This window comes from Balaenoptera ricei, chromosome X (assembly GCF_028023285.1).
Source record: "Balaenoptera ricei isolate mBalRic1 chromosome X, mBalRic1.hap2, whole genome shotgun sequence".
Taxonomy (NCBI): Eukaryota; Metazoa; Chordata; class Mammalia; order Artiodactyla; family Balaenopteridae; genus Balaenoptera; species Balaenoptera ricei.
Genome location: NC_082660.1, coordinates 49,790,526 through 49,917,768, shown reverse-complemented (window position 1 = coordinate 49,917,768; position 127,243 = coordinate 49,790,526). Strand labels below are relative to the sequence as shown.

Sequence of the window (127,243 nt, the reverse complement as noted above, 5' to 3'; positions counted from 1 at the left end):
CAAGATATAATCTATCCTGGAGAATGTTCCATGAGCACTTGAGAAAAATGTGCATTCTCTTGTTTTTGGATGGAATGTCCTATAAATATCAATAAAGTCCATCTTGTTTAATGTATCATTTAAAGCTTGTGTTTCATTATTTATTTTCATTTTGGATGATCTGTCCATTGGTGAAAGTGGGGTGTTAAAGTCCCCTACTATGATTGTGTTACTGTCGATTTCCCCATTCATGGTTGTTAGCATTTGTCTTAATTATTGAGGTGTCCTATGTTGGGTGCATAAATATTTACAACTGTTATATCTTCTTCTTGGATTGATCCCTTGATCATTATGTAGTGTCCTTCCTTGTCTCTTGTAATAGTCTTTATTTTAAAGTCTATTTTGTCTGATATGATAATTGCTACACCAGCTTTCTTTTGATTTCCATTTGCATGGAATATCATTTTCCAACCCCTCACTTTCAGTCTGTATGTGCCCCTAGGTCTGAAGAGGGTCTCTTGTAGACAGCATACATATGGGTCCTGTTTTTGTACCCATTCAGCCAGTCTGTGTCTTTTGGTTGGAGCATTTAACCCATTTACATTTAAGGTAATTATCGATATGTATGTTCCTATTCCCATTTTCTTAATTGTTTTGGGTTCGTTAATGTAGGTCTTTTCCTTCTCTTGTGTTTCCTGCCTAGAGAAGTTCCTTTAGCATTTGTTGTAAAGCTGGTTTGGTGGTGCTGAACTCTCTCAGCTTTTGCTTGTCTGTAAAGATGTTTATTTCTCCATCAAATCTGAATGAGATCCTTGCTGGGTAGAGTAATCTTGATTGTAGATTTTTCTCCTTCATCACTTTAATATATGTCCTGCCACTCCCTTCTGGCTTGCAGAATTTCTGCTGAAAGATCAGCTGTTAACCTTATGGGGATTCCGTTGTATGTTATTTGTTGCTTTTCCCTTGCTGTTTTAATATTTTTTCTTTGTATTTAATTTTTGATAGTTTGATTAATATGTGTCTTGGCTTGTTTCTCCTTGGATTTATCCTGTATGGGACTTTTTGTGCTTCCTTGACTTGACGGACTATTTTCTTTCCCATATTAGGGAAGTTTTCAACTATCATCTCTTCAAATATTTTCTTAGTCCCTTTTTTTTGTTCTTCTTCTGGGACCGCTATAATTTGAATGTTGGTGCGTTTAATGTTGTCCCAGAAGTCTCTGAGAATGTCCTCAATTCTTTTCATTCTTTTTTCTTTATTCTGCTCTGCAGTAGTTATTTCTACTATTTTATCTTCCAGGTCACTTATCCGTTCTTCTGCCTCAGTTATACTGCTATTGATTCCTTCTAAAGAATTTTAAATTTCATTTACTGTGTTGTTCATCATTGTTTGTTTGCTCTTTAGTTCTTCTAGGTCCTTTTTAAACGTTTCTTGTATTTTGTCTATTCTATTTCCAAGATTTTGGATCATCTTTACTATCATTACTCTGAATGCTTTTTCAGGTAGGCTTCCTATTTCCTCTTCATTTGTTTGGTGTGGTAGGTTTTTACCTTGCTCCTTCATCTGCTATGTATTTCCCTGTCTTCTCATTCTGCTTAACTTACTGGGTTTGGGGTCTCCTTTTTGCAGGCTGCAGGTTCATATTTCCCTTTGTTTTTGGTGGCTTCCCCTAGTGGGTAAGGTTGGTTCAGTGGGTTGTGTAGGCCTCCTGGTGGAGGGGACTGGTGCCTGTGTTCTGGTGGATGAGAGTGGACCTTGTCTTCCTGGTGGGCAGGACCACGTCTGGTGGTGTGTTTTGGGGTGTCTCTGAGCTTATTATGATTTTAGGCAGCCTCTGTGCTAATGCGTGGGGTTGTGTTCCTGTCTTGCTAGTTGTTTCGCATAGGGTGTCCAGCACTGTAGCTTGATGGTCATTGAGTGGATCTGGGTGTTAGTGTTGAGATGGAGATCTCTGGGAGAGCTTTCACCATTTGATATTATATGGGGCTGGGAGGTCTCTGGTGGACCAATGTCCTGAACTTGGCTCTTCCACCTCAGAGGCTCAGACCTGACACTCGGCCAGAGTACCAAGACCCTGTCAGCCACTCCGCTCAGAATAAAAGCGAGAAAAGAAAGAAAGAAAGAAGGAAAGAAAGAAAGAAAGAAAGAAAGAAAGAAAGAAAGAAAGAAGAAAGAAAGAAAGAAAGAAAGAAAGAAGAAAGAAAATAATAATAAAATAAAGTTATTAAAATAAAAAATAAAAAAACATTATTAAAAATAAAAAAGTAATTAAAAAAAAAGAAAGAAGAGAACAACCTAACCAAAAAACAAATCCACCAACGATAACAAGCTCTAAAAACTATACAAAAAAAAAACCCAAAAATGGACAGACAGAACCCTAGGACAAATGGTAAAAGCAAAGCTATACAGGAAAAATCACACAAAGAAGCATACGCATACACACTCACAGAAAGAGAAAAAGGAAAAAATGTATATTTAAAAAATAAAAGAATAAAGCAACCAAATCAATAAACAAATCTACCAATGATAATAAGCTCTAAATACTAAACTAAAATAAACATAAAAGCAGAAACAAATTAGATGCAGAAAGCAAACCCCAAGTCTACAGTTGCTCCCAAAGTCCACTGCCTCAATTTTGGGATGATTTGTTGTCTATTCAGGTATTCCAGAGATGCAGGGTACATCAAGTTGATTGTGGAGATTTAATCTGCTGCTCCTGAGGCTGCTTGGAGAAATTTCCCTTTCTCTTCTTTGTTTGTACAGCTCCTGGGGTTCAGGTTTGGATTTGGCCCTGCCTCTGCATGTAGGTCGCCTGAGGGCAACTGTTCTTTGCTCAGACAGGATGGGGTTAAAGTAGCAGCTGATTAGGGGTCTCTGGCTTACTCAGGCCGTGGGGAGGGAGGGGTACATAATGTGGGGCGAGCCTGTGGCGGCAGAGGCTGGCATGACGTTGCAACAGCCTGAGGCATGCCATGTGTTCTCCTGGGGAAGTTGTCCGTGGATCACAGGACCCTGGCAGTGGCATGCTGCACAGGCTGCTGGGGGGTTGTGGATAGTGACCTGTGCTTGCACACAGGCTTCTTGGTGGCTGCAGCAGCAGCCTTAGCATTTCATGTCCTTCTCTGGTTTCTGTGCTGATAGCTGTGGCTCACACCCGTCTCTGGAGCTCGTTTAGGCAGTGCTCTGAATCCCCTCTACTCTCGCACCCCAAAACAATGGTCTCTTGCCTCTTAGTCAGGTCCAGACTTTTCCCGGACTCCCTCTAGCTAGCTGTGGCACACTAGCCCCCTTCAGGCTTTCTTCACGCAGCCAACCCCAGTTGTCTCCCTGGGATCTGACCTCCGAAACCCGAGCCTCAGCTTCCAGCCCTCACCCACCCCGGTGGGTGAACAGACAAGCCTCTCAGGCTGGTGAGTGTTGATCAGCAGTGATCCTTTGTGCGGGAATCTCTCCACTTTCCCCTCCACACCTTTGTTGCTGTGCTCTCCTCCGTGGCTCTGAAGCTTTCCCCCTGCCACCCCCGTCTCCACCAGTGAAGTGGGTTCCTAGTGTGTGGAAACTTTTCCTCCTTCGCAGCTCCCTCCCAGAGGTGCAGGTCCCATCCCTATTCTTTTGTCTCTGTTTTTCCTTTTTTCTTTTGCCCTACCCAGGTACATGGGGAGTTTCTTGCCTTTTGGGAAGTCTGAGGTCTTCTGCCAGCATTCAGTAGGTGTTCTGTAAGAGTTGTTCCACATGTAGATATAATTTTGATGTATATGTGGGAAGGAAGGTGATCTCCACGTCTTACTCCTCCGCCATCTTGAATGTCCCTCTAATTTATGTTATATTAGTCAGGTGCTAGCAAGATTGATTGAAAACTTGTTCTCAACTACTCTCAATGCCTTTTTTGCTTTACGAGTGTTGTGTTTAGTTGCACATCATTTCTTAAAGACCCTAATCCTAAGTATTTGGGGTTACATCAATGAGTAAGGCACAATTTCCGCCAATGAGCAGCTGAAGTTCTGTTGGGAAAGATATAAATATCTCATTTCAATATAACTTGGGAAGCAGAATGCTAGAAACATGTAGAGGGTGCTCTGGGAATTCCCATAAAAGGATAGGTACAACAAGTTAATGAGATAGATGTTATTATCCCAGATTATCTTATGAGGAAATTGAGGCTTGAAGAGGTTAAGTGACTTGCACTTTACCTCTCAGTGGCATGACTGAGCAGTGCACTAGAACCCAGGTCTTTTGACTACAAGTACAGTCCTTTTTTTCCCCTTGTGTCTATAGAAAAGTTGCTATTGGCAGGAAAGCAGTAACCAGGTGGTAAAACAGGTAAGTGTGGTATCAGTGTGGTAATAAAGTCTTTATATATTTTTCTCTTTAGAAATAGCTGTTGATCATATTAACTCAGAATGAGAATGGAGGGGAAAAGTTGAGGCCTAGGGCAGTTCCTCAGTTTTAAAGGTACAATGTAAGCCCTTCCTTATCTCATCTTTTATCAACAGCTCTTTTTAGGGCTCTACCAGAGTTTTAGGCCTCATTAACTGCATGTTGTATATTATCCAGATCTTTATAAGCACTTTAGATAACTTCGGTCTCAGCATAAAATTTTTAATTTAACTATGGAAATGTGAATTTGTCTCTCTACTGCCTACTGCTGAAGTAGAAAGCACATTCAAATGGAAATTGAAATTTAAAAAGAAATCTCACTCATCAGCACCAATTAATTAATCCCCAGATGAATAATTTTGCAACACACACTTGCAAACTGCATTGTGAAGTTATAAATTTGGATCACCAACCTGACACCAATCAACTGAGAGTTGTCTAAAGTTGGTAGTCTAAGTCAGATGGAATTCTGAAACCAAATAGTACTTGATGTATATTGTTCACTGGAAAAAAAAGAGTTGTTTTATTAGCTGAATATTATGTCTCCTTAAAATGTCTTCCAAGAAGTTGTCTGATTTTAGAACATTATAGGTAATGAATACATACCAAATCCTCTATTTTGAAATAAAGAGATATAAAAGTATATTAGTAGAAAAACTGATTATAATTTCAAAAATGCTGAATTAGTGTTTGAAGACTATTGGCTTTGGTGGGGAACTAAGTAATTACCTTGCCTGTGTTACACACATGTCTGACTTTAGTATGGCAGTAACGTTTCCTGGGACTTCATTTAAGAGCCATGACAATTACTTATACTTCAATTAAGTTCTCTTAATGAACATTTGAGAGCTATCATTTCCCATGGACTGCTTTAGGTCTTTTAGGATATAACAGGGAACAAGACAAAGTCCCTGTCTTCAGAAAAGTCACAATTTAGTGGGATAGACAAAACATAAACAAGTAAACAAAAAATGTTTATTACCATTTCAGATAGTGATAAGTACTTTTTAAAAGCTGAAAAACAGGGTAAAAGGATAGAGAGTAACAAGTGGGAGTGGAGCTATCTTTCAAAGTCAGAAAAGATTTCTCTGAGGAAGTGACATTTGAGCAGAGACCTGAATGAAAAGAAGGAGGAAGGTAAGAGAATATTTGAAAAAGGAGTGGTCCAAGCAGAGGGAACAAGTGCAAAGCCCTGATACATAGGCAGACTTAGCATATTCAAAGTACAGCAAGGAGAACAGTATGGATGGAATTCAGCAGGCCAAGGGGAGAGTGGTACAAATTGAGATCAAAACAGGTCACGTAAGTCCCTGTAAGTCTTTTTTTTTTTTATCTTCAACTTCCTCCTAAGTCACTTGTAAATCTCAATGTTCGTTAATTTAAACATAGTGGCATACCCCTCAAATCTAGCAGTGACCATGGCTAAAGAAAATTACATATCTCTGATTATTTATTTTTTGACAAATAAACTTGTGGGGGGTTTTCCTGGCACATCCCGTTCAAATTTTTTTTTTAACAGTCATCAATTTTATACATGTCAGTGTATACATGTCAATCCCAATCGCTCAATTCAGCACACCACCATCCCCACCCCACCGCAGTTTTCCCCCCTTGGTGTCCATACATTTGTTCTCTACATCTGTGTCTCAACTTCCGCCCTGCAAACCGGTTCATCTGTATCATTTTTCTAGATTCCACATACATGCGTTAATATACAATATTTGTTTTTCTCTCTCTGACTTACTTCACTCTGTATGACAGTCTCTAGATCCATCCACGTCTCAACAAATGACTCAATTTCGTTCCTTTTTATGGCTGAGTAATATTCCATTGTATATATGTACCACAACTTCTTTATCCATTCGCCTGTCGATGGGCATTTAGGTTGCTTCCATGACCTGGCTATTGTAAATAGTGCTGCAATGAACATTGGGGTGCATGTGTCTTTTTGAATTACGGTTTTCTCTGGGAATATGCCCAGTAGTGAGGTTGCTGGATCATATGGTAATTCTATTTTTAGTTTTTTAAGGAACCTCCATATTGTTCTCCATAGTGGCTGTATCAATTTACATTCCCACCAACAGTGAAAGAGGGTTCCCTTTTCTCCACACCCTCTCCAGCATTTGTTGTTTGTAGATTTTCTGATGATGCCCATTCTAACTGGTGTGAGGTGATACCTCAGTGTAGTTTTGATTTGCATTTCTCTAATAATTAATGATGTTGAGCATCTTTTCATGCGCTTCTTGGCCATCTGTATGTCTTCTATCGAGAAATGTCTATTTAGGTCTTCTGCCCATTTTTGGATTGGGTTGTCTGTTTCTTTAATATTGAGCTGAATGAGCTGCTTATATATTGTGGAGATTAATCCTTTGTCCGTTGATTCATTTGCAAATATTTTCTCCCATTCTGAGGGTTGTCTTTTCATCTTGTTTATGGTTTCCTTTGCTGTGCAAAAGCTTTCAAGTTTCATTAGGTCCCATTTGTTTATTTTTGTTTTTATTTCCATTACTCTAGGAGGTGGATCAAAAAAGATCTTGCTGTGATTTATGTCAAAGAATGTTCTTCCTATGTTTTCCTCTAAGAGTTTTATAGTGTCTGGTCTTACATTTAGGTCTCTGATCAATTTTGAGTTTATATTTGTGTATGGTGTTAGGGAGTATTCTAATTTCATTCTTTTCCATGTAGCTGTCCAGTTTTCCCAGCACCACTTATTGAAAGACTGTCTTTTCTCCATTGTATATCTTTGCCTCCTTTGTCATAGATTAGTTGACCATAGGTGCGTGGGTTTATCTCTGGGCTTTCTATCTTGTTCCATTGATCTATGTTTCTGTTTTTGTGCCAGGACCATATTGTCTTGATTACTGTAGCTTTGTAGTATAGTCTGAAGTCAGGGAGTCTGATTCCTCCAGCTCCGTTTTTTCCCTCAAGACTTCTTTGGCTATTCGGGGTCTTTTGTGTCTCCATACAAATTTTAAGATGATTTGTTCTAGTTCTGTAAAAAATGCCATTGGTAATTTGATAGGGATTGCATTGAATCTGTAGATTGCTTTGGGTATTAGAGTCATTTTCACAATATTGATTCTTCCAATCCAAGAATATGGTATATCTCTCCATCTGTTGGCATCATCTTTAATTTCTTTCATCAGTTTCTTATAGTTTTCTGCATACAGGTCTTTTGTCTCCCTAGGTAGGTTTATTCCTAGGTATTTTATTCTTATTGTTGCAATGGTAAATGGGAGTGTTTCCATAATTTCTCTTTCAGATTTTTCATCATTGGTGTATAGGAATGCAAGAGATTTCTGTGCATTAATTTTGTATCCTGCTACTTTACCAAATTCATTGATTAGCTCTGTAGTTTTCTGGAGGCATTTTTAGGATTCTCTATGTATAGTATCATGTCATCTGCAGACAGTGACAGTTTTACTTCTTCTTTTCCAATTTGTATTCCTCTTATTTCTTTTTCTTCTCTGATTGCCATGGCTAGGACTTCCAATACTATGTTGAATAATAGTGGTGAGAGTGCACATCCTTGTCTTGTTCCTGATCTTAGGGGACATGGTTTTAGCTGTTCACCATTGAGAACGATGTTGGCTGTGGGTTTGTCATGTATGGCCTTTATTATGTTGAGGTAGGTTCCCTCTATGCCCACTTTCTGGAGAGATTTTATCATAAATGGGTGTTGAATTTTGTCAAAAGCTTTTCCTGCATCTATTGAGATGATCCTATGGTTTTTTGGTTTTTTTTAGTCATTTTTAAATTTTTATTTATTTATTTATTTATTTATGGCTGTGTTGGGTCCTCGTTTCTGTGTGAGGGCCCTCTCCAGGTGTGGCAAGCGGGGGCCACCCTCCATCGCGGTGCGCGGGCCTCTCACCACCACGGCCCCTCCTGCCGTGGAGCACAGGGTCCAGACGCGCAGGCCCAGCAATTGTGGCTCATGGGCCCAGTTGCCCCGCAGCATGTGGGATCCTCCCAGACTAGGGCTCGAACCCATGTCCCCTGCACCGGCAGGCACACTCTCAACCGCTCTGCCACCAGGGAAGCCCAATCCTATGGTTTTTATTCTTCAATTTGTTAATATAGTGTATCACATTGATTGATTTGCGTATATTGAAGATTCCTTGCATCCCTGGGATAAATCTCACTTGATCATGGTGTATGATCCTTTTAATGTGTTGTTGGATTCTGTTTGCTAGTATTTTGTTGAGGATTTTTGCATCTATATTCATCAGTGATATTGGTCTAAAATTTTCTTTTTTTGTAGTATCTTTGTCTGGTTTTGGTATCAGGGTGATGGTGGCCTCATAGAATGAGTTTAGGAGTGTTCTTTCCTCTGCAATTTTTTGGAAGAGTTTGAGAAGGATGGGTGTTGGCTCTTCTCTAAATGTTTGATAGAATTCAACTGTGAAGCCCTCTGGTCCTGGACTTTTGTTTGTAGGAAGATTTTTAATCACAGTTTCAATTTCATTACTTGTGATTGGTCTGTTCATATTTTCTGTTTCTTCCTGGTTCAGTCTTGGAAGGTTATACCTTTTTAAGAATTTGCCCATTTTTTCCAGGTTGTCCATTTTATTGGCATAGACTTGCTTGTAGTAGTCTCTTAGGATGCTTTTTATTTCTGTGGTGTCTGTTGTAACGTCTCCTTTTTCATTTCTAATTTTATTGCTTTGAGTCCTCTCCCTCTTTTTCTTGTTGAGTATGGCTAATGGCTTATCAATTTTGTTTATCTTCTCAGAGAACCAGCTTTTAGTTTTATTGATCTTTGCTACTGTTTTCTTTGTTTCTATTTCATTTATTTCCACTGTGATCTTTATGATTTATTTTCTTCTGCTAACTTTGGGGTTGGTTTGTTCTTCTTTCTCTAGTTCTTTTAGGTGTAAGGTTAGATTGTTTACTTGAGATTTTTCTTGTTTCTTGAGGTAGGCTTGTATAGCTATAAACTTCCCTCTTAGAACTGCTTTTGCTGCATCCCATAGGTTTTGGATCATGTGTTTTCATTGTCATTTGTCTCTAGGTATTTTTTGATTTCCTCTTTGATTTCTTCAGTGATCTCTTGGTTATTTAGTAGTGTATTGTTTAGCCTCCATGTGTTTGTGTTTTTTACATTTTTTCCCCTGTAATTCATTTCTAATCTCATAGCGTTGTGGTCAGAAAAGATGCTTGATATGATTTCAATTTTCTTAAATTTACTGAAGCTTGATTTGTGACCCAAGATGTGATCTATCCTGGAGAATGTTCCATGCACACTTGAGAAGAAAGTGTAATCTCCTGTTTTTTGATGGAATGTCCTGTAAATATCAATTAAATCTATCTGATCTATTGTGTCATTTAAAGCTTCTGTTTCCCTATTTATTTTCATTTTGGATGATCTGTCCATTGGTGTAAGTGAGGTGCTAAAGTCCCCCACTATTATTGTGTTACTGTCGATTTGCTGTTTTATAGCTGTTAGTAGTTGCCTTATGTATTGTGGTGCTCCTATGTTGGGTACATATATATTTATAATTGTTATATCTCCTTCTTGGATTGATCTCTTGATCATTATGTAGTGTCCTTCCTTGTCTCTTGTAACATTCTTTATTTTAATGTCTATTTTATCTGATATGAGTATAGCTACTCCAGCTTTCTTTTGATTTCCATTTGCATGGAATATCTTTTTCCATCCTCTCACTTTCAGTCTGTATGTGTTCCTAGGTCTGAAGTGGGTCTCTTGTAGACTGCATATATATGGGTCTTGTTTTTGTATCCATTCAGTGAGCCTGTGTCTTTCGGTTGGAGCATTTAATCCATTCACGTTTAAGGTAATTATCGATATGTATGTTCCTATGACCATTTTCTTAATTGTTTTGGGTTTGTTTTTGTAGGTCCTTTTCTTCTCTTGTGTTTCCCACTTAGAGAAGTTCTTTTAGCATTTGTTGTACAGCTGGTTTGGTGGTGCTGAATTCTCTTAGCTTTTGCTTGTCTGTATAGCTTTTGATTTCTCCATCAAACCTAAATGAGATCCTTGCCAGGTAGAGTAATCTTGGTTGTAGTTTCTTCCCTTTCATCACTTTAAGTATATCATGCCACTCCCTTCTGGCTTGTAGAGTTTCTGCTGAGAAATCAGCTGTTAACCTTATGGGAGTTCCCTTGTATGTTATTTGTCGTTTTTCCCTTGCTGCTTTCTATAATTTTTCTTTGTCTTTAATTTTTGCCAATTTGATTACTATGTGTCTCGGCGTGTTTCTCCTTGGGTTTATCCTGTATGGGACTCTCTTCGCTTCCTGGACTTGGGTGGCTATTTTATTTCCCATATTAGGGAAGTTTTCGACTATAATCTCTTCAAATATTTTCTCTGGTCCTTTCTCTCTCTCTTCTCCTTCTGGGACCCCTATAATGCGAATGTTGTTGCGTTTAATGTTGTCCCAGAGGTCTCTTAGGCTGTCTTCATTTCTTTTCATTCTTTTTTCTTTACTCTGTTCTGCAGCAGTGAATTCCACCATTCTGTCTTCCAGGTCACTTATCCGTTCTTCTGCCTCAGTTATTCTGCTATTGATTCCTTCTAGCGTAGTTTTCATTTCAGTTATTGTATTGGTCATCTCTGTTTGTTTGTTCTTTAATTCTTCTAGGTCTTTGTTAAACATTTCTTGCATCTTCTCGATCTTTGCCTCCATTCTTTTTCCGAGGTCCTGGATCATCTTCACTATCATTATTCTGAATTCTTTTTCTGGAAGGTTGCGTATCTCCACTTCATTTAGTTGTTTTTCTGGGGTTTTATCTTGTTCCTTCATCTGGTATATAGCCCTCTGCCTTTTCATCTTGTCTATCTTTCTGTGAATCTGGTTTTTGTTCTACAGGCTGCAGGATTGTAGTTTTTCTTGCTTCTGCTGTCTGCCCTTTGGTGGTTGAGGCTATCTACCCTGTAAGTCTTATTAAGCAGTATTTGTGCTGTGCGATGACAGGCCATCTGAGAGAATTTTTTTTATTTTTGCTTTGCACATGTGTGTGTCTGTTTTACTTTTCTCTTTAATTAAAATATATTTATTATGGAAAATTTCAAATATATACAAAAGTAGAGAGAATAATATAATGAACCCCTTACACTCATCACCCAGCTTTAATAATTATCAAGTCATCAAGTCATGGCTTCTCTTGTTTTATCTATATACCTACCTACTCCCCACACAACTTCAGATAATTTTGAAGCAAATTTCACACTTCCTATCTTTTCATCATTTGGCATTTATGTCTGAAAGGTAAGGACCATCTGAGAGTCTTATACAGGGGAGTGTTAAGTAAGGAAGATTACTTTGGGGATGTAACAAAAGTATATAAGTAAAGACCCTATTACATAGTAGGTGCTCTCCAAATAGCAGTTATTATCACCATTACTCTGGCAGGATGCTGATGAAGTTGCAATCTTGAATGAGATTGAGACCAGAATGACCAAGAAGACTGGAGACAGAACTGAGGATCAGATTGGGAGGGAAAGCCAGCCAGGAGCAAGGTATGGTAGACTTAATAGGGATGGATATGGATAAGGTAAAGGAGTTATTGCCAGCATGGCTATCAAATCAGAACCAGGTCTGTAGAGAGACACAGAGAGTCAGGCACACTTCTCAGCTAAGCTCTCTCACTACCAGAAGTAGTATCTCTGCTCATGTGAAGCCTTAAGAAGGCTAGTGGCCCTGCCCAGGCTCAATATTGCCAGAGATTTGTAGAGACTCCAATGTCTCATGCCATTTCAGTGGTTCAGAACTCCAGTTTCTGGGTAGTTAATCAAGTCATCTCCCCCTTAACATCCTCCTGAGTCAGGTATTCCAGCTTCATCTCACTATGGATCTACCAACTGAATGAACTTTTATTATTGTTGTTATTATTATTACTTACCATTGTTGAGTACCAAATATACACCAGGCATTGTTAGGGAGCTTTAGGTACATTATCTCATCTCCTCTCATTCTACATAAAACCTTGTGAAGCTGATGTTGTTACTACCATTTTATTGATGAGGAAATTGAGGCTGGGAGAGGTTAAGAGACTATCCAAAATAATCCACCTAGAAAGTAAACACCTGGTCTGACTTTAATGCCCAATCATTTACTTCTACACCAGGATACCTTAGAGAAAAGTCACTGTCTTTCATATTCGGACATCTAGGTAGTTCTTGGCAACCTGAGCCACTGAAAGTTGTACCCCACCTATCCCCTTGAGTAGGTGGCAGAAGGAAGACAAGACATCTGCTTTTGGGGTTTTCAGACCCCAGTCCCTGAGAGTTCTACCTAAGAAAGCATGGCTGGAGGCAGAGAAAGTGTCTGGAGTGGAAAAGTATAAAGTATGCATGATCTTGGCCATCCTCTTCCTCCTAGATACCAATGAGAATAGCCTCAAAGTAAGACGATGTCTCCTTACCTCAGATTATGTCACAAAGTGTGAAAAGAACCGATCTTATTCTCAAAGGTCCACAGCAGCAGAATGCCTTTATGTTGCCCAAAGTTTCAGGATGTATTTTAGCAGTCTGGCTAGGAAAAACACCAAGCAGCTCACTCAGGAATTTGAACCCTGCCTCCAAAGGAAAACCTAAAAAAAAAGTCTGACTATACAACCATCTAAAAGCTAGTAACTAGAGCTAGATTTGTTCTTGACCTCAATTAATCCAGCCAGCATTGCTTGCTCTCTCTCTAGGGACCGTCTAGAACGGAAGCTTTATTCATTAATTCATCAACTATTTATTGAATGCTTATGACATGTCAGGAATTGTCTTATATTGTGGAGTCAGTGAGGAGGGAAAATAGACATGTTTATGCCCTCAAGGAGTTTCCAGTATTGTGGGAAAACCTTTTTTTGCAAGCAGACTGTCTTTTTGTCTTCTTAACCACAACGCCTAAAACAGCTGAATATACAGGGCTTCTCAGTCAATGCTTACTAGCATATGAAGGGAAATTGGAATTGATACCCTATGGGGCTAATTTAGATTAAATCTCATCTAGAGATAGTGTGTCTGTCCAGTTCTATCTACCTTATTCTGAAGTAGGTGCAGACATCTCCTTCTCTAAAATCTTTTCTGCTACTCACGCAGTACAGCAGGAGAGGTTAGTGGCACACACTAGAAGCCTAGATTCAAGTCCCGGCTCTGTCACTCACAAACCATGTGAGCTGTGGGCCAGTAACCTAACCTCTCTGTGTCTCAGTTTTATCATATATAACAGTACCTAATTAATGTAATTTTAAGGACAAAATGAATTAATATATATTAACAATATAATTCATATACTTAAATAATTGATTAAATAATTAATATAAATATTTAGAAGAGTGCATAATATATGGTAAGCAATCAATAAATGTTGGAAATCATAATTGTTGTTCTGGAGCTACAATGAAGTGAGCTACCAAAAGTTAGTTGTTTTCAATTGAGCTACTCCAAAGAAATTCAATTTCCTATTTTTTATGGGGTGAGAATTTGGCTACTTTCTCCTCTACACTGAGTTTTGTCTTTCCAGTTTCAAGAAGTGCTCAAGAGGAACATATATGTGGTGTTGAAAATAGATTATAAATGAGGCAATCTTTCACTCAGAAGCTGCTGGTCAGACTTTGAGAAATTTCTTTTGGGTTGAGACCAGCCTAAGGAAGAAATTCTTCAGGAGTTATGAAAAAATACTTCCCTGGACATTGCTGCCATCCTCTTTTCTTCCCTACATAACTATACTTCTTGAAGCAGTTGTCACTTCTTTGCTTCATCACCGTCCACATACTCTTCAGGCCCACTGAGTATGGTTTCTGCCTCCTTCACTCCAATGTAACCATTTTTAACAACACAGACTGACCTTGAGGACATAATGCTATGCAAGATGTTAGAGAAAGACAAATTCTGTATCATCTCACTTATATGTGGAATCTAAAAATGTCGAACTCATAGAAGCAGAATAGCATGATGGTTGCCAGGGCCTGAGGGGTGTGGGAAATGGGGAGATTTTAGTCAAATAGAACAAATATCCAGTGATAAGATGAATAAGTTCTCGGGATCTAATTACAGCATGGTGACTATAGTTAAGAATACTGTATTGTACACTTAAAATTTGCTAAGAGAGTAGATCTTAAGTGTTCTTTACCTGAAAAATAAAAGGTAACTGTGTAGGGTGATGGATGTGTTAATTAACTTGATTGTGGTAATCGTTTCACAATGTATTTGCATATTAAATCATAATGTTGTACACCTTAAAAAATACATCACATTGTACAACCTACACATATACAATTATTATTTGTCAATCATACTTCAATAAAGCTGGAAAAAAATGCTGATTATGTGCCACTAAATCACATGCAGTGAGGACATTTATATGCAATGAGGCTGGAAATCTTGTAAGTGAAGACTGCAGGAAGACCCTGACTGTTTGCCTGCTTTAAAAGGAAGTCAGGAATTTAAGTGGGAAATCATAAGCTGGCCTTTTCAAAATATTGCTGTGGGAGATCCAAAAGAGTTATAAACTTTTTCCCTCCTATTTTTAAAAGGCCCCAGAGAAGTAGAGGCTATAACTAACTGCTCACAGTAGTCCAATTCTTGGGGAAAACCCACAAATACTGAAAAACTCCTTAGATTTGACCTAAATCCTTCAAGCTAGAGATTTTTTTTCCCCCCTCCTATTCGACTCTGCTTTTCACTGCCAACTGTGGTAAAGCTTCTTATTCCATGTGGCAAAGCCCCAATGAAAACAAGAGTAATACAGGTTCACAAGCATTTGGCTTACTATTTCCATAGTAGCCAACACAGTGGTAGTCTCAAAGCTAGGTACCATACCTGGATGCACCTCAAACTCTCCATCCTGAGAAGGCCCTTAAATTCAGGAAGGCCATACAATTTCAAGGTTAAGGTTAAGTGCACAAGCTCTGGAGTTAGAATACCTGAATTCAAATCCCAGCTCTACTACCCACTACTGTTTAAATGTGGGCAAGTTTCTTACTTCTCTGGGCCCAATTCCCCCATCTAAAAAGTGGGATAGTGATAGTACTTACCTCGTGGGGTTCTTGTGAAGACTAATGAGACAATCCTTGTAAAGCATTTACAACATGACACTTAGTAAATACTGAACAAAAGGTAGCACTGTTTTCATTTGCAACCCACTTATATTTTCATGATATCCTATTAAGTTAGCAAATAAAGCTGGTTGAAACTGGAAAAAGTTAGGTCCCTACACAAATCACTACCCATACTCTATGCTAGCAATGGTTTCCATTTGCAACACATTACTTATGAAATAGAAGCTTCCTAGTCATTGCTTTTATCTAAGACAGTGCTTTACAAACTTTTAGATTACTTTGAGAATCAGTGGTCTGATTTATATGTATCTTTTTTATCTCTTTTTTTATATATATCTTTTTTTTAACCTCTTAACATGTGTTTATTTTTTTAACATCTTTATTGGAATATAATTGCTTTACAATGGTGTTAGTTTCTGCTTTATAACAAAGTGAATCAGCTATACATATACACATATCCCCGTATCTCCTCTCTCTTGCGTCTCCCTCCCACCCTCCCTATCCCACCCCTCTAGGTGGTCACAAAGCATGAACTGATCTCCCTGTGCTATACGGCTGCTTCCCACTAGCTATCTATTTTACATTTGGTATAAACTACATATATCTTATTTGGTATAATGCCTTCAACTTATCCTTACAAACCTGGTGAGCACATGTTTTCCCACTCCTGCTTCCAGGTCTACATTTCCTCTTCTTTTCCTTAAAGCAGTGGTCCCCAAAACATAGTCTGTGGACCAGCAGGATCAGTATCAGCAACACCTGGGAACTTGTTAGAAATGTAGATTCATGGACCCCACCCGAGACCTACTGAATCTGAAACTCTCAGTGGTAACGGGTGGGACAGCAGTGTGTGTTTTAACAATAACCCTCCAAGTGGTTCTTATGCATGCTCAAGTTTGAGAACCATTGCCCTATCCTACTGACATAGCTAACTTGACCCGTAAAAAGAATCAGTTCATTGTATCACTGATCGCATAATTTCTGCACCTCTGGTTTTGATTTCTTCTCTCCAACTCTTTCCATGTACATGCCTTCACTGTCCACTTGTGTTTACTTCAGTTTCTAAGCGGCTCCATCTTTGGACAAATATCTATCTCAAAACCTTTTTTTTTTTTTTCTTCAGTGACAAAGACGACTGGCTGCTCATTACCATAAGGATTAAGTCAAATAATAACCTTATTTTTCTAACCTTTCATACTTTTATACATCCTCTAAGTCCAAGTTATAACTAGAATCTGAGAAAGGGCTGAACCAAGAGTGAACAGAGTAATTATATAACTGTTTTATTTTTTGTGCTCATCTAATTGAATATATTATCTATATCTATCCACCTTCCAAAATACAAAAAAAACCACTTTCGGGTGTTTTCCTTCAAACCTCACCCCAGATAGAGGATAAGGAGAACTTGCCAAATCATTAGTCACAGAACAGACACCCCCTACCCACTCGGTTCATTTGCTCTTTTCATTTTCCTAGATGTTACTAGGATAAAGAATCTGGAACACCTACTTAAAAAACTCTCCTTCTGTAGAAGATTAATACAACTGTTGATAAAATTAGTCCAATGAGATTCTTTTAAGAATTGATAGTTTTAGTCTACATAATGTTAAACTGCCTAAAAAACAACATGTTCTTTGCTGCTCAGTAAAAACTCTATCTCAATTGGGGACAATAAGATGGGGAAAGGTGAGGTTCTGGCAGTCTGGAAGAAGTTTCTTCATGACATAGAGACAAGAAAATTGAGATGAGTCTACTCTGCTGTAGATTCCCTAAATGCTTCTGTGTTCTGTTTCAGTTCTATGGAAACTGAAAAAGGGCTTTGAGTAGTTCTAGTCAGTGTTGTCAAGCTCCATTTCTCCCAGTTCACAATGCCTCATCTTTTCCTTAGGGGATGAAGTCAAATAAACTCCCAGCCTGAAAGAGGTTTTAATACTACCTAACTAGTATAATGAAGGCACATCCCACCAGGTGTTACGGAATATATAAAATTAACCATTCCTGGACCTCACAGAAAGAAGACTTACATCTCATAAACACTATTTTCCCTCAACTTTTTATTCATTCCTTCTCCAGCTGCATCCTGAAATAGACTTTCAGCACACCTCAGGCTTGGATTACTACCACAGCTTCTCTGACTGCCATCAGTCAGCCTATAGGTTAACTTTCTTTCAAAATTCCTTTGTCATTTCCTATCACATTGTACCAAAACTCTTCTGCCTAGCTTTAAGGCTATCATTTGGCTCATCCTTCCTATCCAACTTTATTTTGTACTATTTCCCAAACAGCAGGTCCCCTTCCCCTAGGATAACTGAAATTCATTTGCTCTTCCTTAGGGAAAAGTTGAAGAAACAAGGAAAAGAAAAACAGACACTGAAATCCCTAACAGCAAAAGTTTATTTACAATTGTAGTTAAGGAATAGTTTTAATGCATGCTGAGAAAACAGTAATATTCCAAACGTATAGGTTACTCTCTGGTAAGGAATACAAGATGACGTTGGGAAAGGCTTTGGCATACACAACAACTGGAACCAGGTTAACAGGACACTTGCACTATTAGAACGTTGTTATCAGAACACTTATATATCACCTACTTTATATGTCACACCAACTTCATAAACAGCTCATCTTCTAACTCCTCACTGGCTATTTGAGTAAACAGCATTCAAGGTTAAACGTTAAGACTGGGGAGTAGGGAAGAAATACAGAAGTGATAAGCATCACAACATTTCAGAGCCTATATATACTAATACAACATTAAGATTAAGAAACAGTATTCCAATTTTTTTCTGAAACAGCATTTGGCAATGTTTTAGCGCATGAGAAGACACTGCTTTGGTCCATCCACTCTTTCCAGCTTTTCAAAGTGTTTCCTGGCATTGCGGATATTGATCAGAGTAGCTGCAGAAGCTGAGGGTGTGGTAGGGAAGATAACCAACAGACTAAGTACAAGCAGCCAAAGGAATAATTGACTAGTAAAAACAAACAAAAGAGAGCCAAATCCCTCAATGTATGTCACAGAGAACATAAGTCCCAAGTTAACCAGAGTTTAATTTTTCTGAATAAATAAAAGATTTGTTTATATTCTAAACATAGTATTTTCAAAATAAATTTTCAAACTCTTTTGGTTTGGGGCTAATAGTAAAAAAAAAACATTGTCTTGTGTTGTATTCTAATATTAACCTAAGATAGATAACTTAAGAGATAATTTAAACTTCTGGGAGCATCCTGGAAATATTGCTAGAACCTTTATTTCAATGGTTGTCATGGATATGGCTATTATGGCATGGAAGCACTAAATATCTCTCTTTATGCCCATAACAGAAATATGGGGGTATGGTACTTAGGAATATACAATGACATATAAAATTGTTCAACATTTAATAGTTCAGAGCTTAGACTGACTAGTCTTTTAAAAATCTACCCCACATGGAGCATAAGTCATACATTTGGGTTCTTTTTCTTTAAAATCCTTAGATATAGTAACTATACATAAGTAATTTTTAAAGTTCCCATGAAGAAGATATAATACCTTAGAGTCTAAATTATCTTTAAGTTTCAAAATATAAGTCTATTAAATAAAAAGTATTTACCACTAGTACTAAAAATTTTTTTTTCATTGTGGTAAAATGCACATAAAATGAAATTTACCATTTTAACCATTTTTAAATGTACAGGTCAGTGGCATTAAGTACATTCACAGTGTTATGCACTACAAAATAGCTTTTCAGTATCTTTAATAATATACTACCTCTAGGGAAATTAATTTAAAGAATATGTGGCTTTGAACCTATGTCAGCTAAGTTTAAACTTACGAATGGATGGATCAGACATCACGACCATCACATAAGTGTTGGATGTAAAGATGTCAATGAAAGCAGCAAAGTTAGAGTTCCTGACTTCCATGCTCTGGAAAGAGGCAGCCAGCTTGCTAAAGGAGAAAGGAGAAAAGTGAGTAAAGAACATAAAATAATAGCAACATAAGATATTCTTATCTTTCATGTTAAACATTTTCATAGCATTATATCTCAATCCACCACCGCATTAAGACAGTTAATCACTTAATCCCACTTTGTTTTCCAAGGAAACTCTAATGACAAATTTAACACGTGCTGGAAAGTGACTTAGGAAGTGGATTAGGAATTGATAGTGACTGTGAAATGAAAAGTGGGCTTAGACCTAGATTCATATTAAAAATCATGTTACCAAAGATTTCTCTAATATTTAAGAAGTTTATTCAGTTGAAATTTCCCTATCATTGAGATTAATAACTGTATCTTTTGAATGTTAGTTATGCTGAAATTCTAGAAATGATCCCATTTCTTTGAAAACAAAAAGGGTAATGATATTTATATGCCATTTGCTATTTCTTCTTAAAAATGTTAGAATAAACATGCCAGAAAGTCTCAAAGTGTGCTACGGCATAAAAGGGAAAAACTTACACTTATTCTATTGTCTGGGCACTGGGCATCAAAGTTTTACCAGGATATGATTATTAAATCTTTACTAGATTATGATGTTCAGCCATTCCTTCTTCCTATATTCACAATGCTAAGATTCAAATTGTATTTAAACAAAGCTGAGACAATATGATCAGACATTTCTAGACTCTCTACTTTGTACCATTCTTGAATCAGTACCTCACTATTTTAATTACTGTAGTTTTATAGTAAATCTTGGTATTTGGTAGGGTAAATTCTCCTTTCTTGTTTTTCAAAACTCTCTTGGACATTTTCTGTTTCTTTTTTCCCAAATAGTATCAAACATCTTGAAGGGGTACTCTGCTTAGATATTTTTCATATGCTTCTTCCGCATCAGTTGACTTTGCATTAAAGATGTCTTTCACTTCAGTCAACTGTAGGCTCCCTTAGAGTTTAGCTTTATTTTTAATATAAAGTATGTTGAATATAGAAGTGCAGTCTACTATAGTTATTTGAACATCTCAAAAAATGACAATTTGTTCCAGAGATAAATACATCACATAAGATCTCTTACCTGCAGCTCAGCTTAAATTGCTTAATAATGTTGCTGATTTTCTCAAATCTGTGGACATCACGCTGTTCTTTACATTGGTAGTGAGAAATCACCTACGAAAAAGAGCAATGCCCTTTAAATCCATGCAGTGTTGTCATATCACCCTCTACTACTCCTCAAGGCAATACATTTGTCAGTCTCTTGGTCACCCTGATTTTCAGGGTAGACTTGGCACCTGGCTTTACTGCCTCTATTCCTCTGTCCCATATCCTGTCAACATCTGCATAATTTCAACATCCCTAAGGATGACCCATCCAGTATTGTTTGGTTATAATTTTATTAGATCATTTAAGTATTGTATTATCTATTTTGGTTCATTGCTGTCCTTTCTCACTTACTTTAATCATTAAATATTCATCTTATTTCAATAGGATGTCTTTGATTCAAAAAAAGTACAAATCACAAAGGAATAATAAATAAAAATTCTTAGCTGTTCTTTTTTTAGTATTTTATTTATTTATTTATTTATTTATTTATTTATTTATTTTGGTTGCATTGAGTCTTAATTGCAGGCACACAGGATCTTCGTTGAGGCATGTGGGATCTTTTGGCTGTGGCGTGCAGGCTCTTCGTTGCGGCACTCAGGCTTCTATTTGTGGCACGTGGGCTCCAGGGTGTGTGGGCTCTGTAGTTTGCAGCATGCGGGCTCTCTAGTTGAGGTGTGCAAGCTCAGTAGTTGTGGTGCACAGGCTTAGTTGTCCCGCGGCATGTGGGATCTTAGTTCCCTGACCAGGGACTGAACCTGCATCCCCTGCACTGGAAGGTGGATTCTTTACCACTGAACCACCAGGGAAGTCCCTCTTAGCTGTTGTTGAGGTGTACTTAATGTATTTAATTTTAATGAAGGCTATAACCAAGTGGTTTTTGGTATCATATTTAAAAATCTTAACTGAACGATTCTAACCTCTGAGGATTTACTATTTATAAATGAACCTATTCATGATGGACACCAATGCCAGCTGAAAATACTTCCCCTAACATTTTCAGATTAATAAAACCACACAAGTATTTCCCATAGGCTGATGTAAACTTTCTAGTAGGAAGCAAAACTGACTCATTTGCCAGAAGAAAATTCACAGGGCAATTCCCTGAAACCATGTGAAATTTTCAAAACATAATTCCTAGACCAACGGTGGAATAGGTTCCTGTTGCTTGACTTCAAGAGCTATAGTGAAAATGGTCAATCACACCTAAACTGAGTCCTCAAGAGAAAGCAAAAGCTACTTGTTACTGCCAGTGAAAAACAGAGTTTATATTAGGTTAACCTCTATGATCATGTGTGGTAGATGTGGCAGGAGAATACTGCTGAAGCAGGATTCTACCATGCCACGTGTCTCAAGACAGACAGAAGAGCTCACCTGCTTGTTGCTATTACCACTAGCAGGAAAGACAGGGCTCAGGGTAGTGAACTTCCAAGGAAGTGATCCCTGCCTATGGGCTGAGGCAGAAAGACACTCTAGTTAGGATTCCTTGCCTCAGCTATACCAGTTAGCAGGAAGGATGACTCCCAAATATGCTACCGTTAAAAATAATGTTTCCACAAAGGAAGGAGAAAAAATTTCACTTTGCATTCTCTGCCCTCTGTTGGCTGCAATAGCAAAAGAAATCAACATTCAACAGTTTGCCAACTGTATGCTAAACTTTGTGCTAGGGCTTAATGTTACCTTGTCCCATATTAATCCACACAATAAACCTATGATATAGATATTATTATCTCCATTTTATAAAAGGGGAACCAAACTCAGAGAGATTAAGATATATGTCTACCATATATATGCTGCCTACAAGAGACCCAATTCAGATCTAGGGACACATGCAGACTGAAAGTAAGAGGATGGAAAAATGCATTCCATGCAAACAGCAATCAAAAGAAAGCTAGAGTAGCAATACTCATATTAGACAAAACAGAGTTTAAAATAAAGAATGTTACAAGAGACAAAGAAGGACACTACATAATAATCAAGGGATCAGTCCAAGAAGAAGACATAACAATTGTAAATATATATGAACTCAACATAGGAGCACCACAATATATAAGGCAAATACTAACAGCCATAGAAAGAAAAGTCGACAGTAACACAATCATAGTGGGGGACTTTAACACCCCATGTTCATCAATGGAAAGATCATTCAGACAGAAAATCAATAAGGAAACACAGGCCTTAAATGACACATTAGACTAGATGGACTTAATTGATATTTAGAGCATTCCATCCAAAAGCAGCAGAATACACATTCTTCTCAAGTACACATGGAACATTCTCCAGAATTGATCACATGCTGGGCCACATAGCAAGCCTCGGTAAATTTAAGAAAACTGAAATCATATCAAGCATCTTTCCCAAACACTACGCTATGAGATTAGAAATCAACTACAAGGAAAAAGCTGTAAAATACACAAACACATGGAGGCTAAACAATATGCTACTTAATAACCAATGGATCACTGAAGAAATCAAAGAAATCAAAAGTATATAGAGACAAATGAAAATGAAAGCATGAGGATCCAAAACCTATGTGACACCCCAAAAGCAGTTCTAGGAGGGAAATTTATAGCAACACAATCTTGCCTCAGGAAACAATAAAAATCTCAAATAAACAACCTAACCTTACACCTAAAGAAACTAGAGAAAGAAGAACAAACAAAACACAAAGTTAATAGAGGGAAAGAAACCATAAAGATCAGAGCAGAAATAAATGAAATAGAGAGAAAGAAAACAATAGAAAGGATGAATGAAACTAAAAGCTGGTCCTTAGAAAAGATAAACAAAATGGATAAACCTTTAGACAGACTCATCAAGGAAAAAAGGGAGAGGACTCAAATCAATACAATTAGGAATGAAAAAGGAGAAGCTACAACAGACACCACAGAAATACAAAGGATCATGAGAGATTACTACAAGCAACTCTATGCCAATAAAGTGGACAACCTAGAAGAAATGGACAAATTCTTAAAAAGGTACAATCTCCCAAGACTGAACCAGGAAGAAACAGAAAATATGAACAGATCAATTACAAGAATGAAATTGAAACTGGGATTAAAAAACTCCCAACAAACCAAAGTCCAGGACCTGATGGCTTCACACGTGAATTCTATCAAACATTTAGAGATGAGTTAACACCTATCCTTCTGAAACTATTCCAAAAAATTGCAGAGGAAGGAACACTTGCAAACTCATTCTATGAGGTCACCATCACCCTGATAACCAAAACCAGACAAAGATACCACCAAAAAAGAAAATTACAGGCCAATGTCACTGGTGAACATAGATGCAAAAACAGTCCTCAACAAAACACTAGCAAACCGAATCCAACAATACATTAAAAAGATCAGACCCAATGATCAAGTGGGATTTATCCCAGGGATGAAAGGACTTTTCAATATCCCCAAATCAATCGGTATGATACACCACAGCAACAAACTGAAGAATAGAAACCATATGATCATCTCAATAGATGCAGAAAAAGCTCTTAACAAAATTCAACACCCATGTATGATAAAAGCTCTCCAGAAAGTGGGCACAGAGAAAACTTACCTCAACATAATAAAGGCCATATATGACAAACCTACACCTAACATCATACTCAATGGTGAAAAGCTGAAAGCATCTCCTCTAAGATCAGGAACAAGACAAGGATGTCCACTCTCGCCACTTTTACTGAACACAGTTTTGGAAGTCCTAGCCATGGCAGTCAGAAAAGAAAAAGAAATAAAAGGAATCCAAATTGGAAAAGAAGTAAAACAGTCTCTGTCTGCAGATGACATGATACTATACATAGAAAATCCTAAAGATGCTACTAGAAAACTACTCGAGCTCAATGAATTTGGTAAAGTTGTAGGATACAAAATTAATACACAGAAATCTCTTGCATTTCTATACACTAACAATGAAAGATCAGAAAGAGAAATTAAAGAAACAATCCCATTTACCAGTGCAGCAGAAAGAATAAAATACCTAGAAATAAACCTACCTAAGGAGGCAAAAGACCTGTACTTCAAAAAATTATAAGATACTGATGAATGAAATCAAAGATGACAGAAACAGATGGAAAGACATACCATGTTCTTGGATTAGAAGAATCAATATTGTCAAAATGACTATACTACCCAAGACAATCTACATATTCAATGCAATCCCTATCAAATTACCAAGGGCATTTTTCACAGAACTAGAACAAAAAATCTTAAAATTTGTATGGAGACACAAAAGATTCCGAATAGCCAAGGCAATCTTGAGAAAGAAAAACAGAGCTGGAGGAATCAGGCTCCCTGACTTCAGACTATACTACAAAGCTAAAGTCATCAAGACAGTATGGAACTGGCACAAAAACAGAAATATAGATCAATGGAATAGGATAGAAAGCCCAGAAATAAACCCACGCACCATGGTCAATTAACCTATGACAATGAAGGCAAGACTATATGATGGAGAAAAGACAGTCTCTTCAATAAATACTGCTGGGAAAACTGGACAGCTACATGTAAGAAAAATGAAATTAGAACATTCTTTAATACCATACACAAAAATAAACTCAAAATGGATTAAAGACCTAAATGTAAGACTGGATACTCTAAAACTCTTAGAGGAAAACACAGGCAGAACACTCTGACATAAATTGCAGCAAGATCTTTTTCAATCCACATCTAGAGTAATGGAAATTAAAAAACAAAAAACAAAAAACAAATGGGACTTAAACTCAAAAGCTTTTGCACAGCAAAGAAAACCATAAAGAAAGCGCAAAGACAACCCATAAAATTGGAGAAAATATTTGCAAATGATGTAGCAGACAAGGGATTAATCTCCAAAATTTACAAACAACTCATGTGGCTCAGTATGAAAAAAAACAAACAACCCAATAAAAAAATGGGCAGAAGACCTAAATAGACATTTATCCAAAGAAGACATACAGATGGCCAGGAGGCATATGAAAAGATGCCCAACATCAGTAATTATTATAGAAATGCAAATCAAAACTACAATGAGGTACCACCTCACACCAGTCAGAATGGCCATCATCAAAAAGTCTACAAACAATAAATGCTGGAGAGGGTGTGGAGAAAAGGGAACCCTCTTGCACTGTTGGTGGGAACGTAAATTGGTACAGCCACCGTGGAGAACAGTATGGAGGTGCCTTAAAAAACTAAAATTAGAGCTACCATATGATCCAGGAATCCCACTCCTGGGCATATATCTGGAGAAAAACATGGTTTGAAAGGATACATGCACCCCAATGTTCATTTCAGCCCTGTTTACGATAGCCAAGACATGGAAGCAACCTAAATGTCCATCAACAGATGAATGGATAAAGAAAATGTGGTACATATATACAATGGAATATTACTCAGCCATTAAAAAGAATGAAATAATGCCATTTGCAGAAACATGGATGGACCTGGAGATTATCATACTAAGTGAAGTAAGTCAGACAGAGAAAGACAAATATCATATGATATTGCTTATATGTGGAATCCAAGAGAAATGATACAAATGGACTTGTTTACAAGACAGAAACAGACTCACAGACTTAGAGAAGGAACTTGTGGTTGCCAGGGGTGAAGGGTGGGGGTAGGGATAGATTGGGAGTTTGGGATTGAGATGTACACACTTCTATATTTAGAATAGATGGCCAACGGGGACCTACTGTATGGCATGGGGGACTCTGCTCAATATTCTGTAATAACCTAAATGAGAAAAGAATTTGAAAAAGGATACGTGTCTATGTAAAAACCAAAAAAGCAAGAAATGTGTCTAAAATCACCAAGCACTGGTAGAGCTCAGAAACCAATTATTTACTGTGAGCTGCTCTTAGAGCTATATTTATTAAGCTGATCAGCAATTACTTAAGCAGTGCTTTGTGACATCTCAAGTCAATTTTTATTAGTTATTTAAAAATTTTACTTATAAATATAATATTGGGTTTTGCATACCCCCTCATGGCCAAGTACACAGTAAGTGCTAATATCATTGTTAAGCCGAATTTATAAGAAAAATAAAAATACCAACATACCTCTTTGCCCTTTCACCTCCCCATCTGAACTCTTAGCTACGTCACTGAGTTGACCATTACATCTCTTCCATGTTAAAAGCTTTAAACTCAAAGAAAAATACCCATCATTTCATAATAAAAGTCAATAGGAAATAGGAATTCTTTAACACAAATGAACAATTATTCACAAAAATAATCTAAACTCTATAGTAAGGCTTACCTGCAAACAGCTAAGTTTTACTAATTACTAAAGATCCACGCACCAAAGAACTTCTTTCAAGTTACTTGCTGACAATACTACTTTATAAATAAGGCTATGCATGGTGAAGTAATGACAAGAGGGAAAAACGTTCTTCCTGAAAGTGGCAACATATTCTCCGTTGCTGAATAGAAGAAGGTGAGTGTGAAGTACATCTGCAGAGCAGAAAGTTCTCACCAGAAAAGTGGCTCTCTCAAATAGAAGCACTTCATCAGCCTCAATAATTTCTGCAAAATTCCTTAGGTTCATTTCCAGCTGCTGAACATTGGGAATCAGCTGATAAACAATGCTGGACCAAGCCTAACAGAACAGAAGCACAGTGTAATATTACTAACAGGTAGCCAGTCCCAGATCTTTGCAAATGAGTAAGTATACTATAATATACAGACAGCAAAATATGGTGATAATTGAGTCCCAAACAAATTCTGGCAAGAAGTATGATATAACACAAACAAAGTGAGAAAATGAAGATATTTGATTTTTATCCTTCAGTTGGATTTTTTAAAGTTTCAAACACTTCTGTAAAATACTTCTTTCCATTGATAATTAAAAATAAACAAATATTTAATTCCATCACATTGCCTTAGGGAAGTTGAAAACTCTGATATACTGGGCTAAAGAACTTCTAATACAGCCATTCAAACAGATATTAAGTCCAATAGTGTAGACTGCTCTAAAGATCAGAACCTAATAATGCTATATTTAACATACATCTACGAATCAATTTTATGAAAATATCAGAGCCATGTAGAAAAATGGCCCCTCCCCTCAATGGGATAACATACAATAGAAATTACAAGAGAAATTAGTGGCATTATCATTCCAAAAGGCTTATTGTCAGCTGTATAAATTATTGATCCAATTGAATTAAAAACAGTCCACTGCGTGTTTGCCTAAAACTGACTTCATCCAGAGGAGTATGACTAAAATAAGGAGTTGAAATTAACCACACCCTCCCTCTATTCTCTTAAGGCTCTTTTATTTGAATTTTCATTATAATATTTCTTTCAATTTTGCTCCAATTTGTCTGGTAAGGTGTACAATGTTCTTCTCTCCCCTACTAGAGGGCAGGAACCTGGTCTTAGTCATCTGTGTGTCCAACAGCATCAAGCATATTGCAATGAGTGCTTGTAGAATAAAACTTAATATAAAAATTTATGTCAGCTCTATGCAACATTGATGTAAGAGAGAGTAGAGCCATGTCTCTGGTCCAATTAGTTTTATTACTTAGGCATGGGGGTTCAGGTTCCAAGTTCCCAGGTCGGTGTTAATGTCACTGCTGAATTTACCTTGGAGAAGGCACCAAAGCTAACCACAGCAGAGACATTGTCACTCACAGCAGTGTTGTGATTAGCCAATTGTCTTTGGTCGTGTTATGTATTGCCATCCTTCACACCGCAGTTGGTTCTTATCAGTGCGTCATGTCCATCCTTATTCACGGTTACCTGTTCTATGGGAATAAGGCTTTGAGAGAAATTCGGCCCAAATTAATCTAGAACAGTATTTCCTAGATAGGTATCTCAAAATGATCTGTTATTAGAGCGAGGCTGGGTCAACATATTGGGGAAAAAAATGAATTAGTTAAAAAAATAAATCAGTGGCTATGTTTAAAGTCCAATTGTTTTTCTCCTTGGCAAATCAGGTTTCTGTGCTTTTGGTTGTAGATACTTGTCAGATGGAGTTGATACTGAGGCTGTAGCTACAAGTCACAGAGAAGGATGCTTTCCTACCCAGACTTGTCAATGGATACCAGAAGCAGTCTGACCACAGGAGGACCCAAAAGGAGCCAGTCTTTCAAATCACTAAATCAGTGGGAGAAAGGGAGGAAGCAGGATAAGGAGCCTATGCGCCAATAAGGTAATTTCAGCTTCATCCATAACACAGCTATTGTTTGTAACCTCTACAACTACTACAAGCAGTGTGGCATCCATTCCACCAATGGGAACAATCTCTCTGGTTGAAAGAATGCTAGTCTCTAATTTGGCATGAAAGTTGAAGCTATCATACTCTAGAAATAACATATCCCATTCTAAGATTCCCTTCTCCAATCTCTCCCCTAAATATTGTTCTTCTATTGCCATCCAAACTTAGGCAGACTAGCTTATATTCTGTAGAGGTACCTGAATATTAGATACAACTCCAATCAGCATTGAGACCACAACAGGTCAAAATGGATGATGGCCAGTGAAACCTCTACTGTCATGAAGATCTGTATCAAATTAATCAGGACCAAACTGGGTTAATTCAGTGTGATCTGGTAGGTATGTCGACCCAATCTAAGATCAAAAGCAAAATTTCTTAAGGTTAAATTGGGTATTTTTCAAACAATTTATGTAGATTATTTCTTCTTTTAGTTCAACACATCTAGATGGCTATGAAAGAGTTTAAAATCTTTTAGTTTTGATAATACCCTTCTGGCTTTTTTTTTCATGCTCTTTAAATGAGAGAACTCAGGGAAACATACACACCTTATAGAGAGTTTCATCCCAGATAGATGTTCGGAAGCAAGAACATTCCAATGGGCGAGACAAACGCCTCAGATCTTCTTCTCGCTCTTTAAAAATCTGAAGTAAATAGACCAACATACTGATTAGCATATAACTAACAGCTCTCCTCTCTCACTGCAAAATCTGAGGTGTAATATTTTAGCATATTTTAAACAGGGGCATTTCGTTTTTCCTCAGAGGAATTTTTAAATGTGTACGTTACTTTACAGACTAGGATGGCAGAAATGATTTCAGGTCAGGTCTACAAAGTGCAACGGCTACTAGAATTCTTCAGGACTGTGCTGCTTGTTCTGAGTACTCACTGAGAACACTATGCTGGAAAATAAAATTTACCATACAGAGGAATCTTAATAAAATATATCTAACATTCCAAATAATCCAATCTGGGTCATTTTTAAGATATCCATACCAATATCAAGATTTTATAAATCAAAATACTTCAACTTTTGTAGATATCTTTCTCTCATACACACATGCATACACTTATATATTATTTCTGTATGGACTGTATTTATTTGGCTACATAGATATAACAACCCCTTACACACAAATATCTATTCTTCTTGGCTATGTATCTACCTATCTATATATATGCCCATATATACATGGGAAAATATCTATTTATACAAATATAAACACATACACAGATATTTTCCAGGACTGGGTGGGCTTATAGTGAGTGCACTGTTCACACTGTGATGGATAATTTTATGCAACAACTAGGTTAGGCCACAATACCCAGACATTTGGTTAAACACCAATTTAGATGTTGCTATGAAGGTATTTTTTAGATGAGATTAATATTTAAATCAGTGGACTTTCAGTAAAGCAGATCCCCTTCCATAATATGGGTAAGCTTTATATAACCAGTTGAAGGCCTTAAGAGAAAAAGACTGCCATTCCCCAGGAAGAGGGAATTCTGCCTTCCAGACTGCCTTCTGACTCAAGCTGCAACAAGGGTCTCCAGCCTATCAGTCTGCCCTGCAGATTTCGGAGTTGCTAGCCTCCACAATCATATGAGTCAATTCCTTAAAATTAATCAGTCTCTCTCTTATTCTCACTCTCTCTCTCTCTCTACACACACATACACACACACACACACACTTCTTATTGGTTCTGTTTCTCTGAGGAATCCTGACTAATACACACACATAGAGGGAAACACCTACCTTGCTTGAAACTGATATTCAGGGAAGCACCCTAGCCATTTTATTTCAAAACCTCCAAGTCTGAATCTTTAATGAAATAGAGTATACTTTTCTTAATTAAGCTTAAAATCCCACAAAGAACATTAATGTATCTTTGGGGATATTTACATAAGCATTTAGAAAACAATATGTTGATCACTAAAAATTACAAGTAATTAAAAAATCCATAAGGAGGTCATTTATTGGAATGCTCTAGGTTTTTCTGTTGCAAATTGGGCCAGGGAAACAAAACAAAGAACAGTAATAATAACAAACCCCTCACAATCTCAAGATCAAGCTACATACAGAATTTTCTGCTGAATTAAAACAGAATTGATACTTAGTGAGAGGGAGAAGGAATTAAAAAGAATACTCAAAAGTCCTTTTCAGAGTCAAATACAGAAACCTGTCAAGTGGTTTCTGAAAGCCTGTAAGCTAATCTAGAAACACCAAAACATACTCAAATACTGGAACACTGAAGCCAATCCTGTAACTAATTATGGAAAAAAAAAGTATTCCTGACCACAGCTATTACCAAAAAATTCTTAAGTTAAAGGGGATCCTTAGACTTCTAGGTTCCAACCCAAAGAGGAACTGTGTTCTTCTACATCACCAGCATATTCTAAAACTGCTTTCCTCAACTTTACCCTTGGAAACAGAGGATCTTCTCTTTCAGCTTAGACTTTAAAATCCAATCCTCTTATTTTATATGGAGCAAACTAACGCTAGACTATATTTGTGACTTGCCAGTCCTGGGGTCTCATAGCTAGCTAGGAGTTTGCCCTTTCTACTGTGTCTTTTCTGGTTTAAATTTATGTGTACTAACTCCCATGCTAGAAAAGAAGATAAATATACCATATCAGTGCAATTATGAGGGCCTTGGCATTGTGCCTAACACAGTATAGTTGGCATTTGAATTGGTGCATACCAGTTTCCTAGGTCAACCTAGTGACAGCTATGACCTTTCTTTATCTCACCCCTGGTGGGTCTTCTAGCCTTGACAATAACTGCCTGCTCTGAAGGACAGTAAAACAGTGGTAGCAAATATATTTTTAAAATACATAAAGCTGCTTAGTGATATCACATGGCCAGGATCCTTTCCTAAATTTGAAAATTATTTGCTAAATGAACATTATATTTCCCTTACCATGGAACATTTGTTTATAAGTGTTTTTAAAAACAAATGTCAACTTTATTTTGAAAGCTTATGCTGAGATTTTTTTTCTCCTAAAAAAGAATGGTACAAGTTTACCTATATCTCTACAGAAGAAGTCTACAAAGGATGTCAATTATTTGGTGCACCACCCCTTCTATTTCTTACCAGGTCTCGTTGATCCTCCTGTACCAGATCCATTTTATGCACCAAGCAAAAGATTTTGGCATCTGGAGAATTCTGCAGAATGGCCTCCAGGCACGACTGGTAATAGTGCATGTCCTTTTCCAGTTCACGGCTTTCCACATCAAAGACATAAATCAGAACCTCCACATTACGGAAGATGTTGTCTCGTTGGCTGGTGAAATAATTTTCCATGAAGGTATCCTGTCTAGTAGGAAAAAAAATCTAGGTAATAAGCAAGTCATCACTTAATCACTCCTATTTACGATCTATTTTTGTTGGCTTAATCAGTGTGAAAGATAATCCTAAAGCTTCAAATTAAAGGGAAAATGATAGCAAATTAGGATGGCCTCACTTTCTTACTTCTTAAGCCACATTTTGTGCCACCTTTTGCTCCCCTCCTTGTGTTCCAAATATACTTTGACCTTCCCTCAGTTCTAGTGGCCCATGGTCTATCCGCCGAGGGGCCTTTACACATGCTTTTCACTCTGTCTCACATGCTATCCCCTTACTTTTATACCTAATTAACTCCTACTTGTTCCACTGGATTTCAGTTCAATCCATACTTCCTCACAGAAACTATCCCTGACCTCACTGACTTGGGCAAATCTAGTCACCATAGGCAATTATACTAACACATTGGTTTTATTTTTAACACTCACCACAAGTGTGATATTATACATATTTGTGTGAGTTTTTAATTAATGGCATTCAATCCCCTAGATGGCAAGCTCCATGAAGGTAAGGACCATGTCTGTTACAGTTTGACATTGTTTCCCAGCTTTTAGCACAGAGCTTGCCACAGAGTACTTGCTCAATGAATATTTACTGAATGAATAACTAGTCAAACACTCTAAACTATATGAAAATGGCTCCAAGTTAACTTTTTAGCAGAATGTTGCTCTTTGCTCCTTAGGCTGTGTGCAGCTTCCCAAGAAATTCTCAATTGCCAGCTGGCTAGAAGAATACAGTAGTGTTCTATCCTGAACAAAAAAATCAAGGAGTGGCATCAACAACATGATGGAATGAAAAGCTACCTCTGTCTCTCTCCTTCAATCTACAACCAGTAAAACATTTACAACTCAACAAAGGTACTTTTGTCCAACACACCAGGATGCTAGAGAATTCCACACACCTGTACATCTAAAGGTGGATGGACTGGAACAGATAGAGGAGGCAGAACTGAAGGAACAGTAGAGGTAGTGCCTATAATCCTGGCCCTCTGGCCAGGGCAGCTAAGCCTGCAGCCCCAGAGAACCTGGTAGCAGCAGAGCAGACAGCACACACAACACCAGCCTCCTGGCTGCAGTGGCACCCATGGCCACATCTAACTGTACAGCAGTGGGAATGGGGCCTGCAGCCCTGTCCCTCCAGCCACTGAGGTGCCCAAGCCTCCAGCCCCTCTGCTCTCCCACCAGCAGTGGCAGAGCCTGAGAAACTTAGAAAACCAGATAGGGAAGAGGCACTGGTATGACCCTGGCTCCCCCCACCCCTTCCCCCACGGTGGCTGAGCCTGAGACTCAGAGGATCCTGGAAGCTAGGGAAGAACCCACCATCCAGGTGAACCAGGCAGCTTCTGCCAGTGACATAGGCAGAAGCAAGGTGCCAATGATCCTGAAAACACCAGAAGTGATAATGAGAGTTGGGACAGGGGGCACAGCTCTGACAGAGGCAGCTCAGGTAAGAGAAACCAAAAACTTGTGCTAGAGTGCCACCTATGAAAAAAGAAAAGACCCCTAATTTCTAACTTGTCTCACTTCACATGCTCTGGCAGAAGGAAGTACCATGAAGAAGCACAGTAACACCGCACCACAAAAAGAAAATGACAATTCCCCAGAAACCAAAGTCACAGAATAATATGATCTGACAGAGAATTTAAAATAGCTGTCATGAAGAAATTCAACAAGCTACATGAAAACTCAGAAAGGCACATCAATTAGCTCAGGAATAAAATTAATAAACAGGAATGCTTTACCAAAAACATTGAAATTAAAAAAAAAGAACTAAAATTCTGGAGCTGAAAAACTCAATAAATGAGATAAAGAGTGCATTAAGGGGTGAGGTAGAGAAGATGGCGGAAGAGTAAGATGCGGAGATCACCTTCCTTCCCACAGATACATTAGAAATACATCTACACGTGGAACTTCTCCTACAGAACACCCACTGTATGCTGGCAGAAAACGTCAGACCTCCCAAAAGGCAAGAAACTCCCCACGTACTTGGGTAGGGCAAAAGAAAAAAGAAATAACAGAGACAAAAGAATAGGGATGGGACCTGCACCAGTGGGAGGGAGCCGTGAAGGAGGAAAGCTTTCCACGCACTAGGAAGCCCCTTCGTGGGCGGAGACTGCGGGTGGCAGAGGGAGGAAGCTTTGGAGCCACGGAGGAGAGCACAGCCACAGGGGTGCGGAGGGCAAAGCGGAGAGACTCCCGCACAGAGGTACGGCAACGAGTAGCACTCACCAGCCCAAGAGGCTTGTCTGCTCACCCGCCGGGACGGGCGGGGCTGGGAGCTGAGGCTCCGGGTTCAGTCGGATCGCAGGGAGAGGACTGGGGTTGGCGGCTTGAATACAGTCTGAAGGGGTTAGTGCACCATAGCTAGCCGGGAGGGAGTCCGGGAAAAAGTCTGCAGCTGCCGAAGAGGCAAGAGACTTTTTCTTCCCTCTTTGTTTCCTGGTGCGCGAGGAGAGGGGATTCAGAGCACCGCCTAAACGAGCTCCAGAGACAGGTGCGAGCCGCGGCTATCAGCGCAGATCCCACAGCAACAGGGGCGCAGAGGGAAAAATGGAGAGATTCCCGCACAGAGGCTTGGCAACGAGCAGCACTCACCAGCCCAAGAGGCTTGTCTGCTCACCCGCCGGGGCGGGCGGGGGCTGGGAGCTGAGGCTCGGGCTTCAGTCGGATCGCAGGGAGAGGACTGGGGTTGGCAGCGTGAACACAGCCTGAAGGGGTTAGCGCACCACAGCTAGCCGGGAGGGAGTCCGGGGAAAAAGTCTGCAGCTGCTGAAGAGGCAAGAGACTTTTCCTTGCCTCTTTGTTTCGCGGCGTGCAAGGAGAGGGGATTCAGAGCACCGCCTAAACGAACTCCAGAGACAGGCGCGAGCCGCGGCGATCAGCGCGGGCCCCCGAGACGGGCATGAGACGCTAAGGCTGCTGCTGCCGCCACCAAAAAGCCTGTGTGCGAGCACAGGTCACTCTCCACACCGCCCCTCCCGGGAGCCGGTGCAGCCGGCCACTGCCAGGGTCCCGTGATCCGGGGACAATTTCCCCGGGAGAACACACAGCGCGCCTCAGGCTAGTGCAACGTCACGCCGGCCTCTGCCGCTGCAGGCTTGCACCGCCTCCTCCGTACCCCTCCCTCCCCTCGGCCTGAGTGAGCCAGAGCACCCGAAGCAGCTGCTCCTTTAACCCCGTTCTGTCTGGGCGGGGAACAGACGCCCTCAGGGGACCTACACGCAGAGGCGGGTCCAAATCCAAAGCTGAACCCGGGGAGCTGTGCGAACAAAGAGAAAGGGAAATCTCTCCCAGCAGCCTCAGAAGCAGTGGATTAAAACTCCACAAACAACTTGATGTGCCTGCATCTGTTGAATACCTGAATAGACAATGAATCATCCCAAATTCAGGAGGTGGACTTTGGGAGCAGGATATATTAATTTTTCCCCTTTTCCTTTTTTTGTGGGTGTATATGTATATGCTTCTGGGTGAGAATTTGTCTGTATAGCTTTGCTTTATAATAGCTTTATTTTACTTCACTATATTATATCCTCTTTCTTTCTTTCTATTTTTTCTCCCTTTTACTCTGAGCTGTGTGGATGAAAGGCTCTTGGTGCTCCAGCCAGGCATCAGGGCTGTGCCTCTGAGGTGGGAGAGCCAACTTCAGGACACTGGTCCACAAGAGACCTCCCAGCTCCACGTAATAACAAACGGCGAAAATTTCTCAGAGATATCCATCTCAACATCAAGACCCAGCTTCATTCAAAGACCAGCAAGCTACAGTGCTGGACACCCTATGCCAAACAACTAGCAAGACAGGAACACAGCCCCATCCATTAGCAGAGAGGCTGCCTAAAATCATAATAAGGCCACAGACACCCCAAAACACACCACCAGACGTGGACCTGCCCACCAGAAAGACAAGATCCAGCCTCATCCACCAGAACACAGGCACTACTTCCCTCCACCAGGAAGCCTACACAACCCACTGAACCAACCTTAGCCACTGGTGACAGATACCAAAAACAACGGGAACTACGAACCTGAAGCCTGTGAAAAGGAGACCCCAAACACAGTAAGATAAGCAAAATGAGATGACAGAAAAACACACAGCAGGTGAAGGAGCAGGGTCAAAACACACCAGACCTAACAAATGAAGAGGAAATAGGTACTCTACCTGAAAAAGAATTCAGAATAATGATAGTAAGGATGATCCAAAATCTTGGAAATAGAATAGACAAAATGCAAGAAACATTTAACAAGGACGTAGAAGAACTAAAGAGGAACCAAGCAATGATGAAAAACACAATAAATGAAATTAAAAATACTCTAGATGGGATCAATAGCAGAATAACTGAGGCAGAAGAAAGGATAAGTGACCTGGAAGCTAAAATGATGGAAATAACTACTGCAGAGCAGGATAAAGAAAAAAGAATGAAAAGAACTGAGGACAGTCTCAGAGACCTCTGGGACAATATTAAACGCACCAACATTCGAATTATAGGGGTCCCAGAAGAAGAAGAGAAAAAGAAAGGGACTGAGGAAATATTTGAAGAGATTATAGCTGAAAACTTCCCTAATATGGGAAAGGAAATAGTTAATCAAGTCCTGGAAGCACAGAGAGTCCCATACAGGATAAACCCAAGGAGAAACACGCCAAGACACATATTAATCAAACTGTCAAAAATTAAATATAAAGAAAACATATTAAAATCAGCAAGGGAAAAACAACAAATAACACATAAGGGAATCCCCATAAGGTTAACAGCTGATTTCTCAGCAGAAACTCTACAAGCCAGAAGGGAGTGGCAGGATATACTTAAAGTGATGAAGGAGAAAAACCTACAACCAAGACTAATCTACCCAGCAAGGATCACATTCAGATTTGATGGAGAAATTAAAACACTTACAGACAAGCAAAAGCTGAGAGTTCAGCACCACCAAACCAGCTTTACAATAAATGCTAAAGGAACTTCTCTAGGCAAGAAACACAACAGAAGGAAAACACCTACAATAACAAACCCACAACATTTAAGAATATGGGAATAGGAACATACATATCGATAATTACCTTAAATGTAAATGGATTAAATGCCCACACCAAAAGACACAGACTGGCTGAATGGATACAAAAACAAGACCCATATATATGCTGTCTACAAGAGACCCACTTCAGACCTAGAGACACATACAGACTGAAAGTGAGGGGATGGAAAAAGATATTCCATGCAAATGGAAATCAAAAGAAAGCTGGAGTAGCAATTCTCATATCAGATAAAATAGACTTTAAAATAAAGACTATTACAAGAGACAAAGAAGGACACTATATAATGATCAAGGGATCGATCCAAGAGGAAGGTATAACAATTGTAAATATTTATGCACCCAACATAGGAGCACCTCCATACATAAGGCAAATACTAACAGCCATAAAAGGGGAAATCGACAGCAACACAATCATAGTAGGGGACTTTAACACCCCACTTTCACCAATGGACAGATCATCCAAAATGAAAATAAATAAGGAAACACAAGCTTTAGATGATACATTAAACAAGATGGACTTAATTGATATTTATAGGACATTCCACCCAAAAACAACAGAATACACATTTTTCTCAAGTGCTCATGGAACATTCTGCAGGATAGATCATATCTTGGGTCACAAATCAAGCCTTGGTAAATTTAAGAAAACTGAAATCGTATCAAGTATCTTTTCCGACCACAACACTATGAGACTAGATATCAATTACAGGAAAAGATCTGTAAAAAATACAAACACATGGAGGCTACACAATACAGTACTTAATAACGAAGTGATCACTGAAGAAATCAAAGGGGAAATCAAAAAATACCTAGAAACAAATGACAATGGAGACACGACGACCCAAAACCTATGGGACGCAGCAAAAGCAGTGCTAAGAGGGAAGTTTATAGCAATACAAGCCTACCTCAAGAAACAGGAAATATCTCGAATAAACAACCTAACCTTGCACCTGAAGCAATTAGAGAAAGAAGAACAAAGAAATCCCAAAGCTAACAGAAGGAAACACATCATAAAGATCAGATGAGAAATAAATGAAAAAGAAATGAAGGAAACAATAGCAAAAATCAATGAAACTAAAAGCTGGTTCTTTGAGAAGATAAACAAAATTGATAAACCATTAGCCAGACTCATCAAGAGAAAAAGGGAGAAGACTCAAATCAATAGAATTAGAAATGAAAAAGGAGAAATAACCACGGACGCTGCAGAAATACAAAAGGTCATGAGAGATTACTACAAGCAACTCTATGCCAATAAAATGGACAACCTGGAAGAAATGGACAGATTCTTAGAAATGCACAACCTGCCGAGACTGAACCAGGAAGAAATAGAAAATATGAACAGACCAATCACAAGCACTGAAATTGAAACTGTGATTAAAAACCTTCCAACAAACAAAAGCCCAGGACCAGATGGCTTCACAGGTGAATTCTATCAAACATCTAGAGAAGAGCTAACACCTATCCTTCTCAAACTCTTCCAAAATATTGCTGAGGGAGGAACACTCCCAAACTCATTCTACGAGGCCACCATCACCCTGATACCAAAACCAGACAAAGATGTCACAAAGAAAGAAAACTACAGGCCAATATCACTGATGAACATAGATGCAAAAATCCTCAATATCACTGATGAACATAGATGCAAAAATCCTCAACAAAATACTAGCAAACAGAATCCAACAGCACATTAAAAGGATCATACACCATGATCAAGTGGGATTTATCCCAGGAATGCAAGGATTCCTCAATATATGCAAATCAATCAACGTGATACACCATATTAACAAATTGAAGGAGAAAAACCATATGATCATATCAATAGATGCAGAGAAAGCTTTCGAAAAACTTCAACACCCATTTATGATAAAAGCCCTGCAGAAAGTAGGCATAGAGGGAACTTTCCTCAACATAATAAAGGCCATATATGACAAACCCACAGCCAGCATTGTCCTCAATGGTGAAAAACTGAATCCATTTCCACTAAGATCAGGAACAAGACAACGTTGCCCACTCTCACCACTATTATTCAACATAGTTTTGGAAGTGTTAGCCACAGCAATCAGAAAAGAAAAAGAAATAAAAGGAATCCAAATCGGAAAAGAAGAAGTAAAGCTGTCACTGTTTGCAGATGACATGATACTATACATAGAGAATCCTAAAGATGCTACCAGAAAACTCCTAGAGCTAATCAATGAATTTGGTAAAGTAGCAGGATACAAAATTAATGCACAGAAATCTCTTGCATTTCTATACACTAATGACGAAAAATCTGAAAGTGAAATTAAGAAAACACTCCCGTTTACCACTGCAACAAAAAGAATAAAATATCTAGGAATAAACCTACCTAAGGAGACAAAAGACCTGTATGCAGAAAATTATAAGACACTGATGAAAGAAATTAAAGATGATACAAATAGATTGAGAGATATATCATGTTCTTGGATTGGAAGAATCAACATTGTGAAAATGACTCTACTACCCAAAGCAATCTACAGATTCAATGCAATCCCTGTCAAACTACCACTGGCATTTTTCACAGAACTAGAACAAAAAATTTCACAATTTGGATGGAAACACAAAAGACCCAGAATAGCCAAAGCAATCTTGAGAACGAAAAATGGAGCTGGGGCAATCAGGCTCCCTGACTTCAGACTATATTACAATTATTACAGTAATCAAGACAGTTTGGTACTGGCACAAAAACAGAAATATAGATCAATGGAACAGGATAGAAAGCCCAGAGATAAACCCACGCACATATGGTCACCTTATCTTTGATAAAGGAGGCAAGCATATACAGTGGAGAAAAGACAGCCTCTTCAATAAGTGGTGCTGGGAAAATTGGACAGATACATGTAAAAGTATGAAATTAGAACACTCCCTGACACCATGCACAAAAATAAACTCAAAATATATTAAAGACCTAAGTGTAAGGCCAGACACTATCAAACTCTTAGAGGAAAACATAGGCAGAACACTCTATTACATAAATCACAGCAATATTCTTTTTGACCCAGCTCCTAGAGAAACGGAAATAAAAACACAAATAAACAAATGGGACCTAATGAAACTTAAAAGCTTTTGCACAGCAAAGGAAACCATAAACAAGACCAGAAGACAACCATCAGAATGGGAGAAAATATTTGCAAATGAAGCAACTGACAAAGGATTAATCTCCAAGATTTACAAGCAGCTCATGCAGCTCAATAACAAAAAAACAAACAACCCAATCCAAAAATGGGCAGAAGACCGAAATAGACATTTCTCCAAAGAAGATATACTGATTGCCAACAGACACTTGAAAGAATGCTCAACATCATTAATCATTAGAGAAATGCAAATCAAAACTACAATGAGATATCATCTCACACCAGTCAGAATGGCCATCATCAAAAAATCTAGAAACAATAAATGCTGGAGAGGGTGTGGAGAAAAGGGAACCCTCTTGCACTGTTGGTGGGAATGTAAATTGATACAGCCACTATGGGGAACAGTATGGAGGTTCCTTAAAAAACTACAAATAGAACTACCATACGACCCAGCAATCCCACTACTGGGCATATACTCTGAGAAAACCATAGTTCAAAAAGAATCATGCACCAAAATGTTCATTGCAGCTGTATTTACAATATCCAGGACATGGAAGCAACCTAAGTGTCCATCATCGGATGAATGGATAAAGAAGATGTGGCACATATATAAAATGGAATGTTACTCAGCCATAAAAAAAATGAAATGGAGGTATTTGTAATGAGGTGGATGGAGTTAGATTCTGTCATTCAGAGTGAAGTAAGTCAGAAAGAGAAAAACAAATACAGTATGCTAACACATATATATGGAATCTAAGGGAAAAAAAAGGCCATGAAGAACCTAGTGGCAAGATGGGAATAAAGACACAGACCTACTAGAGAATGGACTTGAGGATATGGGGAGGGGGAGGGGTGAGATGTGACAGGGTGAGAGAGTGTCATGGACATATATACACTACCAAATGTAAAATAGATAGCTAGTGGGAAGCAGCCGCATAGCACAGGGAGATCAGCTCGGTGCTTTGTGACCACCTAGAGGGGTGGGATGGGGAGGGTGGGAGGGAGGGAAATGCAAGAGGGAAGAGATATGGGAACATATGTATATGTATAACTGATTCATTTTGTTATAAAGCAGAAACTAACACACCATTGTAAAGCAATTATACTTTAATAAAGATGTTTAAAAAAAGAATGCATTAAAAAGCACTGGAAATAAAGCAGACCATATGGAAGAGCGAACTAGTGAGTGTGAAGATAGAAATCTAGAAAAGATACAAGTAGAAGAGGAAAGAAAAATAAGATGCAAAAAAATGAGGAAATTCTACAAGAGCTATCTGACTCTTTTAGGTAGGGCAACATTAGGATAATGGACATCACAGAAGGAGAAAAGAGGGAGAAGGGAGCACAGAGTTTATTTAAATAAATAATAGCTGAGAATTTCCTAAACTGTGGAAGGAACTGGATATACAAGTCCATGAAGCTAAGAGTACACGTAATTACCTGTATGCAAAAAGACCTTCTCTAAGACACATATTAAAACTGTCAAAAGTCTATGACAAAGAAACAATTTTGTAGGCAGCCAGGGAGAAAAAAATGGTAAACTACAAAGGAACCCAAATTAGGCTATCAGCAGATTTCTAAGCAGAAACTCTACAGGTCAGGTGGGAATGGAATGACATTATCAAAATACTAAAACATAAAAGTTGTCACCCAAGGATACTGTATCCACCAAAGTTATCATTCAGATATGAAGGAGAAATAAAGACTTTCCCAGACAAACAAAAGCTGAGGGAGTTCTTCAACACTAGACGTGCCTTACAAGAGATGCTGAACAGAGGTCGTATACCAGAAACAAAGACAAAAGTACACAAAACTTGGAGTAAGTAAGGTGATAGACAGACAGAATCAGAAAATTGCAACTATTTATCAGAAAAGGTTCTTAAACACTTTATTACAGTATAAAGGTTAAAAAAGGGACAAAATGCAGAAAAAATAACTATAGCTACTTCAATTTGGTAATAAACTTACAACATAAAAAGGGAAAGTTTGAGACAACAAAAACACAAAAGGGGAAGAGGAAAACCATACAGTTAAATGAAGATAAGATGCTATCAGCAAAAAAAACTATTTATCTATGTGACATTTGATACAAACTTCATGTTAATTACAAAACATAAATCTAGAACGGAGACACAAAACAAAATGAGGAAACTGAGAAAAATATCATAGAAAACCACCAAACAAAAATGGAAGCCAGAAACACAAGGAGAAAGAAACAATGAGCCCGTCCTGAGGAAAGGGAAGCTGGAGACTGAGTTGGTTGCCACATTGGGACGCTCCTGGCAGGGCAGCAGTGCAGAAATGACCGTGTGGCTGACAGGGTCTTGCTGTTCCAGCCAGGTGTCAGGCCTGAGACTCAGAGGTGGGAGAGCCAAGTCCAGGGCATTGGACCACCAGAGACCTCCCAGCCTGACTTAATATCAAATGGTGAAAGCTCTCACAGAGATCTCCATCTCAATGCAAAGACCCAGCTCCACTGAACAACCAGCAAGCTACAGTGCTGGACACCCTATGCAAACAACTAGCAAGTCAGGAACACAAAAACACCCATTAGCAGAGAGGCTGCCTAAAATCATACTAAGTTCACAGACAACCCAAAGCACACCACCGGACATGGCCCTGCCCAGCAGAAAGACAAGATCCAGTCACACCCACGAGAACACAGGTACCAGTCCCCTCCACCAGGAAGCCTACAGAAGCCACTGAACCAACCTCACCCACTGGGGGCAGACACCAAAAACAACAGGAACTACGAACCTGCAGCCTGCGAAAAGGAGACCCCAAACACAGTAAGTTAAAAAAAATGAGAAGACAGAGAAAAATGCAGGAGATGAAGGAGCAATGTAAAAACCCACCAGACCAAACAAATGAAGAGGAAATAGGCAGTCTACCTGAAAAACAATTCAGAGTAATGAGAGTAAAGATGACCCAAAATCTTGGAAATAGAAGGGAGAAAATACAAAAAACGTTTCACAAGGACCTAGAAGAACTAAAGAGCAAACAAACAATGATGAACAACAGAATAAATGAAATTAAAAATTCTTTAGAAAGAATCAACAGCAGAATAACTGAGGCAGAAGAATGGATAAGTGACCTGGAAGATTAAAGAGTGGAAATAACTGCCACAGAGCAGAATAAAGAAAAAAGAATGAAAAGAATTGAGGACAGGTTCACAGACCTCTGAGACAACATTAAACACACAAACATTCGAATTATAGGAGTCCAAGAAGAAGAAGAGAAAAAGTAAGGGTCTAAGAAAATATTTGAAGGGATTATAGTTGAAAACTTCTCTAACATGGGAAAAGAAATAGTCAATCAAGTACAGGAAGCGCAGAGAATCCCATACAGGATAAATCCAAGGAGAAACATGCCAAGACACATATTAATCAAACTATCAAAAATTAAATACAAAGAAAAAATATTAAAAGCAGCAAGGGAAAAGCAACAAAAAACATACAAGGGAATCCCCAAAAGGTTAACAGCTGATCTATCAGCAGAAACTCTGCAAGCCAGAAGGGATTGGCAGGACATATTTAAAGTGATGAAAGGGAAAAACTTACAACCAAGATTACTCTACACAGTAAGGACCTCATTCAGATTCGACAAAGAAATTAAAATCTTTACTGACAAGCAAAAGCTAAGGGAATTCAGCACCACCAAAACAGCTTTACAACAAATGCTAAAGGAACTTCTCTAGGCAGGAAACACAAGAGAAGGAAAAGCCCTACAATAACAAACCCAAAACAATTAAGAAAATGGTAATAGGAACATACATATCAATAGCTACCTTAAATGTAAATGGATTCAATGCTCCAACCAAAACACAAAGACCGGCTGAACGGATTCAAAAACAAGACCCCTATGTATGCTGCCTACAAGAGACCCACTTCAGACCAAGGGACACATAAAGACTGAAACTGAAGGGGTGGAAAAAGATATTCCACGCAAATGGAAATCAAAAGAAAGCTGGAGCAGGAATTCTCATATCAGACAAAATAGACTTTAAAATACAGACAAGAGACAAAGAAGGACACTACATGATGATCAAGGGATCAATCCAAGAAGAAGAGAAAACAATTGAAAATATTTCTGTACCCAACATAAGAGCACCTCAATACATAAGGCAAATACTAACAGCCATAAAAGGGGAAATCGACAGTAACACAGCAATAGGAGGGGGCTTTAACACCTCACTTTCACCAATGAACAGATCATCCAAAATGAAAATAAATAAGGAAACACAAGCCTTAAATAACACATTAGATAAGATGGACCTAATTGATATTTACAGGACATTCCATCGAAAAACAACAGAATACATTTTGTTCTCAAGTGCTCATGGAACATTCTCCAGGACAGATTCATATCTTTGGTAAAATCAAGCCTTGGTAAATTAAAAAAAATTGAAATCGTGTCAAGTATCTTTTCCAACCACAATGCTATGAGACTAGGTATCAATTACAGTAAAAAAAAACTGTAAAAAATACAAACACATGGAGGCTAAACAATACACTACTTCATAACTAAGAGATCACTGAAAAAATTCAAAGAGGAAATCAAAAAATACCTAGAAACAAATGACAATGAAAACATGACGATCCAAAGCCTATGGGATGCAGCAAAAGCAGTTTTAAGAGGGAAGTTTATAGCAATACAACCCTAGCTCAAGAAACAAGAAACATCTCAAGTAAACAACCTAATGTTACACCTAAAGCAATTAGAGAAAGAAGAACACAAAAACCCCAAAGTGAGCAGAAGGAAAGAAATCATAAAGATCAGCTCAGAAATAAATGAAAAAGAAATGAAGGAAACGATAGCAAAGATCAATAAAACTAAAGGCTGGTTCTTTGAGAAGATAAACAAAATTGATAAACCGTTAGCCAGACTCATTAAGGAAAAAAGGGAGCAGACACAAATCAACATGACTAGAAATGAAAAAGAAGAAGTAACAACTGACACTGCAGAAAGACAAAGGATCATGAGAGATTACTACAAGCAACTATATGCCAATAAAATGGACAACCTGGAAGAAATGGACAAATTCTTAGAAAAGCACAACCTTTCAAGATGGAACCAGGAAGAAATAGAAAATATGAACAGACCAATCACAAGCACTGAAATTGAAACTGTGATTAAAAATCTTCCAACAAACAAAAGCCCAGGACCAGATGGCTTCACAGGTGAATTCTATCAAACATTTAGAGAAGAGATAACACCTATCCTTCTCAAACTCTTCCAAAATATAGCAGAGGGAGGAATACTCCCAAACTCATTCTACGAGGCCACCATCACCCTGATACCAAAACCAGACAAAGATGTCACAACAAAAGAAATCTACAGGCCAATATCACCGATGAACATCGATGCAAAAATTCTCAACAAAATAGTGGCAAAAAGAATCCAACAGCACATTAAAAGCATCATACACCATAATCAAGTGGGGTTTATCCCAGGAATGCAAGGATTCTTCAATATATGCAAGTCAATCAATGTGATACACCATATTAACAAACTGAAGGAGAAAAACCATATGATAATCTCAATAGATGCAGAAAAAGCTTTCAACAAAATTCAACACCCATTTATTATAAAAGCTCTCCAGAAAGCAGGCATAGAGGGAACTTACCTCAACATAATAAAGGCCATACATGACAAACCCACAGCCAACATCGTTCTCAATGGTGAAGAACTGAAACCATTTCCTCTAAGGTCAGCAGCAAGACAAGGTTGCCCACCTGCACCACTATTATTCAACATTGTTTTGGAAGTTTTAGCCATGGCAGTCACAGAAGAAAAGGAAATAAAAGGAATCCAAATCAGAAAAGAAGAAGAAAAACTGCCACTGTTTGCAGATGGCATGATACTATACATAGAGAATCTTACAGATGCTACCAGAAAACTACTGGAGCTCATCAATGAATTTGGCCAAGTTGCAGGATGCAAAATTAATGCACTGAAATCTCTGGCATTCCTATACACTAAGGACGAAAAATCTTAAAGAGAAATTACAAAAACACTCCCATTTACCACTGCAACAAAAAGAATAAAATACCTAGGAATAAACCTATCTAAGGAGACAAAAGACCTGTACGCAAAAAAATATAAGACAATGATGAAAGAAATTAAAGACGATGCAAAAAGATGGAGAGATATACCATGTTCTTGGATTGGAATAATCAACTCTATTAAAATGACTTAACTACCTAAAGCAATCTACAATTCAATGCAATCTCTATCAAACTACCAATGGCATCTCTCACAGAGCTAGAACAAAAAATTTCACAATTTGTATGGAAACACAAAAGACCCTGAATAGCCAAAGCACTCTTGAGAAAGAAAAATGGAGCTGGAGGAATCAGGCTCCCTGACTTCAGACTATACTACAAAGCTACAGTAATCAAGACAGTATGGTACTGGCACAAAAACAGAAATACTGATCAATGGAACAGGATAGAAAGCCCAGAGATAAACCCACACACATATGGTCACCTTATCCTTGATAAGGGAGTCACGAACATACAATGGAGAAAACAGTCTCTTCAATACATGGTGCTGCGAAAACTGGACAGCTACATGTAAAAGAATGAAATTAGAACACTTCCTAACACCGAACACAAAAGTAGACTCAAAATGGATTAAAGACCTAAATGTAAGGCCAGACACTATAAAACTCTTAGAGGAAAACATAGGCAGAATACTCTATGGTATAAAACACAGCAAGATCCTTTTTGACCCACCTCCTAGAGAAGTGGAAGTAAAAACAGAAATAAACAAATGAGACCTAATGAAACTTAAAAGCTTTTGCACATCAAAGCAAACTATACACAAGACGAAAAGACAATCCTCCAAATGGGAGAAAATATTTGCAAACGAAGCAGCTGACCAAGGTTTAATCTCCAAGATATAGAAGTAGCTCATGCAGCTCAATATTGAAAAAACAAACAACCTAATGCAAAAATAGGCAGAAGACCTAAATAGACATTTCTCCAAAGAAGATATACAGATTTTCAAAATACACATGGAAGGATGCTCTACATCACTAATCATTAGAGAAATGCAAATCAAAACCACAATGAGGTATCACGTCATATCAGTCAGAATGGCCAACATCAAAAAATATACAAACAATAAATGCTGGAGAGGGTGTGGAGAAAAGGGAATCCTCTTGCACTGGTGGTGGGAATGTAAATTAACACAGCCACTATGGAGAACAGTATGGAGGTTCCTTAAAAAGCTAAAAATAGAACTACCATATGACCCAGCAATACCACTACTGGGCATATACCCTGAGAAAACCATAATTCAGAGAGAGACATGTACCACGATGTTTACTGCAGCACTATTTACAATAGCCAACAAGATCCTTTTTGACCCACCTTCTAGACAAATGGAAATGAAAAGAAAAATAAACAAATGTGACCTAATGAAACTTAAAAGCTTTTGAACAGGAAAGGAAACCATAAACGAGACAAAAAGACAACAGTCAGAATGGGAGAAAATACTTGCAAATGAAGCAACTGACAAAGGTTTAATCTCCAAAATTTACAAGCAGCTCATGCAGCTCCATATCAAAAAAAGAAGCAACCCAATCCAAAAATGGGCAGAAGACCTAAATAGACATTTCTCCAAAGAAGATATACAGATTGCCAACAAACACATGAAAGGATGCTCAACATCACTAATCATTAGAGAAATGCAAATCAAATCTACAATGAGGTATCACCTCACACCAGTCAGAATGGCCATCATCAAAAAATCTACAACAATAAATGCTGGAAAGTGTGTGGAGGAAAGGGAACCCTCTTGCACTGTTGGTGGGAATGTAAATAGATACAGCCACTCTGGAGAACAGTATGGATGTTCCTTAAAAAACTAAAAATAGAACTATCATACTACCCAGCAATACTACTACTGGGCATAAACCCTGAGAAAACTGTAATTCAAAAAGAGTCATGCACCACAATGTTCTTTGGTGCTCTATTTACAATAACCAGGACATGGAAGCAACCTAAGTGTCCATCAACAGATTAACGGATAGAGTAGATGTGGCATATATATATACAATGGAATATTACTCAGCCATAAAAAGAAACGAAATTGAGTTATTTTTAGTGAGCCGGATGGACCTACAGTCTGTCATACAGAGTGAAGTCAGAAAGAGAAAAACAAATACCGTATGCTAACACATATATATAGGATCTTAAAATAAAATTGTTCTGATGAACCTAGGGGCAGGACAGGAATAAAGACGCAGACGTAGAGAATGGACTTGAGGACATGGGGAGGGTGATGGGTAAGCTGGAACGAAGTGAGAGAGTAGCACTGACATATATACACTACCAAATGTTGTACAGCAGAAACTAACACAACATTATAAAGCAATTATACTCCAATAAAGTTGTTAAAAAAAAGAAACAATGATAATATAGATGAAGCAGAAATCAGAAGATAAAATGGCAGTACTAAGTACTCATCCATCAGTAATCACCCAAAATGTAAATGAACTGAATTCACCAATCAAAAGACACAGAGTAAGCTGGAGAGGTTATAAAACAATACTCAACTCTGTGCTGCCTCCATGAGATTCACCTCAGCTCTATAGGCTAAAAGTAAACAGACAGAAGATGATAGTCTAAGCAAATGTCAGTGAAAAGAAAGTGGGTGTAGCCATACTCATATCACACAAAATGGACTTCAAGCCGAAAAAGGGTAGTAAGAGGTAAAAATGACATAACAGTGATTAATATGGGAGCACGAAAATATATAAAGCAATTATTAACAGAAGTAAGAAAACAAATTGACAGCAATATGATAACAGTAGGGAACTTTAACACCGATACCCCACTTACATCAATGGATAGATCATCCAGACAGATGGCCTTAAATGAAGGAAACACTGGCCTTAAATGAAATATCGGACCAGATGGATTTGATAGATTTGTACAGAACATTCCATCCAAATGCAGCAGAATACAAATTCTTCTGCACATGGAACTTTCTGAGAGATAGACCATATGTTGTAACACAAAACAAGGCTCAATAAATTTAAGAAGACTGAAATCATATCAAGCATCTTTTCTGACAATGGTATGAAACTAAAATCAACTACAAGAATAAAGCTGGAAGAATAACAAATATGTGGAGACTGAACAACATGTTACTGAACAATATTGGGTCAATGAAGAAATCAAAGGAGAAATCGAAAACTACCTGAAGGCAAATGAAAATATGACATACCAAAATCTATGTGATCCAGCAAAGTGGCACAAATAGGGAAGTTTATAGTAATATAGGCCTAGCTCAAGAAACAAGAAAAATCTCAAATAAATAACTTTATACCTAAAGGAACTAGAAAAAGAAGAACAAAGCCCAAGATCAGTAGAAGAAAGTAAATAACAAAGATCAGAGCAGATATAAATGAAATAGAGACTAAAAGGACAAGAGAAAAGGTCAATGAAATTAACAGTGGGTTCTTTTGAAGGATTAAAAAAACTGACAAACCTTTAGCTAGACTCACAAAGAAGAAAAGAGAGAAAATCCTGATTAAAAAATCAGAAACAAAAGAGGAGAATAACAAAAGATACCACAGAAATACAAAGGATTATAAGAGAATACTATGAACAGCTATATTCCAACAAATTGGACAACCTAGAAGAAATGGACAAATTCTTAGAATCATACAACCTTCTATGACAGAACCATGAAGAAATAGTTTGAATAGACTGATCACTAGTACAGAGATTGAAACAGTAATCAAAAAGCTACCAAAAAACAAAAGTCCAGGACCACATGGCTTCACAGATGAATTCTACCAAACATTCACAGAAGATTTAATACCTATCCTTCCCAAACTACTCCAAAAGACTGAAGAGAAGGGAACACTTCCTAACTCATTTTATGAGGCCAACATTACCATGATACCAAAACCAGACAAAGCCAACACACACAAAAAGAAAATTACAAGCCAGTATCTCTGATGCACATAGATGCAAAAATCCTCAATAAAATAATAGGAAACCAAATACAATGCATTAAAAGGATCATGCACCATGATCAGGTGGGATTTACTCCAGTTATACAAGGATGGTTCAACACCTGCAAATCAATCCGTGTGATATACCACATTAACAAAATAAAGTATAAAAATCATATGATTATCTGAGTAACTGCAGAAAAAGCATTTGACAAGATTCAACACACATTTATGATAAAACTCTCAATAAAGTAGGTATAAAAGGAATGTACCTCAACATAATAAAGGCCATATATGAAAAACCCAGAGCTAACATCATACTCAATGGTGAAAAACTGAAAGCTATTCCTCTAAAATCAGGAACAAGACAAGAATGCCCACCCTAGCCACTTTTATTCAACATAGTATTGGAAGTCCTAGCCAGAGCAATTAGGCAAGAAAAGGAAATAAAAGACATCCAAATTGGAAAGAAAGAAGTAAAACTGTTACTATTTGTAGATGACATAATTTTATATATAGAAAATCCTGAAGTCTCCACCAAAAAAAACTATTAGAAATAAGAAACAAAGACATTAAATTCGCAGGATATGAAATCAATATACAAAAATCTGTTGTGTTTCTATACACCAATAATGAGCTAGTAGAAAGAGAGATTAAGTGAACAATACCATTTATAATTGTGACAAAAAGAATAAAATACCTAGGAATAAATTTAACCAAGGAAGTAAAAAAGAACTGTACACTGAAATCTATAAATCAATGATGAAAGGAATTGAAGAAACAAATGAATGGGAAGATATTCTCTGTTCTTGGATTAGAAGAATTAGTATCGTTAAACTGTCTCTACTACCCAAAGCAACATAAAAACTGAATGCAATCCCTATCAAAATTCTAACATTTTTCACGGAAATAGATCAAATAATCCTAAAATTTGAAATTTGTATGGAACCATAGAAGATCCCAAATAGCCAAAGCAACCCTGAAAAAAAGAACAAAGCTGGAGGTACATCACTCCCTGACTTCAAAATATACTACAAAGCCACAGTAATCAAAACTGCATGGTATTGGCAGAAAAACCACACAGAGCAAGGAGTAGAACTGAGAGCCTAGAAATAAACCCATGCATATATGGACAATTAATTTACAACAAAGGAGCAAGAATACACAGTGGAGAAAGAATAGTCTCTTCAATAAATGGTGTTGGAGAAAATGAAGAGTGACATGCAAAAACGTGAAACTAGACCAATATCTCACACCATACAGAAAAAATAACTGAAAATGGTTTAAGGACTTCAACACAAGATTTGAAACCATAAAACTCCGAGAAGAAAACATAGGCAGTACTCTCTTTGACATCAGTCTTAGCAATGTCTTTCTAGATATGTCTCCTCAGACAAAGGAAACAAAAGCAAAAATAAACAAATGGGACTACATCAAACTAAAAAGCTTCTGCATAGCAAAAGAAACCATCAACAGAACAAAAAGGCAACCTACTGAATGGAAAAAGATATTTGAAAATCATATATCTGATAAGCAGTTACTATCCAAAATACATAAAGAATTCATACAAACTCATCAAAAACAAAACAAGCAACCATATTAAAAAATGGGAAGAGGGGCTTCCCTGGTGGTGCAGTGGTTGAGAATCTGCCTGCCAATGCAGGGGACACGGGTTCGAGCCCTGGTCTGGAAAGATCCCACATGCCACAGAGCAACTAGGCCCGTGAGCCACAACTACTGAGCCTGTGTGTCTGGAGCCTGTGCTCCGCAAAAACAGAGGCCGCGATAGTGAGAGGCCTGCACACCACAATGAAGAGTGGCCCCCGCTTGCCGCAACTAGAGAAAGCCCTCGGACAGAAACGAAGACCCAACACAGCTAAAAATAAATAAATAAATAAAAAGATGAGTTAAAAAAAAATGGGAAGAGCAGCTGAATAGACATTTTTCCAAAGATATACAGATGGCCAACAGGCACATGAAAAAATGTTCAATATCACTGATTAGTATGGAAATGTAAATCTAAACCACAATAATATACTGACTTACGCCCCTTAGATTGCCTATTATCAAAAAGGCAAGAAATAACAAGTGTAGAAATAACAAGTGTAGAAAGGGGAACCTTCATATGCTGTTTGTGGGAATGTAAATTGGTGCAACGACTATGGAAGAAATATGGAGAGTCCTCAAAAATAAAAAATATGGACTTCCCTGTTGGTGCAGTGGCGAGGAATCTGCCTGCTAATGGAGGAGACATAGGTTTGATCCCTGGTACAGGAAGATCCCACATGTCATGGAGCAACTAAGCTCGTGTGCCACAACTACTGAGCCTGCGCTCTAGAGCCTGTGAGCCACAACTACTGAAGCCCGCGCGCCTAGAGCCCGTGCTCCGCAACAAGAGAAGCTACAGGAACGAGAAGTCTGCGCATGGCAAAGAAGAGTAGCCCCCACTCGATGCAACTAGAGAAAGCCCGTGTGCAGCAACAAAGCCCAAAATAAATACATAAATATATAAATAAAATGTAAAAATACATCAAGAATATAACTACCATATGATCCAACTATCCCACTTCCGGGTATTTACCCAAAGAATATGAAAACACTAATTTGAAAAGATACATGCACCCCTATGTTCACTGTGGCATTATTTATAAGAGCCAAGATATGGAAACCACCTAAGTCCCATCAAAAGATGAACGGATGAAAAAGATATGGTATGGGAGGAGGAGCTTCAAGATGGCGGAAGAGTAAGATGCGGAGATCACCTTCCTCCCCACAAATACATCAGAAATACATCTACATGTGGAACAACTCCTACAGAACACCTACTGAACGCTGGCAGAAGACCTCAGACCTCCCAAAAGGCAAGAAACGCCCCACGTACCTGGGTGGGGCAAAAGAAAAAAGAAAAAACAGAGACAAAAAATAGGGACGGGACCTGCACCAGTGGGAGGGAGCTGTGAAGGAGGAAAGGTTTCCACACACTAGGAAGCCCCTTCGTGGGCGGAGACTGTGGGTGGCGGAGGGAGGAAGCTTCAGAGCCACAGAGGAGAGCGCAGCAACAGGGGTGCGGAGGGCAAAGCGGAGAGATTCCCGCACAGAGGATCAGTGCCGAGCAGCACTCACCAGCCTGAGACGCTTGTCTGCTCACCCGCCGAGATGGGAGGGGGCTGGGAGCTGAGGCCTGGGCTTCAGAGGTCGGATCCCAGGGAGAAGACTCGGGTTGGCTGCATGAACACAGCCTGAAGGGGCTAGTGTGCCACAGCTAGCCAGGAGAGAGTCCAGGAAAAAGTCTGGAGCTGCCGAAGAGGGAAGAGACATTTTCTTGGCTCTTTGTTTCCTGGTGTGTGAGAGGGGATTAAGAGCGCTGCTTAAAGGAGCTCCTGAGATGGGCGGGAGCCGCGGCTATCAGCGCGGACCCCAGAAAAGGGCATGGGACGCTAACGCTGCTGCTGCAGCCACCAAGAAGCCTGTGTGAAAGCACAGGTCACTATCCACACCTCCCCTCCCGGGAGCCTGTGCAGCCCACCACTGCCAGGGTCCCGTGATGCAGGGACAACTACCCCGGGAGAACACACGGCGTGCCTTAGGCTGGTGCAACGTCATGGTGGCCTCTGCTGCCGCAGGCTCGACCAGCACTCCGTACCCATCACTCCCCCCAGCCTCAGTGAGCCAGAGCCCCCGAATCAGCTGCTCCTTTAACCCCGTCCTGTCTGAGCGAAGAACAGAGGCCCTCAGGCGACCTACAGGCAGAGGCAGATCTAAAGCCAAAGCTGAACCCTGGGAGCTGTGCGAACAAAGAAGAGAAAGGGAAATTATTCCCAGCAGCCTCAGGAGCAGCAGATTAAATCTGCACATCAACGTGATGTACACTGCATCTGTGGAATACCTGAATAGACAACGAATCACCCCAAATTGAGGAGGTGGACTCTGGGATCAACTATGTATATATTTTTTTCCCTTATTCTCTTTTTGTGAGTGTGTATGTGTATGCTTCTGCATGTGATTTTGTCTGTAGAGATTGGCTTTTACCATTTGTCCTATGATTCTGTCTGATTTTTTTTATTACTTTTCAAAAAATTTTTCTTAATAATAATTTTTTACTTTTATTTTAATAACTTTATTTTATTTTACTTTATTTTATCTTCTTCTATCTTTCTTTCTTCTTTTTATCCCTTTTATTCTGAGCCGTGTGGATGACAGGCTCTTGGTGCTCCAGCCAGGTGTCAGGGCTGTGCCTCTGAGGTGGGAGAGCCAAGTTCAGGACACTGGTACACAAGAGACCTCCCAGCTCCACATAATATCAAAGAGCAAAAATCTCCAGAGATATCCATCTCAACGCCAAGACCCAGCTCCACTCAACGACCAGCAAGCTACAGTGCTGGACACCCTATGCCAAACAACTAGAAAGACAGGAACACAACCCCATCCATTAGCAGAGAGGCTGCCTAAAATAATAATAAGGACACAGACACCCCAAAACACACCACCAGACGTGGACCTGCCCACCAGAAAGACAAGATCCAGCCTCATCCACCAGAACACAGGCACTAGTCCCCTCCACCAGGAAGCCTACACAACTCACTGAACCAACCTTAGCCACTGGGGACAGACACCAAAAACAACGGGAATTACGAACCTGCAGCCTATGAAAAGGAGACCCCAAACAAAGTAAGTTAAGCAAAATGAGAAGACAGAGAAACACACAGCAGATGAAGGAGCAAGGCAAAAACCCACCAGACTGAACAAATGAAGAGGAAATAGACAGTCTACCTGAAAAAGAATTCAGAATAATGATAGTAAAGATGATCCAAAATCTTGGAAATAGAAAGGAGAAAATAAAAGAAACGTGTAAAAAGGACCTAGAAGAACTAAAGAGCAAACAAACAGTGATGAACAACAAAATAAATGAAATTAAAAATTCTCTAGAAGGAATCAATAGCAGAATCACTGAGGCAGAAGAATGGATAAGTGACCTGGAAGATAAAATAGTGGAAATAACTACTGCAGAGCAGAATAAAGAAAAAAGAATGAAAAGAATTGAGGACAGTCTCAGAGACTTCTGGAACACCATTAAACGTACCAACATTCGAATTATAGGGGTCCCAGAAGAAGAGAAAAAGAAAGGGACGGAGAAAATATTTGAAGAGATTATAGTTGAAAACTTCCCTAATATGGGAAAGGAAATAGTTAATCAAGTCCTGGAAGCACAGAGAGTCCCATACAGGATAAACCCAAGGAGAAACACGCCAAGACACATATTAATCAAACTGTCAAAAATTAAATATAAAGAAAACATATTAAAATCAGCAAGGGAAAAACAACAAATAGCACATAAGGGAATCCCCAAAAGGTTAACAGCTGATCTTTCAGCAGAAACTCTCCAAGGCAGAAGGGAGCAGCAGGATATATTTAAATTGATGAAGGGGAAAATCCTACAACCACGATTACTCTACCCAGCAAGGATCTCATTCAGATTTGACGGAGAAATTAAAACCTTTACAGACAAGCAAAAGTTAACAGAATTCAGCAACATCAAACCAGCTTTACAACAAATGCTAAAGCAACTTCTCTAGGCAAGAAACACAAGAGAAGGAAAAGACCTGCAATAACAAACCCAAAACAATTAAGAAAATGGTAATAGGAACATACATATCGATAATTACCTTAAATGTAAATGGATTAAATGCTCCGACCAAAAGACATAGACTGGCTGAATGGATACCAAAATAAGACCCGTATATATGCTGTCTACAAGAGACCCACTTCAGACCTAGGAACACATACAGACCAAAAGAGAGGAGATGGAAAAAGATATTCCATGCAAATCGACATCAAAAGAAAGCTGGAGTAGCAATACTCATATCAGATAAAATAGACTTTAAAATAAAGAATGTTACAAGAGACAAGGAAGGACACTACATAATGAACAAGGAAGGGATCAATCCAAGAAGAAGATATAACAATTATAAATATATATGCACCCAACATAGGAGCACATCAATACATAAGGCAACTGCTAACAGATATAAAAGAGGAAATCGACAGTAACACAATAACAGTGGGGGACTTTAACACCTCACTTACACCAAAGGACAGATCATCCAAAATGAAAATAAATAAGGAAAGAGAAGCTTTAAATGACACAATAGACCAGATAGACTTAATTGATATTTATAGGACATTCCATCCAGAAGCAGCAGAATACAATTTCTTCTCAAGTGCGCACGGAACATTCTCCAGGACAGATCACAATTTGGGTTACAAATCAAGCCACAGTAAATTTAAGAAAATTGAAATCATATCAAGCATCTTTTCTGACCACAACGCTATGAGATTAGAAATTAATTACAGGGGAAAAAACCATAAAAAACACAAACACATGGAGGCTAAACAATACGTTACTAAATAACCAAGAGATCACTGAAGATATCAAAGGGGCAATCAAAAAATACCTAAAGACAAATGACAATGAAAACACGATGATCCAAAACCTATGGGATATAGCAAAAGCAGTTCTAAGAGGGAAGTTTATGGCTATACAAGCCTACCTCAAAAAACAAGAAAAATCTCAAATAAAAAATCTAACCTTACACCTAAAGGAACTAGAGAAAGAAGAACTAACAAAACCCAAAGTTAGCAGAAGAAAAGAAATCATGAATATCAGAGCAGAAATAAATGAAATAGAAACAAAGAAAACAATAGCAAGAATCAATAAAACTAAAAGCTGGTTCCTCAAGAAGATAAACAAAATTGATAAACCATTAGCCAGACGTATCAAGAAAAAGAGGGAGAGGACATAAATCAATAAAATTAGAAATGAAAAAGGAGAAGTTACAACAGACACCGCAGAAATACAAAGCATCCTGAGACTACTAAAAGCAACCCTATGCAAATAAAATGGACAACCTGGAAGAAATGGAAAAATTCTTAGAAAGGTATAACCTTCCAAGACTGAACCAGGAAAAAATAGTAAATATGAACAAACCAATCACAAGTAATGAAATTGAAACTGTGATTAAAAATCTTCCAACAAACAAAACTCCAGGATCAGATGGCTTCAAAGGTGAATTCTATCAAACATTTAGAGAAGAGCTAACACCTATCCTTCTCAAACACTTCCAAAAAATTGTGGTGGAAGGAACACTCCCAAACTCATTCTATGAGGCCACCATCACCCTGATACCAAAACCAGACAAAGATACTACAAAAAATGAAAATTACAGACCAATATCAGTGATGAATATAGATGCAAAAATCCTCAACGAAATACTAGCAAATAGAATCCAACAACATATTAAAAGGATCATACACCATGATCAACTGGGATTTATCCCAGGGAGCAAGGATTCTTCACTATATGCAAATCAATCAATGTGATACACCATATTAACAAATTGCAGAAGAAAAACCATATAATCATCTCAATAGATGCAGAAAAAGCTTTTGACAAAATTCAACACCCATTTATGATAAAAACTCTCCAGAAAGTGGACATAGAGGGAACCTACCTCAACGTAATAAAGGCCATATACGACAAACCCACAGCCAACATCATTCTCAATGGTGAAAAACTGAAAGCATTTCCTCTAAGATGAGGAATAAGACAAGTATGTCCACTCTCACCACTATTATTCAACATAGTTTTGGAAGTCCTAGCCATGGCAATTAAAGAAGAAAAAGAAATAAAAGGAATACAAATTGGAAAAGAAGAAGTAAAACTGTCACTGTTTGCAGATGACATGATACGATACACAGAGAATCCTGAAGATGTCACCAGAAAACTACTAGAGGTAATCAATGAATCTGGTAAAGTTGCAGGATACAAAATTAATGCACAGAAATCTCTTGCATTCCTATACAGTAATGATGAAAAGTCTGAAAGTGAAATTAAGAAAACACTCCCATTTACCATTGCAACAAAAAGAATAAAATACATAGGAATAAACCCACCTAGGGAGAAAAAAGACCTGTATGCAGAAAACTATAGACACTGATGAAAGAAATTAGAGATGATACCAACAGATGGAGAGACATACCATGTTCTTGGATTGGAAGAATCAATATTGTGAAAGTGACTATACTACTCAAAGCAAGCTACAGATTCAATGCAATCCCTATCAAATTACCAACGGCATTTTTTTCAGAACTAGAACAAAAAATCTTAAAATTTCTATGGAGACACAAAAGACCCCGAATAGCCAAAGCAGTCTTGAGGGAAAAAAACAGAGGTGGAAGAATCAGAGTCCCTGACTTCAGACTATACTACAAAGCTACAAGTAATCAAGACAATATGGTACTGGCACAAAAACAGAAACATAGATAAATGGAACAAGATAGAAAGGCCATAGATAAACCCATGCACCTATGGTCAACTAATCTATGACAAAGGAGGCAAGGATACACAATGGAGAAAGACAGTCTCTTCAATAAGTGGTGCTAGGAAAACTGGACAGCTACATGTAAAAGAATGAAACTAGACCCTAACACCATAAAAGCCACAAGGGAAAAACAACAAGTAGCACACAAAGGAATCCCCATAAGGTTAACAGCTGATCTTTTAGCAGAAACTCTCCAAGCCAGAAGGGAGTGGCAGGACACATTTAAAGTGATGAAGGAGAAAAACCTACAACCAAGATTACTCTACCCAGCAAGGATCTCATTCATATTTATGGAGAAATTAAAAGCTTTACAGACAAGCAAAAGCTAAGAGAATCCAGCACCACCAAACCAGGTTTACAACAAATGCTAAAGGAGCTTCTCTAGGCAAGAAACACAAGAGAAGAAAAAGAACTACAATAACAAACCCACAACATTTAAGAAAATGGTAATAGGGACATACAAATTGATAATTACCTTAAATGTAAATGAATTAAATGCTCCAACCAAAAGACATAGACTGGCTGAATGGATACCAAAACAAGACCCGTATATATGCTGTCTACAAGAGACCCACGTCAGACATAGGGACACATACAGACTGAAAGTGGGGAGATGGAAAATGCTATTCCATGCAAATGGACATCAAAAGAAAGATGGAGTAGCAATTCCCATATCAAAAAAAAAAGACTTTAAAACAAAGACTATTACAAGAGACAAAGAAAGACACTACATAATGATCAAGGGATCAATCGAAGAAGAAGATATAACAATTATAAATATTTATGCACCCAACATAGGAACACCTCAATACATAAGGCAACTATGAAAAGCCATAAAAGGGGAAATCGACAGTAATACAATCATAGTAGGGGACTTTTAACACCCCACTTTCACCAATGGACAGATCATCCAAAATGAAAATAAATAAGGAAACACAAGCTTTACATGATACATTAAACAAGATGGAGTTAATTGATATTTATAGGACATTCCACCCAAAAACAACAGAATACACATTCTTCTGAAGTGCTCATGGAACATTCCCCAGGATAGATCATATCTTGTGTCACAAATCAAACCCTAGTAAATTTATGAAAGTTGAAATCGTATCAAGTATCTTTTCCAACCACAACGCTATGAGACTACATATCAATTACAGGAAAAAATCTGTAAAAAATACAAACACATGGAGACTAAACAGTACAGTACTTCATAACGAAGAGATCACTAAAAAAACCAAACAGGAAATCAAAAAATACCCAGAAACAAATGACAGTGAAAACACGACGACCCAAAACCTATGGGATGCAGCAGAAGCAGTTCTAAGAGGTAAGTTTATAGCAATACAATCCTACCTTAAGAAACAAGAAACATCTCAAATAAACAACCTGACCTTACAGCTAAAGCAATTAGAGAAAGAAGAACAAAAACCCCCAAACTTAGCAGAAGGAAAGAAATCATAAAGATCTGCTCAGAAATAATTGAAAAAGAAATGAAGGAAATGATAGCAAAGATCAATAAAACTAAAAGCTGTTTCTTTGAGAAGATAAAATTGATAAACCATTAGCCAGACTTATCAAGGAAAAGATGGGAGAAGACTCATACCAACAGAATTAAAAATGAAAAAGGAGAAGTAACAACTGACACTGCAGAAATACAAAGGATCATGAGAGATTACTGCAAGCAACTATATGCCAATAAAATGGATTACCTGGAAGAAATGGACAAATTCTTAGAAATACAAAACCTTCCGAGACTGAACCAGGAAGAAACAGAAAAAATGAACAGACCAATCACAAGCACTGAAATTGAAACTGTGATTAAAAATCTTCCAACAAACAAAAGCCCAGAACTAGATGGCTTCACAGGCGCATTCTATCAAACATTTAGAGAAGAGCTAAAACCTATCCTTCTCAAACTCTTCCAAAATACCGCAGATGGAGGAACACTCCCAAACTCATTCTACGAGGTCACCATCACTCTGATACCAAAACCAGACAAAGATGTCACAAAAAAAGGAATACTACAGGCCAATATCACTGATGAACATAGATGCAAAAATCCTCAACAAAATACTGGCAAACAGAATCCAAAAGCACATTAAAAGGATCATACACCATGATCAAGTGGGGTTTATCCCAGGAATGCAAGGATTCTTCAATATATGCAAATCAATAAATGTGATACACCATATTAACAAATTGAAGGAGAAAAACCATATGATCATCTCAATAGAGGCAGAGAAAGCTTTCGACAAAATTGAACACCCATTTATGATAAAAACCATCCAGAAAGTAGGCATAGAGGGATCTTTCCTCAACATAATAAAGGCCATATATGACAAACCCACAGCCAACATCGTCCTCAATGGTGAAAAACTGAAACCATTTCCACTAAGATCAGGAACAAGACAAGGTTGCCCACTCTCACCACTATTATTCAACATAGTTTTGGAAGTTTTAGCCACAGCAATCAGAGAAGAAAAAGAAATAAAAGGAATCCAAATTGGAAAAGAAGAAGTAAAGCTGTCACTGTTTGCAGATGGCATGATATTATACATAGAGAATCCTAAAACTGCTACCAGAAAACTACTAGAGCTAATCAATGAATTTGGTAAAGTAGCAGGATACAAAATTAATGCACAGAAATCTCTTGCATTCCTATACACTAATGATGAAAAATATGAAAGTGAAATTAAGAAAACACTCCCACTTACCATTGCAACAAAAATTATCTAGGAATAAACCTACCTAAGGAGGCAAAAGTCTGGTATGCAAAAAATTATAAGACACTGATGAAAGAAATTAAAGATGATACAAATAGATGGAGAGATATACCATGTTCTTGGATTGGAAGAATCAACATTGTGAAAATGACTATACTACCCAAAGCAATCTACAGATTCCATGCAATCCGTATCAAGCTACTAGTGGCAATTTTCACAGAACTACAACAAAGAATTTCAGAATTTATATGGAAACACAAAAGACCCCGAATAGCCAAAGCAATCTTGGGAAAGAAAAACAGAGCTGGAGGAATCAGGCTCCCAGACTTCAGACTATACTACAAAGCTACAGTAATCAATGCAGTATGGTACTGGCACAAAAACAGAAATATAGATCAATGGAACAGGATAGAAAGCCCAGAGATAAACCCACGCACATATGGTCACCTTATCTTTGATAAAGGAGGCAAGAATATACAGTGGAGAAAAGACAGCCTCTTCAATAAGTGGTGCTATGAAAATTGGACAGGTACATGTAAAAGTATGAAATTAGAACACTCCCTAACACCATACACAAAAATAAACTCAAAATGGATTAAAGACCTAAATGTAAGGCCACACACTATCAAACTCTTAGAGGAAAACACAGGCAGAACAATCTATGATATAAATCACATCAAGATGCTTTTGACCCACCTCCTAGAGAAATGGAAATAAAAACAAAAATAAAGAAATGGGACCTAATGAAACTTAAAAGCTTTTGCACAGCAACAGAAACCATAAACAAGATGAAAAGACAACCCTCAGAATGGGAGAAAATATTTGCAAATGAAGCAACTGACAAAAGATTAATCTCCAAAATTTACAAGCAGCTCATACACCTCAATATCAAAAATTAAACAACCCAATCCAAAAATGGACAGAAGACCTAAATAGACATTTCTCCAAAGAAGATATACAGATTGCCAACAAACACATGAAAGAATGCTCAACATCATTAATCATTAGAGAAATGCAAATCAAAACTACAATGAGATATCATCTTACACCAGTCAGAATGGCCATCATCAAAAAATCTAGAAACAATAAATGCTGGAGAGGGTGTGGAGAAAAGGGAACCCTCTTGCACTGTTGGTGCGAGTGTAAATTGGTACAGCCACTATGGAGAACAGTATGAAGGTTACTTATAAAACTAAAAATAGAACTACCATACGACCCAGCAATCCCACTACTGGGCATATACCCTGAGAAAACCATAATTCAAAAGAGTCATGTACCAAAATGTTCACTGAAGCTCTATTTACAATAGCCAGGACATGGAAGCAACCTAAGTGTCCATCGACAGATGAATGGATAAAGAAGATGTGGCACATATATACAATGGAATATTACTCAGCCATAAAAAGAAACGAAATTATTTGTAGTGAGGTGGATTGACCTGGATTCTGTCATACAGAGTGAAGTATTCAGAAAGAGAAAAACAAATACTGTATGCTAACACATATATATGGAATCTAAGAAGAAAAAAATCGTCATGAAGAACCCAGGGGCAAGACAGGAATAAAGACGCAGACCTACTAGAGAATGGACTTGAGGATACGGGGAGAGGAAAGGGTAAGCTGGGACAAAGTGAAAGAGTGGCATGGATATATATACAGTACCAAACGTAAAATAGATAGCTAGTGGGAAGCAGCCGCATAGCACAGGGAGATGAGCTCGGTCTCTGTGACCACCTAGAGGGGTGGGATAGGGAGGGTGGGAGGGAGGGATTCAAGAGGCAAGAGATATGGGGACATATGTATATGTATAACTGATTCACTGTGTTATAAAGCAGAAACTGACACACCATTGTAAAGCAATTATATTCCAATAAACATGTTAAAAAAATGCACATTAGTAAGTGAAAGAAGCCAATATGGGGATTTCCCTGGTGGTCCAGTGGTTAAGCCTCCGTGCTTCCAATGCAGGGGGCACGGGTTCGATCCCTGGTCAGAGAGCCAAGATCCCACATGCTGCATGGTGCAGCCAAAAAGAAAAAAAAGGAAAAAAAAAAGAAGCCAATGTGAAAAGGCTACACACTGTGTGATTCCAACTTTATGACATTCTGAAAAAGTTAAAACTATGGAGATGGTAAGAAGATTAATGGTTGCCAGGAGTTAGGGTGGAGGGAGGGATGAATAGGCAGAGCACATATGATTTTTAGGGCAGTGAAACTACTCTATGATACTATGATGGTGGATTTATGTCATTATATATTTGTCCAAACACATAGAATGTGCAATACCAAGAATGAACCCTAATGTAAACTATGGACTTTGGGTGATAATGATGTGTCAATGTAGGTCCATCACTTGTAACAAATGTATCACTCTGATGGGGAATGTTAATAATGGGGGAGGCTATGCACGTGTGGAGACAGGGGGTAATGGGAAATATCTATACTTTTTGTTCAATTTTGCTGTGAATCCAAAACTGCTCTAAAGAAGTAAAGTAGTAGGAAAAAAAAAAAAGATGTGGTATCTATATACAATGTACTACTACTCAGCCATAAAAAAAATGAAAACTTGCCATTTGCAACAACACGGATGGATCTTGAGGGTATTATGCTAAGTGAAATAAGTCAGATGGACAAAGACAAATACCATACGATCTCACCCATCATATAAAAAACAAACAAACAATAAATAAACCAAATAAAACAAAAACAAGCCCATATATACAGAGAACAGAGTAGTGGTTACCAGAGGGAAAGGGGCAGCGGGGAGGGCAGAAAGGGTAAAGGGGGTCAACTGTATGCTGATGGATGGATAGAAACTAAATTTTTGGTTGTGAGCATGCTGTAGGGTATACAGAAGTAGAAATGTAATGTTGTACACATGAAACTTATGTTTAAACCAATGTTACCTCAACAAAAATTAAATCTTAAAAAATAGACAAAATAAAACAATTAAATAAATAAAGGAAAGAAAAAAGATTATATTTACTTTGAAGGTTTTTGTCATAGCCACCAAATACTGTGAATGTTAATCTACTATGGTGTAACTTTCAATGCTTTGCTCACTGTGTGGTAAATGGTAGGTGATCAATAGATGTTTGCTGAATGAATGTTTAATAGATTTCTAGAAAACAAGAATAATCAGTAAACTGGGGTGGGGGTTTCTGGTGAATTTAATTTTCTACATTTCTGGAGGCTATCCTGAAAATCTATAGATTTTCTTTCCTACAGGAAAGAATCTAGCATGAAACCTGGCATACAGCATGCTCTCAATAAACAGCAGTTTCTTTAAAAAAAAATCACGAACCTAGCTTCTAGTCCTACACTTTGCTATTAAGTAGCTGTGCCTTATCTGTAAAAATGACAATAACATGTTAGTGCCTAAAAGCAAAGGACTTGAACTAATCTCTTGACACAGATTACAGAATTGGAAGCAATGATACTGAGGAAGGATTTACATGGAGAAAGCTACTAGGGTGTTATCCATCTGCTAGCAATAAGGAAGTCATTTTCTTATTTGTTACTCTTTCAACAAATATTCATTGAGTACCTACTCCATGGCTGGCTCTATACTAGGAGCTGGGAGACACTGAGCTAATTATAACATTTATTTATTTTGTAGGTACTCTTGAGATATATATATATATATATATTATGTATATATAATATATATACACACACATATATATACATGTATATAATCTTAATCATCAAAACAATCATACGAGTTGGTACGATCATGAATCCTATTGTACAGATAAAGAAACTGTAGCTCAGAGAGTTTAAATGATCTATCCAAGATAACACAGCTAACAGAGCTGAGATACAAACCCCAATCTAACTCCATAGCTTAGGCTCCTAACCACTGTGCACTACATGTTGCTACATGTTGCTTCAGTACAGAGATGCAAGGGAGCACCATATGCACAGTGAATGTGTATTTATGATAGGATATTCTGGAAGTGTCTTGGACATGAGAGGAAAAACTGTCTCCTATTCCTCCAACAGTGGGAAACTCAGCTGGAGAACTGAGGTCCAATCAACAGTGCTTAGACTGCCTGGAGATAATTATTGAAATAACAAAGAATGAGGCGGTATGGTGTGATGGTTAAGAGCTCAGGACTGGTGTTAGGCCACCTGAGATAGAAACCTAATTTCTTCATCAGAAAAAGAGAAGAATGTTTGATCCCATACTACAGATACCTAGATACGGCTTGTGTGAGTGCTGCTTAAACATGTCACATACAGAGGGCATTTTCACAATGACATGAAAGTCAGAGATCTTTATTTAATCAAGTGCCAATTCTGAAGTAATTTCTAACTAATGTAGCTATTACAAATGATAGTTACTTTAATGTATTCTCTGTGCTGATTATACTAGATGCCATGATTATTGACATTGGCCTCATGAAGAATTAAGCAGATGGTACTTACCCACCACAGTCCCACAGGTTCAATACCAGGTTTCCCAGAAATCGAACATGAGAATGTTCTACATCAACTGGAAGACAAACATGACAAATCTAGTAATTGTAGCATGCGAGATGAAATTCAAAATAAGCAACGTGCTAACCCATGGAATTTAGAAGGACCAAAGTGGAGTGAAATGCTCAAAGCTACAACAAGAAGGTGATTTTCAGCTTAGTAGTGTGGTTTAGTGGCAAGGCGGGCACCTAAACTACCCTGAGCTACAGAACTGGCTCTCACGTAAGTCGTTTTACTTTTTAGTTGTTTTAGTGCTTAGAGCAGAAACAATCTCCAATTATAATACTGTTAAAATTTCAACATGTAAGACAGAGACATATACCATTTAATAGCTCTTTTCTGACCCATCAACACCCTCCACAAAAAATTTTAAACTTTAAAAATTAAAAAAAGACAACAAAAACCAAATACAAAACAAACATAAAACATAACCAAACTCGCTCCCTCTATTGATTTCCTTATTTTGGTTAATGACCCTACCATTTTCCCATTTTGAAGGGGTCATTTTTGACTCCTCTGTCCACATTCAAGTCATTGCTATTCCTTTGTAATCTCTCTCAATTCCACTCTTTGTTTTACAACCTGCTACTAACATTAAGGAAGGCCCTTACCTTCTCAAGCCTATACAACTACAGTAGCTCCATAATTACCTCCCACCAGGAAGCCTTACTCACTTTACTTCATCCTATAGGCTACTGCCAGATTCATCTTCTTAACACTACTTTGAACATGTCACTCCCCATTCAAAAAACTTTCAATGGCTCCTCCATACCTACACGAGGGGCATTCAAGGTCCTTCAGAATTTGGCTTCCAATCTACCTTTATGTTCCCCAATGATTCCCATTAATGAAGCCTTTTGCTCCAGTCCAATTTGGTTTATTCATAGTCCTCCTAAACCCCTCTACCACCCCAACCTCCAACATACCTTACATCAGGGGTCGCAAACTTGCTAATAGGAGCCAGGCCGGTAAACGTACAAGAGTGAAGTTGATCATGTATGGAGAGTAAATATCCACCCAAGGGGACGATGGAGTGGGTAGCAGTTACACAGCTCTAGCTCATTTGCCATGCAGGAACGTGGGCTCAGGATTACCAGATCTTTAAATTTTTCAATAGTAGTAGAAAATCCAGATTTTTTATGGAAATTTTACATATTGATAACTAATTCCAATTTTTCTAAAACATTACACAGGCCAAACAAAACACATCTACAGGCCTTATCCAGCATACAGGCTGCCTGTTTGCGACCTCTGCCTTACAATTCCCTCCCCACCCTTTACTTTGCCTACTCTGTCCATCTGCCTAGAAAGTCCTCCCCACCTTTCTTCCAAAGTTAGATTCATCTTCTACGACCCAGCTTAAATCCCACCTCCTCTAAAATCCCTACCTGGCCACCCCCACTTATCATCATCACTCCCTCTGAATTCATTTAAACATTTATTAAGCATCTACTCTCTGCCAGGCACTAAAAATCACAAGGAACAATAATGAAAATTCTTATCCTGGAAATTTCTCAAAGTCCAGCAATTATCATCTTTACAATTTATGTAACAGTTAAACATCACACAGTGGTGTTTCTTCTATGACTACCTTGAAGCTGTTGCTTAAATTGACTGCTATCTAACTTTTGTGCAATTTTGTCTTCTCATTAACTAGATCATAAGCAGCAAAGCATTACTTAAAAAAAACATGGGCATTGGAGTCAAACAGTTCTTAGTTCAAATACCAGCTCTACCTCTCTGTGTGACCTTGGGTAAGTCACTTAACCTCTGAGTATTAGTTTCCTCTTCTGTTAAAAAAAAGGTGGGAGGCATACTATTGACCTCATATTACTGTGAGGATTACAGGAGTTATCATACATCAAGTGCCTGGCACGTAGTAGGTGCTCAAACTACTTCCCTTCTCCCCTTTACTTCCCCCTCCTTGGAAAAGGAATCATATCTTACATGTCTTTGTATTTCCAACAGAGTCTACGAGAGAGTAGGTGCTCAAACTGCTATTAATTTGAAGACTATGTAAACGGTCTAGTACTAAAAAAAAAAATGGAAAGAAGTGCTACTGAGAAAGGGAAAGACAATAATAAAAGAAGTGACAGGATTCAGCGACTGTTTAGATATGGAGCACATGGGATAGAAATCTGGTTTCTACTCCCATGTCATAGAAATTGTTCTCATCAAGTGACCAATGGCCCCATTACCAAATCCAATGGACCTTTTTAGTCCTTGTCTTACTTTCTGCAGCATGACACTGTTGACTACTCTCTTCTCAAAAAATTCTCTTCTCCTGGCCTCTGAGAGCATACCTATAACCTCTCTGGCAGGTCCTCTTTCACAGGCTCCTATTCTTCTTTCTGTCCCTTAAATGCTGGAGTTCTTCAGGATTCCATCTTTGGCCACTTACTCTTCTCTCTATGTATTCTTTCCCCCAGGCAAGCTAATCAATTCATATCATCTTATTTACCATTTGGATACTGATAATCCATAAACATGTATCTATAATACAGATTTCTCTCTTCCCTTTCTGAATCATATACTGGACATCTTTACTTGCATAAACCACAAGTATCCCAAACTCAGTGTATCCAAATATAACTCATCATCTGCCCATTCTTCCCACAAAATCTATTCCTCTTTCAGTCCTCCTTAACTCAGTGAATTTAACCAGTCGCCTAAGCCAAACACTAAGTTTCATCCTTGAGTCCACTCTTTCCCCCACCATTCCCCCCAAACCTACCAGCAAGTCATATTGACTCTACCTTTTAAATATCCCAAATCCATTTGCTTCTCACCATACCCACTATTACCACCCTAACCCAAGTTAAGCCCCTATCATCTCTTACCTGGTCTACTAAAAACAGTTCCCTAATCTGTCAATCTGTTTCTTCCCTTGCCTCCCTCCAGTCTATCCTCTATATTACAGGTATAATGATCTCTCCACAGTGCAGATTTTATTTCATTCTTCTTTAAAAAGAAAAAAAAATAACATGTCTCTGTCTATGTATGACTGTATATACCCAGAAAACATAAGGCCAAAAGGATAACCTCAAATTACTAATGGTGGTTGTCCCTAGGAAGTAGGCCTGAGAATGAGGGACAGAGTAGACTTTCTACACTTCTGCAATGTTTGAATTTTTCACAAGTATTACTTTTCCAATTAAAATTGAAAATTAAAAATACTGAAATCTGATCATATTACTTTTCTGTTTGAAACTCTCTAAGGGTTGCCCTCTACCCTCAGTTTAAACTACCTGACTTGGCTTATAGGGCATTTTATGATCTAACCCCCACTTTCTGCCTCCCTCTTTAGTCTCAGATCTCCTATAGGGCCCTCTGGCTCTCCTAATCTTTCTGTCCTGCTATCATAACAGCAACTGAAAAGAACCAAGAACAGAGCTTTGGGAAATCACATACACTTATGGGGCAGAAAGAAGAAAATATTCATTTTTTTAAAAGGAAGGGATGGTTAAAGATAAAGGAATAAAACCAGGGTAATAAAGCATTAAATAAAAGCCAAGGGATCAGAGAATTTTGAGAAGGCAGGAAATCTTGGAGCCGTCAACAGTGTTTGAGACTAAGATACTTCATAATCACATTTTTATTGACAAGTTCACTATTCCAACAAACACATTTTAACAGCCCCCTGATAAATAAATACCACCATTCTGTATCCTTACTTCAAATTTCAAAACACAGTACACTCTAAGTTTAACAAAATGAACCTGGACTTTTTTCAGCAATAACAAACTAGAGAAACACTAAAACATTCAAGGTGATATAATACTTTAGAATAAGTACTCTTTCACTACTTTTAAAGAAAATCAGCAACTTCACAAAAAGGAATAGTAAGTAAAAATCAATACACTATATGTATTTTTAATTAGTCTATAAGTTTAGCAAGTAGAACCAAGACCTTTCTTCAGCAATGACAAACTAGCTAGTGACACACTAAAGCATCAGGCCAACATAATATTTTGAAGTATACTTTTATCACCTTTAAGAAATACAGTACTTACTAACAAAGTATTATCGATACAGGTCTCACTTGAGATATTCTTAAGGTCAAGAGCCCTGTCCCATCCACAGGAAGCTCCAGAAAAACACTTGTTAAAATAAATGGCCTGCTTCATGTACAGGGTTCATATAATTTGCAACATTCTGTTCATAACTTTTTAACGAATCTGCTAGATTATTTCAAAACTATTAAATAGCTTGACTAGCTCTGAAATTTGGGTTTTAAGACTATTCACCAGACTTAGGTAGTCAATCAACTCTGCTGATTAGCTAAAAACAAAAATATTAATTGGACTAGAAAAAAGTACATCAATGAAATGTGCAGAATTTAAAACATAAACAGAAAGAAGTCTGCCAGGAATTGTGGCTGTAGAACAATGAATAAAGCAGGAGCATAGATTGACATTCTAGCTCTAACACTTATGAGTTGCGTGACCTTAACTTCTAAGTCATATTTTCTTCACCTATTAAAATGAAGTTAATATGAGAACTAAAGTAAATAAAACACCATACAATAAACATTAGCTTCCTCTGATCTACTGAAACCATGTGATTACTAGGTCTAGATATTAAACTTGGAAAAATAGAAACAAATTAAAATACAGCAAATCAAAACAGGGAGAAGTTTGGACAGGTACTTTCTAGAAGGAAGTCTCTTGAGGCACAACAGGCCATAGGACCCTGTCCTGACCAAAATTTTTGATAAATGACTTAGATGAAAACTAGATGAGATGCTTATCAAGTGTACAAACTGCACAAAGCTAGGAAGGATAGCTAACATATCAGATGAGAGAATAAGTAGCTAAAATGAAAATAGGATCCAACCCCTTTTCTATGGATAAGGAAACTGAGGCCCAGTGAGATAGTAACTTGTTCTGGACTTAAGTTAACCTTTCATGGGCTAAAACAATCAAAACTGAATAATTTAACAGAGATAAGCATTTATTCTTAGGTTCAAAATATTAACTTCACAAGAATCAGAAGGAGGATATGTTGTTTTAATAAAAATATATGTGAAAAGGATTTTTTTTTTTTAGTATGACTCAGTATGATGAAGGCTGCTCCACAGGAGAGTAAGGGCTAGACTGTGCTAACAGTAGTGTGATGCATATAGAACAAGAGATGTAACAGTCCTACTCTGCTCTGATTAGACCACATCTTCATTTAAGTCTCATCACTAAAAAAATATAGACATATTCTAACAAGTCCTTAAAAATGCTTCAAAATGATGTCAAATGAGGAATAGATGAAGGAACTGGAGATATTTAACTTAAGGAAGATAAGATTTGGGAGGCAAGGAATGGCTAGGATAGATTGAGACATTAATCATACTAAAATATTTGGAGAGGCTCAAGAGAACAGAAAGGGTACCAGCTAACAGAAATAAATGGAAATAGATTCAGGGCTCTAAGAAATAACTTTCTAATCATTAAAGCTTCCCTAATTATGACAGTCTATTCTACACTCCAAGCACGCTAAGAACAGAAATGAGGTTTCCTTCTCTTTTGTATCCTAGGTTCTGGAACATAGGGTATTTTAAAAATGTTTGTTGTTCTTGAAACCAGAGATACCTTATGAAGTAGTGGGTGGCTTGTCCCTAAAAGTGTCCAAGATGCTAGCAACCCAGATCAGGAAAATTTGAAAGCCAGGTAGAGCAATGGTTTCGTCACCTAGAGGCCAAGGACCAAGGAAGAATCCAGAAATCCTTAGGTGCTACAAAACGAAATGGCGTTATAGCCTAAAGACAGAAACGGTCTCCCAGGAGCATAGATCCACTGAATATAGATCCACATAGCCATGGCAGCCCAGCTAGCCTATACTAAGAAACCAGATTTAACATTCAAACCATAAAGGGCAAGGAAACATTTCTCAAGTCAAAGCTATAACTCCAAAGAAAACATCTATATGTATCCAGGAAGAGAAGTAGCAGAGTACAGATCTGGGTAACCTACCTCTGACAGCCTCCCAAACCCAACAATTTACCTTTTAATGAAGACTAGGACTACTGCTTTATAAAATCTTAGATTTTAATGTTATGCTTGTTAATGCCTATAAATTAATTTCTGTTTATATAATAACTGTTAAAAACAAACACCCTCCCACTCCTAAAAAATGAACAAACAAAAGGACCCTTATGCTTGTAGAGAAAGAGCAGGATAAAAACGAAGTTCGACAAGGTTATCCCGTTTGGTAAGCAACCTAGAAAGGAAAGAACCTCCCCAAGAGAGCAAGCAGTAGTAACCAGAATTAGGTCACATCCTTCTGAGAAGGAATGAAAAAAAAGGACACATGCTCAAAAACAAATCTGTCAAGCTCTGCATCCCCAAGTTACTGCAACCAAGTGTGTTATGCGAATTATTAAGATCACCTGACTTTACAATAAGATAAAACATCTTACTTGTTGCACCAAGGCGACGTGTGTCTCTCGCAATATAATTTGCAAAGATAATAGACCTCATGCTGGTCTTACCAGACCCACTTTTACCCATCAACAGCACCTAAGGACAAAATGGGAAAAAAGAAAGGAAAGAAGTCAGCGATCAAGAGCAAATCAAGTCTAAAGGGATCTATTTCTCTCTTGAACTTGATGTTTCACTGAAGTGACAGTACTAATAACCTAGAGTGGATACTTGTATCTGACTAGTTCTCTGACCAGTGGTGAATGCAGAGGTACCGAAAATTCCAGAGGCCAGCCACTTACCTGTCATGAGTCACACATTCTCTTGGTGATAGAATCACAGTGAATTTATTATGCTATTAATATATACTATCATGCATTCAGTACTATGTTAGCAAAATATCAACTTGAGAGGAACTCTCATAATGTAATGTTTTATGCACTGAACTATCTGGCAGGGTATTTCAGTATAACTGAAAGTTCTTTCTCCTCCTCAGGATCAACCTTACCACCTCTGCCCTTAATTTCATCCCTTTTACTTACCTTCATGATTTTGTTCCATTAATTACTCTTTTCTTTTCAAGAGCATCCCATCACCTACAGGATCAAGTCTTTAAACTACATATAAGACCCTCCTTGATCTGGCTTATCTACTCCTCTGCCTTCATCTTCTGACCCTCCTAGCCTGGAACTTGTCGAGTCCAGCCATACTGAACTGAACTGCTTGTAGTCCCTTTGATTGCTCCAGGTCTTTTTTTCATGCTGAACTCTCTGCCAGTAACTTTCCACTCCCTTTTCTTCCTTCAGCTAAGCTCCACTTACCCTTCTTGGTTCAGTAATCATCTCAAGAACTTCTCTGATCCCAATGCCCTAGGCTGGCTTAGATGTATTTCACCTCTGTCCTCCCATGACACTCTTATGACACTGCTAAGACCATAATGCATTGCAGTTATCCAAATTTTTTTTTTTTTTTGGTCTCTCACAAGACTCTGAGCGCCTGAATGGCAGGGAAAATCCCCTTTGAGTCTTCAGTGCCTAACATATAACAGATGTTCAAAATATGTTCATCAAAAGAATGAGCAAGCTATCAAAACAAAGATATAAAACAAGCAATTTTTTAACAGTGGAAAGGGTGAAGGTAAACACCTTCTTGTCAATGACAGCATTTAAAAAAGACAGAAAAACACCTACCAAAGATGCTGTAGATTCTTGCACTAGGGGGGAAATTGGGTGAGGTAACTTTTAAGAGTCTTTTCTAACTCAAAATTTATGAAATATAATTCCAATTACCTTGATTTTCAAATGAGAGGGTACATGTTCTATCTTCAATTCCAAGATATTTTATAAAAATTTCTAATTACAAATATAGGGAGTATTAATAAAAGTATACTGCCTCAGGCTTAATCTATTTAGCTATATAACTTTATCTCACTAAGGAAACGTTACTGAGGAGATAGTCTAAAATTGTTAGAAAAACGTTTTGCTTTTATTCTTTATCATTTACAAATTTCTGGTATTTTTAGGCATCCTTGTTGATAGCAACTTTACACCAGCTCATCAAGAACATTCCCTTAGCAAACTGAAGTTATATAACTGACTTATTAGATAAAGTTAAGGCTAAATACAGTGTATTTCTTTTTTTTTTGTTAATTGAAGTATAGTTGATTTACAATATTGTGTTAGTTTCAGATGTACAGCAGTGATTCATTTTGCAGATTATATTCCATTATAGGTTATTACAAGATACTGGGTATAATTCCCTGTGCTATACAGTAAATCTTTGTTGCTTATGTATTTTGTGTATAGTAGTTTGTGTCTGTTACTCTCATACCTCTAATTTGTCTCTCTCCCCTTTGTAACCACTAGTTTGTTTTCTATGTCTGTGAGTCTGTTTCTATTTTGTATACAGATTCATTTGTATTATTTTTTAGATTTCATATATAAGTGATATCATATAGCATTTGTCTTTCTCTGACTTATTTGACTAAGCATAATATTCTCTAGGTCCATCCATATTGCTGCAAATGGCAATATTTCATTCTTTGTTATGAGCTTTTGTTGTTTAAGAAATCTTACTTTAATAGCTTATGAAAGACTTATCAAGGCTAACTGTATTAAGTACTAATCTAAGTGCTCTACCTGCATTTGCTTGTTTAAAAACTTCATAATAATTCTATGAGACAGGTAACCTTATTATCACCATTTTATAAATGGAGAAACTGAAAGCCCAAAAGATTCAGAAACTTACTCTAGAACTGTGCCCTTATCGATTCTTCTTAAACCCCAAGGTGGGGCACGGTACCATAAGAGCACAAGGGAAGGAGTGTTCAATTCCATTTGGAGAACTCACATGAAACCTAATAGTGATAACATTTGAGTTGGGTTCAACATAAGTGTGCAGGCAGAGGCCTGTGTAGTGTGTGTGTATGGCTTGCACAAAATGCAAATTAATTTGTAAACTTGGAGAAAAACAGATTCTGCATGGCTATGATAGGGTGCAAAGGTATGGCTGATGGTTTAGTCAGGAATAGATTTTTAAAGGGCATTCTATGAGATGAAATCTTTTGGATTGTATTCTATGGGCTTCAGGAAGTTACAAAAAGTTCTTAAGTATGTGAATGACTTAGATTTCTATATTAGAAAAATTAAATCTGATAGCAAAGAAGGGGAAAAGAGTCAGGGAGAGCATGTAGAAGGTTCCTACAACAGTCAAGGAAAGATGGCATATATGACCACAAATATACTTCCTGAACAGTAACTTCTTACCTTTACCTTCATGTTTTTGATGTACCTAACACGTCTTACCTTTTTCTTCATGGCTGTATTTGGTAGCACCCACCTGCAGATATAAACCAAAAGACAGAGTTTCCATGATCCAGTTGCCTTAGAAATTGGAATTAACGTAGAGGTGCAAAAGAGCACATTTAGCACAACAGCTGAGTACAGCTGTGTGGGGGACCTCAGTTAGGTAGAGGCCCTCATTTTCCTAAATTATAAAACTGGGTTTATGCTCCCTCTCCCCTAATTATGTGCTCAGGAAATAGCTCCTAGGAATTTTTATTTAGGAATATAAATGAGCCATTAAAATTCAAGATTCCATTTTTTATCACCTTAAAAAATTTACCAAAGCAATATTTACAAATGCTTTAATAAATCAAACAATATTGTCATATTTGAATATCCTGTTTTTCAAAGTCAGCATATTTCTAAAAATCTTAAGTCCTTCAGCTGTCCTTCCAAGTCATATTTCACTCATCACAGGCACAAAGCATATAAATTCTCAAATTCAGGTATAAACTGGCACAGAAAGCACTCTTGAGCCACTGATCTCTGCCCAGGAAAAGCCAACCCTCTTCCTAGTCTTCTTATCGTCAACATGATGACGTAAAATCTCCTTTATTGACAATTCAAAACAATTCAGAACTGCCTCCTCAATTAGAACACTTCCCCCTCCCCGGAGTGGTATCAGGCCTGTCCTAAGGATTGTTTCTCCCCAGTTAGCAACCAGACCTCTAGCTAGTTTATCCAATCACCAAAAGCAACCTTACTGGTAAATCGAAAGAATTTATCATAGGTGGGGTATTCTAATTCACAATACTCTCTTCAGTTAGAACGTCCCCCCTGCCCCCTCCCTTCCAGGTTTGACTTAATACCCTTCACCCACCCAAGCGATCCTTCCGGTTCCCCTATGGGAGGATCCATTCTCGTCCCCAGATTCTCTTTCTCCATCTTTTTCTCAGAGTCAGATTCTTCCATCGTGCAACAAGTCCTTTCCAGTCCCTTCTAAATCCGCAGTACTCTTTTTTTTTTCCTGTTCACCCCCTCAGCCGCCTATTCTCGTTGCCTGCGGCCCTTAGGCCTGCTCTAGTCTTGCCTCCACCTTTGTCCACTGGGGGGCTGCTTTCCCCACCGTTACCTTTACCGCCTCGAACTTGGCCTTAAGGCACCGCCGAGCTGGCCAGCTCAACGGCTAAGTGATTCGGTGATGCAAAGGAAGAGATGGAGGATGAGAAGGAAAGAGGGATGGGTGGGGGGTTCGTTTCGAGTTTGGGCCTCAGGCCCCAAGGTCTCGAAACCCAAAGGGGACTTCACCCGCAAAGAGGTGGGGAGGAGGAAGGCGGAGGTGGCATAAAGAACAGACCCGTGCCGTAGGCACTAAGCGATGAATGCCTCAGTCGGCTCGTTTTTCCCGAGCCTGGCCGTTCGGGAGAGTCCGCCGGAGGCTGCGGCGGCTACGACCTAACCGCCCACCCTTCACGAGCGCAGGTACCTCACCGCAGCCACCCTACTGCAGGCCAGGATCACGTGGACACCTGCCGTAAACCCGGAGTTTGTCACGTGACTGCCGCTTCCCTAGGGGCGGTGGGCTGAGAAGAATACCATGGAGATTGCGCGGAGAAAGACAGAGCGCCGCCTGTCGCCGTCACGTGGCCCGGGCTCTTACAAAGCCACAGGCTTGGTAGGGCGCTGCCAGCTTGAAGGGGCATTCATTGTAGGCCATCTGGCGCCACGCCCCGCCTGCCGGGGGGAATTAAAGGAGCCGGTTGCAATTTTAGTGCCTCAAAGCTGGCCTTTTTTTTTTTTTTTTCTAACTGCTATTTCATTCACCCTTAACGTTTTTCAGTGGGGAAGGCCTAGCATTGTCTTTTTTTCTCGCTGTTTTTTAAGTCTTTGTTTTCCTGTTTTTGTTATTAGCCCCGTCCTTGTAACCGAGCTTGTAATTAAATGAGTTAATACATCCAAAGTGATTACAACTGTGTCTTTCACGTAGTGCTCAATAAAAGTAATTATTGCTGGAATCAGGGATTCATCAGGAAATTTAGGACTTATCTCCCCACTTTAAAACTGAAAGGGAAATGAATTATCGTACACCATAGTAAAAGTCAATAGACAAAATCTAGAGTTGATGATTGAAGGACTACTGGTAGGCATATACATACTGTATTTAGATACAGAGACTACAAGAAAAAACGGCTGAAGTAGTTTAAAGGGGTTGCTTCTGGAGAGGGACAGGAGATAGGAAGTGAGGGGACTGTTGCTTTTCATCTTATTCCCTTTTGTGATATATATATATATATATATATATATATATATATATTTATATATATATTTAAACCACATATATATGTGATATATATATATTCATATATTTATGTATTTAAACCACATGTACATATTCCTTGAAAAGAAAGGAAAGAAGGACTGGAGGGAGAGAAGGAAGGAAAGAAGGAAGGAAAGGGAAACTGGACAAAAATGGGGTGCTGTCTTGCCCCCAGACGTCCCCATTTACCCTCCTATATGATCCTTTCTTACCACAACTGATATGCCTCAAGAAAAATTCATTGTATTCTGACCATGATTCCTTAGCCCTATCACTTGCTAAATATTCTTCCTCCTCTCTACCACCCGACCCCAAACCAGCTCCTATTCTAATTTTCCCTGTGTGGTGAAAGACCCTGAGTCCCAAACCAGGAAGTCATTTTATTATTTTTTTTTCTTCCAGTTTTATTTAGATGTAATTGGCACACAGCACTGTATAAGTTTAAGGTGTACAGCATAATGATTTGACTTACATACAGCATGAAATGATGACCACAATAAGTTTAGTGAACATCCTTCATCTCATATAGATACCAAATTAAAGAAATAGAAAAAAAATTTTCTTTTGATGAGAACTCTTAAAATTTACTCTCTTAACAACTTTCAAGTATGACAGCAGTGTTAATTATATTTATCATGTTGTACATTACATCCTTAGTACTTACTTGTCTTATAACTGGAAGTTTGTACGTTTTGACAGCCTTCATCCAATTCCTCCTCCCCCCCACTTCCCGCCTCACCTGGTCTCTGTAACAACAAATCTGATCTCTTTTGCTGAGTTTGTTTGTTTGTTTTAACTCATTCAACAGTGAATTTTTATATTAATGATTTTTCCACCTTAAGAACTGCATATGTACACATTATTTCTCAAAATACAAACTAAGGAGGGTACTAAAAGGAAAAATTATCTCATATTTAGTCAAAACAGAAAGAATCACTTTCAAAATTTTGACTGTACATATGTATACTAGTACATATGCTTTCATATTCTACTTCTTTATATTCGTCACTTATTCAACAAATCTTCATTGAGTGCATATGCTAGGCACTGTGAACACAGAGATCAAGCCATGATCCCTTCTTTCAAGGAGCTTTCAGTCTAGATAGGAAAAAATAAATAAAAAGAAAATTAAACTATAGTGTGATAAGTACAGTAGGAATGGAAAAGGGGGAAAGGAGGTTTCATGAGAAACGTAAAAAATAGTTGGGAAGAATCTCGAAGTAGATGATTCCTGTGATTGGCTTCTTTGAAGAAAATATGGATCAACCATTTAAGAAAGAAAAAAGAATATTACAAGCAAAAGAAGCATTTGCAAAAGCAAGAAACATAAATTAATATGCTATGTTTTAGGTGTTACAAGTAATTTAGTATTAGTAGAGCATAGTGTATAGGAATATGGTAACGTATCTAGAAGTCAGGGGCCAGAAACCCACTAAATATTATGTTGACATTAGATTTTAATACTGAAGGGGATAGAAAAACACAAAAAGGTTTTAAGTAGACAGCAATGATCAGATCCACATATTAAAGAGATAAATCTGCAGGAGTTTCAAGACTGGGTAAAATGGGTAACAGGATGATGACATCAAAGGTGGCTGCAGTGGTCTACATCAGGGGTCCCCAACGCCTGGTGCCAAAAAGGTTGGGGAACGCTGGTCTACATGGTAATAACAAGGGTCCTACTGAGGTATTACCACTGGAGATGGAGCCATGTCAACAATAGAACTGGCAGGACTCAGTAACCAATTGGAAGTCTCTGGCCTAGGGATAGAAGTATTTTATGATGACCTCAAGAGTTCTTGCTTGGTGAACTGGTTGATGTAGGAAAAAAGAGGATGTGAGAAAGATTTATTAATTATCGTCTGATAAATGCAGTTATGGAAATTTTGAATTTGATGGGCTTACAGTTTTATCCAATCAGATCACTCTAATGAAGAGTTTAATTTGTAGATTTTATCTAAGAGGAAAGACTTAGACTGGAGATAAGCAATTTGTTATTGAAAACAATGTGTATTCTTCTAGTTGGGGGGAGTTATGTGTGATATATGTCCATTAAATCACCCCTTTGGATTTTTATGAAGAAAAATATTTATATTTGCTTTGCCAATATTTTGTTTAGGATTTTGTACCTATGTTCTCAAGTAAGGGTGCTTTTTTAGTTTCTCTTTTTTTGTTGTTTTAGATTATCCTTATCTAATGTTATTATTAAAGTTATGTTTGCCTCATGAAGATTGAGAGATTATTTCTTTTTCTCTCTCTGTGAGGATTATATTAAAATTGGATTATTTATTCTTGGATATTACCATCTCAGGTATTTTCTTTGTCAGAAGACGTTTAACACATTCAACTTCTCTAATGATTTTTAAAACTATTCAAATTGTATATATATACTATATATATTACATATGTGTATATAATATACATTATATATATAGTTATAGGTCTTACATTTATAAAGTTTTATATATATAGTTGTCAATTTTAACATATTGCTTTAAAATGAATATATCTATTTCATCTAAATTCTCTAATACACAGGTATGCAATTGTCCATAATATCCTTTTAATCTTTTTTTAATCTCTGAAATATCTATAGTTAGGTCTCTCTTCCCAACCTTAATGTTGTTTATTTCAATTAAGGCAACAATAAAATTCACAAACCAAACCAATATACTTTTGAGAATGAAAGGAGATGCTATTACTTATACCATAACAACAGGTGTCACTCTAGAGTATCACAGCAAGATGGGACACATGGCCTCTGGGTGAATATCTAGTTAGCTTCATATTCTTGATATTTGGCAGTGACACTTGTTTTTTTTCTGAAATTTCTTTTAATTTAACCATTCTCGTGGTTGTGCCATGCAAAATGTTTTTATAAAAAATAAAATTAGGCACATCATTTAAAATTAAATATTCAATGCAATGAAAGGATGCTGTTATCCGTATTTTATAGGCAGCCTGTTCTAAATACTAATTATTAAATAAGATTATATGTAACTTCTTTATGAAAATCTAGAAGATTTTCTATATTACAATTGATAAGAAATGAATAGGTAGATAGCATTCATTGAGGATTTACTGTATGTGAACCTCAAGTAATCCTCATTAAAATGTGTCCAATATTATCCCCACTTGAAAGACAATAAAGCCTGAGGCTAATTTTGCTCACAGTCACATAGTTGAGAAGTGATGGAACTATGATCCAACTTGGGTCTCTGAATTTTTCCAACTCAGAGTTACTATTTAGGATACTAAAAATTCCCAATAATAAGTAAATAATCATTCTATATTCAAAAAACTTTTTCAAAATATAATGAGCTGTGAAACATCTTTTTAATATTAAAAAAACTGCCTTTGGTTGTCTTATTAGCATTAGTGAAATATTATTCATTGAAAAATTTTAAGTTATCTATTCCATATTAAGATATATAAATGCCTAGGAATTCTTCCATTAATGTTTGAGAACTTTCAATCACTCATTCATTTAAGCTAAACCTCAGAATGAAGCACATTCTACTGACAGTGCTAAGTAAAGTTCTGATTGCTAGACATACAATGTTGAACTAAAGAGAGACATCTCCCACTTTCAAGGAGCTTTAATTGTAGAGGGAGAGCAGAAAATAATGCAGTAAGCCAACATATAATGAAATTTAAAGTAGTAATTAGTTCTAGAAATAAATAACAATGAAGTAGTATGAAAGCATAAAGAGAGACCAACATGGATGTGACCATAGATCAGACCTGAATGAACCAATGGAGAAAGTCCTGTGAAATTCTGTAGCTAGCATGCCAGGCCAGGGGAATAGAATGTGCAAAGGCCTCCCACAGGTGGAAAACAGACAAGTGCTTTCAGTTTGGCAGCAAGACAGTAAGCAACAAGCATGGCAGGGAATAAATTTAGAGAGGTAAGATATAAGATCCCACTCAAAATGAAATGTTAAACATTTTCTGTTTTGTTTATTACTGAGAACTATGCACAGTATGCTCCTTACCATCTCTGACCACTTGTTATCCTTCAAATTCATGACATTCCTGCTATCGCTGGTACTCTGGAAGAAGCAAAATATACTTGGTAGTAAGAGGCTGTATATCCTCTTCAGAACAGAAGCTGAAGGGAGATTGATAGATGCAGGACAGATAGGAGAGACACATCCCAAATTGAGGGTCGATAATGACTTTGCAGTGTGTCAATTTCTCTAGGCTAAACTATGCTCCCAAGAATTCTTTCTAGTATGTGCCTGGATGGGGAATAAAGGACAGTTCAAAAAATATTCTTTTGCAATGGTTTGAAGAATGAAAGTAGCCGTGTGCACGTGTGCACGCGTGCACACACACACAGCTTCTCCCAGTCAAACGAATCTTCAGTTGTTGCTCTGAAGGGAGTTTTGCAGATGTAATTACCATTCCTAATCAGTTGACTTACTTACTTTATTTATTTATTTGTTGGGGTATAGTTGCTTTACAATGTTGTGTTAGTTTCTGCTGTACAGTGAAGTGAATCAGCTATACATATACATATATCCCCTCCTTTTTGGATTTCCTTCCCATTTAGGTCACCACAGAACACTGAGTAGAGTTCCCTGTGCTATACAGCAGGTTCTCATTAGTTATCTATTTTATACATAGCAGTGTATATATGTCAATCCTGATCTCCCAATTCATCCCACCCTGCCTTTCCCCCCTTGGTGTCCATATGTTTATTCTCTACGTCTGTGTCTCTATTTCTGCTTTGCAAATAGGTTCATCTGTGCCATTTTTCTAGATTCCACATATATGCGTTAATATATGATATTTGTTTTTCTCTTTCTGACTTACTTCACTCTGTAAGACAGTCTCCAGGTTCATCCACGTCTCTATAAATGACCCAATTTCATTCCTTTTAATGACTGAGTAATATTCCATTGTATATATGTACCACATCTTCTTTATCCATCCATCTATTAATGGACATTTAGGTTGCTGTTTTTTAAGTATAATTGACCTACAACACTATGTTAGTTTCTGTTACACAACATAGCGATTCGCTATTTCTATGCATTTTAAAATGATCTCCATGGGAAGTCCATACAAATCTTTGTATGTCACCATACAAGATTTTACATAGTTATTGACTATATTCCCCACACTGTACATTTCATACCCATGACTCATTTGTTGGCAACTGGAAGTTTGTACCTCTTAATCTCCCTCACCTATCCTTCCTGATGATTACGTTTCAAAGGAATGGCTCTCAGATCCTTGAGAAAGACACTTCTGAGTTGTAGCGGATACATATTCACAGTTGTAAGCTCTTTTGAGTAAATGCTCTAAAAAAAGTAGGTCAGGGTCCTGTCATCAGGCTGGACCAAACAGAAAATTGTCCTTGCAGTGTTGAGATTTCTCAAGCAGGTTTTTTAATGGGGGTAGGGGTGGGGTCAATGGGGAATTGGGGGTCACCCTAGGGGCTTGGCAAGTCTCTTGGTGCAGGGGTTTGGACAGAGTTATGTGCTGAGACTTCTGCAATTCTCGTTAGTCCATTTTCTACAATCTCTATGCTCCTCCCTATACTTACTGCTGCTGTTTTTGTTCCAGCTGTTATAATATCTGCCCTGGATAATTGCAATAGCCTCATAAGTGATTTTCCTACAGTGGCAGTTTCAAAGGAGTTTGGAGTGGGTGGAATAATCTTCATCAGTCATCTCACCCTTCAAAAAGCATTCAATATAATAATATGTGCTTGTTATGTAAAGGCAGCTTTCAATATATCCTTCAACCCCTACTAACACCAGGGTTCACCAGCCACATTGCTCCCTTAAACCACTCTTTTATAGAAAGTCACTGTCTCCCTGATGCTAGTCTCCATTTCCTTCTCCAAACCATCACACTTTTGCCCTTTCTCACTACCTCCCTCAAGTTCCATGTGGAAAAGGTGAAGAAATGGAGAAGGGATGAAGAAGAAAAGGGGAAGAAGTCGGGAGATGGGGAAAGGGAAGGAAGAGAGAAGAAAGGAGAAGAGGAAAGAAGAGGAAAAGAGGTAGAAGAAAAGGGGAAGAAGTCCGGAGATGGGGAAAGGGAAGGAAGAGAGAAGAAAGGAGAAGAGGAAAGAAGAGGAAAAGAGGTAGAAGAAAAGGGGAAGAAGTCCGGAGATGGGGAAAGGGAAGGAAGAGAGAAGAAAGGAGAAGAGGAAAGAAGAGGAATAGAGGTAGGAGGATGGGAGTGGAAGAAAGGGATTTGAAAAAGATTGAGGAACTAAACCAATTTAAGAGTTGATTCCAGAGAATAAATAAGACTGTTGATACAATGCATTCCTATACGGTCTAGAAGTTAAGATACTGGTTTTCACCCAAGTATCATTGGTGCTTATTTTTACATTTTCATTAAAGAGTCTTACATAGATAGGAGATGAAAGTTACTTTTTATTTATGTCAAGTTAATTTTTAAACTTTTTATTATAGGTTCTTTTCCGAAGGTGTTGATTAAGCTCTGTGGAGTTATTCATGCGTTTGTGCAACAAATATTTATTGAACAGTGCCAGAAACTGTGTTAGACACTAGAGATACAAACATTCCTTTATTTCAGGTACCACTGCCTGTCGGATGCTTATATCTGTCGGATGCTTATATCTAACACCTCAGCTTCACTATACTCATACACACTTATACACACACATACAAACATATCAGAATTCCATCTGTCCAGATACCACCCCATATTTTTTTAACCATCCATCTCAGCAAGAAAAAGTAATATAGAGCCCCTAAGATCCAATAAGATGTGTTTCCTTTTATTCCCTAAATTCATTCTAGTCACCTTATCCTCAACCACACCCATGGGTCTCCAATTCCAAAGTGTCCCTCATAACTTCCCTGCCTTTCTTCTCCTCCACCCTTCCCTTCTTCCTCTGTTCCCATAGCTCACTGTTACTGCCCAGAGTCCCATGAGCTTATTCCTACATCCTGTGGGCAGCTCTTTCTTCCCCATTCCCACTCCTTTGCTTGAAATATCAGGAAATAATCTTTCAGTTAACTAGACTTAAGTATTTGATGAATGAAAGTCTAATGGAGGGACTTCTGGTTTCCTGCCCAGCATGTAAGGAGCTTATGAATTGCTACACAATACTAGCAACAAGTAAAAGGCTGAGCAAACTGAAAAACCTACAAGACTTCTTGGATTCATCAGAGACAATGAAGTCACAGGGCAAACTGTTTCCATTAAAATTGTAGAGAGAGATGGATGGATACAGAGAATGATAACTCTCCAGAGCAGAAACCCACACAGAGACCTCTGTGGGAATTGCCACCAAGGTAGGAAAACCTGAATTGTAATTGACAATTTGCTGGAGGCTCAGTGTGGACAAATCTGAAAGTTAAAAACTCCAGAGCAGCCTAGTCATAGTGGGAGGCTCCACATTTTTGTGAGTTTTATCCCCAGGAATTCTACCAGGTCCTCACAGTGAATACCTCCTGCTACTGGCAGTGGGAGAGGAAAAGTAACCATTTTGAAATAAACTAGAACTTTATGTTCTTCTTAACAAGGCCTCTCATCAGGAGAATCTATTTTACTGGAGCATAACCTACTGGAGTTTTATCAGTGCCTTGCCTACCTGAGGGAAATTTTTGAACTACTCAACTGTGAATTTAAAATAACTATGATTAGTATACTAAGAGCTCTAATGGAAAAATAGATAATATGCAATAACAGATACATGATCTAAGCAAAGAGATGGAAATTTTTAATGAAGAATAAAAAAATGCTTGAGATCAAAAGCACTGTAACAGAAATGAAGAACGCCTTGTTTGCACTCATTAGTAGAGTAGACCTGGCTGAGGAAAGAATCTCTTACCTGGAGGATATGTAAAAAGAAACTTCCAAAGCTGAAAAGCAAAGAGAAAAAAAGACTAAAAGAATAACAATAATATCCAAGGACTGTGGGATAACTACAAAAGGGGTAATATACGCATAATGGGAATATCAGAAGGAGAAGAAAAAGAGAAAGAAGCGGAAGCAATATTTGAAGCAATAACGACTGAGAATTTTTCCTAACTTCATGTCAGACACCAACTCACAAATTCAGGAAGCTCAAAGAACACCAAGCAGGATAAAGGCCAAGAAAAGAAAAATAATAAAAGACTACTCCTAAGTATATCATTTTAAAATTACATAAAAATCAAGGATAAAGAAAGAAATCTCTAGAGAAGCCAAAGAAACCCCCCACACCTTATCTATAGAAGATAACTGATAAGAATTACAACTCACATCTCCTCAGAAACCTGCAAGCAAGAAGAGAGTGGAGTGAAATAGTTCAAATGTTGAGGGGAAAAAACCCACCAACCTAGAACTCTGTACCCTACAAAATTATTCTTCAAAATGAAGGAGAAATAAAGACTTTTGAGACAAACAAAAATCAGAGGAAATTTGTGACCAGTAGATCTGCCTTGCAAGAATTGTTAAAAGAAGATCTTCAAAGAGAAGGAAAATGATATAGTTCAGGAACTCAGATATAGATAAAGAAGGGAAGAACATTAAAAATAGAATAAGTGAGAATTTATTTTTCTTACTCTAACTGATTTGCTAGATAGCATTTTTTTCAAAATAATAATAGCAGTAATATATTTGTTGATTATAACATATATAAAAGAAATGAATAACAGCAATGAGACAAAGAATGGAAGAAAAGAATTAGGAGTATTTTGTTATTATAAGTTACTTGTACTGCTATACAGTGAAGTAGTATAGTGTTATTTAAAAGTGAAATTGGATTAGTTGTAAAAGTATATTGCAAAATCTAGGTCACCACTAAAATAAATTTTAAAAGAAATAAACTTAATATGCAAAGAAAGGAGAGAACATGGAATGAATTAAAACCACAAATGGCAGAAAAAGAGTGGAAAACAAAAATGGGAAAAAAGAACAAGGACAATAAGTAGAAAACAGTAAAAAGTATGGTAGATCTTAATCCAGTAAATCAATAATCATTTTTCAAGTTGATGGCATAGGGCCTCCCTGGTGGCGCAGTGGTTAATAATCCACGTGCCAATGCAGGGGACACGGGTTTGATCCCTGGTCCGGGAAGATCCCACATGCCACGGAGCAACTAAGCCTGTGCACCACAACTACTGAGTCTGTACTCTAGAGCCCGTGAGCCACAACTACTGAGCCTGCACACCACAGCTACTGAAGCCCGCATGCCTAGGGCCCCTGCTCCACAACAAAAGAAGCCACCACAATGAGAAGCCCGAGCACCACAACAAAAAGTAGCCCCGCTCACTGCAACTAGAGAAAGCCCGCGTACAACAATGAAGACCCAATGCAGCTAAAAATAAAGTAAATAAAATAAATAAATTTTAAAAAGAGAAAATTGCACAATTTAAAATAAATAGGTTACATCTCATACATTCTTGTGCCTTTGAAAAAAACAAAAGTTGATGATATAAATCAAGCAAGAAGACACAGGTTTTCAGAATGGATCAAAAAACAAGATCCAAGTACATGTTGTTATAGGGAGGAAAAGGTTTTCCTTAACCCTCTCAGGGACCATGGTTGGATCTGAATATTAAATTAACAATTGCAGGCTAGCAAAGGAAAAGCATGAAATTTAATATGTTTTATGTGACACGGGAGATTTCATAAGGAAATAAGTACCCGAAGAAACACTTAGACCTCAGCATTATTTTTCTTAATATCTTTATTGGAGTATATTGCTTTACAATGGTGTGTTAGTTTCTGCTTTATAAAAAAGTGAATCAGTTATACATATACATATGTTCCCATATCTCTTCCCTCTTGCATCTCCCTCCCTCCCACCCTCCCTATCCCACCCCTCTAGGTGGTCACAAAGCACGGAGCTGATCTCCCTGTGCTTTGCGGCTGCTTCACACTAGCTATCTATTTTACATTTGGTAGTGTATATATATCCATGCCACTCTCTCACTTCGTCCCAGCTTACCATTCCCCCTCCCCTTGTCCTCAAGTCCATTCTCTATCTCTGCATCTTTATTCCTGTCCTGCCCCTAGGTTCTTCAGAACTTTATTTTTTTTTTTTTTTGTAGATTCCATACGGTATTTGCTTTTCTCTTACTGACTTACTTCACTCTGTATGACAGACACTAGGTCGATCCACCTCACTACAAATAACTCAATTTCGTTTCTTCTTATGGCTGAGTAATATGCCATTGTATATATGTGCCACACCTTCTTTATCCATTCATCTCTCAATGGACACTTAGGCTGCTTCCATGTCCCGGCTATTGTAAATAGTGCTGCAATGAACACTGTGGTACATGACTCTTTTTGAATGATGGTTTTCTCAGGGTATATGCCCAGTAGCGGGATTGCTGGGTCCTTTGGCAGCTCTATTTTTAGTTTTTAAGGAACTTTCATACTGTTCTCCATAGTGGCTGTATCAATTTACATTCCCAACAACAGTGCAAGAGAGTTCCCTTTTCTCCACACCCTCTCCAGCATTTATTGTTTGTAGATTTTTTGATGACGGCCATTCTGACTGGTGTGACATGATACCACATTGTAGTTTTGATTTGCATTTCTCTAATGATTAGTGATGTTGAGCATCCTTTCATGTGTTTGTTGGCAATCTGTATATCTTCTTTGGAGAAATGTCTCTTTAGGTCTTCTGCCCATTCTTGGACTGGGTTGTTCGTTTTTTTGATATTGAGGGGCATGAGCTCTTGTATATTTTGGAGATTAATCCTTTGTCACTTGTTTCATTTGGAAATATTTTCTCCCATTCTGAGGGTTGTATTTTCGTCTTTTTTATGGTTTCCTTTGCTGTGCAAAAGCTTTTAAGTTTCATTAGGTCCAATTTGTTTATTTTTGTTTTTAGTTCCATTTCTCCAGGAGGTGGGTCAAAAAGAATCTTGCTGTGATTTATGTCATAGAGTGTTCTGTCTATGTTTTCCTCTAAGAGTTTTATAGTGTCTGGCTTTACATTTAGGTCTTTAATCCATTTTGAGTTTATTTTTGTGTATGGTGTTAGGGAGTGTTCTAATTTCATTCTTTTACATGTAGCTGTCCAGTTTTCCCAGGACCACTTACTGAAGAGACTCTCTTTTCTCCATTGTATATTCTTGCCTCCTTTTTCAAAAATAAGGTGACCATATGTGCGTGTGTTTATCTCTGGGCTTCCTGTCTTGTTGCATTGATCTATATTTCTGTTTTAGTGCTAGTGCCATACTGTCTTGATTACTGTAGCTTTGTAGTATAGTCTGAAGTCTGGGAATCTGATTCCTCCAGCTCTGTTTTTCTTTCTCAAGATTGCTTTGACTATTTGGGGTCTTTTGTGTTTCCATAGAAATTGTGAAAAAAATTTTTCTAGTTCCGGGAAAAATGCCATTGGTAATTTGATAGTGATTGCATTGAATCTGTAGATTGCTTTGGGTAGTATAGTCATTTTCACAATGTTGATTCTTCCAATCCAAGAACATGCTATATCTCTCCAACTATTTGTATTATCTTTAATTTCTTTCATCAGTGTCATGGTTTTCTGCATACAGGTCTTTTGTCTCCTTAGGTAGGTTTATTCCTAGGTATTTTATTCTTTTAGCTGCAATGGTAAATGGGAGTGTTTCTTTAATTTCTCTTTCAGATTTTTCATCATTAGTGTATAGGAATGCAAGAGATTTCTGTGCATTAATTTTGTATCCTGCTACTTTACCAAATTCATTGATTAGCTCTAGCAGCTTTCTGGTAGCATCTTTAGGATTCTCTATGTATAGTATCATGTCATCTGCAAACAGTGACAGTTTTACTTCTTCTTTTCCGATTTGGATTCCTTTTATTTCTTTTTCTTCTCTGATTGCTGTGGCTAGAACTTCCAAAACTATGTTGAATAATAGTGGTGACAGTGGGCAACCTTGTGTTTTTCCTGATCTTAGTGGAAATGGCTTCAGTTTTTCACTATTGAGGACGATGTTGGCTGTGGGTTTGTCATATATGGCCTTTATTATGTTGAGGTAAGTTCTCTCTTTTCCTACTTTCTGGAGAGTTTTTAATCCTAAATGAGTGTTGAATTTTGTCAAAAGCTTTTTCTGCATCTATTGAGATCATCATATGTTTTTTCTCCTTCAAGTTGTCAATATGTTTTATCACATTGATTGATTTGTGTATGTTAAAGAATCCTAGCATCCCTGGGATAAACCCCACTTGATCATGGTATATGATCCTTTTAATGTGCTGTTGGATTCTGTTTGCTAGTATTTTGTTGAGGATTTTGCATCTATGTTCATCAGTGATATTGGCCTGTCATTTTCTTTCTTTGTGACATCTTTGTCTAGTTTTGGTATCAGGGTGATGGTGTCTTCATAGAGTGAGTTGGGGAGTGTTGCTCCATCTGCTATATTTTGGAAGAGTTTGAGAAGGATAGGTGTTTGCTCTTCTTTAAGTGTTTGATAGAATTCGCCTGGGAAGCCATCTGGCCCTGGGTCTTTGTTTGTTGGAAGATTTTTAATCACAGTTTCAATTTCAGTGCTTGTGATTGGTCTGTTTATATTTTCTGTTTCTTCATGGTTTAGTCTCGTAATGTTGTACTTTTCTAAGAATTTGTCCATTTCTTCAAGGTTGTCCATCTTATTGCCATACAGTTGCTTGTAGTAATCTCTCATGATCCTTTGTATTTCTGCAGTGTCAGTTGTTAATTCTCAGTTTTCATTTATAATTCTATTGATTTGAGTCTTCTCCCTTTTTTTTCCAGATGAGTCTGCCTAATGGTTTATCGATTTTGTTTATCTTCTCAAAGAAGCAGCTTTTAGTTTTATTGATTTTTGCTATTGTTTCCTTCATTTCTTTTTCATTTATTTCTAACCTGACCTGTATGATTTCTTCCCTTCTGCTAACTTTGGGGTTTTTTTGTTCTTCTTTCTCTAATTGCTTTAGGTGTAAGTTTAGGTTGTTTGTTTGAGATGTTTCTTGTTTCTTGAGGTAGGATTTTATTGCTATAAGCTTCCCTCTTAGAACTGCTTTTGCTGCATCCCATAGGTTTTGGGTCATCATGTTTGCCTTGTCGTTTTTTCTAGGTATTCTTTAATCTCCTCTTTGTTGTCTTCAGTGATCTTTTGTTTATTTAGTAGTGTATTCTTTAGATTCCATGTGTTTGTATTTTTTAGAGATTTTTTTCCTGTAATTGATATCTAGTCTCATAGCATTGTGGTCAGAAAAGATACTTGATACAATTTCAATTTTGTTAAATTTACCAGGGGTTGATTTGTGACCCAAGATATGATCTATCCTGGAGAATGTTCCATGAGCACTTGAGAAGGAAGTGTATTCTGTTGTTCTTGGTTGGAATGTCCTATAAATATCAATTAAGTCCATCTTGTTTAATGTATCATTTAAAGCTTGTTTTTCATTATATATTTTAATTTTGGATGATCTGTCCATTGGTGAAAGTGGGGTGTTAAAGTCCCCTACTATGATTGTGTTACTGTCGATTTCCCCTTTTATGGCTGTTAGCATTTGCCTTATGTACTGAGGTGCTCCTATATTGGGTGCATCAATATTTACAATTGTTACATCTTCTTCTTGGATTGATCCCTTTATCATTATGTAGTGTCTTTCTTTGTCTCTTGTAATAATCTTTATTTTAAAGTCTATTTCGTCTGATATGAGAATTGCTACTCCAGCTTTCTTTTGATTTCCATTTGCATGGAATATCTTTTCGTCATCTCAATTCACTCTGTATGTGTCTCTAGGTTTGAAGTGGGTCTCTTGTACACACCATATATATGGGTCTTGTTTTTGTATACATTCAGCCATTCTATGTCTCTTGGTTGCAGCATTTAATCCATTTACATTTAAGGTAGTTATCGATATGTATGTTCCTATTCCCATTTTCTTATTTGTTTTTCGTTTTTGTAGGTCTTTTCCTTCTCTTGTGTTTCCTGCCTAGAGAAGTTCCTTTAGCATTTGTTGTAAAGCTGGTTTGGTCGTGCTGAATTCTCTTAGCTTTTGTTTATCAGTAAAGGTTTTAATTTCTCCATCAAATCTGAATGAGATCCTTGCTGGGTAGAGTAATCTTGGTTGTCAGTTTTTCCCTTTCATCACTTTAAATATATCCAGCCACTCCCTTCTGGCTTGTAGAGCTTCTGCTCTAAATTCAGCTGTTAACCATATGGGGATTCCCTTGTATGTTATTTGTTGCTTTTCCCTGGCTGCTTTTAATATTTTTCTTTTATGTTTAATTTTTGATAGTTTGATTAATATGTGTCTTGGTGTGTTTCTCCTAGGATTTATCCTGTATGGGACTCTCTGCACTTCCGGGACTTGATTGACCATTTCCTTTCCTATATTAGTTAAGTTTTCAACTATAATCTCTTCAAATATTTTCTCAGTTCCTTTATTTTCTCTTCTTCTGGGACCTCTATAATTTGAATGTTGGTGTGTTTAATGTTGTCCCAGAGGGCTCTGAGACTGTCCTCAATTCTTTTAATTCTTTTTTCTTTTTTCTGCTCTGTGGTAGTTATTTCCACTATTTTATCTTCCATGTTACTTATCCCTTCTTCTCACTCAGTTATTCTGCTATTGATTCCTTCTGGAGAATTTTTAATTTCATTTATCATGTTGTTCATCATTGTTTGTTTGCTCTTTAGTTCTTCTATGTCCTTGCTTAATGTTTCTTGTATTTTCTCCATTCTATTTCCAAGATTTTGGATCATCTTTACTATCATTACTCTGAATTATTTTTCAGGTAGACTGCCTATTTCCTCCTCATTTGTTTGGTCTGGTGGGTTTTTACCTGCTCCTTCATCTGTTGTGTATTACTCTGTCTTCTCATTTTGCTTCACTTACTGTGTTTGGGGTCTTATTTTTACATGCTGCTGGTTTGTAGTCCCCGTTTTTATTGGTTTCTGCCCCCAGTGGCCAAGGTTTTTTCAGTGTTTTGTGTAGGCTTCCTGATGGAGGGGACTGGTGTATGTGTTCTTGTGGATGAGGCTGAGTCTTGTCTTTCTGGTGGGCAGGACTGCACCTGGTGGTGTATTTTGGGGTGTCTGTGACCTTATTATTATTTTAGGCAGCCTCTCTGCTAATGGGTGTGTTTGTGTTCCTGTCTTGCTAGTTGTTTGGCATAGGGTGTCCAGCACTGTAGTTTGCTGGTCATTGAGTGGAGCTAGGTCTTAGCGTTGAGATGGAGATCTGTGGGAGAGCTTTCACGCCTGATATTACGGGGAGCCAGGAGGTCGCTGGTGGACCAATGTCCTGAACTCAGCTCTCCCACCTAAGAGGCACAGGCTTGACACCCGGATGGAGCAGCAAGACCCTGTCAACCACACAGCTGAGAAGAAAAGGGAGAATAAAAGAAAGAAAGAAGGAAAGAAAGAAAGAAAGAAAGAAAGAAAAGAAAGTTATTTTTAAAAATTAAAAATTATTAAAAATTAAGAAGTAATAAAAAAAAGAAAAAGAAAGAAGCTAGCAACCAAACCAAAAAACAAATCCACCAATGATAACAAGCTCTAAAAATTATTAAAACAAAAAACAAAAAAACGTACAGACAGAACCCTAGGACAAGTGGTGAAAGCAAAGCTGTACAGACAAAAATCACAGAAAGTCCACCGCCTCATTTTGGGATGATTCTTTTTCTATTCTCTTATTCCAGAGATTCAGGGTACATCAAGTTGATTGTGGAGATTTATTCCGCTGCTCCTGAGGCTGCTGGGAGTAATTTCCATTTCTCTTCTTTGTTGGCACAGCTCCTGGGGTTCAGCTTTCGATTTGGCCCTGCCTCTGCGTGTCAGTCACCTGAGGGCATCTGTTCTTCACTCAGACAGGACGGGGTTAAAGTAGCAGCTGATTAGGGGGCTCTAGCTCACTCAATTCAGGGGAGGCGGCGAGGGGAGGTGTATGGAATGCGTGGTGAGCCTCCGGCGGCAGAGACTGGTGTGACATTGCACCAGCCTGAGGCAAGCTGTGTGTTCTCCTGGGGAAGCTGTCCCTGGGTCACGGGACCCTGGCAGTGGCGGGCTGCACAGGCTCCCAGGAGGAGAGGTGTGGATAGTGACCTGTGCTTGCACACAGGCTTCTTGGTGGCGGCAGCAGCCACATTAGAGTTTCATGCCCGTCTCTGGTTCCATCCTGATATCTGCGGCTCACGCCCATCTCTGCAGCTCGTTTAGGAGGTGCTCCAAATCCCCTCTCCTCGAGCACCCCAAAACAATGGTCTCTTGCCTCTTAGGCAGTTCCAGACTTTTTCCCAGACTCCCTCCCAGCTAGCTGTGGTGCACTAGCCCCCTTCAGGCTGTGTTCACGAAGCCAGCCCCAGTCTTCTCCCTGCAATCTGACCTCTGAAGCCGGAATCTCAGCTCTCATCCTCCACCAGCCCCGGTGGGTGAGCAGACAAGCCGCTCAGGGTGGTGAGTGCTGGTTGGCAACGATCCTCTGTGCGGGAATCTCTCTTATTTGCCCTCTGCACCACTGTTGCTGTGCTCTCTTCTGTCACTCCAAAGCTTCCCCCCTGCTACCCTCCCATCTCCCCCCCCCCACCCCACTATCTCTGCCAGTGAAGAAGCTTTCTAGTGTGTGGAAACTTTTCCTCCTTCACAGCTCCCTCTCAGAGGTGCTGGTCCCGTCCCTATTCTTTTGTCTCTGTTTTTCCTTTTTTCTTTTGCCCTACCCAGGTACGTGGGGAGTTTCTTGCCTTTTGGGAAGTCTGAGGTCTTCTGCCAGCATTCAGTAGGTGTTCTGTAGGAGATGTTCCACATGTAGATGTATTTCTGATGTATTTGTGGGGAGGAAGGTGATTTCCACATCTTTCTCCTCTGCCGTCTTGACCTCAGTATTTTAATTAATTAATTGCTTATTTTTTATTTACTTATTTATTTTTAAATTTTTTATTGAAACATAATTGACTTACAATATTGTATTAGTTTCATGAGTACAACATAGCGATTTGATACTTTTTAACATTACAGAATGATCACCACAATAAGTCTAGTAAATATCTGTCACTATACAAAGTTATTGCAATATTATTGACTACATTTCCTATGATGTACATTACCATGACTTATTTGTTTTATAACTAGAAGCTTGTACCTCTTAATCTCTTTCATCTATTTCACTCATACCCCACCCCATCCTTTCTGGCAACCACCAGTTTGTTCTCTGTAACTATGAGTCTATTTCTGTTTTGTTATGTTTGTTCATTTATTTTGTTTTTTATGATTCTACATATAGGTGAAATCATATGGTATTTGACTTTGCCTGAATTATTTCACTTAGCATAATACAGTCTAGATCCATCCATGTTGTTGCAAATACGAGAGTTCATTCTTTTCTATGGCTGAGTAATATTCCATTGTACATATATGCCACATGTTCTTTATCCATTCATCTCTTGATGGACACTTACGTTGTGTCCATATCTTGGCTATTATAAATAATGTTGCAATGAACATATGGCTGTACATATCTTTTTGAATTAGTGTTTCTGTTTTCATTGGGGAAATACCCAGAAGTGGCATTGGTGAATCATATGGTGGTTGTATTTTTAATTTTTGAGGAACAGACATACTGTTTTCATAGTGGCTAATCAATTTGCATTCCCACCAACAATGCAGGAGGGTTTCCTGTTTTCCACGTCTCTGCCAACACCTATTGTTTGTTGTCTTTCTGATAATAGAGTAACATTCCTGCTTCTCTTGTTTTCTCAAATTTCTTTAGGTCAAAATATTCAATATTCCAAGGTTCCTCATTTTGGGGTAGTGTGTCCTGAACCTTGTTTACAAGACACCCACTTTAAATATAATGACACATATAGATTAATCATAAAGAATGGAGAAAGTTATAAGATACTAATATTAATAAAAAGAAAGCTAAAGTACCTATATTAATTTTAGACAGGACAGATTCCAGAGGAAGGACAATTATCTGAGATAAAGAGAGGCATTACATAATGATGAAAGTGTCAATACACCAAGAATACATAACAATTCTTAATATGCATGCACCTAACTACAGAGCATCAAAATCTGTGAGGCAAAAAAAATGATAGAAGTGCAAATAGAAACAAATGAATCCACTATTATAGTTGGAAACTTCAACTCTGCTCTATCAGAAATGGATTGGTCTAGCAGACAGAAAATTAGTGAGAACATTGCTGAAATCAACAGCAGTGCCAATCAACTGGACATAACATCTATAGACTACATCCAACAACAGCAGAGTACACATTCTTCTCAAGTGCACATAGATCATAAGCTAAGATAGACCACTTTGGGGTCCATAAAACACACATTAACAAATTTGAAGGAATTGAAAACATACAATGAATGCTCTGAGACCACAATGGAATCAAAATAGAAATCAATAGCAGAAAGATATTTGAAAAATCTCCAAATACTTGGAGGTTAAACAATGTACTTCTAAATAACATATGGGTCAAATAAATGTTAAGAGAAACTTTAAAATACTTTTAAATAAATGAAAATATAGTTTACTAAAATTTATGAATGCAGTGAAAGCATTGCTTACAGGGAAATAGTAATGTTAAATGCATATATTGCAAAAGAAGAAAGATCTAAAATTAATAAGCTTCCATCTTAGGAAACTAAAAAAAGAATGGTAAATTAAATCCTAAGTAGGCCAAAAAAAGAAATAATAAAAATTAGAGCAGAAATCAATAAAATCTAAAATGGGAAATTAATAGAGAAAATCAATGAAACGAAAAGCTGGTTCTTAAAAAACCAATAAAATTGGTCAATAAAATTATTGATCTTAAAATTGTAAGATCAATAAAATTATAAGTTTCTAGCCAGGCTAACTAAGAAAAAAAGAGATGACAACAATTTACTAATATCAGAAATGAATGAAGGCACATCACTACAGATTCCATGGAAATTAAAAAGATTATACAGGAATACTATGAACAACTCTATGTCCACATATTTGATAACCTAGATGAAAGGGACCATTCCTTGAAAGACAAAATCTGCCAAAACTCACACAAGAAGAAATAGACAACCTGAAATAGCCTATATCTATAAAACACATTGAATTTTAATTAACTTCTAAAAGAGAAGGCACCTGACCCAGTTGGATTCACTGGTGAATTCTACCAATTATTTAAGAAAGAAATTGTATCGATTTTCTACAATCTCAGAAGATAAAAGAAGAGAGACTACTTCCTAGTTTATTCTATGAGGCCAGCATTGCCTTAATACCAAAACCATATAAAAAATTACAAGAAAAGAAACCTATAGACCAATGCATTGGTATTGGACCTGTGGGACTGTGGTGGGTAAGTACCATCTGCTTAATTTTTTTGTGAGACAAATGGCAGTAATCATGGCATCTAGTATAATCAGCACAGAGAATACACTAGAGTAACTATTTTTTGTAATAGATAAATTAGATAGAAATTACTTCAGAACTGGCACTTGATTGAATAAAGATCTCTGACTTTTATGTCATTGATAATTGCCCTCTTAAATATGTGACATGTTTAAGCAGCACTAACACAAGCTGTATCTAAGTATCTGTAGTGTGAGATAGATTACCCCCCTCTTTTGTGGGTGAAGAAGTTAGGTTTCTGTCTCAGGTGGCCTAACACCAGTGCTGAGCTCTTAGCCATCATACCATACCACCTTATTCTTTGTTATTTCCATAGCTCTTATGAACACAGAGCAAAAATCCCCCCCCCCAAATATTTACCAAATCAAATCCAATAATGTATAAAAAGAATTATACAGCATGACCAAGTGTGATACATCCCAGTATACAAGTCTGGTTCAACATTTGGAAATTAATTAAAGTAATCCATTACATCAACAGACTAAACAAGAAAAGTCACATGATAGCATCAATAAATGCACAAAAAACATTTGACAAAATTCAACACCGATTCATGATAAAAACTAAGCAAACTAAGAATAGTTTAATGATGATAGACTTCAAGCTTTCCTACTAAGTTCAGGAACAAGGCAAGGATGTCACCTCTCACTACTCTTTTTTACCATCATAATGGAAGTCTTAGCTAATACAATAAGACAAGAAAAGGAAATACAATGTATACAGATTTGGAAGGAATAAATAAAACTATCTTTGCTTGCAGTTGACTTGATCATCTATGTAGAAAATATGAAAGAATCAATGAAAAACAACTGGGACTAAAAAGCAATTATAGCAAAGTTGCAGGATACAAGGGTAATATAGAAAGTCCATAGATTCCCAATGTACCAACAATGAACAAATGTTTTTTTAAAAATTAAAAACACAATACTATTTACATTACCACCAAAAACTTTGTACACTTAGGTATAAATCTTTAAAAATGTACAATATCTATGTGAGGAAAACCTCAGATTCTGATAAAGAACCAAATTCATGTATAGATATTTCATGTTCATAGATAAGAAGACTCAGTATTGTCAAGATGTCAGTTCTTCCCAACTTGATCTATAGATTCCATGCAATCCAAATCAAAATCCCAACAAATTATTTTGCAGATATTAACAAACTGATTCTAAAGTTAACATGGAGAGATAAAAGACCCATAATAACAAGCATAATATTGGAGAAGAACAAAGTTGGAACACTGACACTACTCAACTTCAAGACTGATTATAAAGTCACAGTAATCAAGAGAGTGTGGTATTAGAAAAAGAAGAGACAAGTAGACCAATGGGACAGAATAGACAGCTCAGAAAAAGACCCACATATATATAGTTAATTGATCTTTGACAAAGGAGCAAAGACTGTACCATGGGGCAAAGACAGTCTTTTCAACAAAAGGTGCTGGAAAATTGGACATCCAGAAGCAGAAAATAAATGTAGACACAAAACTTAAACACTTCACAAAAATTAACTCAGAATGGTTTGATCATAAACCTAATATAAAACGGAAAACTATAAAGCTCTTAGAAGAAAATATAAGAGAAAACTTAGATGACCTGGGGTATGGTGATACGTATTTAGACACGTATCAATGACATGACTTGATCCATGAAAGAAATAATGGATAACTGGACTTCATTAAAAATTTAAAACTTCCCTTCTGCAAACTATATTGTCAATGCAATTAGAAGACAAACCACAGATTGGGAGCAAATATTTGCAAAAGACACATCTGATAAAGGACTGTTACCCAAAATATACAAAGAACTCTTAAAACTTAACAATAACAAACAACCTCATTAAAAAATGGGACAAAGACCTTAAGAAACACTTCACAAGAAAACAGACAAAGATGGCAAATAAGCATGTGAAAAGATTCTCCACACCATATGTCATCAAAGAAATGCAAATTAAAACAATGAGATACCATTACATACCTATTAGAAAGACCAATATCCAGGTCACGTACAGCAGTAAATGCTGACAAAGATTTGGAATGACAGGAACTCTCATTCATTGCTGGTAGGAATGCAGAATGGTACAGCCACACTGGAAGACAATTTGGTGGTTTCTTACAACACTAAACATACTCTTACCATATGATCCAGCAATTGCACTTGTTGATATTCACTCAGTGGAGCTGAAAACTTATGTCCACAAAAAACCTGCAGAAAGACTTTTATAGCAGCTTTTTCATGACTGACAAAACTTAGAAGCAACCAAGATGTCCTTCAGTAAGTGAGTAGATAAACTGTGGTGCATCCAAATAACGGAATGTTATTCCACACTGAAAAGAAATGAGCTATCAAGCCACGAAAAAAACATACAGAAATCTTAAATACATATCACTAAACGACAGAAGTCTATTAAAAGGCTACATATTTTATGATTCTAGCTATATGAAACTCTGAAAAAGTAAAAACTATGAAAACAGTAAAAAGATCAGTGGTTTCCTGGAGTTGGGGGGCCAGAGAGATGAATAGGCAGAGCACAAAAGACTTTTAGGGCAGTGAAACTATTCTGCGTAATACTATAGTGGTGGAAACATGTCATTAAACATTTTTTCCAAACTCATAGAATGCACAACACCAAGAGTGAACCCTAATGTAAACTGTGGACTTTGGGTGGTAATGATGTGTCAATGTTGGCTCATCAGTTTTAACAAATGCACCACAGTGGTGAGAGGTGTTGATAGTGGGGGTGGCTGTACATGTGTAGGGAGAGGGAGTATAAAGGAACTTTCTATATCTTCTGCTCAATTTTGCTGTGAACCTAAAACTGTTCTAAAAATCTATTTAAAAGAGGAAAAAAGTGAGGGAGAAATGAAAACATTCTTAGGTAAACCAAGTTGAGGGAGATCACTACAACTAGAGTCCTTCAAGGTGGAAGAAAAGAACATTACAAAGTAAATTGAAACCATGTGAACCTATAAAGTTCTCTGGTAAAGGTAAATTTATGTAAAATATAGAAACCTGTATTATTATTATTTTGGTTTGTAACTTCACCTTTAATTCTTCATAGGATTAAAAGACAAAAACATAAAAAAATTGTAAATCTATGTTAAAGGATATATAATAAATAAATATATAACTTGATACATCAATGACATAAAGTTGGGGACAGAGCTATAAAAAGTAGAATTTTTCATGTGATTTAAATTAACTTGTTATCACTTTAAAATGGATTATTGTAATTTTAAGAAATTTCCGGTAATCTCCATGGTAGCCACAAAGAAAATATCTATAGAATATACAGAAAAGGAAATGAAAAGAAAATCAAAATGTGTCACTACAAAAATCAACTAAATGCAAAGGAAGGCAGTAAGGGAGGAAATGAAGGACACAAAGGCTATAAGAAATTCAAGAAATAGCAAAATGGCAATAGTAAGTCCTTCCCTATCAGTAATTACTTTACCTGTAAGCGCATTAAACTCCCCAATCAAAAGAAATGGACTGGCAGTGTTGACTGCCAGATATTTCTCCAACAAAGATAGGTTTATTTGGGATCAGCTGAGAATTGTAATTCAGGGTCTGCAACATAAGGAGCCATGTACAGGTCCCCCCATGGAAAGGGAAGGAGAACGCTTTTATAGAGGGGGAAAGGAAGTTGGGAGGGCTTTAGTAAACAAAAAGTCCTTGGCTTTTCATTGGCTTAGTCCTTGCCAGGAAAGAAGAGTTTTTCCTTCTTTCTGTTGTGCCTTCTGCTATTGTTGCAGGGCAAGAGAGCTCCCCCTTCTGGTCTCCTGACTCTGTTCAATTGAGGTTTCTGTTTATTATATTTTTCCCTTTTGATCAAGATTTTTCTCTGAAAGCATTGCTGATCAAGAGTCAGGTTTTCTAGTTTCAGTGGCTTTTTGTCCCTCAGTGCTGCAAAGGACCTTTCCTGGGTGCAGTGTCTCACATCAGAAGGAATGAGTACAGATTGAAAATCTATAGAGATCACATTCGAATAACAAGGAGGGGTAAGAGGGAGAAATTTCAGGCGCTTTTAATCTAAAGTCCATATGTTTGCAAGATCATAGACATTGGAGATCACCTGTAGTGATATGTCATCACCAAAGATTTGGCAGACTAACTTCCAACAGGCTTGGTCCAGATATCTTAGGAAAGCTGTCTCATCAGATGTCCTCTGCTTCAATTCCAGGAAATCTTTACTTTCAGGTCACCAGATGATGTGCATGTCCATTCAGGGTTTGGTACTTTCTTTAGATGTGTCACATGAATCCAAGAGTCCATTCCTTGGAACTCGCAGCACAAGGGTTGATTAGCAATACCTGAAAGGGACCTCTCCAGTGAGGTAGAAGAAAGTTCTGGAGGTGTCTTTTTCAGTAGATAAAATCTCCAAGTTGCGAGATGTGATGCTTAAGGTCTTCATCTCCCAACGGCATGCTGTGAAAGATTGCTCTACCAAAACATGGTTAATTTTAATAGAAGCAATTAGGCCCTTGCAGTACTGGAGTAGCTTTCCTTTTATCAGTTGTGGGTCAAAACAAGAAGGAGCCTAGTGCATTGGGCATCATGTGACTCTTTCAAAGGGTGAGAGTTTATGAGTTCCAAAATGCATGGATCTAAGATTTAGAAGGACCAATGGCAATGCTTTTGGCCAAAGTATTTGGAGGACCTCTACAAATTTTGCCAATTGAGTCTTAATAATGCTGTGTGTTTGACTAAACCAGAGGCTTGAGGGTGGTAAGCAGACTGAAAGTGTTGTAAAACTGGCCAAAGAACACAGACTTAAAGAAGAAATGGGGTCTTCAACCACTATGAAGTTTTTTTTGGGGGGAGGGGTTACTTTTTTTACTTACAGCTTTATTGAGATATAATTGACATAAAACACTGTATAAGTTTAAGGTGTACAGCATAATGATTTGACTTACATACATCATGAAATGATTATCATAATAAGTTTAGCGAACATCTATCATCTCATATAGGTACAAATTTAAAGAAATAGAAAAGAATTTTTTTCTTGTGATGAGGACTCTTAGGATTTATTCCCTTAACAGCTTTCACATATAACCTACAGTGTTAATTATATTTATCGTGTTGTACAATATATCGTTAGTACTTATTTATCTTATAAATGGAAGTTTGTACCTTTTGACTGACTTCATCCAATTCCCCCTTCCCTCTCTCGCCTCTGGTAACCACAATTCTGATCTCTTTTTATATGAGTTTGTTTGTGAAATATAATTGACCTACAGCACTATGTTAGTTCCTGTTACACAAAATAGTGATTTGATATTTCTATACATTTCAAACTGATCACCATGATAAGTCTAGTTATGATATGTCACTATGCAAAGATATTACTTAGTTATTGACTATCTTCCCACACTGTACATTTCATACCCGTGATTCATTTATTTCCAACTGGAAGTTTGTAGTTCTTAATCTCTCTCACCTATTCCTTTCCTCCCCCTACCCCCATTCCCTCTGGCAAGCACCTGTTTCTTTTCTGTATCTATGACTCTTGTTTATGGTTTTGTTATGTTTGTTCATTTGTTTTGTTATTTTTAGATTCCAAATATAAGTGAAATTATACAGCATTTGTTTTTCTCTGCTTGACTTATTTCACTTAGCGTAAATACCATTTAGGCCCATTCATGTTGTTGCAAATGTCAATATTTTATTTATTTTTATGGCTGAGTAATATTCCATTATACACACACACACACACACACACACACACACATATAATTTTCTTTATCCATTCAGCTATTGATGGGCACTTAGGTTGCTTCTATATTTTGGTTATTTTAAATAATGCTGTAATGAACATTGGGGTGCACATATATTTTCTAATTAGTGTTTTGTTTTCTTCGGATAAATACCCAGGAGTGGTATTGCTGGATCATATGGTAGTTCTGTTTTTAATTTCTGAGGAATTTCTATACTATTTTCCATGGTGGCTACACCAATTTACATTCCCACCATAGCGCATGAGGGTTCCCTTTTCCCCACATCCTTGCCAACACTCATTATTTGTTGTCTTTTTGATAATAGCCATACTGACAGGTGAGGTGATATTTGATTGTGGTTTTGATTTGAATTTCCCTGATGATTTGTGATGTTGAGTATATCTTAATAAACCTGTTGGCCATCTGTATGTCTTCCTTGGAAAAATGCCTATTCATCTCCTCTGCCCATTTTTCAATCAGGTTGTTTGGTTTTTTTGTGTAGAGTTGTATGAATTCTTTGTGTATTTTGGATATTAACACCTTATCAGATATATCATTTGCAAATATCTTCTCCCATTCAGTAGGTGGTCTTTTCAGATAGTTCATCATTAGCATAAAAGAATGCAACTGATTTCTCTATATTGATTTTGTACCCTGCCAATTTACTGAAATTGTTGATTAGTTCCAACAGTTTTTAAATTAACTTCTTGTTTTTTTTATATATATAAGATCATATCATCAGCAAATAATGATAATTTTCCTTCTTCCTTTCCAGTTTAGATGCCTTTATACTTCTGTCTTGCCTAATTGCTCTTGCTAATAATTTTGGCAATATATTGAATAGGAGTGGTGAGAGTGGGCATCCTTGTCTTATTTCTGATCTTAGTTGTAAAGCTTTCAATTTTTCTCCATTGAGTATCATGTTAGCTGTGGGTTTGTCATATATGGTCTTTATTATGTTGAGATATGTTCCTTCTATCCCAATCTGTTAAAGGTTTTATCATGAAAGGATGTTGTATTTTGTCAAATGCTTTTTATGCATCTATTGAGGTTATCATGTGATTTTAATCTTTACATTTATTGATGTGATATATTACATTTTGATTTGTATATGTTGAACTATCCTTGCATCTGAAGAATAAATCCCACTTGGTCATGGTGTATAATCCTTTTAATGAGTTCTTGAATTCAGGTGATTAATAGTCTGTTGTGAATTTTTGCATCTATATTCATCAAGTATATTGGTCTACAGTTTTCTTTTCTTGTGGTTTCCTTATCTGGTGTTGGTATCAATGTAATGCTGGCTTTGTAGTGTGAGTTTGGAAATATTACCTTCTCCTTGATACTTTGGAAGAGTTTGAGGAGGATTGGTATTAATTTTTCTTTAAATGTTTGGTTGAATTCACCAGTGAAGTCATCCGGTCCTGGAGTTTTCTGTGTTGGGGGGTTTTTGATTACTGATCCAATTTCTTTACTTGTTATTGGTCTGTTCAGGTTTTCTATTTCTTCCTGATTCAGTCTTGATAGGTTGTGTGTTTCTACAAATCTATCCATTTCTTCTAGGTTTTGTATTTTTTGGCATATAATTGTTCATAGTGGTCTCTTATCATCTTATGTATTTCTGTAATATCAGTTATAAGGCCTTCTGCCTGATTTTTAATTTTATTTATTTATTTTCTTAGTTATTCTAGCTAAAGATTTGTCAATTTTATTATAATTATTTTTTTTACAGAAACGCTTCTTAGTTTTTTGATCCTTTCTATTTTTTTCTGGTCTTTATTTCATTTATGTCTGTTCTGTTCTTTATTATTTGCCTCCTTTTGCTAACTTTGGGCCAAATTTGTTCTTCTTTTTTCTAGTTACTTGAAGTATAAAATTAGGTGGCTTAATATCTTTCTAATGTTTTAATATAAGCATTGATCTCTATAAATTCTCCTCCCAGAACTGTTTTTCTGCATCCCATATAATCTGATATGTAATATTGACATTTTAATTTATTTCAAAATAGCTTTTTATTTCCCTTTTGATTTTTTCTTTGACCCATTAGTAGTTCTGAAGTGTGTTGTTTAGTATCCACATATTTATAGACCTTGTCACTTTCCTCTTGATGTTGACTTCTAGTTTCATACCATTGTGGTCAGAAAAGATAGTTGGTATGATTTCCATCTTCTTAAATTTGCTAACTGTGTGTGTGTGTGTGTGTGTGTGTGCATGCACTATTATATAATCTACCCTGGAGTATGTTCCGTGTGCACTTTTGAAGAATGTGAATTCTGCTTCATTTGGATGAAATGTTCTGTACATATATGCTAAGTATATTTGTTCTAAAGTATGACACAATTCCAATGTTTTCTTGTTGATTTTCTCTCTGGATGATCTATCCATTTCTAATAGTGCAGTATTAAAGTCCCTTACTATTATTATGTTGTTGTCTATATTTCCCTTAAGTTCTGTTTGTATCAGCTTAGTATATTTTGGTGTTCAGGTATTGGTAGCATATATATTTATGAATTTATATTTTCTTGACGATTGACCCCTTTATTATTATATAATGTCCTTCTTTGACTCATTAGCATTTTTGGCTTGAAGTCTATTTTGTCTTATACAAGTATGGCAATGCCCACTCTCTTTTTCTTTCCACTTGCTTGGAATATCATCTTTCATCCCTTCAATTTGAGCCTATATGTATCTTTAGAAGTGAAGCTCACTTCCTGTAGGCAGCATGTAGTTGAGTCTAGTAGGCCACTCTGTGCCTTTTGATTGGCTATTTTATCTCTCCATTATTACTTTTTTCTTCTATTTCTGTCTATTTTTGTAAGTTGGTAATTTTCCATGATGGATTGCTCAATCTCCTCTTTTTTACATTTTGTGTCTCTGTCCTAGATTTTTGCTTTGTGGTTACCATGAGATTTACATAAAACATCTTATAGATAAAATAGTTCTATTTATGCTGATAGCAATTTATCTTCATTTGCCTGTAAATGTTCCACCCTTTTACTACTGCCCTCTTTGTTTTTGATGTCACAAATTATCTCTTTTTAAGCTGTGGATTTGTTACCAAATTGTAGTAGTTATAGTTATGTGTGTGCTCTTTCTCTTTAACCTTTATGAATTAATTGTTTAATATACTATTCTAAACTAGAGGTAGTTTTCTAATTCTGTCTATCACCTTAATCAGAGTTTTGAATACCTTTGACTTTTCAGCTTAAAAAGCTCTTTTCTGCATTTCTTGTAAGTCATTTCTAGTGGTTGTGAGTTCCCTTGGCTTCCTTTGTTTGGGAAAATGTTAATTTCTCCTTCATATATGAAGAATAACTTTGCTGGATAGAGTGCTCTTGGTTGACAATTTTTATCTTTCAATACTTGAAATGTGTCATTCTGCTCTCTCCTGGCTAGTATAGTTTCTGCTGAGAAATCTGCTCATAGCCTAATGGGGGTTCCTTTGTAGGTTACTGGTTCCCCCCACCCCACCTTGGTCACCTTTAAAAATCTTTCTTTATCATTGATTTTGACAGTTTCATTATATTTTGTCTTGCAGAAGGTCTGTTTCATTGCTAAAATAAGGAGTTCTATTAGTTTCATGAATTTTATACCCAGTTTCTTCCCCAGTTTGGGGAAGTTGTCAGCAATTATTTCTTAATAAACTCTCTGACCCCTTCTCCTTCTCTTCTCTTTCTGTCTACCCATTAATCTTATTTTGGCCTTTTTAAAATGGAGTCTTAGAGCTCTTGTAGAGTTTTTTTTCACTTTTTAAAAATCTTAGTTCTCTCTCCTCTTCCACCTGAGTAATGTCTAAGTTCCTATTTTTGAGCTCACCTATTTTCTCTTCCATTTGATCTGCTCTATTTCTAATACTTTCTAATGCATTCGTCTTATTATTTGTTGAATACTTCAGCTCCAGAATTTCTGTTTGGTTCTCATTTAGAATTTCAATCTCTTTGGTAAGGTACCCCTTCGCTTCATAAATTTTATTCCTGAGTTTATTGAATTGCCTTTCTGATGTTTCTTGTAGCTCGCTGGATTTTTTCATGATAGGTAATTTGAATTCCTTATTAGTTATATGTAACATTCTGTGTATTTGGGTTTGGTTGCCAGAGAATTGTCATTTTCTTTTTGTGAACCTGTATTATGATGATTTTTATACTGTTTGATGCATTGTGCCACTCCCACTGCATTTGAAGTAACAAAGGCCATTCTTATTTAGGAAAGCCTTTAAATTTTTTTTTTTTATTTTATCATTTTTTAATTTTTATTTTCTATCAGAGCATAATTGATTAACAATGTTGGGTTAGTTTCAGGCGTACAGCAAAGTGATTCAATTATACATGTACATGTATCTATTCTTTTTCAAATTCTTTTCCCATTTAGGTTATTACAGAATATTGAGCAGCATTCCCTGTGCTATATTATGACCTTGTTGGTTATCTATTTTAAATATAGCAGTGTGTACATGTCAACCCCAAACTCCCAATCTATCAGTCCTTCCCTTCCGCCGCCCCCCCCCCGCAACCATAAGATCTCTAAGTCTGTGAGTCTGTTTCTGTTTTGTAAATAACTTCAATCAAACATTTAGAGAAGAGTTAACACCTATCCTTCTGAAATTATTCCAAAAAATTGCAGAGGAAGAAATACTCCCAAATTAATTCTATGAGGCCACCATCACCCTGATACCAAAACCAGACAAAGATACCACAAAAAAGAGAAAATTAGAAGTCAATATCACTGATGAACACAGACACAAAAATCCTCAACAAAATACTAGCAATATGAATCCAACAATACATTAAAAGGATCATACAGCATGATCAACTGGGATTTATCCCAGGGATGTAAGGATTTTTCAATATCCCCAAATCAATCAGTGTGATACACCACATCAACAAATTGAAGAATAAAAACCATATGATCATCTCAATAGATGCAGAAAAAAGCTTTTGACAAAATTCAACACACATTTATGATAAAAACTCTCCAGAAAGTGGGCATAGAGGGAACATACCTCAACATAATAAAGGCCATATATAACAAACCTACAGCTAACATCATACTCAATGGTGAAAAACGGAAAGCATTTCCTCTAAGATCAGGAACAAGACAAGGATGTCCAATCTCACCACTTTTGTTCAAAATAGTTTTGGAAGTCCTAGCCATGGCAATCAGAGAAGAAAAAGAAATAAAAGAATCCAAATTGCTAAAGAAGAAGTAAAATAGTCTCTGTTTGCATATGACATGATACTATACATAGAAAATCCTAAAGATGCTACCAGAAAACTGTTAGAGTTCATCATTGAATTGGGTAAAGTTGCAGGATACAAAGTTAATACACAGAAATCTGTTGCATTTCTGTATGCTAACAATGAAAAAAATCAGAAAGAGAAATTAAAGAAACAATCCCATTTACCATTGCATCAAAAAGAATAGGGAATTCCCTGGTGGTCCAGTGATTAAGACCCTGCACTTTCATTTCTGAGGGCCTGGGTTCAATCCCAGGTCTGGGAACTAAGATCCCACAAGCCACGTGCTGCAGCCAGAAAAGAAAAGAACAAAATACCTAGGAATAAACCTAGCTAAGGAGACAAAAGACCTGTATTCCAAAAACTATAAGATGCTGATGAAAGAGATTGAAGATGACACAAACTGATGGAAAGATATAGCATGTTCTTGGGTAGGAAAAATCAATATTGTTAAAATGACCATACTGCCCAAGGCAATCTATAGATTCAGTGTGAACCCTATCAAATTACCAATGGCATTTTTCACAGAACTAGAACAAAAAGTCTTAAAATTTGTCTGGAGACACAAAAGACCCCGAATAGCCAAAACAATCTTGAGACAAAAAAAAAAACAAAAAACAAAAAACAAAAAAAAAAACGGAGCTGGAGGAATCAGGCTCCCTGACTTCAGACTATACTACAAAGCTACAGTCATCAAAACAGTATGGTACTTGCACAAAAACAGAAATATAGATGAATGGAATAGGATAGAAAGCCCAGAAGTAAACCCACACATCCATGGTCAATTAATCTATAACAAAGGAGGCAAAACTATACAATAGAGGAAAGATGTCTCTTCAATTAATGATGCTGGGAAGACTGGACAGCTACATGTAAGAAAATGAAATTAGAACATTCTTTAACACCATACACAAAATTAAAACTCAAAATGTATTAAAGACCTAAATGTAAGACCGGATACTATAAGACTCCTAGAGGAAAACACAGGCAGAACACTCTTTGACATAAATTGCAGCAATATCTTTTTTTTTTAACATCTTTATTGGAGTATAATTGCTTTACAATGGTGTGTTAGTCTCTGCTGTATAAGAAAGTGAATCAGCTATATATATGCATATATCCCAATATCTCCTCCCTCTTGCGTCTCCCTCTCACCCTCCCTATCCCACCCCTCTAGGTGGTCACAAAGCACTGAGCTGATCTCCCTGTGCTATGTGGCTGCTTCCCACTAGCTATCTATTTTACATTTGGTAGTGTATGTATGTCCATGCCACTCTCTCACTTCGTCCCAGCTTACCCTTCCCCCTCCCCGTGCCCTCAAGTCCATTCTCTATGTCTGCAGCAATATCTTTCCTGAGCCATCTCTTAGATTAATGGAAATTTTAAAGAAATGGGACTCAAAAGCTTTTACACAGCAAAGGAAACCATAAACAAAACGAAAATACAACCCACAGAATCACAGAAAATTTTGCAAATGATGTAGCAGACAAGGAATTAGTCTCCAAAATTTACAAACAGCTCAGGCTGCTCAATATCAAAAGAACAAACAACTCAATCAAAGAATGGGTACAAAACCTAAATAGACATTTCTCCAAACAAGACATACAGATGGTAGGAGGCACATGAAAAGATGCTCAACATCACTAATTATTAGAGAAATTCAAATCAAAACTAAAATGAGATATCACCTCTCACCAGTCAGAATGACCATCTTCAAAAAGTCTACAAACAATAAATGCTGGAGAGGGTGTGGAGAAAAAGGAACCCTACTAAACTGTTGGTGGGAATGTAAATTGATAGAGCCACTACAAAGAACAATATGGAGGTTCCTTAAGAAACTAAAAATAGTGCTACTGCATGATCCAGCAATCCCTATCCTGGGCATATATCCAGAGAAAAGCATGGTTCAAAAGGATATATGCACCCCAAGGTTCATTGCATCTCTGTTTACAATAGCCAGGACATGAGAGCAACTTAAATGTCCATTGACAGGTGAATGGATACAGAAGATGTGGTACATATACACAATGGAATATTACTCAGCCATTAAAAAGAATGAAATAATGCCATTTGCAGCAACATGGATGGACCTGGACATTATCATACGAAGTGAAGTAAGTCAGACAGAGAAAGACAAATATCATATGATATCACTTATATGCGAAATCTAAAGCCTTTTAAAAAATCTTAGTTTCCAACAATTCAATTAGTTGGCAGAAGGTGATGCTAGAGCTCAAGTTTTTTGTTTCTCTTACTGGAGTTGACTTGCTGCTAAATTAGGGAGTGTGCACATATATGCTTGCAGGGGAAGCAAAAAAGGATTGGCAACAGAGTGGATGAGGTGTGTGCTTAGATCTTGAGGCTTTGTGTGTGCCTACAGCTCAGCAGGGGGATCCTCATGTGGGTGAGTTCCAGAGGTCTTACTGGAATCATGGGTAGACAGCAGGAAATATGTTAATTTAGTTTTCTTTGCTTTCCCCCCCTTTTTTTCCCCTCTCCTGAGTCATGGAGGTCTCTCCCAAAAAATCCAGGTTTTACTGAAGAGCAGTGGGACCCTCCAGTTGAAACCCCTATGCCTGGACATACTTCCACTGACCCCTTTCACTTTCTACCTCTTCTGCTAGAGTGATCACTGTCACACCAGTGTTGCTGCTGCAACTCCACTGGCTTCACAGACTCCTAAAGGTCCAATCTACTCACATTTGGATGCAAGGAGGGATGGATCTCTCTTGTGTCCTAGTATGCAGTGCAGAAACACCTTTGTTCAGTTATAAATGTCCAATTAGGTGCAAATAAAATGGGAGGGAAAAGGAGCAACTCATGCCTCCATCATGCTGACATCACCAATCTAGGGAAGGTCTTTTTGCATTGAGGTAATAGGCATTTTATTAGCTTCTTGAACTTTGTATGTCCAATTCCTTCCCCAGGTTTTGGAAGTTTTCAGCTATTATTTCTCTAAATACACTCTCTGCTCCTTTCTCCTTCTCTTCTTCTGGTAGACCAATTATTCTTATATTTGTTTTTCTCATCATATCTGATAGGTCTTGTAGGACTTCTTCATTAAAAAAAAAAAAAATCTTAGTTCTCTCTCCTCATCTTAGTAATTTCTAAATTCCTATCCTCCAAGTTGCTAATTCTTTCTTCAATCTGATCTGCCCTATTTCCTAAGCTCTCTCATGCATTTTTCATCTCAGTCATTGAATTCTACAGTTCCAGATTTTCTCTGGTTCATTTTAAAAATTTCAATCTTTTTGGTTAAGAACTCCTTCTTTTGTTTCTAAGTTTGTTTTTTTTTTAAAGTGCCTTCCTGGGTTTTTGTTTAGATTGTTGAATCACTTCACAACAGGTATCATGAATTCTTTATCAGTTAGATTGAAATATTCCATATCTTTGGATTTGGTTGTTGGAGAATTATTATTTTCTTTTTGTGACACCATATTAACATGATTTTTCATAGTGTTTGATATGATGTGCCTCTGACATCACATTTGTTGTAGCACACACCTTTCTTAGTTTTTACTTTGATTTTACAGTTCAACAAAATGGCAATTAGAAACATATCTTTTTTCCAGAAGGTGGAGCTATAGCTCAAGGTTTTGGTTTCTCTTTTCCTGTGCCTGCTCTGGGGCTACACTCAGGAAAGCACATTAAAAAGTTGGCATAGAAAATGCTGGTGACAGAGTGGGGGGAGGTGTGGGCTTAGCATTTGGGGATTTGTGGGTTCCCACAGTCTAGTAGGGGGATCCTCAAGTGAGGGTACTCCCAGAGGTCTATGGGCCAACCTCCTGCTAAAATTCCAACGCAGACAGCAGGGAACATGTCCCTTCAATGACCTTTGTTATTCTTGTCTACTTCTTTCCCTTCCCTCTCTCTCCCCCAGTCACAGACGTCTCTCCTCACAAATCTGTGCTGCTGGACAGGAATGGATTCCTCCAGCTGTGTCCTTACATGATGGAAGGGGCTAGGGAGTTCTGTGGGGTCTCTTTTGCAAAAACATAATTCCTTTTGTTATGGGTTCACCTTCATGACTTAAGCACCTCCTAAAGGTCCTAACTACCAATACCATCATCTTTGGGAGTCAGTATTTCAACATATGAATTTGTGGTAGGGAAAACATGTAGACAATAGCAAATATATAACAATTATAAATATATATGCATCAGCTTCAGAGGCTCTATGATATACAGCAAAGATTGATAGATTGAAGGGGAAAAAAGGACAGCTCAAATGATAGTAGGAGATTTCATACTCCACCTTCAAAATTGTATAGAAGAACCAGAAATAAAATCAATGAAAAACACTACAGCCTGAAACAACACTATAATAGGACATTTGGACATAGTAGACAAATATAAAGCATTCCACCCCAAAAGAACAGAATGCACATTTTAATCAAGTACATATGAAACATTCTCCAGGATAGACCATATGGTCATCCACAAAAAAGTTTAATAAATTTTAAAAGATTAAAATCATAAAAATAATATTTTCCATTCATAATAGAATGAAACTAGAAATCAATAGCAAAAGAACACTAGAAAATACACAAATATGTTAACATACCCTTAAGCAACCAATGGGTCAAAGAAGAAATCACAAGGAAATTAGAAAATATTCTAAGACAAATGAAAACCAAACCAAGATATAACAAAAGTTGTGGAATGCAGCTAAAGAGTGGTAAGAGGGAAATTTATAGCTGCAAATGTTTACATTAAGAAAATAAAGATCTCAGGCTTCCCTGGTGGTGCAGTGGTTAAGAATCTGCCTGCCAATGCAGGGGACACGGGTTAGAGTCTTGGTCCAGGAAGATCCCACATGCCGCGGAGCAACTAAGCCTGTGCACCACAACTACTGAGCCTGCGCTCTAGGGCCCATGAGCCACAACTACTGAGCCCGTGTGCCACAACTACTGAAGCCCGCGCACCTAGAGCCCATGCTCCACAACAAGAGAAGCCACTGCAATGAGAAGCCCATGCACCACAATGAAGAGTAGCCCTCGCTTGCCACAACTAGAGAAAGACTGTGCGCAGCAATGAAGACCCAACACAGCCAAAAATCAATAAAAAATAAATAAATTTATAAAAAAAAGAAAAGAAAGATCTCAAATTAATAGTCTAACTTTACACCTTATGGAACTAGGAAAAGAAGAACAAACTGCACCCAAAATTAGCAGAAGGAAGGAATTAATAAAGATTAGAGCAGTGATAAATAAATAGGTAATACAAAACAATAAAGAAAATCAATAAATCGAGTTGATTCTTCAAAAAGATCAATAAAATTGACAAATCTTTAACAGCATTGACTAACAAAGGGGCAAGACACAAATAACTAAAACCATCAAGGAAAGAGTAAACATTACAACCAATTTTAACAAAAAATGATTATGAGAGTGCTATGAATAATTGTGTGCAAGAAAATTAGATAATGTAGATGAAATAGTCAAATTTTTAGAAACAACAACATACCAAGACTTAATCATGAAGAAATAGAAAAATCTGAACAGACCAATTACTAGTAAAGACATTGAATCCGTAATCAAAATCCTCCCCCAAAAAGAAAAGCCAAGAACCACATGGCTTTACTGGTAAATTCTACCAAATAGTTAAAGAAGAATTAACACCAATTCTCCTAACCTCTTCCAAAAAAATTGTTATTTTTTTCAAAATTTTGAAAATCCAAACTCATTTTTGGGGCCAGAATTACCCTGATCCTAAGCCAGACAAAGACACTGCAAGAAAAGAAAACTACCAACTAGTATCTATGGTGAATATTGATGCAAAAATCCTCAACAAAACACTAGCAAAGACAATTCAACAGCACATTAAAAGGATTATACTTCACATCCAAATGCAATTTATTCCTGGAATGCAATAATGTTTCAACACGTGAAAGTCAATCAATATAATATACCACATTAATAGAATGAAGGGGAAAATTCATCTTAATAGATGTAGAAAAACTATTTGACAAAATTTAACACCCTTTCATAATAAAAGCAGTCTACTAAAACTATGAATAGAAGGAAACTATGTCATCATAATAAAAGCCATATATAAAAATCCAACAGATAACAGAATACAGACTAAAAGCTTTTCCTCTAAGATCAGGAACAAGGCGAGAATATCTGCTTTCACCACTCCTATCCAACATACTACTGGAAGTTCTATCCAGAGCAATTAGGCAAGGAAAAGAAATAAATTGAGTCTTCCAAATTGGAAAGAATGAAGTAAAGTTATCTCCGTTCACAGATGACATAATCTTATATGCAGAAAACATGAACAGTTTCACAAAAAACTGTTAGAACTAATAAGCAAATTCAGCAAAGTTGGAGTATATAAAATTAACTCAGAAAAATTTGCATTTGTATATACTAACAGTGAACAATCTGAAAAAAAAGTTAAAATAATTCCATTTATAATAGCATTAAAATAATAAAATTATTAGGAATAAACTTAAGCAAGGAAGTAAAAGACTTGTACACTAAAAACTACAAAAAGTTGCTGAAAGAAAATAAAGAAAAAACTAATAAATAGAAAGACATCTTATATTTACAGATTGGAAAACTTAATATTGTTAAGATATCAATCCTACCCAAATGATCTACTGGTTCAATGAAATACTTAACAATATTCCAAAAGCATTTTTGCAGAAATAGAAAAATTTATCCTAAAATTTATATGGAATCTCAAGGAGCCTTGAAGAGTCCAAATAATCTTGAAAAAGAAGAACAAAGTTGTAGGTTTCACACTTCCTGATTTCAAAATTTATTCAAATAGTGTTGTATTGGCAGAAAAACAAACATATAGATCAATGGAATACAATAGGCATCCCAGAAAATAAACTCTTGGATATACGATCAAATGATTCTCAACAAGGGTGTTGTATTAGTTTGCTAGAGCTGCCATTACAAAGTACCACAGACTAGGTGGTTTAGGCAATAGAAATTTATTTTTTTGCAATTCTGGAGGCTAGAAGTCTGAGATCAATATGCCAGTAAGATTATTTTCTTGTAAGGTCTTTCTCCTTGACTTGTAGATGGCTGTCTTCCTTTGGTGTCTCCACATATCTTCCCTCTGTATTTGTCTGTGTCCTAATTTCCTCTTCTTATTAGGGTATCTGTCATTGTTAGATTATGGACCACCTTAATGACTTCATTTTACTTAATTACCTCTTTAAAGACCCTATCTCCAAATAGAGTCACATTCTGAGGTACTGGGTGTTAGGACTTATATGAATTTTGAGGGGAAACAATTCAGCCCATAGCATATGCAAAGAGTATTAAAAGGGGAAAAGACAGCCTTTTAACAAATGATGCTGGGAAAACTGGGTATCCACATTCAAAATGATGACCATGGACCCTTACCTTACACCATATGCAAAAGGTAACTAAAAATGGATCAAGCATCTATATGTAAGAGCTAAAATTATAAAACCTTTAGAAGAAAACATAGGAGAAATCTTCATGAAATTGGATTTCACAGTTGTTTACTGGATATGGCACCAAAAGCACAGGCAACAAAAGAAAAAAAAAAAAAAAAACAGGCAACTTGAATTACCTCAAGATTTAAAACTTCTGTGCATCAAAAGGGACAGTCAACATAGTAAAAAGGCAACCCATGGAATGGGAGAAAATATGTGCAAATCATATATCTGATAAAGAGTTAATATCAAAAATATATAACTCAACAAAAAACACCCCCATACAAAAAGGGGAAAGAACTTGAACAGACATTTCCCCAAAGATGATATACAAATGGACAATAAGCACATTAAAAGATGCTCAGCATCACTAATCATTAGGAAAATGTAAATAAAAAACAAGTTGAAACACTACCTCACACTCATAAGGAAAGCTACTATCAAAAAAAAAAAAAACAAAAAACGAGAGAGACAGAAATAACAGGTATTGGTGAGGATGTGGAAAAATTGGAACCCTTGTGCACTTTTATTAGGAATGTAAAATGGTGCAGCCACTATGGAAAACAGTATTATGGTTCTTTAAAAAATTAAAAATAGAAATGTCTTATGATTTAGCAATTCGATTTCTGGGTACTTACACCCCAAAATTAAAAGCAGTCTTGAAGAGATATAGAAATGGAAGCATCTCAATTGTCCATTGATGAATGAATGGATAAACAAAATATTGTATATACATAGAATGGAATACTATTCAGCCTTTAAAAAAAGAAAGAAATTCTGACACACACTACAACATGTGTGAAACTTGAGAACGTATGCCAAGTGAATTAAGCCAGTCACAAAAACCAAATACCTTATTATTTCATTTACATGAGGCACCCAGAGTAGCCATATTCATACAGAAAGTAAAATGGTGGTTGCCAGGTTGAGGGGTGGGGCTATTGGAGAGTTAGTATTTAATGGATAAAGTGTTTCAATTTTGCAAGACAAAAATGGTTCTAGAGATGGACAGTGGTGATGGTTGCACCACAATGTAAATGTACTTAATTCTACTGAATTGTACACTTTAAAATTGTTAAGATGGTAAATTTTATGTATATGTATTTTACCACTATTAAAATTTTGACAAAGAAGAAAGAAAAAATGAGAATGTAACTTTTCTCATAGGGCTGTAGTAATGATTAAATGAATTAATATATATAAACATTCAATAGCTTTCAGGTATTATTAATCTCCTTTGGAAATTAACACAATTTTTGTCATGCTTGATTTGTAAATGTTTACTTAACTGGAATGAATTGACTGAACCTAGAGGTAGGACAAGTTTTATTCCTAATTATTTCAGATCTTAATTTAACTCAGCTTGTCCTCTGGAGGTTGCTGTGTAATTTCTTCAGTAAATTCCTGGGTTGTCTTTTCGTATGGTTTATGGTTTCCTTTGCTGTGCAAAAATTTTTTAGTTTAATTAAGTCCAATTTGTTTATTTTTGTTTTTATTTACATTACTCTGGGAGATGGATCAAAAAAGATATTGCTGAAATTTATGTCAGAGAGTGTTCTACCTATGTTTTCTTCAAAGAGTTTTATAGTGTCCAGTCTCAAAGATCTAAATGTGAGACTGGACACTATATCATCTTTGATTAGTGTTTTTATCATGAATGGATGTTGAATTTTGTCAATTTTTTTTTTTTACGTCTACCGAGATGATCATGTGATTTTTATCCTTCCTTTTGTTAATGTGGTTTATCACACAGATTGATTTCTGGATATTGGCCAATCCTTGTATCCCTGGAATAAGCACACTTGATTATGGTGTATGATTTTTTTCACATATTTTTGAATTCGGTTTACTAATATTTTACTGAGGATATTTTATCTATATTCATGAGAGATATTGGTCTGTAATTTTCTTTTTTTTGCAGTGTATTTGCATGGTATTGGTATCAGGGTGATGGTGGCTTCATAGAATAAATTTGAGAGTGTTCCCTCCTCTTCAATTTTTTGGATTAGTTTGCAAAGGAGCAGTATTGTCTCTTCTTTATATTTTTGGTAGAATTTCCCTGTGAAGCTGTCCAGTCATGGATTTTGTTTGATGGGAGCTTTTTTTTGGTTATAAATTCAATTTTGCTACTAGTGATAGGTGTGTTCAAATTATCTATTTCTTCCTGATTCAGTCTTGGAAGTTTGTATTTTCCCACAAATTTATCCATTCCTTCTAGGTTGTACAATTTGTTGGCATATAACTGTTGGTAGTGTTCTCTTATGATTTTTTTGTATCTCTGTGGTATTGGTATTTTTCCTCTTTCAATTCTTTTTTGTTTATTGGGCTCTCCTCTCTCTTTTTCTTGATCAGCCTGGCTAAAGGCCTATCAATTTTTTATTTTTTCAAAAAAACAGTTTTTGGTTTCATTGATATTTTCTATTTTTTAAATCTCTATTTTATTTATTTCTTCTCTGATCTTTATTGTTTCTCTCCTGCTGACTTTGGGCTTTGTTTGTTCTTTTTCTAACTCTTGGTGGTAGTTTAGGTTGTTTATTTGAGATTTTTCTTATTTCTTAAGGAAGGCCGGTATTGCTCTTCCCTCTTAGAACTGCTTTTCCTCTTAGAACTGCTTTTGCTGCTTCTCATAGATTTTGGTGTGTTTTGTTTCCATTTTCACTTGTCCCCAGGTATTTTCTGATTTTCTCTTTGATTTCTTCAGTGACTTATTGCTTTTTAGTTACATGTTGCTTTGTCTCCACATGTATGTGTTTTTCCCAGTTTTCTTCCTGTAATTGATTTCTAGTTTCATACACTGGGGGGCAGAAAACAAGCTTGATTTAATTTCTATTCTCTTAAATTTGTTGAGACTTGTTTAGTGGCCTTGCATGTGATTTATCCTGGAGAAAGTTCTATGGACACTTGAAAAGAATGTATATTCTGCTGTTTTTTTGGATGGAATGTCCAGTAGTATCTATTAAATTCAACTGATCTAATATGTCATTTAAGATAATGTTTCCTAATTGATTTTCTCTCTGTTATGATCTATTTATGTAAGTGGGATGCTAACTTTTCCTACTATTATTGTATTATTGTCAATTTCTCCCTTTATGTCTGTTAATATTTATTTTATATATTTATGTGCTCCTATATTCAGTACATATATATTAACAAGTTTTGTTTCCTCTTCTTGTACTAATCACTGCATCATTATATAATGCCTTTCTTTGTCTTTTGTTATAGTCTATTTTGTCTAAGTATTGCTACCCTAGCTTCTTTTCATTTCCAATTGCATAAATATCATTTTCCATCCCCTCACTTTCAGTCTGTGTGTGTTTTTAGCTCTGAAGTGAGTCTCTTGTAAGCAATGTGTAGATGGATCTTATTTTTTATCTAATCTGCCACCCTATGTGTTTTGAATGGAACATTTAGTCCATTGACATTTACAGTGATTATTTATAGGTATGTACTTATTGCCTTTTTTTAAATATTAATTTTTATTGGAGTATAATTAACTTTTATTGGATATACAATGTTGTGTTACTTTCTGCTATACAGAAAGTGAATCAGTTATACATATACATATGTCCACTCTTTTTTATATTCTTTTCCCATATAGGTCATTACAGAGTATTGAGTAGAGTTCCCTGTGCTATACTGTAGGTTCTTATTAGTTATCTATTTTATATATAGTAGTGTATATATGTCAATCCCAATCTCCCAATTTATCCCTCCCCCCTTCCCCCTTGGTAGCCATAAGTTTGTTTTCTACATCTGTGACTCTATTTCTGTTTTGTAAATAAGTTCATTTGTACCATGTTTTTAGATTCCATATATAAGTGATATTATATGGTTTTGTCTTTCTGTGTCTGACTTACTTCACTCAGTATGACAGTCTCTAGGTCCATCCATGTCACTGCAAGTGGCATTCTTTTTTCTGTTTTATGGCTGAGTAATATTCCATTGTACATATGTACCATGTCTTCTTTATACATTCATCCGTCGATGGATATTTAGGTGGCTTCCATGTCCTGGCTATTGTAAATAGTGCTGCAATGAACATTGGGGTTCATTTTGTTACTTGTGTTTTGGTTGTTTTTGTAGATCTTTTCAGTGTTTTTCTTCTTCTTTTAGTTTCTTCCCTTGTGTTTTAATGATTTTTTTATTGGTATTATTTTCCTTCTTTCTCTGTAGTTTTTGTGTATCTACTTTAGGTTTTATATTTCTGGTTACCATGGGGTTCATGTATTTTAAACTGGTAGTCATTCAAGTTCAAACACATTCTAAAACATCTACATTTTTTACTCCCTTTCCCCAGTTTTGTGTTTTTAATGTCATATTTTACAACTCCATGTTTATCCCTTCACTGTTTATTGTAGTTATAGTTGACTGTATAATTTTTTGTCTCATAATCCTTGTACTTTCTTATTTAAGTGGTTGATCCACAGCTTTTACTATATGTTTTTCCTTTACTACTGGGATTTTAACTTTTCTATGGAGTCTTACTTCTTGTTGTAGCCTTTTCTTTTCCATTTAGAGAAGTCCCTTTAATATTTCTTTTTTTTTGGTAGGTTTAGTATTGATTAACTCTTTTAGTTTGTGCTTGTCTGAGAGGTGATTTATGTCTCCTTCTATCCTAAATGAGAATCTTGCTGGGTGCAATAACCTAGATTGTAGGGTTTTCCCTTTCAGTACTTAAATATGTCATACCACTACCTTTCGGTCTGCAAAGTTTCTGCAGAAAAATCAACTTATAAACTTATGGGGGTTCCCTTGTATATACCTATTTGGTTTCCTCTTGCTGCCTTTAGAATTCTCTATTTAACTTTTGCTATTTTAATTATGATATACCTTGATGGCCATCTTTTTTTGGACTCTTTGTAATTCCTGTACCTGGATATTCATTTCCTTCTTCAGGTTTGGGAAGTTTCAGCCATAAATTTATCTAATACATTTTCAACCCTTTTCTCTATCTCTTCTCCTTCTGGGGCCTCCTATTATACAGATGTTGTTATGCTTGATGTTGTCTCAGAGGTCGCTTTAACTTTTCTCATTTTTTAAAATTTATTTTTCTTTTTGCTGTTCTGATTAGGTGATTTCTATCAATCTTTCTTTCAGGTTACTTATGTGTTCTTCTGTATCAAATAGTCTGCTGTTAATTATCCTAGTGTGTTTTTTATTTAAGCTGTTGTATTCTTCAGTTCAGACTGGTTCTTTTTTATATTTTCTAGTTTTTTTTTTTTTTTACATTTTATTGAAGTATAGTTGATTTACAATGTTTTGTTAATTTCTGCTGCACAGCAAAGTGAATAAATGAGTATTCCTTAGGATTAATAGTAATGCTTTGAAGCTTCCTTTCTAGAAACAAAAACTATTGTTTTAACTGCTTAGTGATATATATATATATATATATATATATATATATCATCATATATATATATATATTGAACTGAACTTTGTGGTGGTTTTAAACATTTTATTCAGAGCCAGCTATAATATGAACACTGAATAGGTCTCAACTTCTGAGACAGTAGGATTTTCAGAAGTTTAGAAATTCAAACTCATATCAAATCGAATATTTATTATTTTAAATGCTCTTAACCACTAAGGAAAATAAAACAATACCCAAATCTTCATTTTCTCATCTAGTAATATTATGGGTGGGTATGTTAAAATCATTTAAATAAGTTAAAAGGAAGCTTACATCCAAAGGTTATTTCCACCGACTACTCTGGAAAATACCAGTATCTGGCATGAGTGGTTCTGGACTGTTCTGTCAAAGCATTCAGTAGAGTAGTGACAATCAACCTGCAGTTTGGATTGTCCTAGTATAAAAGTAAAATATATTCTCAGAAAAAGCAAGCTAAAATAATTTTTTTCTAGTTCCTTTTTAATATTCTCACTGTGTTCATCTATTCTTTTACCTAATTAAGTTAACATTCATCACAGCAAAGGAAACCATAAACAAGACAAAAAGACAACCCTCAGAATGGGAGAAAATATTTGCAAATGAATCAACGGATGAAGGATTAATCTCCAAAATACATAAAGCACATGCAGCTCAAAATTAAAAAAACAAACAACCCAATCTAAAAACGGGCAGAAGACCTAAATAGACATTTCTCCAAAGAAGACATACAGATGGCCAAGAGGCACATGAAAAGCTGCTCAACATCATCAGTTGTTAGAGAAATGCAAATCAAAACTACAGTGAGGTATCACCTCACACCAGTTAGAATGGGTATCATCAGAAAATCTACAAACAACAAATGGCGGAGAGGGTGTGGGGAAAAGGGAACCCTCTTGCACTGTTGGTGGGAATGTAAACTGATACAGCCAATATGGAGAACCATATGGAGGTTCCTTAAAAAACTAAAAATAGAATTACCATATGACCCAGAAATCCCACTACTGGGCATATACCGAGAGAAAACCATTACTCAAAAAGACACATGCACCCCAATGTTCATTGCAGCACTGTTTACAATAGCCAGGTCATGGAAGCAACCTAAATGCCCATCAACAGACGAATGGTTAAAGAAGATGTGGTACATATATACAATGGAATATTACTCAGCCATAAAAAGGAACGACATTGGGTCATTTGTTGAGACGTGGATGCATCTAGAGACTGCCATACAGAGTGAAGTAAGTCAGAAAGAGAAAAACAAATATCGTATATTAACACATATATGTGGAACCTAGAACATGGTACAGATGAACCGGTTTGCAGAGCAGAAATTGAGACACAGAAGTAGAGAAAAAAACGTATGGACACCAAGGGGGGAAAGCGGTGGGGGTGGGGAGTGGTGGTGTCATGTATTGGGAGATTGGGATTGACATGTATACACTGATGTGTATAAAATAGATGAATAATAAGAACCTGCTGTATAAAAAATAAATAAATAAAATTTAAAAATGTGAACACTCTTATTACTATTGTTTTGAACTCTTTGTCAGTTTAATTGTTTCTGTTTCATTAGTGGTTTTTTCAGGGTTTTTCTCTTGTTCTTTCATTTGAAACAAATTACTCTGTCTTCTTATTTTGCTTAACTTTCTCTGTCTCTGTTAAATTAGGTGAAAGAGTTACTTATCCAAATCTTGAATCGGTGTCCTTGTGTGGGAGCATCCCTATACAGTCTGCATGTGCCCAGTGGCCTTGGTGAGAGAGCTGAATCTGATGTAAGTATGAGTCATGTCTTTTCCCAGTTTGTGCTGGCAGCTATCACCTTGGTAGGAGGTGGGGCTGCAGGTGAAGGGGCTAGAGCCAGAGCAAGGTGTGAGCTAGACACTCCCTTCTGCTCAGTGACCTACACCACCATATTGGTGGTGTGGGCCATTCCCAAGTTGCTGGAGTAGAAACTTTGAAGTTTGGGTTCAAGCTGGCTCCATTCCCCTTAGTGTTTGCTCTCCCTGCTTCCAGCAATGTCACTCTTGCCCCAGAGGTGAACAGGACTGGAGCAGGCATTTGTCATGTGTTGGGGCACAGGCTGTGGCTCTCCTATTACCATTCATTGTTCTGGACTGCTCTTAATCTGCTGCCTCCATGAGCACCAGCAATGACCACTCTTGCCCCATCCAGATGCCTTGCTATGTCCAACCCAAGTCTGTCCCCCCAAACTGAGCACTCCCCTTGGCTGCAACAGCACTTGCCCTAGTGTGGAGTTGCACTGTATAGTAAGAGGGGCCAGAGTGGGTACTAGGCATGGGTCATGCACAGGCTGCTCTAGTCCCTGCACCAGTCAGATTTCTGAATGTCTCCCAACCTGATGCCTTCAGGAGTGCAAGCAATGGCTGCCCTTGCCCTGTTCAGATGTCATGCCAGGTCCAAACCAACTCTGTGCCCTACAACTGTTCACTCTCTTTAGCTGCCACAGCCCTCAACCTAGTGTGGAGCTGCACTGTGGAAGAAGCAGGGCCAGAGTGGGTGCTCGGCTGGGGCTGGGGTGCACGCTTGGGTGTTTGCAGGAAACCAGCCAGAATCCCAGGCAATTTCAATTGGCTTTCTCTACTTTGTTTCAGGAGTAAGCAAGCGTGTGTGTGCTGCACTGTGGAAGAAGCAGGGCCAGAGTGGGTGCTCGGCTGGGGCTGGGGTGCACACTTGGGTGTTTGCCGGAAACCAACCAGAGTCCCAGGCAATTTCAATTGGCTTTCTCTACTTTGTTTCAGGAGTAAGCAAGCGTGTGTGTGCTCTTCATGAGCAGAGTCTATGTTTCTTAAAGCCCTGTTTTCAGTCCCACTGGTTTTCAAACTAGCTAAGGGAACTCATCCTCCTGGTGTGACCCCAGGGCTGGGATACCCAATATGTGGTTCAAATTGCTCACTCCCCAGGGAGGATCCCTGAGCCCATGTAATCCCCCTCCTCTTCTGTGTCCCCTCCCAGGGGCACAGGTCCTGACCTGATCACTTCTCTTCCCTTCCCTGATACATGTGGATTTTTTCCTGTAGCCTTGGTTGTATAAGAATCTTTCTGCCAGTCTCCATTTTGTTTTCAGGGAGAATTGCTCCCCATATGGATGTATTTTTGATGTGTTTGTGGGGGGAGGCGAGTTCTATATCCTCTTACTTTGCCATCTTGATATCCCTCTCCTTTGCTCATTTTTAATTGAGTTTTTTTGTTGTTGTTCTAGAAGTTCTTTATATATCCTTGATGTTAACCCTTAATCAGATATATGATGTGTAAATATTTTCTCTCATTCCATAGAGTGCCTTTTCACTGTGTTGATTGTTCCCTTTGATGTACCAAAGTTTTGAATTTTGATGTAGTCTAATTTATCAATTTTTTCCTTCTTGCCTTTGCTTTTGGTGTCATATCCAATAAATCACTGACAAATCCAATGCCATGAAACATTTCCATTATGTTTTCTTCTAAGAGTTTTACAATTTTAAGTCTTATGTTTAGGTGAAGTTAATTTTTGTATATGTTGTAAGGTAAGGGTAAAACATCATTCTTTTGCATGTGGATATCCAATTTTTCAATCACCATTTGTTGAAAAGACTGTTCTTTCCTCATTGAATGCTTTTTTTTTCCCCCAGAGATTTCAATTAGCTTTATTAGTGCATCATGATGCCTTCCCCAGCCAATCAGCATTCAAGGTCAACCTAGAGCCAATTTTCTTCTCCTGGACTTTATTTTTTTTTAACTTTTAAATTTTATTTAATTTATTTTTTTATATAGCAGGTTCTTATTCATTATCCATTTTATACATATTAGTGTATATATGTCAATTCAATCTCCCAATTCATCACACCACGAACAACCCCCCGTCACTTTCCCCCCTTGGTGTCCATACGTTTGTTCTCTACATCTGTGTCTCAATTTCTGCACTGCAAACCAGTTCATCTCTACCATTTTTCTAGGTTCTACATATATGCGTTAATATACAATATTTGATTTTCTCTTTCTAACTTCACTCTGTATGACAGTCTCTAGATCCATCCATGTCTCTACAAATGACCCAATGTCGTTCCTTTTTATGGCTGAGTAATATTCCATTGTATATGTGTACACATCTTTATCCATTTGTCTGTCAATGGGCATGTAGTTTGCTTCCATGTCCTGGCTATTGTAAATAGTGCTGCAATGAACATTGGGGTGCATGTGTCTTTTTGAATTATGGTTTTCTCTGGGCATAGGGCCAGTAGTGGGATTTCTGGGTCATATGGTAATTCTATTTTAGTTTTTTAAGGAACCTCCATACTGTTTAACATAGTGACTGTATCGATTTACATTACCACCAACAGTGCAAGAGGGTTCCCTTTTCTCCACACCCTCTCCAGCATTTGTTGTTTGTAGATTTTCTGATGATACTCATTCTAACTGGTGTGAGGTGGTATCTCATTGTAACTTTGATTTGCATTTCTCTAATAATTAGTGATGTTGAGCAGCTTTTCATGTGCTTCTTGGTCATCTGTATGTCTTCTTTGGAGTAATGTCTATTTAGGTCTTCTGCTCATTTTTGTATTGGGTTGTTTGTTTTTTTAAATACTGAGCTGTCTGAGCTGTTTATATATATTGGAGATTAATCCTTTGTCCATTGATTCATTTGCAAATGTTTTCTCCCATTCTGAGAGTTGTCTTTTCGTCTTGTTTGTAGTTTCCTTTGCTGTGCAAAAGCTTTTAAGTTTCATTAGGTCCCCTTTGTTTATTATTGTTTTTATTTCCATTACTCTAGGAGGTGGATCAAAAAAGATCTTGCTGTGATTTATGTCAAAGAGTGTTCTTCCTATGTTTTCCTCTAAGCGTTTCACAGTGTCCAGTCTTACATTTAGGTCTCTAATCCATCTTGAGTTTATTTTTGTGTATGGTGTTAGGGAGTGATCTAATTTCATTCTTTTACAGGTAGCTGTCCAGTTTTCCCAGCACCACTTATTGAAGAGACTGTCTTTTCTCCATTGTATATCCTTGCCTCCTTTGTCATAGATTAGTTGACCATAGGTGCATGGGTTTATCTCTGGGCTTTCTATCCTGTTCCATTGATCTATATATCTGTTTTTGTGCCAGTACCATATTGTCTCGGTTACTGTAGCTTTGTAGTATAGTCTGAAGTCAGGGAGTCTGATTCCTCCAGCTCTGGTTTTTCCCTGAAGACCGTTTTGGCTGTTCACGGTCTTTTGTATCTCCATACAAATTTTAAGATTTTTTGTTCTATTTCTGTAAAAAATGCCATTGGTAATTTGATAGGGATTACATTGAATCTGTAGATTGCTTTGGATGGTATAGTCATTTTCACAATATTGATTCTTCCAATCCAAGAACATGGTATATCTCTCCATCTGTTTGTATCATCTTTAATTTCTTTCATCAGTGTCTTACAGTTTTCTGCATACAGACCTTTTGTCTCCTTAGGTAGGTTTATTCCTAGGTATTTTATTCTTTTCTTGAAATGCTAAATGGGAGTGTTTCTTTAATTTCTCTTTCAGATTTTTCATCATTAGTGTATAGGAATGCAAGAGATTTCTGTGCATTAATTTTGTATCCTACAACTTTACCAAATCCATTGATTAGCTCTAGTAGTTTTCTGGTGGCATCTTTCGGATGCTCTATGTATAATATCATGTCATCTGCAAACAGTGACCGTTTTATTTCTTCTTTTCCAATTTGTATTCCTTTTACTTCTTTTCCTTCTCTGATTGCCGTGGCTATGACTTTCAAAACTATGTTGAATAATAGTGGTGAGAGTGGACATCTTGTCTTGTTCCTGATCTTAGAGGAAATGCTTTCAATTTTACACCATTGAGAATGATGTTGGCTGTGGGTTTGTCGTATATGGCCTTTATTATATTGAGGTAGGTTCCCTCTATGCCCACTTTCTGGAGAGTTTTTATCATAAATGGGTGTTGAATTTTGTCAAAAGCTTTTCCTGCATCTATTGAGATGATCCTATGGTTTTTATTCTTCCATTTGTTAAGATGGTGTATCACATTGATTATTTGCATATATTGAAGAATCCTTGCATCCCTGGGATAAATCCCACTTGATCATGGTGTATGATGTTTTTAATGTGTTCTTGGATTCTGTTTGCTAGAATTTTGTTGAGGATATTTACATCTATATTCATCAGTGGTATTGGTCTGTAATTTTCTTTATTTGTAGTATCTTTGTCTGGTTTTGTTTTCAGGGTGATGGTGGCCTCTTAAAATGAGGTTGGGAGTGTTCCTTCCTCTGCAATTTTTTGGAAGATTTTGAGAAGGATAGGTGTTAGCTTTTCTCTAAATGTTTGATAGAATTCACCTGTGAAGCCATCTGGTCCTGGACTTTTGTTTGTTGGAAGGTTTTAATCACAATTTCAATTTCATTACTTGTGATTGGTCTGTTCATATTTTCTATTTCTTTCTGGTTCAGTCTTGGAAGGCTATACCTTTCTAAGAATTTGTCCATTTCTTCCAGGTTGTCCATTTTATTGGCATAGAGTTGCTTGTGGTAGTCTCTTAGGATGCTTTTTGTTTCTGCAGTGTCTGTTGTAACTTCTCCTTTTTCATTTCTAATTTTATTGATTTGAGTCCTTTCCCTCTTTTTCTTGATGAGTCTGGCTAATGGTTTATCAATTTTGTTTATCTTCTCAACAAACCAACTTTTAGTTTTATTGATCTTTTCTATTGCTTTCTTCATTTCTATTTCATTTATTTCTGCTCTGATTTTTATTATTTCTTTTCTTCTACTAACTTTGGGTTTTGTTTGTTCTTCTTTCTCTAGTCCCTTTAGGTGTAAGTTTAGATTTTTTATTTGAGATTTTTCTTTTTTTTTTTGAGGTAGGATTGTATTGCTATAAACTTCCCACTTAGAACTGCTTTTGGTGCATCCCATAGGTTTTGGATCGTCGTGTTTTCATTGTCATTTGTCTCTAGGTATTTTTTGATTTCCTCTTTGATTTCTTCAGTGATCTCTTGGTTATTTAGTAATGTAAGGTTTAGCCTCTATGTGTTTGTGTTTTTTACGTTTTTTTCCCCTCTAATTGATTTCTAATCTCATAGCATTGTGGTCAGAAAAGATGCTTGATATGATTTCAATTTTCTT

General features: G+C 37.2%; 1 protein-coding gene across 5 annotated transcripts; it reads right to left on the bottom strand.

Moving 5' to 3' along the window:
• Positions 1–17,780: 17,780 nt before the first annotated feature.
• RRAGB (Ras related GTP binding B) lies at positions 17,781–76,321 on the bottom strand. Of its 5 annotated transcripts, none has more exons than XM_059911178.1 (11): positions 75,658–76,321; positions 74,799–74,832; positions 71,994–72,093; positions 67,532–67,615; positions 65,534–65,600; positions 31,666–31,888; positions 29,119–29,214; positions 26,828–26,950; positions 20,365–20,456; positions 19,185–19,300; positions 17,781–18,279 (listed from the first exon to the last, which is right to left on the bottom strand). In XM_059911178.1, exons 1-11 carry the CDS (start codon positions 75,747–75,749, stop codon positions 18,182–18,184), a joined length of 1,125 nt encoding a protein of 374 aa, XP_059767161.1. In that variant the 5' UTR covers positions 75,750–76,321; the 3' UTR covers positions 17,781–18,181. The 5 variants fall into 5 exon arrangements, with proteins under 5 accessions (XP_059767161.1, XP_059767163.1, XP_059767164.1 ...); XM_059911180.1 differs by having other exon boundaries at positions 76,135–76,321; XM_059911181.1 differs by having other exon boundaries at positions 76,264–76,301.
• Positions 76,322–127,243: the final 50,922 nt, after the last annotated feature.

Coding starts and splice junctions, on each gene's coding strand:
- RRAGB (XM_059911178.1), bottom strand. CDS start 75,749: ATGGAAGAATCTGACTCTGAGAAAAAGATGGAGAAAGAGAATCTGGGG. Junction 29,215..31,665: donor AGGAGGATCAACGAGACCTG/GTAAGAAATAGA, acceptor TATTTACTTCAG/ATTTTTAAAGAGCGAGAAGA. Junction 20,457..26,827: donor TTGAGAGAGCCACTTTTCTG/GTGAGAACTTTC, acceptor TCTTTTTCGTAG/GTGATTTCTCACTACCAATG.